We start from the raw sequence: 144,179 nt of genomic DNA on the forward strand, positions 1-144,179 counted from the left end.
GAGAGCAATGACATACGCTCTTTATCTGAGGATAAGAAAAGAGAAGCTCCACCATAGCATGTATTTCATACTACATGTGTTAGCAACCATTCAGGAAGTAAAGAATTGGTCCTTGCTTCTTTACTGTGTGAGTCCTAGAGATCTTAAATAGATCTCAAATTTTTACTACCCTTTGCAACTTTTGACTATATCATGATGTGATGAATTAATGTTTGCTACTTTAAGAGTGTGACCTATGGTCATGGAAAGATTCGACATAAAGGAACACTCCTAGCAAAGCATGTTGATTCAGATCTGAGTGATATGAGGGCGAAAAGAAAAAGTATTTCTTGCTTTTACACTGGTTACTGGTATTCACCAGCCGGAATCATCTCATTCGAAAGAGTTTGATTTGATTTAGAATGCTTGTAATTGTAAGGATGGATTGAGTATAGAATTCATGAGGGATTGAATAATACTCAATCATGTGTAGCTAAAAATACTTGGGGTATATAAGTACTATTCGAGAGTAATAATTTCTCAAAGAGGTTGATGTGTCCTATATGGCCTATGGAAGGTTTCTATATCGGAGCTCCCGTTGTTCATGTACTTCAGGTCGTACGGTCCGTTCACTTGTATGAATTTGTTTGTACAAATTTGAAATTTACATTAAAAAAGGCCTAGCCCTACATGAGCGAGTGGGAGATGTTGGAAATTGAGACTTGGATATGGGCCACCCAAGAGGGCTTGACCCAACCCAACACATAGGCCTATAGGTGGGTTATTGAGCAGTTGTCTTGGAGAAAACTATTTGGTTTTGTTTCTTTTTTAGCTAATACCATGCCATTTAACAGTTTATGGTCCCTTTCAATGGTTGTCTTTTGTGCTTGCTTCATTTGGTCCTGAAAGTTTGTTTTTGTTGAAGAACGGTTAATCAAACCAATGAAACTTGTGGAATATTTAAACAACAATCAAAACACATTAGAATAGCGAGGAAAACCCAACAGGGAAAACCTCGAGTCTATCAAGCGACCAATCTTGAAAACAATCCACTATGTGAATAAAGATTACACAGGATCTAACCTAAGATACCTTAGTACATAAACTATTCAGTGCATGTTTTCTAGACCCCAGCTAGTGCGTTAGCTGGACAAACTTTAACCGCAACCAAAGTATCAGTGTTGAAAAGATATTGTCTGGTATACCACCAATAAGTAACACACTCCAGCAAGAGCTATCTTAAGCCAATCTTCTTCTCCAACAAACACAATGAAACATGAAACGAAAAACTCCGAAGCTTTACTGGAATCTGTCTTGTATTTTGAGCTCATACTTCGGGTGATTTTTCAGAGTCTTGAACGACAATAGTATATAACTCCCTAGGAACCCTAATTGCCTAAGACTTCTAATCCCTCACGATTCTAGTTTCCTAAGTTGGAATCAATCACCAACCTGATTAACAAGAGTTTCCTTAACCCGAAACTAGAAAAAGTAAAATACAATTATTCCATTAAAACAAACCTAGACAGAGAGTTTCTAATAAAATATAACTCTAACCCAGTTTTCGACAAATGTGGCAAATGCCTATGTACCAAATAATCCATACGTCATAACTGCTGAGCTGGAATACTTGACCCGTGTGAAATCTGATCCAAATCTACATCAAGATACTTGAAACTGTGTCCAATAGAGTAGGCTATTTCATGTAGGACTGTCAAAATTAACCGACAAAACCAAACCACCCGACCAAACCGGCTGATTTGGCGGTTCATATAATATATATAAGTGAAAACCGAACCGATCGGTTTTGCTAAGTTAAAAAAATTGAAAGTTTGGTTGGCCCTTTATTTATTGAGACAAACCGACCGATCCAACCAAAATTATATGTTTATTTATATTTTATATATAATATATAGTTAAGTAACTTAAAGAAGTTGTTGTTGTTGTTTTAAGTTTTACAAATTTACAGTTTTACTTATAAATTTATAATCTTAATATTTCTTATTGCTAATGACTTAAATACTTAAATATATTATTATTATAATTGCAATCTGGACCATTGATTTTTGAATCAATGGCACATGTGTGGTCCTTAGACATTAAGTCCTTTTTGTACTTTGGTCTTTCAATCTTTATTTGCTTCTTTGGATAATGGATATTGGATGTGTATTTGGTTGCACTATTTATGCTTTATGCTATTTAATTTACACATATTTAGCAAGTATATTAAATTAGTGTATCAAGCTCATATGTTTGACCGAAAAACCAAAAACCAATCGCAATTACCGAAAATCATTGGACGGTTTTCATGTCGAGATAAGCGTGACCGTTGGTTATTGGTTTTCTATATATAAAAAAATCAAAATTTCGGCCCAGGTGTAAAATAATCGACCAAACTGATTGATTCACACCCTAATTTCAGGATACATCGCTGCACACAAAAAACACATTCACACAAATAAAACAGAAAGTTAATCTTCATCACTTGAGCACTCAACCTATCAGTATAAGAATGGCTAAAAACCCCCCAACAAGTCCATTGTTATGTTACCACAACACCCAAGTTTTTTTTGTCTTTTGAGATGTTGATACGTCTGTCTAGTGTAGCTTTAGGTTTCTCTACACTGTTGTTAGTGTTTCTTGATCAAATAGTGAACTCCCGCTTCGTAACATAATGAGCTCTTCAAACTTCAAACACGAAACCCAAGTGAATGCGATTCAGCCCAAAACTCATTAATCAATGTTTTATTAGTATTACTTGAAAATTAAGTTGTTTTTAAACGTCCAAACTGTCCTCACTGGTTTCATTTATACCTAAATCAGTACATGAAAAAAAAAAAAGAAAATAAAAACAAAGAACACATATTTCATATGGGGAATAATTCAATAAAAAGGGGTCTATCAGGCTCCTCCCATTACAACTTTCTGAAGCAAACCTCAGTGATCAGTTGAAGTTGCAAGACCATTGAGCTTATCAATACAAATTGAAATTTCCATAGCTGATTCATCCTTCTATACCTATTGCACCAAACTTCAACATACGCACCCATAGTATTAAAGATGGTATGTATGACATCTCCAGCTGTGGTGTATATCTTGGGAATGATTCCTCTTTCAAATGAAGAGGCAAAATAGTGTCAAGTTGAGAAAATTATATTAAAACAAAATTACTTTTCAAATATATATGTACCTCCGTTACATAGTATAGATGATAGATCATAGAGTTGGTAGAGCCCCAGGATCAATTGAAAGCATTGACGAGTCATAGAGGGGTATGGCGAGCACCGGCCATGATCCATCCACTTGTGATTTCAAAACCAGATCGTTCCAGTAGGTGAAAGATTTAACCAATACTGCTGCAGATCATTCAGGATTGGGAGGACGTCACTATTCTATTTTACATGCATGAAAAACTCATGTTAAATATTACAAAATGAAGAAAGAGGAAACAAAACGAAATATATGAAAATATAAAATCACCTACCATGATAGAAAGTTTAGTATTGGTGGCGTTGGTGCAACCAGGATATATAACTGCCCAGACATTATATAACAAGCCACAATTCATGGATTGTGAAATAACCATGACGCGTTGATGTGCAAAAAAACAAGACGATTAATGCGTTAAGTGGTAAGATGTGTATTCATTATTCATAACTTAAGAGGTTATGGGTTCTAATATTGGGGGAGGCGGAAAAATAAAAATATTTTATGGATAAATACGTGCGGACCCAATGAGGGTCCAAAGCGCACAATACCCTAGATGGACTAAAATGTCAGGGTAAGAAAGTCTGATTTCTACATCCACTCAGTCTAGATGGTAAGATGTGTAGTCACTCTCCATAACAATGAGGGTCCAAAACGCACAATACCTTAGCTAAACTGAAATGCTAGGTTAAGAAAGCCTGATTTCTACATCCACTCAGCCTAGATGGTACGATGTATACTCATTCTCCATAACTAAAGAGGTTAAGGGTTCTAGCAGTGGGGGAGGCAGGAAAATAAGGATATTTTTCACGATAAAATCGTGAGGGGAGAGTAAGAAAACACAGGTTAAGGGTTATAGCAGTGGGGGAGGCGGGAAAATAATGATATTTTTCATGATAAAATCGTGAGGGTAGAGTAAGAAAACACGCACAATACCATGAAGCGGACAATACCTGGATGCTGAAATACGCATCCATATGAAAGGGGCATTTTTGTGGATGTTATTTCTGACATCCCGCTATTGTCTACTCCAGGATACGTCTACAAGTCCGCATACCCTCCCCCTCACGGTTTTATCTAAAAAATATTCTTATTTTCCCACCTCTCTTAGAGTTAGAACCCATAACCTCATTAGTTATGGAAATTGAGCACACATCTTTAGTTATGGAAATTGAGAACCCTCGCGGTTTTCATAACTAAAGAGGTTATGGGTTCTAGCGCTGAGAGAGACAAAAAAATAAGAATATTTTTCAGATAAAACCTTGAGGGGGAGGGTAAGAAAACCTATAGAGTACCCCGAAGCGTACAATACCTGGATGTCAGAAATAGCATCCACAAAAATGTTATTTCAGACTCTTCCTTTGGCTCTTCCTGACCTTGGCCTTTCCTGACCTTAGTCAATTTTCTCAAATTTCACCTCTTAGGCTATGCCTCTTTGACTGTGTCATACGAGACATGTTATTGGCTTGAAATATGTCTCTTTGGAAATTCGTGTTCATGCGAGGTTATTCCTCAGCTTGGAATGATGCCTTCTTTGGCAAGTTCATGCACGAGGCATGTTCTCAGCTTGAAATATGTCTCTTTGGAAATTTGTGTTCATGCGAGATTAGTCCTTGGCTTGGAATGATGCCTTCTTTGGCAAGTTCATCGAGGTAAGACCTCGTCTTTGGTAATGTCTACTTAGCAAATTTGTGCAAGGTTGGACCTCGTCTTAGAATGATGCATTATTGGCATGTCTATTTGAGACTGGACCTCGTCTTGGTACTAGATACAAAGATAACTCCAGTAATTTTTATGTCTTTAATGCCCCTTTTTTTTAAGGAATTAGTAACTTGATAGTCTTCGATAGTTCTACAGGTATCCAAAGTATGAACGAGATGGATCTTTGTTGTCCTAACCATTTTTGTTAATCTCGATCCTGATAATCTTGTCTTTGGTAATGTCTACTTAGCAATTTTGTGTGAGGTTGGACCTCGTCTTAGAATGATGCATCATTGGGATGTCTATACGAGACTGGACCTCGTCTTTGGATGATGCCTCATTGGCATGTCTTTGCGCGAGATTGGACCTCGTCTTGGGATGATGTATCATTGGCATGTCTATGCGAGGTTGAACCTCGTCCTCATTGGCAATCTTGTACGAGGTAAGACCTCATCTTAGCATGATGCCTCATTGGCATGTCTATGCGAGGTAATCTTGTATGAGATAAGACCTCATCTTAGCATAATGCCTCATTGGCATGTCTATACGATGTAAGACCTCGTCTTTGGGTGATGCCTTATTTGCAATCTAGTGCGAGGTAACACCTCGTCTTGGGATGATGCCTCGCTAGCACCTCTATGCTAGGTAAGACCTCATCTTAGGGTGATACCTCATTGGTAATCTTTTGTGAGGTAATACCTCGTCTTTGGTTTATACCTCTTTAGTAGTTTCATGTGAGGTAATATCTTGGCTTGTCTGATGCCTCTTTGGCAATGTTGTGTGCAGTAAGACCTCATCTTTGGTTTGATTTTCACTATTCAACACTTTCTTAGTTCATTAGTAATTGGATAAACATATCTTTTTATTAATATAGATAACCTATTGAGCCACTATTTGGCAAACATCCCATAATCAAAATAACCTACTGAAATCAAAATGCAATCGAAATTGACTATTTAAAAAGATTAGAAATGAACTTTTTAACCGATTAAACTGGATGGGGATTCATCTTTCTCTACAGTCTCGTCTTGCCCTACTCTTTCCTGTTGTTAAATTCTTTCAAATGTCTTTGCTCAACCAAATGCTCTACTGTTGTTAAATTCTTTCAAATGTCTTTGCTCAACCAAATGCTCTAGATGCCACTTAAGATCTCTGCATTCTTCCATATGATGTCCTTTGTCATTGTGGTAGGCACAAGAGAGAGTCTAGTATCTTTTTGTTGGATCTCCCATCATTCTCATACACCACCTAAAGTAGTGCTCATCCTTGATTTGTCGAAAGATATCAATGATCGACTTGTTGAAGGATGTATGATCCGGTTTTCAAGAATGAGCTTGGAACTCTAAGAAACCAAGAAAAGCCTAATTCACCAACTTACCACTAAGGTAAATTGATTGAGGTAAATGGAACTTAGGGCTACATATCCATGAGTGCTTGAGCTGTATATTCAGTATATATATTGAAGGTTCAAACATGGACATGAGATATGCAATATGGTACCTGATTATTCAAGGTCATGCTACATGGTTCAACTTTGGCATTTTATGTGCATGGATCAAAATAGACCAACTATGGAGGACTATATGCTGTTGAAAATTAATCATGAATCCTTCTAGAAGGAGTCTCTAACATTGGAGGGAAGCATGGTGGTCATTTGAATTCAAGTCAAAAAGAGGGGAGCCAAAATACTTGGTGTAGAGAGAGCCACATCACTCTTACCTTAAATGGACCAACATATGATACTATTGTGGATAAGACCTTGTACTCTTTACAACTTATGGATTTTAGCATGTTTGGCATCCTTAAGAAGAAAGCTGTTGATATTTTCACCCATTTTTCTTATTGTGACACCCCTTTGGAAGTGACACCCTTTTTTTAATTATTACATTCTTTTGGAAGTGACATAATCAAAAAATGACGGTTGATGCACGTGAATTAGATATTTTAATTTTTAATGATGATAAAAATTTTGTGAGGTATATTTTACTTTTTTTTTTAGAGATTCTTTGTACTTTTCAGATATTCCTTTTACTTTATAGAGATTCTTTTGACCATACTCCTATTTTTTATTATAATTTTAAACTTTATATTTTTATTCCCATAAAGCCCCTAATATCTCTTCTATAAAAATATTTTCATTATTCTACAACAAGAGCAGCATCTACTTTTCCAACCAAAACTTCTACTTCCACCTACAACATCAATACTGATTTCATTATCATTAGAGGTCCTTCCTGAGTTTGGAGATAGTTGAGCTCGATATATCTTCCTTTTGGTTTAATTTAAAAGGGGCCTCTGTATGATGTTTAGTTGAAACGATTAGACACTCATTTTATCTACTTGTTAATGCAGATTCCGCATTAATATGGATCATCAGAAACTTTGGAGTGAAGATCTAAGATTGTCAAGTGATTATGATATTATCTTAAATGAAATAAAACAAGAAGAGGAACTTCTGGATGCGAGCGAAGAAAATATTGAAGTTGATGTTACAAATGAATTTTCCACTGACATGGTATGCTACATAACTAAATTCATATATGTTATATTTTGTTAATTCATACCTAAATTATTACATTTTTAGGTATTCAATTCACTTCAATCGCTAATTGAATAGGTTCAAAATACTATACGCAATTTGAGATTTGTTATTGTTATGAAAAGGTCAGAGATTGGTGGATTTGAGAGGAGACACAAATTATTGTTACAATGTGAACCTAGTGGCACCTACAAAAGTAAGAAAACCTCCACAAGGTTAACTGACACAAAAAAAAATAGAATGCCCATTTAGAGTGAAAGGGTTGAAATTGAACACAAATGATGATTGGATGGTAAGTGTGGTATGTGTAATGCATAACCATTCCGCGGCATTATATATGGAGGGTCATGCATACATGGGTAGGTTTTCTACTACTGAAAATGATATATTGATGGATTTTTGTCTAAGAATTTGGTTAAGCCACGAAACATCTTGTATACATTAAAGAACAGGGATCCGAACAACATGTCCACTATTAACACTACATACAATACACGTAAGAAGTTTCGGACTGTAGAGAAAGCTGAAAAATCCCAAATGCAACAACTCATGTCATTCCTACGCAAGTTTTCTTTAATCAAAGCAATGCTCAAACTGATGAGCTTGAAGAATTATTCTTTGCACATCTAGGCTCGTTGGAACTATTGCGTGCATTCCTGCATGTGTTACTAATGGATGCTACTTATAAAACTAATAGGTTCAGGATGCCTCTATTTGAGATTGTTGGTGTGACTTCAACAAAGAGGACATTTTGCATTGCATTTGTATTCTTGCAATCAAAAAAGGAGGACAATTATACTTGGGCACTGAATTGTTTGTGGTAAACAATGGATGAACGCACAACTCCAAGAGTTATAGTCATCGATAGAGATTTGGTGTTGATAAGGCCGTGTGCCTAAGTGTTTCCCGAGACGATGAAACTGCTCTATACGTGGCACATCAACAAAGCTAGTATAGCCAACTGCAAAAAATCATTTCAAGACAAGTAATCCTGGGATGCATTCTACTCCATGTGGCACACATTATTGGAATCAGAAATCATAAATGCGTATCTGTACAATTTATCTGCTCTTGTGGTAAATTTACAAAGCTACTCCAAGGTCGTGAATTATATTAAAGATGTATGGTTGACACCATATAAGGAGATGTTCATATCCGCCTCGAGAGATACGTATTTGCATTTCAAAAATGTGACAACTAATAGAGCTGAGAGTCAGCATTCTAAGTTGAAACAATACTTGGGCACATCACAGTCGGACTTGGAGTTAGCAGTGTTATCTATTCATCAGATACTCCAAGGTCAGTTCACATCAATAAAAGCTAGTTTGGAAAAAACAAAAATATTATCCAACATCGATTCAAAACATAGCAATTCCAAGAATTACGGGGTTTTGTTTCAATTGACGAATTGAATCTGATTTGGTTGGAATTTGAGCGATCTAAAGTTGTCGGAGAAGACGTCTACTCTTGCAGATATAAACTTCGTATGAGTAATGGATTGTCATGTGCGCACGAGCTTGCAATACATACAAATGAAGGTCGTCCTATACAACTTACTTGCATTGATAAATTTTGGAAGAAACTTGACTTATTGCCATGTGTTTCTCTTGAAGATGATGATCTCAATTGTAGTGTCGAGCTACAAATATTCACAGAACAATTTAAGTATCAGTCAAGGCCTAGTAAAGTCAGTCTACTAAGGAAGTTAAGGGAGCTAATTAATCCATCAATAACTGCACTTCTTCAACTTGTTGTTAAGATTGATATTCGTGGATGCCCCTCCTCAAAAAAGAAAGTAGATAGATCTACTCATGGCAATCTTTCTGCATTCAAGTTCATTCAGTATGATTTGAACCATTCTGAGGAACCAAGTAGACATAGTTGTTCATCAGTACGCTTCTCCTCAAAGAAGAACATAGACAGATCTACTCGTGGTAAGCATTTGAGTTTATTCAACACGATTTCTTCATTCTCAGGAACCATGTAGACACAGTTGTTCATCCCTCTACAATACTCCACCACTCCCTACACAAAGGATTTCAAGATCGAGTTCAGTTAACCATGAGCATAGATATCTTAGTTAGTTCCCACCTACATTGCGTCCTTACATTATGTTCGTAAAAGAAGTAAGAACTGATGGAAATTATGGCTTTTGGGCTATTGCTGGGTTGCTTGGTTTTGGCGATGATGCACGTTACACGTCCGTCAAAACTTGATTGACGAGTTGAGAACATTCTGGGCAGAGTATGTTTATCTATTTGGTGGTTATGATCGAACATGTTCCATTTACAACTCACTGAACTTCTAGGAATCAGAGAGACCAGCACCACTTCAGAACTAGATGACGATGCTTGACATGGGTCACTTGATTGCTTCAAGTTACAATGTCATATTACGTCTTCTTAGTTCTGAATAATGCTTGACATTTTTGCCACTGCGATCAGTACTATCACTATCGGTTCGTTAACAATAATCACTTTGTCCATGTTGCCTTAATAGAGGGTTACCCGATACCTTCTATTATGATTCAATGGTTTAGGTACAGGTACGATTGTGCGTCTGCATAGGTTACACCATATACAGAACAACTTGCATCATACATTCAGTGTACTCGTTCTATATTTCCTTCTGAAACCATTGTATTATAATTTACATAATTTGTAAGAGTGGTGAGAGATTACATTGAATATCTAAGCTTGATAGAAAATCAGACAATTGAATTTTGTAACTTGTCCGTTTTGCCTGAGAAACTTACACAGTACGAATCTCTCTCTCTCTCTTCACATCAAGTCATCATTATTTTATTGAAATTATTATAAAAAATGAAAGGACAAAAATAATAAGAAAAGGACAAAAAAAGACAATTTCAAAAAGACATTGTCTTGTCAATAGGTAAAAGATAGTGTTAGAGACATGATGTGTACACATTAATTACTTGTACACATCATGTCTCTAACAAGGGGGTGCAACAAGTAAAAATATGGGTGTAAAAATGAGCGCCGTAAGAAGAAACGTAAGCTCATGTGAAGAATTGTGGTGATGCCCCAAACGTGACTTAGTGAAAGAGGTCTCTTTGTACTCAAATCAAGATCAACGTCTCTCTCTTGAAAGGTTGGAATGTGTTTGATCTTTAAATCAAATGGTTGTGCTTGCAAAGGACTTGTAAAGGGCTGATATGAAAATCAAATATTTGATCCAAGGGGTGTGAACATGACAACATTTTTGCTTGCATTTGTGGACATGGACAAAGACAAGGCCAACGGCTATAATTCACATGGTTAGGATTTAAAAACTTCTTGATCCAACGGCCAGAAATACAAGCAGCTGTAAATGGAGAGTCAAGATCAGATTTTAGACTTGATCCAAGGGCCAAGAACACAAGAGCTTGTTGCAACAAAAGGAAAGGGTTCTTCCACATTCAACCTTGAAGAAGCCAATTGAAAGAATACAATCTATTTGCTCTCAAGTTTGTTCAAGTTCTCATCGTCATCATACAAGCTTCTACCCATGCCCCGTCATCTTCAAGGCTTCCTCACCATCTTGTTTTTGCAAGGAGGAAGTGCTTCACATCAAGGGGAAATTTTCAAATTTCAAAAGGCTACTTGTTCCTAATTTCTATCCTTACCGTGAGCCTAAGTGTGATTATTGTTGAGTGTTCTCCACCAAATTAGCTTAGAGCTATCCTTGTGAGAACTATTTTTAAACACTTGTAAAATTCCCTTTTGTTAGAGTATTGAACCTTGAAGAGGTTGAGTTTGAGGGAGTGCTTGAAACCCTAGTAGTTTGAGGGAATTCTTTGAAACCCTAGTAGTTTGAGGGAGTGCTTTGAAACCCTTGGTGTAAAAATTTTGTGGGGCGCTTAGAAAACCACACCTTAGTGAAGGTTGAAAAGTCCTAGATTGGTGAACCTAGCTAGTGGACGTAGGAGAAGGGCCTCTGAACCACTTTAAAATACTTGTGTCGATTTTCTTAATTGCATTGTTTGCTTACTTGCTTCTTGATTGATTGACTAAGAGTGTGTTTGGATTGAGGGATTTGGAGGGAAGGGAAAGGAAGAGAAATAGAGTTTCCTTCCAAATCCCTTGTTTGGATAGTTTATTAAAAATTAAGGGGAGGGATTTGAGGGGATTTGGGAGGAAGATTTCATTAAATTTTTGTTAAAATCTCTCTCAAAAATGGAGTCATTTGGAGGGAAGAGATTACTAATTAAATCATTTGTAATCTATTTTATCCTTGTACATAATATTTTAACATAAAAATAAGGATAAATTAGTAAATTAAACAAATTTTCTTTCTTTCATTTTTTTAACTATCCAAACATAGGAGAGGGAAAAATAATCCCCCTTCCCCTCCCTTCCCTTCTCTCTCCCTCCCCTCCCTTCTCTTCCCTTCCTCCCAAATCCCTCAATCCAAACACACTCTAAGTGTTTAATTGCTTTTCAAACTTGATTTTGGTTATTGAAAATCTTGCATTAAAATTGATTATCTACCCTTGTGTGTTGAGCATTTGTGTGAGATTGATTATTTTCATTAGTGAAGATCTTTCAAGATCATTAGGTTACTTGGTTGATTGATTTGCTCATTTGTTCAAATCTGCCCTAATCTGTCTGTGACTCGCAGGCTGAATTAGAGTTCGAATTTTAATATGAGTTTTTGGATATAGTGTTCATTAGAGTGTTGTGATACTGCATATTAAATTTTGTTGCATTCTGACTTCATTTGTTAGGTCAAATTCTTTATATCCATTTGGTGCGCAGATTTGTGTTCTTGTATTTGTGATTCTTGATTGTTTGGTGACTTGGCATCCACTATATATTGTATCACATATTGCACTTAATTGAAATTTGATTAGGATAATCATTAGAGGCCCAATTTGTGTGCTAAGTGAATACTTGTGTGATTATTGTTTGAAATTTTTGAAGGAAATGAAATTTGATTAGGATAATCATTAGAGGCCCAATTTGTGTGCTAAGTGAATTTTTTGTGATTATTGCTTGAAATTGTCTAAGGGAATGAAATTTGATTAGGATAATCATTAGAGGTCCAATTTGTGTGCTAAGTGAATTCTTTGTGATTATTGTTTGAAATTATCGAAAGGAATTCCAAGTGGAATTTGGGGACACAATTCATCCCCTTCATATTAAACTCGATCCTTCACGCCACTACTCTTTCCTTCGTTAAGGTTTTTTATCTCATTAAATTTTTCCTTAGCTAAGTTTTGATGAGACATATTATGGTCATCCAAGAGGGAGTGTTATGAATTATTTGTGGTGTGGATGTCCCTACAGAATGCATTATTAACATGCATGTTAGTCTTCAAATGGTGGCTACATTAATAGAAAAACACATGTTTTAATAGAAACAACTATCTTTCGCTTTATTATTCAATTATTACAAAACCTTTAGATGAAGTAACGGCTATATTATATTTATAACAAAAATTCTAGTCTCTGTTTTTTAAAAAAATATCATTGATAAATTTATTTCTCATTAAAATCGAACCTCAAACGCAAATGAGCCATTGGTTGAGTGGCAATGACTTTGCATGTCCCTGACTGAGGTCATGGGTTCTAGTCTCACCTCCTCCGAATATTTATAAGGAGGTGTGTGGGCTTAGTCTGCCCCTGCGTGGGGCCTGTTGACACCTGTACTTTCATAGGCTTGATCTGGTGATGTGTCGTATATTGTATTTGTACTTGTAAGCACTGCTCACCTGTTAGTAAACTCTACTCAATTATTCTTCTTTAGCTCTCTCTTTTCTTTTGCTTTTTCTTTTTTTTATCTTGATTGAATAATAACCATTAGGATTATTTTTTGGAAAATTTAATAACGCGACATTATAAAATAACAATGATCTAATTCATGAGGACAAAACTACAAAGCAATGATGAATAGCAAAAGAACCCACTACACATAAAAAAAAGGACCGAGTGTGTTCAAAGATTAGATGACGGAGGAGGCCATTGGAGAGACTCAGTCACTCCACTACTGATGCACTCGCCGATTATTGTAAGGGAAAGCAGCGTATAAATTCTCTAATTGCTGAAGTCTCCCTCCTCCCTTTAGTCAACCAAGAACACTTGAGAAATGGTAGAGGAGGAAAGAATTGTTGTTCCTAAAGTGAAATTGGGGAATCAGGGACTCCAGGTAAGAAAACCCTTTTTTTGGTTTTTCTTTCTTTCAAACCCAGAAATGCTTCACGAAGTTCCATTTTGTTCTTCTTTTGGTCTAATGTTCGATCTGCTGCGTTGTGTTTATGTAATTGTTCGCAAGCGTATTTGTAGAAATGATGAATTCACTGATTAGTTCATAATCAATCAGGACTATTGTTGTAATCTGATTCAGTGATTAGATTTAGAAGACTTAATTTGGGTTCTTACTAATTTGCTTGCAGGTCTCCAAGTTGGGGTATGGATGTACGGGTCTTTCTGGAATGTACAGTGATCCTGTACCTGATGACGTTGGCATATCCATTATCAAGCATGCATTCCATAAAGGGGTTACCTTTTATGATACAGCAGACATATATGGGACCAATCATGCTAATGAAATTTTAGTTGGAAAGGTTAGAAATCCTCTTGTTCTTAGAATATATGGTTCTGTCTTGTATGAAAATATTTGTTTTTATAAGCAAGAGAATATATTGAAACCAAAGGAAGTACAAAAGGGCAACAGGTGATGGCCTTACAGTAAGAACACAGCAACAGAGCTAACAAGAGCACAAATAAGAGAGACATAGGAGATAATTGAAATAAAAGACAAGCCAAAAAAAGGATATCTCCTAGAGATTTCTGATGTGACCTTCTGGTGAGGCTATTGATTCTTCAGGGAGGGAACACAGTCACGTAATCCGAAGTCCTATGCACGCCATGCTTGGCCAAAGAGTCAGCCATGCTATTGCCTTTTCTTATTGTATGATGCAGGTTTACATTGGGCAGCTGGACCCTGAGATTTCAGATTGTATTTGCTTATCTGTTCTAGCCTCCAAGGCACAGAATAACCATTAGATGCCTATTTAAGGGCATTTTCTGAGTCTGACTCTATTGATATGGTTTGACTGCTGAAATGGGGACTTCCTGCAGTCAGCTCCATTTCCTTTCTAATTGCCAAAAGCACTGCATTGTTGGAGTCACATATTCCCACACTACAAGAAAATATACATTTGAAAGTTCCTTTCTCATCCCTCAAAACAGTGCAACACCTCAAATATCTGTTAAAAATATGAAAAATACTTGTATTCGATCTAGTTAGTGCACTGACTGCCTAATTAACAATTATTCTTCAAACTGTTAAATGTTACCATATTTCTTGTGGTTTATATGTGGTGTTGAGTAGTCAACTTGAGTCAGCTAAAGGGGAACTTTAACTATCCAACATTTTTTTAAAAAAAATTCCCTTTTTTCTTTTTGCTTTTCTGATGGATCAGCATCTTTGTTCTGTGAAACGTCAAAGATGAGAAATTTCATAAACCATATGTGTTTGTGATTGTGTCATATTGTTTGCCAACAGATAGCACCTTAGTTCATGACTTGCATAAAGATCTAAGGATTCACATAGTTGATGTCAAGACGTTTGTTCTTAAGAAGGGTTACCATAAGAGAGTTCCTTTGAGAACATCCGATAAAATTGGAACGAAGCAAGGAATATCCATAAAAGAACGAACAGTTTAGTTAAATTTCACGCTCTTTCATTGTTCTACTTTATTTATATTTGGCTCTGCAATCCAACATCATGTTTGTGGGTGATCCAAAAAGGCATATGGCATGTAAAGTGAGCCAAAATGGTCCAAGCATGTGATGGTCTCAGAGTTGTAATTTTATTGTTATATCTTTCTACCTGCTTCAATCCACAGAAAAGGAAATTTAATTTCGTCCATTGTCGGATATTTTTCTTTGTTTGAAGTTTATACTCACCTCAACAGGATGGTTAATTTTTGGTCAAACTTTCAGGCACTAAAGCTATTGCCTCGAGAGAAGATCCAGTTGGCCACAAAGTTTGGAGTAGCCGGATTTGAATCTGGTACTCTTGTGTTAAAAGGAACTCCAGATTATGTCCGGGCCTGTTGTCTGTCTAGCCTTAAGCGGCTTGATGTGGAATACATCGATCTCTACTATGTACATCGAATTGACACATCTGTGCCCATAGAGGACACTGTAAGTGCTTTGTTTTGATCTTTTGTTCTTTATGTGTGTTCTTTTTAATCTTATGTTGTTTATATTTCTGGTGGTATAGATTCCATTAGCTTTTTAGGTAATCCATAATTTCTCTTCAACCCAAGTGCTGTATTCGGTGGAAATAGCTGCTTTTGAGCATAACTAAAGTTTTCCCTAGTGTTTCTTTCTTCTAGATGGGGGAACTAAAGAAGTTAGTGGAAGAAGGAAAAATCAAGTATATCGGGCTATCTGAAGCTAGTCCAGACACAATAACAAGAGCACATGCTGTTCACCCGATCACTGCTCTACAGATGGAATGGTCCCTTTGGACTCGTGACATTGAGGATGAAATAGTCCCTCTGTGCAGGTTCCTCAACATTGTGCCAATTTTCTTTTTTAAGATCATATCTAGATTTTACCAATCCTATTATATACTAATTAATCAAGAATGTTAAGGCTATTTCAACTTTGAATTCCAAGTTGACTCCGGAATATGATCTCTTTGTGCGCTAGTGTATTAATTTTAAAATTTCTTTCATGCCTATGTTTCTTGTTGGACTAATCTTCTATGGACTTATTTGCTATTGACATCATTTTCCTTTGTTACAATTTTTAGGGAACTTGGAATTGGTATAGTTCCATACTGTCCTTTAGGGAGTGGAATATTTGGTGGGAAGGCAATTGTCGAAAGTATCTCAGCAAATAGTTTTCGGGTGTGGAACAGATCTGTTTTTTGCCTTAATAATTGTGGTTTGTGAGATTTCGCCTTAATGATATAGGTGTTAGCAATCTATCTGGAAAAAAAAATATTTTTTCCTTTTATTTCTTATATTACTTAACATCTACCTTCCTTTATTTCTTACCTTAGCAATCACTTCCAAGGTTTCAAGGAGAGAACTTTGCAAAGAACAAGATATTATGTAATCGCGTGGAGAAGTTAGCTGAAAAGCATGGATGCTCCCCTCCACAACTAGCACTTTCATGGCTTCTTCATCAAGGGGATGATGTGGCACCTATCCCTGGTAAGTAACTCTCTTCTGTTCCCATTTTCGATCCATATATGCTCTGCATCAATATTTACATTTTAACATTTATGATAATAAGTATTTGGCTGTCTTTCTCTCGCTGCGCAGGGACCACTAAAATTAAAAATCTTGATAATAATATTGGTTCTGTAAACGTGAAGCTGACAAAAGAAGATTTGAATGAAATCTGTGATGCTATACCCATCCACGAGGTGGCAGGGCCGAGAGAACCAGAGCAATTTGATCGCTTTTCATACAAGTATGCTAACACACCAGCGAAAGAAAGCAAGGCACACGCTTGAAGTAATTGAACTTGCAGTTTATGCACATGTTTTCCGCTTTATATATGCCAACTTGGCAACTTCCAACAGCAGTGCAATGTGAGCTGATAAGCACCGTCCACGTTATTGGCTTAGGGAAGAAGCTTTTTTCTTATGAATGTGCTGCTAAATGTTGTGTTTTGCCTCGACAGGGGAATGACATGCTATGTTGTTGAAGTAATGAGTACTTCATTTTTCTCATTTGCCTTTCAATAAGTTAAAAACTCGTACTCGATAACGCCTGTGTCGAAGAAAAACAAGCTTGGAACATGTAATGCAACATCTCATCAAGGTTCTATGGTTGTAAGAAATTTAAGAATTTACTTTTGATTCCTGTTTTCGTCCCTTCTGAGTTCATTAAACATATTTCTGTGCTTTATGCTCACTTTTGAATTCTTGAGTAATAGTTTTCTCATCTTAACAATTTCTCCACTACTTAATTTGATTTATTTTTGACCCACTAAGATTCCGTTTGTTCCAAGGAAAAATTACTCTTGGAAAAATCCATAGTTTTCAAGAGGGAAAAATAGTCAAGTCTTCAACATATATATAATATATTTCATTGAAAATATGCAAAGGAAACTCGTGCCTTCGAATTATTTGCTTATGCCTTTTTGCTTGCCGTGCGAATCTCGTTGGTTGCTGACACCCATTCCAGTCCAAAACTATTCTTAGTTTCAACATATTCTAATTTCATATTAGGATGTGTAGACTAGTTAGTACAAAAATAGAGTCACCTTGGTGATAGGCCAGGTAAATAAACAATAGGGTGGTTGAACTTGTATTTGAAAATTTTGTACAATTTTGAACAAGAAAAAGAATAATCAAAAGAACAATAACAATCGCCTAAACGATGGTTTGGTCAAAGTGACATAAGCAATGATGGATGGCCAAAGAAATGAAGAACCCATTACCAACCAGCTTACGTCAAGGACTCCCGAGTGTGTTCAAGTTCAACTATAAAGATGGAGAAGCATTAACCATTGTCGTCTCTGGTAAGGAAAAGCCCAGTATAAATTGTCAATCTCTCTCTGCAGTCTGCAATCTCCGGTCGCTGAAGAACAGTCAAGAAATGGCAGAGGAGCAAAGAATTGTTGTTCCCAGAGTGAAATTGGGGAATCAGGGACTCCAGGTAAAAAAAAACCCATTTTGGTTTTTCTTGCTCCCAACTCATAAATGCTCAGGAAGTTCTGTATTTTACTTATTTTGGGACAATGTTGTTGTTCGACCTGCTGCTTTGTGTTTTATGTATTATCTGAAAGATTGCTGTTTTAAAAAATGATAGTTTCACTGATTAGCCCCTGTTCAGTCAATTTTCTACCTGTAATCTGATTCAGTGATTAGAGTTTAGAGGTTTTAATTTGGGTTGTTAACTTCTAATTACATTGCTTGTAGGTATCTAAGTTGGGGTTTGGCTGTATGGGTCTTACTGGAGGCTATAATGATCCTCTACCTGAAGAAATTGGCATATCAGTCCTCAAGCATGCATTCGATAAGGGGATTACGTTCTTTGATACATCGAATGTATATGGAGCTAATCATGCTAATGAAATTTTAGTTGGAAAGGTATAATTATCTTGCTTCTTCAAATCTATGTTGCTTAGTCTTCTGTGAGCGTATCCGAGAAGATGATAAATCTAACCTGAGAATATGAACTTTACAAGCATTTTGAAATAAAGTTTACTAAAAGTATCCTGCTAAACTTACAATTGTTCTTCTAACTCTTAAAATTCACTGTATTCCCAGTTGTTTAGTACCTGTTTCTTTGAGTTTTCTACTTGGAATTGCTAAAGGGAACTTTTACAAGGCAAAACTTGGGACTTTCAGTTCCACCATTTTTGGAAAATTTGCGTTGCTTATTATTTTTACTCACCTCCCCAGAGTTCCATTTTAATTTTTGGTGAAATCTTTCAGGCACTAAAGCACTTTCCTCGAGAAGAGGTCCAATTGGCCACCAAATTTGGAATAATCAGACTCGAATCTGGTGAAATGGGGGTAAAAGGAACTCCTGAACATGTCCGTTCATGTTGTCTAGCTAGCCTTCAGCGGCTAGATGTGGAATATATCGATCTCTACTATGCACATCGAATTGACACATCTACTCCCATAGAGGACACTGTAAGTGCTTCTTTTTCTCTTGTGTTCTTTATATTTCTATCAGTTGTTGATTTCCATTAGCTTTTAAGTAATTCATAAATTTTCTTCAACCCAAGACATTATTTGGTTTTGATACAAATAGGAAAGAGCGGCTCGAGATCGTAACTAAGGTTTTCTACTTTCTATTTCTCATAGATGGGGGAACTAAATAAGTTGGTGGAAGAAGGAAAAATAAAGTATATCGGGCTATCTGAAGCTAGTCCAGACACAATAAGAAGAGCACATGCTGTTCACCCCATCACTGCTATACAGATGGAATATTCCCTGTGGACTCGTGATATCGAAGATGAAATTATCCCTCTGTGCAGGTTCATTTACATTGTGCAAGATTTTCTTTTGGAAGATCCTACTCCTATCTAGATTTTACCCATCCTTCCAAGTTCATTCTGAGAGCAAATTTATCCATAATTTGAAATTGTTGCGGTGCTAGTAATAAAAAAAATCCTGTGATATATTTGCCAATTTTTCTATGAACTTGTATTGCTATCAACATCTTTTTTTTTCCCTCCCCTGTAGTTCCAGTGAGAGTGTTTATCTTTTCTTCTCTCGCTGTGCTAGCTCCAAAGCATATGTTGAGAGATTTTCTTTGTTATATTGTGCAGGGAACTTGGAATCGGTATTGTCCCATACAGTCCTCTAGGACGTGGAATTTTTGGTGGGAAAGCAGTTGTAGAAAGTTTGCCAGCAAATACTTATCTGGTACAGAATAGATCAATTCATGGCCTTAATAAGTGTGATTTATGGTGATACACCATGATGAAGTGTGGATAATTTATCGTCCCTTATTTTGTTATGCTAGGAATCACATCCACGGTTTCTAGGAGAGAACTTTGAAAAAAACAAGATATTGTATAATCGTGTGAAGGTGGTGGCTGAAAAGCATGGCTGCTCCCCTGCACAACTTGCACTTGCATGGGTTCTTCATCAAGGGGACGATGTAGTACCTATCCCTGGTAAGTGACTCTTCTCGGTTCCCATTTATCTACAGTTAAGGCATGATGTATGTATATCTCAGGTTCGAGTACCCTCTCACGCTAGTAATTATAATTAAAAAATATGCATTTTTCCATTAATGTAATGTAAGATCTGCAGCATTTGCAAATTGACATCTATGACATTGTAATTATTATTGGTCGTCTATGAAACTAATGAGCTCTATAGCGTTGCAATAGATCGTCCAAAATATATGCGGTTCATGTATGTTTTCTGGATTTGTTGTCGGAGAATAATTTTTTATCACTTCTCTCTTTCTTGCTGTACAGGGACAACTAAAGTTAAAAATTTTGATCATAATATTGGTTCCTTAAACGTGAGGCTGACAAAAGAAGATTTGAGTGAAATTAGTGATGCTATACCGATCGATGAGGTGGCAGGGCTAAGACAACCTGAGCAACTTTATCGCCACTCATGGAAGTTTGCTGACACGCCAGCAAAACACAACTAGACAGCAGCTTAAAATGATAGAAGGTGTAGTTTTATGCTCATGTTTTCCCCTTTATTTATGCCTCCTTCCGACAATAGTTTGATGTGAGCCAATTAAGCATTGTCCAAGTTATGTTAGAGAAGCTTTCGTCGGGAGAAGTGCTGCTACATGTTCGTGTTTTAAGCAGCAAATAATACTGATATCTGTATTGAATAAAGAACAAGCTGGGCAATTTGTAATGCAACATCTTAACAATCGTATGAAATTAAGAATTTACTTTCGTTCATGTGATTATATTTAATTAGTAATTTATTTTCCTCATTGTACTTTGCATTTCTTCTCCTGTCATCCTAATGTGCATTCGATAATGGCCTAAACACAGCACTTTCACAACAAATACCAAAGGACAAAGAAAGGTTAAAGAAAGCATAATAAATAAATGAAGTTGGCATATCAATTAGCAAGCATGCGTTTCGATAATGAAATTTTAATGTGTCTGGTGCCAATCATGTTGTAAAAATTTTAGTTAGAAAGGTAAATTAGTTTTGCAGTTTTGTAGTTTTGCATGTGAGATCTATATTGCATAGGTTAGCATTTTTGCAAATTGATAAGAACTATTAGTTCAATATGCAATTGCAAAGCTTGACTAGAGTCAAGAATATATGCAAACTGCTGATTGTATTGATAATGAAGAAAATTTGCCTATTACAAAAAGAAATACAGCAAAAGGAATATAAACCCTAGCTTTCGAGGGATTAGAACCTCCCCATTTCCTTTCCAGAGAAATCCACAAGACAAAATACCCTCTTCTCTGTCAACCAGCGCATAAAAACAAACACAGCAACGTGATTCAGAAAAAGTTAAACAACAAGGCTAGAACAAATGCCCCACACAAGCATTGTCATGCATCTCATGTACTGTCACATTCTGGGGTCCCTTTCCATTTGATTAAAACTTCTTGTTATACATTGAGCAGCTGACAAACCTTCTTAACATATTCAGGAAAGAGAACCAATTCTAGCTCATCAGTAAGAGACTTAGGTAAAGGTTGGCTGACAACTCCTTGTGACAATACCTACTTCAATTGGGAAACATGAAAAATTGGGTGAATAGGCAGGTAAAGCTAGACGGTAAGCAACTTCACCAATTTTCTCCATGACAACAAATGACCCATAAAATCGAGGGCTGAGTTTGTGATATGGGTGGCACACCAAGGAACGAAATTTATAGGGTTGCATCTTTAAAAACACTTAGAGTGTGTTTGGATTGAGGGATTTGGAGGGAAGGGAAAGGAAGGGAAATAGAGTTTCCTTTCAATTCCCTTGTTTGGATAGTTTATTAAAAATTAAGGGGAGGGATTTGAGGGGATTTGGAAGGAAGATTTCATTAAATTTTTGTTAAAATTCTTTCTCTCCAAAATGGAGTCATTTGGAGGGAAGGGATTACTAATTAAGTAATTTGTAAGTTAAATATCTATTTTACCCTTGTACATAATATTTTAACATAAAAATAAGGATAAATTAGTAAATTAAACAAATTTTCCTTCCTTCATTTTTTTATCTATCCAAACATGGGAGAGGGAAAAATAATCCCCCTTCCCCTCCCTTCCCTTCTCTCCCCCTCCCCTCCCTTCTCTTCCCTTCCCCCCAAATCCCTCAATCCAAACACACTCTTAGTCTTCAGGATTGAAAGATGCATCAAGCCTCTTCCTATCAACATATTGTTTCATTCTATTCTGTTCTTTGGCTAAATTGACATGGAGTTGATCTCACATGGCATCGGGATCTTGGAGAAGCACATTTACATCCTCCATAAGTGTAGGATCTCCAAAATACTTAAGAAGTATAGGAAGGGTGGACGCCCATATAATGCTTGAAAAGGGGTTATGTCTGTTGAACGATGAAAAGTAGTATTATACCAATATTTGGCCCATGGTATCCATTTAGTCCAATGCGTGGGATAACCACTAGCTAAGCAACATAAGTACTCCTCTTTACATCGGTTCACCACTTTGGATTGGCCATCCATCTCCGGGTGATAAATGATGCTCATTTTTAATGTAATGCCAAAAAGTTTGAACAAGGTTATCAAAATTTGACATAGAAACACTTGATCTCTGTCTCTGTCGGAAACAATAGACGAGAGAAAACCATATAACCTTACCACCTCTTTCAAAAATAGTGTAGCCACCTCCTTTATTGAATAAGGATGTCCCAATAAAAAGAAGTGAGCTTATTTAGTAAGGCGATCAACAACTACCAGCACTGTGTCAAACTCCCTGAACCCACAGGCAATCCACCCACAAAATCCATTGTTAGATGCTCCCATGAAGCCTTATGAGTTGGTAAGGGTTGCAGAAACCTTTAGGGGCTGAGAGTGGAGAACTTATGTCTCTGACAAATCTCACACTGAGTAACAAACTTATTAATATCCTCTTATATACCTATCCAATATAAAACCTGAGATACTCATTTCAGTGTATTTAAATAACCTGAGTGCCCTCCTTAAGGGGTAGAATGGAATTCTGAAAGCAATGTTTGTATATATGGGGAATCTTTGGGCATTACTAATCTGCCATGGTGCAAGAGACAACCACCACTCCAAGTATATGGGTATTTGCTAGCTGAGGCTACAATGAGGGCTTGAATAATGTCCTTCAGAGTCGGGTCTCGCATCATCTCATCCTGCAAATCAATGGGAGCTGAATAAGAGGTTACCGAGAGAGTTGCCAGCTAATTTGGATCCTTAGTTGTACTAGACTATCCAAAACATGTGTTGCAATTGAATGTGTGAGACTGATCATCTCTACATGACAAGGCACCCGTTGCCTTGTTCCCACTTCCTAATCTATATTGGATCTCAAAATCAAAGCTTATTAGTTTTCTTATCCATCATTATTGACCTTCGTGCACTAGGCATTGATCCAAAAGGAACTTAGGGCTACTTTGGTTCGTGCAAACAGGAATCGACGACCCAAAAGATAATGTTGCCATTTCATAGTTGTGAGAACAATTGACATGAGTTCCCTCTCGTACACTAATTTAACTTGGCCTCGGGGAGATAGAGTCTTGCTAAAATATGTCATGGGATGTCCACCCTGCATGAGTATCGCACCTATACCTGTCCCCAGAGAATCTATCTCCAGCATAATTTTTTTGAGAAATCTATCAAAGCCAGAGTAGGCACACTCACCATGGCTCGTTTTGGCTCTTCAAAAACCACTTGAGTGGACTCATCCCAAAGAAAGGCATTCTTCTTCAACAAAGAGGTAAGAGGGGCAACCAATTTACCATAGTTACGAACGAATCGTTGATAATAGCCCGTCAATTATTGATGAGTCCTTAGGAGAAAACTATGGCATTTCTCGATGCCATCTATGGGGATCGTCATCCAACAAAGATCTGCAATCTACCTAATGGAATCTTCAAGACATGAGATGAATCCCCTTTAAGTGGCTCCTTGCGCTTGTCCACTGCGGCGCGTCCATGCAACACATCTTGCATCTCCACCATGTACAACTTCATGGTTTACATATCAATTTTCAAGTCTCCCATGGTACTCTTCAACTCACCCACATCCTTCTCTAAATCATCAGCTCTTCCCTCCATTCATGACTTGGCCATAGTAAGGATCAATGCTCCGATACCAATGATAGAGTCAAGAATATATGTAATTTGTTCATTGTATTAATAATGAAGAAAGTTTGTCTAGTTTGCCTATTACAACTAATAAGGAAGAAATATAACAAAAGGACTATAAATCCTAGCCTTTGAGGGCCTAGGACCTCCTCATTTCCTTTTCAGAGAAATCCAAAAGACAAAATACCCTCCTCTCCATTGTAGATAACGGATGATACATCAAACAGCAACCATGCAAAGATGGCGAGGAGAGGCCAAGAATTGGCTTACTTGCTTAATTGCAAAATCAATATCATCATGAGGTGTGGTAGTCAAGTACCAGACTCCCAACAAGCTTGTGATTAAAGGTAGGATCAGGAAGAGGAAACTTATGTGCGCGCGGGTATGATGGTTCAAATTTTTTTGACCAATAAATTTTTCATGCAAAATTTATAGGGCAATAAGTACTTCACTAAAATTATTGTACGAATAAGTCCTTAAGTTAAACATTAAAATTTCATTAACTACAAACTTACATAAAATAAAAATTAAAAGATAGTTTTACCCTTATATGTGTTTATGCACCGTGTTTTACTGTGATGACATGCTGACATCATCAGCTTGTTTTTTCTTTAGGAAAATTTTAAAACATTTATTTCTCAAAATACGAGTCGGATTAAAAAAAATGATATATCTAGTTTCAACGCGGAAAGATCTTTCCATTGAGACTCATTTTCGATATTTCTCGGAATCAAAAAAAGGAGCTATTGATAAAAGAAGAAAAATACGAGGGATGAGCGCAACATCGTCAATGAAATTAATCTTTAGAACTTTTAGTCTTTAGTAAAAATATGATTTAAAACATTATGAATTTTATGGTGCAAAAAGAAATGGCATGGATCTATGGGAAAGAAACTTTAGGTTGATGGACCTAATGACAATTAGTCTTATTAAAGAGTGCTTTAAATTAAGGATTCACCATAGTAAGTCATGTATGATTAACATTCTCTTACTTGTTTTTTTAAAGAACAATGATAAATCCCCCATTTTTTAAACCCCAAAAGACCATCAAATCTATGCGACATAAAAATAGTCATTGATTAAAAACACATATATAGGGTTCACTTCACATTCAACGTTCCACATTAAATGAGGGTCTTTTGGGGGTCACTTTTTGGGATCTCAAGCATTATCCTTTTTAAATTTAAAATATAGATTTCATTTATCCGATGTTTTAAGAGCACTTGCTTAAGTTTCTTTAAACTGATACAAGTAGCTATTTTAGCTAACCTTACCTTTAAATTTGACAAAAAAGTGGATTGCATCAGTATCTCATACAGTTATGTAAAATAAAGAATTGCAATAGAAGTTATCTACTTCTAGATAACCACTATTGCATTCTCTACTAATAAAATAATATTATTAATTATTATTTTATATATCAAAATTGAATATATATTTCTCTCTCCTCTTCCACTTCTCTCATTTCGTCTCTACTTCCATTGGCCACTTCTTCCTGACTTCTCTCACCTTCTTCTATGTACGAGCAATTTTAGGTTTTCTACTCTCACTCTCACTGAATCTGTCCAGGTAATATAACCTTCACTGCTTCTCACTCTGATTATTTTTTTTTTCGCTTTAGATTTGTTGATTGTGGCTTCTATTTGGTTCCCTAGATTTGTCGACTATGTAGTGGTGTATTTTACTTATCAAATTTATGAAAATGTTTGTTGGGAATTTAGACTTTTTGGAACATAGTCATTTGGAAAATCTTTATTTAAAAGGAGATGAAAATAATATTTTAATGCTATAGAGATTCTAATGCATTTGTTGTTTAATAGAGAATTTGTAATGTTTGAGTAAGAAAAATAGAGAATCTGATAAGAGGTACTGAAGTGAGTGTTCTAAACATTGCATAGTATTTCCGAATTCAGAATTTTCTCATAACAATGACCTACCACTAAGGGAATTGCTAAATACACATAATTTTTTACTAAATACACGCAACATTTCAATCAATCATTCACAAAATTAATAAAATATTAAAATAATCAAAGAATGATGTGATGGCATCGAGATCAATATTTTACTTCTTTTTAATAAAACTATGTGTATTTAAACTAAAATACTACTAATTATCATATTTTATCAATATACAAGCATAGTTCATAAAAATATTACTTAGCAAAAACAATGGACATGCTTGACCACATCTCGTAATAAATTGACTTCAATTTTATTAAAAAGAATGTTATATATATATATATATAAGATATGATACATATGATTTAATTACCTTATGTAAATTTATTTAAGCGCAATTGCACATGTTACATTACTAATCTTCTACCACAATGGTTTCAGGAGGAAACCTAGAACGAGTATGCTGCATGTATGCATTAAGTTATTCCATATACGATAAAACTCATGCAGTTGGGCACTCAAACTTGAAGTAATCCCACTAAGGCATAATGGTAGGTATCGGGTAACCCCCAGCTAAGGAAACCAGGACGTAGTGATTATTATTAACGTGTCCGATAGCGATAGCAACATGTTGATACTGCGATGGAGGAGTTGATCGTAGTGGTAAATATGTGAAGCTCTGTGCAGAATTAAGAACGTGTAGTATGACATTGTACCTCGAAGCAATCAAGAGACCCACGTTTGGCATTGTCATCCAGTGCTGAATTGGTGTTGCTCTATCTAATTCAAAGAATTTCAATGAGTTGTGAACACGATATGCGTGCTCTTCACTACCAAACAGTGCAACATATTCATGCCAGAATGCGCCCAACTCACCTATCAAGTCACGACGGACAGTATCCCATGCTGCCATGCATGTTTGCCAAAACCAAGACAAGTAGCTATCGCCCGAAAGTTGCAATTTTCATCAGGTATTACATCTTGTACAGACCCAATGTAAGGATGCAATATTGGCTGAAACTGACGAAAATAAATATATTCATGCTTAATGTTACTCGATCTGAAACTCCTTTGTATAGGGAGTGATGGAGTACTGTAGAGGGATGAGCAATTGTGTCTCCTTGGTTGCTGGGAATGATGAAATTCGTGGTGTATGAATTCAAACGCAGACGAATCTGTATGAGTTACTCCACCTGCCTTTTTCATCGAGGATGGGCGTCCCATTGAAATACTATGTCTACTTTGTTGGTAGGACTGAAGAAAATCATGTTCTACGGAGTCGCCACCAATTGATTTAAGGTGCAATTGGATACCGAAAAGACCTGCGAACCAGAGAAAAGGGTACGGGGATCGATTGAGTGTGGGGAAGGTATTAGGCACCCCACAACTCCCGTTTGAAAATGGTTACCCGGATTAATCTAATGGCTATCTTATGGAAACTTGCTCTTTGCAAGGTGTAATTGTTAAAGTTTGAATTATTACTTTCAACACACTTATCAACTTATGATGGTGTTTATTTGGAGACACACTACCAACTTTTGGTAGATTTAATTTAAAACACCAACTTACGGTGTTAATGATAAAATGTCCTACCAACTTTTGATAGGTTTAATTTTAAACACCAACTTATGGTGTGAATGATAAAATGTCCTACCAACTTTGGGTAGGTTTAATTTTAGATACCAACTTATGGTTTATTTAGTAAAATGACCTACCAACTTTTGGTAAGTTTAATTTTAAATACCAACTTATGGCATAAATGATAAATGACCTACCAACTTTTGGTAGGTTTAATTTTAAATACCAACTTATGGTATAAATGATTAAATGACCTACCAACTTTTGGTAGGTTTAATTTTAAATACCAACTTATGGTATAAATGATTATTTGGAAAAGTGTCATCTATCAATTTAACCTATTATTGCCAACTTATGGCAAATTCATAAATGAAATCAAATAAGGTTCATAATTCAAATAAAGGAAATCAACTTATGATTTCTTTAATTGAAATGACCTATATTCAATTTTAAACTCATATACTTATAATAAATAAATAAAAATCCAAATAATTAATGTCCAAAGTGATAAATGTCGACATGAATGAAATGAATTACCCAACATGAGGACTAAATATACACATGTAATAATAAAATTAAAACGAACAAAAATTTGTCATAAATCGAACAAAATCCCAAAGTTACTCAAGCTCTCATTAATTCCGGTCCAAATAGAGTCCAACCCGATCCCGATGGAGCCAAGCCCAATCCACGTAGCAAATTAAACAAAAAGAGTGGTCAAAAGGAGTATTCAAATGTAATATCAAATCAAATCCATATTCAAAGATTCATATACACATATAAACATATACAATATCATACACAACCATATCATGTATGCACATATACATATATAAACACATCCACAAGCTGGTACATATACATATACAAACACAATACACTATACATATATGTGCATACACCCACTGTATATATATACACGCACAACACACACATTCACACACCACATATACATGTACACCGTATATATATACACACACAGAAGCACCCGGAGCACGATCCAACAAAGATTTAAACCCATAAAGTCAATATAAATATGAACCTAACCTCAATCTTTAATAGCTTAACCATTCATCATTATCAGCATAATTTTATCTAAACCAGATTTCAAGATCTAGTATCACACGTCAGCCATCAAAACCCCCAACATTATAACCGGGCATTTCAGCAAATATGTAAATCCAGATTTCAGTATCATAAGCGAATAAGACCCAAACCAGGAAAATCATAATCAAATATCAATATCAGCTTTCAACATAGTAAGTAATCGGTATCTTCAAAGCCAAATATCCAAATCAAGTATTAAAGTCTTCATATTAGAAGCCAGGCATCAACCAGATCCAAACCAAAAAATCAGAACCAAAGAATGAATACTAATGCCAAAACCGGGTATCAAAGCAGGTTTTAAAATCAAATATAGACGAAAGACAAATATGAACACAGCATGCAAACAAATACATGCAGATCAAACCTTAAAATCAAGAGAAAACCGGCATCACCATTATGCTAACAGAGTCTCATAGATCGAGATCAGACGTAGTAGAAGGAAGCAAAACCGAAATGGGACCCGAACATTATAGAAATGGGATCAAAGAAAAAGAAGCAAGGAGATATACCAGGGATTAAAGTATGAATGGATCATTACCTTCTCCCGACTTTTCTGCTATTTCTCTTTGGTTTTCTCCTCCCGATTTCTTTCCTAGCAGCCGTGAATCCACTTCTCAAAATTTATTTTCTACTAGTGTGCGGCGGCTGCGATTATTCTCCCAAAATCTCCTCCCTGCTCTTCCTTTTTCTTCTTTCTTTCCTTTTTTTTCCTTCTCGCCCTTTTTTCCTTTTCTTTCTCTTTTCCTTCCCCTTTTCACTTCCCTTTTTTTTTACCCTACTTTCGGCCACTTTATCTTTTCCTTCTTTTTTATATTTGTTTTTTATATATTTTTTTATATATTTTTTTATATGATATATTTATATATTTTTAATATATTTGTTTTTATTATTATTATTTTTGTATTTTGTATTTTTTTGGGCGGACGAAAACCGGGTACTACAGCTGCCCCCCTTTGTATGTCTTTTATGAAATAAAAGGCAAACAAAGGCGTAGTCAGCCGCATTTCGTACAGGACTGAAATGCGCGGGATCATTGTGGCCATTCCCGGCTTGGCCAAAAGTTTGTGCAAGAAAATAAAGGGGCACGGGATCACAAGGCCATTCCCGGCTTGGCCAATGTTTGTGCAAGAAAATAAAGGGGCACGGGATCACAAGGCCATTCCCGGCTTGGCCAACTGTTTGTGGAAGAAAATAAAGGGGCACGGGATCACAAGGCCATTCCCGGCTTGGCCAAATATTTGTGCAAGAAAATAAAGTGCATGGGATCACTATGGCCATTCCCAGCTTGGCCAGCAAGAAAAGTAAAATGCACGGGATCACTATGGTCATTCCCGGCTTGACCATCAAGAAAAATAAAATGCATGGGATCACTATGGCCATTCCCAGCTTGGCCAGCAAGAAAAGTAAAATGCACGGGATCACTATGGCCATTCCCGGCTTGGCCAGCAATAAATGAAGTGCATGGGATCACTATGGCCATTCCCAGCTTGGCCAACAAAAAGAAAGTGCATGGGATCACTACAGTCATTCCCAGCTTGGCTGACAAAAAGAAAGTGCATGGGATCACTACAGCCATTCCCAGCTTGGCTGACAAGAAAAGAAAGTGCATGGGATCACTACAGCCATTCCCAGCTTGGCTGACAAGAAAAGAAAATGCACGGGATCACTATGGCCATTCCCGGCTTGGCCAAATGTTTGTGCAAGAAAATAAAGGGGCACGGGATCACAAGGCCATTCCCGGCTTGGCCAACTGTTTTTTTTTCTAATCTTTGACCCTTTTTTTTTTGGTGAAAAGGTGCTCGGGATCACTGTAGCCATTCCCGGCTTGGCTGAAAATTTTTGATTTTTGATTTTTTTTTATTGTGAAAAAGGTGCTCGGGATCATTGTAGCCATTCCCGACTTGGCTGGAAAAGATTTTTTTTTATTTGATTTGATTTTTTTTTTGATTTTTTGAGAAAAAGGTGCTCGGGATCATTGTAGCCATTCCCGACTTGGCTGGAAAAGATTTTTTTGCAGTGATGATGCATGCACTGACCTATTTTGCTCAATTATGAATGTCTCATGAATGAATGGATGCATGTTTTCTCAAGGTTTTGCCATCCTCCAACAAGCGCACAATTACGAATTGCTAAACCAAATTTGTTTCTCTGTCAGGGTTGACTTTCTGACTCACTGAGCTTTCAATGTATCTTCTCTAATCTGATTAGTGAAGGCCTTTTTCCGTTCTGGATCCCAGCTCTTGAGCTATCTCTTTTCCTTTTCCAATGTGCATTCCCATAATCAATTCATTTTCCCTGAAATTCGCATGTTCGTACGCATCTGAATTCAAAGCTACCCATTTATCTGAATTTCCTTATTCAAATCTCTTTTCTTGCACAAAAGTTTGTGCAAGAAAATAAAGGGGCACGGGATCACAAGGCCATTCCCGGCTTGGCCAATGTTTGTGCAAGAAAATAAAGGGGCACGGGATCACAAGACCATTCCCGGCTTGGCCAACTGTTTGTGCAAGAAAATAAAGGGGCACGGGATCACAAGGCCATTCCCGGCTTGGCCAAATATTTGTGCAAGAAAATAAAGTGCATGGGATCACTATGGCCATTCCCAGCTTGGCCAGCAAGAAAAGTAAAATGCACGGGATCACTATGGTCATTCCCGGCTTGACCATCAAGAAAAATAAAATGCATGGGATCACTATGGCCATTCCCAGCTTGGCCAGCAAGAAAAGTAAAATGCACGGGATCACTATGGCCATTCCCGGCTTGGCCAGCAATAAATGAAGTGCATGGGATCACTATGGCCATTCCCAGCTTGGCCAACAAAAAGAAAGTGCATGGGATCACTACAGTCATTCCCAGCTTGGCTGACAAAAAGAAAGTGCATGAGATCACTACAGCCATTCCCAGCTTGGCTGACAAGAAAAGAAAGTGCATGGGATCACTACAGCCATTCCCAGCTTGGCTGACAAGAAAAGAAAATGCACGGGATCACTATGGCCATTCCCGGCTTGGCCAAATGTTTGTGCAAGAAAATAAAGGGGCACGGGATCACAAGGCCATTCCCGGCTTGGCCAGCTGTTTTTTTTTTAATCTTTGACCCTTTTTTTTTTTTTTTTTTTGGTGAAAAGGTGCTCGGGATCACTGTAGCCATTCCCGGCTTGGCTGAAAATTTTTGATTTTTGATTTTGTTTTATTGTGAAAAAGGTGCTTGGGATCATTGTAGCCATTCCCGACTTGGCTGGAAAAGATTTTTTTTGCTTTGATTTGATTTTTTTTTTGATTTTTTTTGATTTTTTGAGAAAAAGGTGCTCGGGATCATTGTAGCCATTCCCGACTTGGCTGGAAAAGATTTTTTTGCAGTGATGATGCATGCACTGACCTATTTTGCTCAATTATGAATGTCTCATGAATGAATGGATGCATGTTTTCTCAAGGTTTTGCCATCCTCCAACAAGCGCACAATTACGAATTGCTAAACCAAATTTGTTTCTCTGTCAGGGTTGACTTTCTGACTCACTGAGCTTTCAATGTATCTTCTCTAATCTGATTAGTGAAGGCCTTTTTCCGTTCTGGATCCCAGCTCTTGAGCTATCTCTTTTCCTTTTCCAATGTGCATTCCCATAATCAATTCATTTTCCCTGAAATTCGCATGTTCGTACGCATCTGAATTCAAAGCTACCCATTTATCTGAATTTCCTTATTCAAATCTTTTTTTTTTTTTTTTTTTTTGCACGGCTTAGGAATGTGAGCTTCTCTTTCCTGCTAACACCTGCTTCAGCTTCAGGCTTTTCACTCAGATCCTTTCCAGCTTAGGATGCCAAAATCCATCAACTTCCTATCAAAAGTATTGTCCTGATGCACTCATTATATTTCCTATCAAAACTTTGTCAGTGATAAATTCAAAAGTACAGCCATGCTTGTCAATTATTGAAAGCAAATGATAATAATTTGTTTTTGGAGTATGAGATGAGAATTGAATTGGGATATGGAAAAAAATGCCACAAGTGACAAAACTTAAGAAATGAATTTCCTCACAATTTGTTTTTTGGAGTATGAAATGAGAATTGAATTGAGATATGTAAAAGGAGACTACAAGCAACAAAATTGAAGAAATGAATTTCCTCACAATTTTTATTGAAAAGGATAGGTGGTAATAAAATATTTTAGAATGAAATCTGTACAAGAGAGTAGAGAAATCAAAGGCAGAAAGGACAAACCGAGCTTCTTCAAGATGAAATATGTGACAATTCAAAGATTGTACCAAAATTGCCCCAATTTTGGTGTGCACCCAATTAACAATAATCAAATCTGCTTGTATAAGGCTATCTCTGAACCTTCCATTTCTGCCAACAAACTTCTTCTTCTATGTAACAGACTAACACCTTAGCAAGGTAAAATATCTGATGGTATCAAAAGCACCCCAAAATCTGCCCCAGTTTTGGGTACATGTCCAATTAACTGATCTCCAACCCTTCAATTACGAAATTAATTTTGCACTCCCACCTATGTCAATGTGAGACAAGTTAACAGCCAACTCAGGCACCACTCATCAATTCAACAAACTCGTAATCCAACCATCCTTCTTCAAACAATCTGAAATTTGAACTTGCAGCCCAAATTGAAACGCATGTGAGGGTTTTTTCACTTAAGCAGATTTTTTTTTTTTTTTTGCCTAGAGCGTCCTTGCGGGTTTTCACTCTAGCGGGTTTTTTTCTTTTTCTTTTTTGCTACCAATAAAACTTAACAACTTCCTTGAAATTGTCCCGAATGTGCATTTTGAGGGATTCAACTTCAACTAGTGTCTTCTCAACCTTTTGAACAAACTTTTCCAAGTTAATCATGTGATCTTCATCCTCATTTGGCTTGGCAATTATGTTATCCCCATGCACTTCAATCTCTTTATGCATCATATCATGAAACAGAATGACCTTGGTTTGCTGATAAGTATCTCCCGCATTTTTAGACCAAATGGCATGACTTCATAGCAACAGGTACCACATAAAGTAATGACAGTAATTTCCTCTTTATCTTCTAGTGCCATCGTGATCTGATTACAATCATCCTTTTTCAGTACTGGTGCAATATTTCCATATTATTCGGGGTATTTTACTACAGCAAGACATCCGCCATCAAATTGCTTCTTTATTTCATCTCTAATCTTCCAAGTTTGCACCAATTCAAACTTCCAACCCCAAATTAACAACCTCATCCATTTGAATTATCTTTTCTTTTTGATTAGACTTTTTTTTTTCTCATTTCTGACTATATCTCATATTCATCCTTGGTGTCAGAGTCAGATTCAATCATTGTTAATGGGTGCCCCCAAAATCTGGTTCATTCGGTTCATCTTTTTCATTATCCTCAATTTCAATCCTGTTAAAATGGAATGTGTGAGATTTTGAATTTTGGAAGTGATGAGTGAAATGAATATATGTGAGAATTTTGATCAAAGATTTTTATTTATGATAAGCAATGCAGAATCATCAGAAACAGGAAAACATGCAAAGGCCATACTATGCAAATTCATCAAAAGATAAAGTAAAGACAAGCTTATTACAGAATCCCAATCAGTAGCCATGAGCTGGGCAATAGATCGTAGTGCACATGGATATTACTCTTGAAGGTTGCTGACAGAATCTGGCAATTCCAAATTGGTCCAGTTACTGAGCCTAAAACCTGAAGGCCATGGCAAGGCTTAACAACAAAGTTTTGATCATTCCCCATAATAGCAACATAGAATTCCTCAAACTACTCACATAACTCCCCAAAATTTCTGACTGTTGGATTGCTATGTTTTCACTTCCTTATCATGTCCATGACTGCGACCAACATGTACTCCAACCTTTGCTGTCCATCTTCTAGTGTTCGTAGCCTCATCTCTAGCCAGGCCATCGCTGCATGCATGCGATCTGATTGTGGAGATGCTGCAATTGCTGATGAGGAATCACCAGGTGGTGATGCTGAGTGACCTTCTTAGGTCTGCTTCTTTCCAGCAGAAGTTGTTTTCAAATGGCTGATGCTCTGACGCCATGTCCTTCTTTCCATCATGGTGACCTGATATCCCAAAGATGCTTGAGGCCGAGGAGGTCGAATGCTTTTGAACAAAAGCAACCTTGTGATAAGCCGTGGGAAAAATAGCTTCCCCGCCTTTGTTGGCTTCTTCTCGACAAAATCCTTGGCTTTGAAGATCGTGGCCAGATAGATCTTCCCAATATCAAACCACTTCCCTTTATACATAGTAATAATCATACTGTTGGACAGGAATTTTATTCTAGGGTATAAAGAACATTGTCTATTCCATCTGCAACAGATCCAAGTTGTACTGTGATCTCAGTGATTGCTTCGTGCAATTTATCTGGGTCATGAGTACTTGCTTGTCTGCCCCATGACATATATCGAACACCTTGTATGGCATGCTTTGAAACCATAAGTTGCCTTTTGTAGTCTTGAACTTTGTCGGTTGTTTTTTTAAGTCTCATTTTGGTTTCCCTCAAAGCTTCTTGTAGAGATTCGATGGTTTTCTGGGGATCGTCCTCGTATACGTCTTCCCTTATAGGGGAGAGGTTGAATCTGGGATCATTTTCACTTTCCTCTTCTTTAGAAGTAGAACCTTCATCAGTTCTAGACCTTTTTGCAAGTGGAGAGTTAGGAGTATCCATCCTTGAAGATTTCTTGAGGAAGATGAACAAAGTGTTGGACCAAGACTTAGCGTCTAGGTCAACATTGTGTTTTTGATGATTGTGTATGATTGTGAAGATGGAGACGGAGATGAAGATGGCTCAGAGAGAAAACACGCTTTCGCCAGAAATGATTGAGATGGAGATGAAGACGAAGATGGCTCTACATATGCGAAGACATTCGCGGTGCCTGTCACATCAGTATTTACTTTACTGTCACCTTCCACTGTTATTTTCCCGCTTGAGGACGAATTTTTTCTTCCTGCTTCTCTTTTCAACCAGATAATAATAAAAAAACAAAACTGTCACACTCAACTGTTCATTTCCCCGCTTGGGGACGACTCTTTTCTCTTTTTTTTTTCTTTTTTTTCAACTAGATAAAAATAAAATAGAATAATAATAAAAGAAACTTTCACACTCCCCGAGAAATTACGAATATTTGCACAGTGAGGCAGGGTGCATAACAGACGATCAGGATTTAATCCAAGCAGGACCTTTTAAGCTGTCTGATAAGAGATTCCAACGGTGGTGGAGAACATGGCTCTGATGGTGATGGTGGTAATAAATATAGATCACAAGTCTCCGGAAGCTTTCTCTTGTTGTTGATGCATCTCTTTTGGTTTCCGTCTCTGGTCATGTAACCTTTCAAGCGCTTCACATCGGACAACTTCACTGACTTTACAATAAAATCCTCTACTCCTTCTTCCAAGCATCTGTCGATTCGAGTCACTATGTTCTCAGATGACCTGATTACCACCGGAGTCTCTCTCAAGGCAGATGATTCCTTGATTTTCTTTAGCAACTCATCTCCTGTCATTCCAGGCATACAGTAATTGGTGATAATTAGATCCACTTTCAAACTATCAAACCCAACAGGACAATTATTCTCCTCGTCTAATCCCAGAAACTGAAGTATTCTTATTCCACTGTCCACTGCAGTTACTTTACCGGAAGTAATCTTGAGCAACCTTTCAATGACTGGTCTATTAACAAGGTTGTCATCGACAGCCAAAACGTAAACCTCCTCAGAATCAGACATAGAATGATCCATTCCCACTTGATCAACAAGAAAATTAAGAGTCAATTTCCTCACAAACTGCCCTATTATATTTTTTTGTTGTTCATTTTCATTGTTTTAGCAATTCACAACTGTAATCTTGTATTATAAGGATGGCAAAGACATGAGTGAATTGGTGTTTTTTTCTTTTTCTTTTTTTCTTTTTTTTTTGTTTTTTTTTTCATGCATGACTATGAACTTATTTAGTTTGACAAAATGCAATGACTGTGCCTACGTGAATGCATGAGAGAAGAAACCGATAATGGAAATTACAATTAAAAATGTGTAAAACAAAACATCAACGACAAATGAATAAATCACACAAAAATAGAATATGCCATTACACGGGGTAACATAAACTTCTGGAGGTTTCGGACATGGATCTAGGGCTTTATAAAGTGCTTGGGTAAGTTTATCTAACTATTCCGCGAGGTCCCAGATCATGTTGCTTTTAAAATCCCAACTATTGGGACAAAAGCCTCCTCCCTTAACTTTTAAGGGAAGTCGATCTGGTGAGGATATCTTCCACTACCCATGCGGAGACGGAATCTCACGAGAATAGTGGTCAACCCTCTCTAATACTAAAGGTAGAGCCCAGCTGGTAGGCTACAGTGAGTGTAAATGTATGAGATGACAAATACTTTACCACAACAAAATAAATCAACATCTCTGACATATAAAGGAAACAAACAATTCATACAAAAAGAAGCAACCGTAGCTAATCAATTTAATCATATGGGCTTGACCCTCTTAGGTTTAAAAAACCTGATTTCCCCAGCAGAGTCGCCAGTTGTCGCAACCGGGGTCACGACGCAGACCGGCGTTTGAGGATGAAAAAAATGTTTAGAGTCGCCACCAATTGATTTAAGGTGCAATTGGATACCGAAAAGACCTGCGAACCAGAGAAAAGGGTACGGGGATCGATTGAGTGTGGGGAAGGTATTAGGCACCCCACAACTCCCGTTTGAAAACGGTTACCCAGATTAATCTAATGGCTATCTTATGGAAACTTGCTCTTTGCAAGGTGTAATTGTTAAAGTTTGAATTATTACTTTCAACACACTTATCAACTTATGATGGTGTTTATTTGGAGACACACTACCAACTTTTGGTAGATTTAATTTAAAACACCAACTTACGGTGTTAATGATAAAATGTCCTACCAACTTTTGATAGGTTTAATTTTAAACACCAACTTATGGTGTTAATGATAAAATGTCCTACCAACTTTGGGTAGGTTTAATTTTAGATACCAACTTATGGTTTATTTAGTAAAATGACCTACCAACTTTTGGTAAGTTTAATTTTAAATATCAACTTATGGTATAAATGATTATTTGGAAAAGTGTCATCTATCAATTTAACCTATTATTGCCAACTTATGGCAAATTCATAAATGAAATCAAATAAGGTTCATAATTCAAATAAAGGAAATCAACTTATGATTTCTTTAATTGAAATGACCTATATTCAATTTTAAACTCATATACTTATAATAAATAAATAAAAATCCAAATAATTAATGTCCAAAGTGATAAATGTCGACATGAATGAAATGAATTACCCAACATGAGGACTAAATGTACACATGTAATAATAAAATTAAAACGAACAAAAATTTGTCATAAATCGAACAAAATCCCAAAGTTACTCAAGCTCTCATTAATTCCGGTCCAAATAGAGTCCAACCCGATCCCGATGGAGCCAAGCCCAATCCACGTAGCAAATTAAACAAAAAGAGTGGTCAAAAGGAGTATTCAAATGTAATATCAAATCAAATCCATATTCAAAGATTCATATACACATATAAACATATACAATATCATACACAACCATATCATGTATGCACATATACATATATAAACACATCCACAAGCTGGTACATATACATATACAAACACAATACACTATACATATATGTGCATACACCCACTGTATATATATACACGCACAACACACACATTCACACACCACATATACATGTACACCGTATATATATACACACACAGAAGCACCCGGAGCACGATCCAACAAAGATTTAAACCCATAAAGTCAATATAAATATGAACCTAACCTCAATCTTTAATAGCTTAACCATTCATCATTATCAGCATAATTTTATCTAAACCAGATTTCAAGATCTAGTATCACACGTCAGCCATCAAAACCCCCAACATTATAACCGGGCATTTCAGCAAATATGTAAATCCAGATTTCAGTATCATAAGCGAATAAGACCCAAACCAGGAAAATCATAATCAAATATCAATATCAGCTTTCAACATAGTAAGTAATCGGTATCTTCAAAGCCAAATATCCAAATCAAGTATTAAAGTCTTCATATTAGAAGCCAGGCATCAACCAGATCCAAACCAAAAAATCAGAACCAAAGAATGAATACTAATGCCAAAACTGGGTATCAAAGCAGGTTTTAAAATCAAATATAGACGAAAGACAAATATGAACACAGCATGCAAACAAATACATGCAGATCAAACCTTAAAATCAAGAGAAAACCGGCATCACCATCATGCTAACAGAGTCTCATAGATCGAGATCAGACGTAGTAGAAGGAAGCAAAACCGAAATGGGACCCGAACAATATAGAAATGGGATCAAAGAAAAAGAAGCAAGGAGATATACCAGGGATTAAAGTATGAATGGATCATTACCTTCTCCCGACTTTTCTGCTATTTCTCTTTGGTTTTCTCCTCCCGATTTCTTTCCTAGCAGCCGTGAATCCACTTCTCAAAATTTATTTTCTAATAGTGTGCGGCGGCTGCGATTATTCTCCCAAAATCTCCTCCCTGCTCTTCCTTTTTCTTCTTTCTTTCCTTTTTTTTCCTTCTCGCCCTTTTTTCCTTTTCTTTCTCTTTTCCTTCCCCTTTTCACTTTCCTTTTTTTTTTACCCTACTTTCGGCCACTTTATCTTTTCCTTCTTTTTTATATTTGTTTTTTATATTTTTTTATATGATATATTTATATATTTTTAATATATTTGTTTTTATTATTATTATTTTTATATTTTGTATTTTTTTGGGCGGACGAAAACCGGGTACTACAGCAGTAGACTGAACTTTCCTGGTTGTGCGTGACGCTTAAATTGTTTTGCAAATATTTGTAGCTCAACGGTACAATCGATGTCATCGTCTCTAAGAGAAACACATGGCGATAGGTCAAGTTTCTTCTAGAATGCATCGATGAAAGCAAATGGTATAGGCTGACTATCGTTCATGTATATTGAAAGCTCGTGCGCACACGGTAGTCCATAGATTGTACGAAGTTTACATCCGCAGGCGTATGAATCTTCTCTGACGACTTTAGATTGCTCATATTCTTTGAAAAGCAGATTCAACACATCAATCGAAACAAAACCAGGTATTTCTTTAACTTTGCATGCTGACTCTCGACCCTATTAGTGGTCAAGTTCCCGAAATGTAAATACTTATTCGTCCAAACAAAGACAAACATATCCTTATATGGTGTCAACCATACATCTTTAATGTAACTAACCACAACTGCATAGTTTTTGTGGATTACCTCTAGGTGCGACAAATTGTACACATAGGCAATCTCATTTTCAGATTCCACCAACGTATTCCAGGATGAGTAGAATACATCCCATGATTTCTTTTCTTGAAATGATCTTTTGCAGTTCACCAAAACACTCCTATATATGTGCCTTCTACAGAGTAGTTTCTTTGCATCAGGAAATACCATGGCACATGATTTCATTAGCTCCAACTCTCTATCGGTGACAATAACTCTTGGGGCAACACTTTCCTCAATTGTTGACTGGAAACACCTTAAACTGCATTTATATCACCACCTCTCCCATCTATACTAGACTCACGCCCACTAATACTATTTCTAGGTTGAGACATGATGGCAAACAAAGATAGCAAGTAGCACAAAAGATGACAACCAACCAAGTCAAGTAACACAAGATTTTCAATCAACTAATCACCAATGGCAATATCAAGCAAGAACAAGAGCAGAGATAGAAATAGAACAATAATCAATCTTAGGAATAAAAACACACCAAGATGTAGCAAGTAGTTATAGAAAGAAAAATGCACAAAGCTCTCTCAAACAATGTATCACTACCAAGCAGCAAACAAGGTGGCATCCAACGCCCACGGGAATCTAAGTTAGCCCCATCCGCCAAGTTCTCCTCACAATTTTTTCTCTCTCTTTTCAGCAACTATACTAACTCAACTACACTAGAAAGCAAGTAAAAGGGAGGAACGAAGTTACCCTTGAAGTGTGACTGTGCTCCTTCCTTATTTGATGGCGTTTAATAGCATAAAGCTAGCATCTACGAGCCACCCAGCTCCGCCTTTGACACTTGCTTCCCCGGCAATGGTGCCAAAAACTTGATCGACACCAAAGTGTGTGTGTGTGTACTTACCCTAAGTGTAGGGCATCGGTAAGTAATAAACCGGTGAGTCCGGTATCGATCCACGAGGAAGCAATGCAAATTTGGTGGTGAATGTTATGCAAATGACTAGCTAACTCTAATAAACGCAATGAATATCAAATAACTCGGTAGCATGAGTGATTTTGTAATCAAAGTAAGTACGAATTGGATTTAAAACAACTAATTAAAAACCTAGTCCCTAATCCGTCCCAGTGGCTACTCGGTTCTCATACTCAAGGTATCATTGCAAACACACACAACCATACACATGCATATGCAAAGGGAATTGCGATATAAGACTTCTATTCATATATGGAGGCCATCGGGTCTCTTAGTCTACGATGAACATAAAGGGATAAACACCTAATATTATGGATTAATGTTCCCCCTTGGGGCTCGGCTTAGCTAACACCCTAGTTTCACACTCAAAGACAAATTAACCATAACTCTCCCATATACATTCCTAAAGTAACCCAAAACCCCATCATCAATACACATAATTAATAGCTATGCAATGGATTACTCAATTAATTAAGGAAATCATGCATTGGGGTTTAACACTTCTCATTCAAGCACATCAAATTAAATCCCTAGATTAGACAATCTAAGAATAAAATCAATATGTCATTCTATTGCACCCAATCACACAACTATCACGAAATTAAAAGAGAGGGATCGAAGCTACGACTCTTTGAACATACCTTGAGTAATCGAAACCTTGCACCCACCGTTCGGGACTAGAAACTAGAAAGGGGACTTAGCCACTCCTTATAATGAGAATAAACATCAATTTTATAGATGAAAACTAATGTTTACAATCAAGATCACAAGAACTAAGCAAAACCCTAGAGAGAGAAAGACAAGAAGGCTAGATGTTCAAAAGTGAATGAATGAGGTAGAAACCCCAATCTTAGGGTTTTTCCCTCTTTGTACAATAGAAAATACCTAAATACCCTTACAAAATCAATCCCCATTTATTACAATTAAGAAATACCCAAAAAACCCTTCAAAAATCTATATTGTAGATGCTGGTTCGCGACGAGGTGTCCAGACGACTTCTGAAGGTGTTCGGACACCTGGGCTTCATCAAGTCTTCGTCATGGGCTCTGTTTCATTTTTTTAAAGGAGGTTCCGGACACATTGAGAGGTGTTCGACACCTCACAACAAAAATGCCCAAAAAGTGCTCCAACTTGCCCGAATTAGGTCCGATTCCTACAAAACGAAGGGGAAACATTTGTAAGTGTAAAACTAAGTTAAAATGCAATAAAATACATTAGCTAAGTGCTGGTACATCCTAATTAAAGGACATTGGAATCTCAAAATAGAGGTTCAATCACCCATGTATAATTGTCCTCCTTCTCGGAATTCAAGAGCACGAATGCTATGCAATATGTCATATTTGTTGCAGTCACCCCGACAATCTTAAGAAGAGACATCCTGAACCTGTTCGTCTTGTATGTTGCGTCTATTAATAAAACATGTGGGAATACACGTAGTAGTTCTAACGTGCCTGGATGAGCAAAGAATAAATCCTGGAGCTTGTTGGTTATATCGTTGGTTCGATAATAGAAAATGTACATGTGATCGTGTAGGAATGACATTAGAGACTGAATGTGGGATTTATTGGCTTTTTCAGAAGTTCAATCTGTTGTGCATTGTATATTGTTTTAATAGTGGACGCATTGTTCGGATCTCGTTTCTTCAACGATGCCAAGATGTCTCGTGACTTTACATGATTGCTAGACATATCAACCATTATCTCAATTTCAAGATCAGAAAGGCGACCGACGTATGGATGCCCCTCCATATATGATGCAGGGGCATGGTTGTGCATCCCACATAGCACTCTTACCATCCAATCATCAGCTCCATGTAGTTTCAACCCTTTACGTCTGAAAGGACAATCAAGCTTTTTCGTGCCTGTTAGCTTCGTGGAGGTTTTCTTCCTTCTATATGTGTCACCGCAATCGCATTGCAACAATAACGATGAGCTCGATGAGCTTCTTGTAATGATGATGAATCCCAAATTACGCCCTATTTCTTGAACCCAATCAATCAACGATGGACGTGAATCAAACACCTTAAAATAATTTATAAATGTTATAAATTAAAACAGGTTTGCTAAATATGTTCAAAATATAAGACATATTATTTCCCTGGTTGTTATACTGCCTCTGTTAAAAATGGATTTGTAACGTCAACTTCAATTTTCTCTTCACAATCATCCGCAAGTTCTTCTTCTTTTTTCATTTCGTTTCTGATAGTATAATCCTGTCAACAATAGATTTCACTTGAGTTTCTGTAATTAATCAAAATATTTTGTGAAACAAATAAAAAATTTCTTCAGTATCTATATTTACCTGATCACTAGGAATACTACTTGACAATCGTAAATCTTTAGCCCAAGCTCTCATTTCTTCCAAATGATCCATATCTGCAAGAATAAAAATTGAGTCCGGAGGTCGGTCAAGTGTATGGAAGATGTTATCACCCTGCAACACCCATTTAAAAATGGTTACCAAATCTAATCAAAGGCTAAATAAATATTTTTTTTATCCTTTAAACCAATTAAACTTATTAAGACTATCAAACTCAAATAAAACAAACTCAGTAATTTATAAACTTAATCCAATCTGCACATTTGCCCAAAACTAACAAGTATGACTATTTAATCATTCTCACTTTATAAATAAAACCCATTTAATCTTGGCTGAAGCAAAACACTTACTGAGCCGGATAGGATAGATATTCAACATAATTCCACAAAAAATCAGGTTCATTTGGGAAGGAAAGCGTTGTGAATACCTTAACTGTACAGTTCTACTTGCAAACGAGAACACTCTTCAAAAATCGAACAAAAAAAGAGGAAAAAAATCGAAAAAAATGGGGGAAGGACCGTGAAAAGGTGAAAGAGATCAAATAGAAGTTTATTTGAGGAGAATGAAAGAAGGTTAGGTTAGTAATGAAGAGGTCGTGTTTGATTTATAAAAAAAAAAAAGAGCTATCAAACTACTCATAAATGTTTCTAACGTTTGAAACAACTCTTTAAAGTCTGACGCAAGTGAATTTCGTGGTCTTAATACCCCAATATATACTTGAGTTCAGTATAATAACACATGTTAAACCAAAGATCACATGCTAGGCAACCCATCATTTAACTTTTATTTTTCTTTTACTTTCTCCATTGGAACATCACTCTTCTCTCTCACAAACTCATTGTCACAAAAAACACATGACCCACCACACGTCTCTTCTCCACAATCAAAGAGACAACTAGACAGATGCATTGATATTAGTAGACTTTATTTTTCAAAACTAGTCTGACTGTTTGTTTTCAGTAAGGTCAAATCAATATTTATGTTTATGTGTATTTAACAAAAAATAATGTGGATTTTGTTGGACCTATGGTCCTATATGTCTAATTTTGATGATATTAAATCAATTATAAATGATAATGAAACATTAAAGCAATATTTGATTTATATGAATTGAATTTAAATGACTATATATTTTTGAGATAGTGCTGGAAATTAAGTTTTGAAAACAAACATACATGAACTAAGTTAGAGCATCAATTTTCCAATTATCATATCTTAACCAACTTAGGTCCAAATGACTTGAAACTTGAACCACATGCACAAGAAGGTTTAATATATGTTCTAGGACTATATTCATGAGAAATTAAGTGAATCACATATATATTTGGTCATATGCTTAAATTCCGCCAAAACTAGGTTTTACCTAATTTTGTGCATATGTGTTCTTTGTGAACGTGGTGAACCAAATGAACTCCGATTTAAATGAAATTTCGTGTGCATCTTAGTTTCATCACTATGAACATATTTGATTTAGTAAAGTTCAAGAGAAAAGGTCATTTACACTGAGTTTGCAAAATGACTTTGAATTTACGCTTAGAATTTATCGGTTTCACTATTAGTGATCTAATTGCTTGGTTGAGTGACCAAACGATTTCCGATTGTTATGAAATTTTACATGGACATTCTAATACATATAAAATGATTTATCATCCAGTAATATGAATTTTCTGGGTTGTTTTTCTAATGTAATTAACCTATGCGCTCTATATGAAGCTCTTTGAGCTTACATGCAATTGGGGAGTTCTATCTCCTATTTCCTTGTAGGTTAATCATCATTGTGGTCTCATATGGCTCAGAATTTAGTATGTTCAAGAGTGGTCGAAGTCCTGTTTCTAAGAATGAGCTTGGAGCTCTAGGAAACAATGAAAAATCCTATATTTGCCAACTTTCCACTAAGACATTTAATCAAGTTGAATGAATCAAACATTGAGGCTATTGGTTGTGGTCTTCATGGAGATACAACTCTTTTCAAACATGTGGGACAAACCTTGTCCTCTCTATCATTAGTGATATATTCTTGTTTGACATTTTCACTCAAGACATGTGCTACCAAGAAAGTTAGGTTGGTGCAATCAAACAAGATCCTTGACATTTTCACTCAAGACATGTGCTACCAAGAAAGTTAGGATTGGTGCAATCAAACAAGATCCTTGACATTTTCACTCAAGACATGTGCTACCAAGAAAGTTAGGATTGGTGCAATCAAACAAGATCCTTGACATTTTCACTCAAGACATGTGCTACCAAGAAAGTTAGGTTGGTGCAATCAAACAAGATCCTTGACTAAGGGATCACTTTTGAAGTCTTTGATTCAAAATGAAGGGACAAGATGGCATAGTACAATTTACATCCATGGTTGAGAATTAAAGAGAGTTTGAATGGTCAAGATTTGAAGACATACATTGATCAAAGGGTTGTGCTTGTGACAACACTTATGGAAGAAAGGTACAACTTGACTTCTCTCAAGCTTCCAACGTCTATATGCTCTATGGTGGAGATTTGTTTGCTCAAATTATCAATGACCAAGATTAGGAGCTGCAATGGATGGTAGAGATCAACTCTTGAAGTTTGATCCAATGGCTGCAAGCATAGGAGAGAATTGTCTTTAAAAGAGGATCTTCCCTTTCATACAACTTGGAGAAGCAAATTGAAAATTATCCTTGAGAGAAACCTCTTGCTATCAAGTTCATCAATCATCAAGCTTTCTTGCTATTTGCTACAACAATCTTCTCCAATACAAGCCTCTACAATCAAGGACTTCTCACTACTCTTGCTTTTGCAAAAGAGAAGTTCCTATATCCTTTAGGCTTTGTTTACTTACAATCTAAACCTCTCTTGTTCTTAAAATCCTATCTTTGATAGTGTTGCTGTAATCTTGAGAGTTCCACACCAAATACCTTTGAGGTAACCTGTGAGAACCTTGGCTGAAAATCCCATTGAGAAATTCCCTTTGTTAGGGGAAATTGTAAACATTGAAGTTTGAGGGAGTTCTTAGAAACCCTTGGTGTAAGGAGTTTTGTGGGTCTCTTAAAACCACACCGTAGTGGAGTTGGGAAAATCCTAGGTTGGTGAATCTAGGTAGTAGACATAGGAGAAGGGTCTCCGAACTACTATAAATCGCTGTGTTGATTTCTTTGTTTACTTGTTTATATTTACTACTTGTTTCAAACTGCAGGATTTTCAAAACCCTAATCTGTCCGAGATTAGCAAACTGCAGGATTTTGATATAGTGTTTATTAAGGTGTTATGACATTGCGTATAAAATTTCGTTGCATTTTGACATCATTTGATAGGTAAACTCTGAGTTGAAAAATCTGTGTGCAGTGTGTTGCTTGAAAATCTGTTTTGTGCAATTCTTGATTATTTGATATTTGGTCATTCACTATATTGTATCACATCTTGCATTGGATTGAATATTGATTAGGAAAATCATTAGAGTCCAAATTTGTGTGCTACTTGTTAATTGCCATTAATTTGTTTAAATTGAAAAGGGGATTCCAATTGGAATTTGGGGACACAATTCACCCCCCCCCCCTCTTGTGTTAAACTCGATCCGTCAATTGGTATCGGAGCAGGTTAGCTAAAACTAGGAGTTATATCCTATTTGGCATATTTATGGCAAATATTAATTCTTATGGTGAGGCCGAAGGCCTATCCATGAATAGACCACCATTTTTCAATGGCTTGCAATACGGTTTTTGGAAAAATAGGATGAAAATTTTTATAAATTCCATTGATTATGATTTGTGGGAAGTTGTAGAGAATGGTCCTTATGTTCCTAGGAAACTTTTGGGTGATGAGATGGTAGATAAGGAAAAGAGTGAGTTTACTAAGGAAGATAAGAGATTACTTAGCCTAAATAATAAGGCAATCAACACTTTGCACATTGCACTTATTAGGAGTGAATTTGATTACATAGCTCAATGTAAGAGTGCAAAGGAGATTTGGGATATGTTAGAATTGAAGCATGAAGGAACAAGTCAAGTGAAGGACTCTAAGATAAACATGCTAGTCACCGAGTTTGAGAGCTTTAGGATGAAGAAGGGTGAGAGCATTAGGGAGATGTTTTCTAGACTTACTTGCATATGTAATGAATTAGAAGCTTTGAACAAACCATATGAGGAAGTTGATAAGGTCCAAAAGATCCTTAAGAGTTTACCTAGGATTTGGAAAGATAAGGTAGTAGCCATTAAAGAGGCTAAAGACCTTAGGAAGCTTAAGATAGAGGAATTAATAGGAAGTCTAATGACACATGAGTTGGAGATGTCAAGATTAGATGAGGAAGATGCACCACCTAAGAAAAATGGCTTAGCTCTTAGGATCAATAGTGACACTAGTTCGGATTCTAGTGATGATGATAGTGAAATAGGGGCAGCCCTATTAGCTAAGCATTTCAAGAAGTTCTTGAAGATGAACAAACGTGGAGGATTCAAGAATAGAAAGGCTTTTAAAGAAAAGAGAGAGGAGAAAGAGAAAGAAAAGAGTACTTGCTTTAAGTGTGGCAAAGTAGGTCACTTTATGGCCGATTGCCCTAAGCTTCAAAAGAAGAAGCATAAGGAATATAGAGAGAAAGAGAAGAAGAAGGAAAAAGGGAAGAAGGAGAAGAAGGCATTCAAGGCCACTTGGGATGATTCTTCATCATCATCTTCAAGTGATAGTGAAGAGGAACTCCAAGCCAACTTGTGTCTCATGGCAAATGAGGAAGAGGAAGTGTCCTCATCAAATTCGGATGAGATGGTAACATCTTCTAAACCTTCTTATGATGAGCTCTCTTGTGTTTATGATGAACTTTATATTGCTTATGAGAAATTGATGCATAAACACAAGCATGCTAAGAAAGAAGTTAGTAGACTTTCTAAAGTAGAAAAAATGCATCTAAATGAGTGTTGTGATTTGAAATCTAAATATGATGATGTATGTTTTTCACTTGATGCATTAGTTCAAGAAAATGAGGATTTAAAAAATCAATTGAAAACATGTGTTAATTCTAGTAACATTGCATCATCTAGCAATTCATATGACTTAGATGCTTTGCATGCTAGAATTCATGAGCTAGAAGGTGAGTTGGATACATGGGATGATCATGAGTGCATTATTATGCCTAACTCTTCTTCTCTACAAAAAGAGCTTGATATGGCCAATGAGAAATACAATATGCTTGAAAAACAATTTTCAAAATTTTCTATGAGTTCTTCTAAATTGGATGAACTTCTTGCATCTCAAAGACATTATCTTGACAAGAGTGGATTAGGATATGATCCTATGAAACTTAAGGACACCCTAGAGGCTAAGGAGGCCACGGTCAACGTGAACAAAAATGGTACCTACCCCAAGGGTAAGGCTAATGTTCCTAAGGGAACTACACCTAGGAAGAGAAAAGTTTATGTGAAGAAGGTTTGGGTGCCTAAAGGGTTGAATGACTTTGAAAAGAAAGCATATGTGATGAGAACTTTCAAAATTGATGCATATGCCTTTATTGCTACTAACCCCAAAGGATCCAAAGTTTGGATACCTAAAGTATATTAAACATGTGTTTATCTAGGTGTGCTTAAAATCCAAATCCGAGTCATGCAAATGGTATTTGGATAGTGGTTGTTCTAGACACATGACGGGAGATGCTTCATTATTCACATCCTTTAAAGCAAAGAAGAATGGAGGATTTGTGACCTTTGGAGACAAGGTCAAAGGTAAGATCCTAGGCTTGGGATCCATAGGTAACTCTTCTTTCTCCCTTAGTGAAGTAAGATTGGTTGAAAATTTATCTTTTAATTTATTGAGTGTTAGTCATTTAGCCGATAAAGGCTTTGATATTCTTTTCAAAAATGATAAATGTTATGTGTTTGATGTTTATGGTAATGTTGTGAAATTAGGAAGTAGAAGTGGTGATATGTATGTAATGCATTTTGATGCTATGAAAAATTCTAAAATATCTTGCTTGCTTGCTAAGAATGATGATGCTTTGCATTGGCATAGAAGATTAGGTCATATCGGAATGTCTACATTGAAAAGGTTGTGTGCCAATGAACTTATTAGAGGATTGCCTAAGTTAAATTTCAATGTTGAACATGTTTGTGATGTTTGTGTTAGGGGTAAACAAACTAAAGAGTCTTTTAAGCCTAAACTTGATATTAGTACTTCTAGGCCTCTAGAATTGTTACATATGGATTTATTTGGTCCTAGTAGAGTTAGGAGTCTAGGTGGAAAATACTATGCATTTGTTATTGTGGATGATTATACTAGATTTACATGGTGTTTGTTTCTTGTGCATAAAAGTGATGCATTGCATGCTTTTGAAAACTTACTTAGGAGATTGCAAAATGAGCATAACTTAAAGGTTTCAAAAATTAGAAGTGACCATGGAGGTGAATTTGAAAATGCTAATTTTGATTCTTTGTGTGCTTCTTTTGGTATTAAACACGAGTTTAGTGCTCCTAGGACACCTCAACAAAATGGGGTTGTAGAAAGGAAGAATAGAACTTTACAAGAACTAGGAAGAACCATGCTTCTAGAATATAATCTTCCTAAATATTTTTGGGCCGAAGCTACTAGTAATGCATGTTATGTGAGTAATAGACTTAGCATTAGAAAAGGATTAAAGAAAACTCCTTACGAACTCTTGTATGGCAAGAAACCTAAAGTAGATTACTTTAAGGTTTTTGGTGCTAAATGTTTTATTTTAAATACCAAAGACAATTTGGATAAATTTGATGCAAAGAGTGACATTGGAATATTTTTAGGATATTCATCATCATCTAAAGCATATAGAGTATTTAACTCTAGAACTAAAATTGTGGAAGAAAGTGTAAATGTTAAATTCGATGATATGACCACACTTGCTCCAAATGTGCGTGTAGAAAATAAATTTTCAGATTTGGAACATCCTTTGAAGCACAAAAATGAAGGTACACATGGAGTACAATTGCTAGAAGAAGATGAAGATGATGTCCCTTTGGTGGAGAACTTAAGGGAGATGAATATCTCAAATGAAGAAACACCACCAAATGAAGAAAGTGAAGGTGAACCCAAGGGAAATGAAGAACAAAATGAAGCTGAAAATGCTATGGAACAACCGGGTGTTCACAAATACAAGGTGATGAAGTCTCATCCAAAAGAACTAATTATTGGAGACTTGCATCAAGGAAGGCAACTAAGAGCCAAAAGGGACTCTACGGTCAATTCTAATCCTTTAAACTCTTTTGCCATGCTTTCTTTAGTAGAGCCTAAAAATGTACGTGATGCTTTGCATGATGATGATTGGGTGTATGCCATGCAAGAGGAGTTAGAACAATTTGAGAGAAGTAAGGTTTGGACTCTTTGTCCTAAACCTAAAGACCACACCATTATAGGAACAAAATGGGTCTATAGGAATAAGATGGATGAAAATGGTAATGTAACTAGGAACAAAGCTAGATTAGTGGCCCAAGGATATTGCCAAGAAGAGGGCATTGACTTTGATGAAACCTTTGCACCGGTTGCAAGGTTAGAGGCTATTAGATTATTGCTTGCATTTGCATGTTACAAAAATATCAAACTTTTTCAAATGGATGTGAAAAGTGCATTTTTAAATGGTGTGATAAATGAGGAAGTTTATGTAAAACAACCTCCCGGATTTGAAAGTAAGAAATTTCCAAACCATGTTTACAAACTAGACAAGGCTTTATATGGTTTAAAACAAGCTCCTAGAGCTTGGTATGAAAGATTGTCTAAGTTCTTGCTTGAAAATGGTTTTCAATGTGGTAGTATTGATGATACTTTGTTTATTAAATACAAAGGTCTTGATATGCTAATTGTGCAAATATATGTTGACGATATTGTGTTTGGTGCTACATTAGAATCTATGTGTGAAGATTTTGCATTATGCATGAAGAATGAATTTGAAATGAGTATGATGGGTGAGTTGACTTACTTTCTAGGTTTACAAATTAAACAAACCCCACTTGGCACTCACATTAGTCAAACTAAGTATACAAATGAGATATTAAAAAGGTTTGGCATGGATATTTCTAAAGGTTCATCCACACCTATGGGAGTGGGAACCAAATTAGAACCCGACCTAGATGGTAATGATGTTGATCAAAAGAGATATAGGTCAATGATTGGTAGTTTACTTTACTTGACCGCATCTAGGCCCGATATTATGTTTAGTGTTTGCATGTGTGCAAGATTTCAATCTAATCCTAAGCAAACACATCTCATGGCCATAAAGAAGATTCTTAGGTACTTAAAGGACACACCTTCCCTAGGGTTGTGGTATGATAAGAAATCTTCATTTGACTTGCATTCATTTGTAGATGCCGACTTTGCGGGTTGCAAAATAAATAGGAAAAGTACTAGTGGTACTTGTCAATACCTAGGAAATATGCTCATATCTTGGTTCTCCAAGAAGCAAACATGTGTTGCTTTGAGCACTACCGAAGCCGAATATATGGCTATTGGTAGTTGTACTTGCCAATTGCTTTGGATTAAACAACAAATGCTTGATTTTAATATGGAATTTTCAAACATTCCAATTCTTTGTGATAACATAAGTGCCATACATTTGTCTAAGAATCCTAGATATCATGGTAAAGCTAAGCATATAGACATTAGACATTATTTCATTAGAGATCATGTTGCTAAAAAGAACATTGTGCTTGAACATGTAGAAGGGGAACATAATATTGCCGATTTGTTCACTAAGCCTTTAGCTAAGGATAGATTCATAAAACTAAGAAATGCATTGGGTTTGTGTGAAGCACCTTGAGTGCATATTACTTGAATGCATATCCTTGTTTGATTGATATCCCAAGTTTGAACTTGAATGCTTATTATATTTTCTTGGTGATATGTGCTTATAAGCTAAATGTATAAATTGGTATGCATGATTGAAGGGGGAGTAACCTAGTGTCATTAGAGGCCATGGGTCACTTAGTGTGATAGGCTCCAAATTGGTTCACTTAGGTTCTATTAGTTCAATTGGTGTGTTGCCATGACTATTTGTTGATGAGAACTAGTTTTGATATTATTTGAAGCATGTTTATGGTCTTAAATCACTTTTGTGATAAAATCTCAAAAATGCTTTTAAATCTTTTACAAAACTTGCATCAACCCCTTAGTTCTCCACTTTTTGAATTATTACAAAAAGGGGGAGAGACATGATGATAAATTGCATTAAAATCATTTGCCAAAATACATATATAGGCATAACTTAAGGGGGAGTGTATATGCCATGATTGGGAGAGAATAGATGTTAAAGTAAGGGGGAGCTAAGCTTACTTAACTAAAGTTGTATATGAGTTTCAAAATTGTTTTAAATTGATATCATTAAACTTTTTAATGCACTTTGAATTGATATTAAATTCAATTACAATCAAATAGACATTTATATCATGCATGTTTTGTAATCATCAAAAAGGGGGAGATTGTTGGACCTATGGTCCTATATGTCTAATTTTGATGATATTAAATCAATTATAAATGATAATGAAACATTAAAGCAATATTTGATTTATATGAATTGAATTTAAATGACTATATATTTTTGAGATAGTGCTGGAAATTAAGTTTTGAAAACAAACATACATGAACTAAGTTAGAGCATCAATTTTCCAATTATCATATCTTAACCAACTTAGGTCCAAATGACTTGAAACTTGAACCACATGCACAAGAAGGTTTAATATATGTTCTAGGACTATATTCATGAGAAATTAAGTGCGTCACATATATATTTGGTCATATGCTTAAATTCCGCCAAAACTAGGTTTTACCTAATTTTGTGCATATGTGTTCTTTGTGAACGTGGTGAACCAAATGAACTCCGATTTAAATGAAATTTCGTGTGCATCTTAGTTTCATCACTATGAACATATTTGATTTAGTAAAGTTCAAGAGAAAAGGTCATTTACACTGAGTTTGCAAAATGACTTTGAATTTACGCTTAGAATTTATCGGTTTCACTATTAGTGATCTAATTGCTTGGTTGAGTGACCAAACGATTTCCGATTGTTATGAAATTTTACATGGACATTCTAATACATATAAAATGATTTATCATCCAGTAATATGAATTTTCTGGGTTGTTTTTCTAATGTAATTAACCTATGCGCTCTATATGAAGCTCTTTGAGCTTACATGCAATTGGGGAGTTCTATCTCCTATTTCCTTGTAGGTTAATTATCATTGTGGTCTCATATGGCTCAGAATTTAGTATGTTCAAGAGTGGTCGAAGTCCTGTTTCTAAGAATGAGCTTGGAGCTCTAGGAAACAATGAAAAATCCTATATTTGCCAACTTTCCACTAAGGCATTTAATCAAGTTGAATGAATCAAACATTGAGGCTATTGGTTGTGGTCTTCATGGAGATACAACTCTTTTCAAACATGTGGGACAAACCTTGTCCTCTCTATCATTAGTGATATATTCTTGTTTGACATTTTCACTCAAGACATGTGCTACCAAGAAAGTTAGGTTGGTGCAATCAAACAAGATCCTTGACATTTTCACTCAAGACATGTGCTACCAAGAAAGTTAGGATTGGTGCAATCAAACAAGATCCTTGACATTTTCACTCAAGACATGTGCTACCAAGAAAGTTAGGTTGGTGCAATCAAACAAGATCCTTGACTAAGGGATCACTTTTGAAGTCTTTGATTCAAAATGAAGGGACAAGATGGCATAGTACAATTTACATCCATGGTTGAGAATTAAAGAGAGTTTGAATGGTCAAGATTTGAAGACATACATTGATCAAAGGGTTGTGCTTGTGACAACACTTATGGAAGAAAGGTACAACTTGACTTCTCTCAAGCTTCCAACGTCTATATGCTCTATGGTGGAGATTTGTTTGCTCAAATTATCAATGACCAAGATTAGGAGCTGCAATGGATGGTAGAGATCAACTCTTGAAGTTTGATCCAATGGCTGCAAGCATAGGAGAGAATTGTCTTTAAAAGAGGATCTTCCCTTTCATATAACTTGGAGAAGCAAATTGAAAATTATCCTTGAGAGAAACCTCTTGCTATCAAGTTCATCAATCATCAAGCTTTCTTGCTATTTGCTACAACAATCTTCTCCAATACAAGCCTCTACAATCAAGGACTTCTCACTACTCTTGCTTTTGCAAAAGAGAAGTTCCTATATCCTTTAGGCTTTGTTTACTTACAATCTAAACCTCTCTTGTTCTTAAAATCCTATCTTTGAGAGTGTTGCTGTAATCTTGAGAGTTCCACACCAAATACCTTTGAGGTAACCTGTGAGAACCTTGGCTGAAAATCCCATTGAGAAATTCCCTTTGTTAGGGGAAATTGTAAACATTGAAGTTTGAGGGAGTTCTTAGAAACCCTTGGTGTAAGGAGTTTTGTGGGTCTCTTAAAACCACACCTTAGTGGAGTTGGGAAAATCCTAGGTTGGTGAATCTAGGTAGTAGACGTAGGAGAAGGGTCTCCGAACTACTATAAATCGCTGTGTTGATTTCTTTGTTTACTTGTTTATATTTACTACTTGTTTCAAACTGCAGGATTTTCAAAACCCTAATCTGTCCGAGATTAGCAGACTGCCTTAAACTTTGAATTTTGATCTGAAATTTTGATATAGTGTTTATTAAGGTGTTATGACATTGCATATAAAATTTCGTTGCATTTTGACATCATTTGATAGGTAAACTCTGAGTTGAAAAATCTGTGTGCAGTGTGTTGCTTGAAAATCTGTTTTGTGCAATTCTTGATTATTTGATATTTGGTCATTCACTATATTGTATCACATCTTGCATTGGATTGAATATTGATTAGGAAAATCATTAGAGTCCAAATTTGTGTGCTACTTGTTAATTGCCATTAATTTGTTTAAATTGAAAAGGGGATTCCAATTGGAATTTAGGGACACAATTCACCCCCCCTCTTGTGTTAAACTCGATCCGTCAGATTTAAATGTAATGTACCCTACCACAAATCCATTATTGGGACAAAGTGACATAAGCAATAATGAATAGCAAAAGGAACAATTACATACCAGCTGACGTCAAGGACTCCCAAGTGTCTTCAAGTTCGCCACTATAAAGATGGAGACGGATAACCATTGGAACACTCACTCACTGGCCATACTCCATAATCCCTACTAAGTGATGATTGTCGTCTCTGGTAAGGGAAATTCGAATATAAATTGTCAATCTCTCTCTGCGGTCTGCAATCTCTGGTCCCTGAAGCCTCCCTCCGTTTAGTGTACCAAGAACAATCAAGAAATGGCAGAGGGGCAAAGCATTGTTATTCCCAGAGTGAAATTGGGGAATCAGGGACTCCAGGTAAAAAAAACCCATTTTGGTTTTTCTTGCTCTTAACCAATAAATGCTCAGGAAGTTTTGTTTTTTGACTTGTTTTGGGGAAATCTGCTTTGTGTTTTATGTATTATCTGAAAGATTATTGTTTTAAAAGTGATAATTTCACTGATTGGTTCGTGCTCAATCAATGCTCTAATTGTAATCTGATTCAGTGATTAGAATTATAGGGCTTAATTTGGGTTGTTAACTTCTAATTACATTGGTTGTAGGTATCTAAGTTGGGGTTTGGCTGTATGGGTCTTACTGGAGCCTACAATGATCCTGTGCCTGAAGAAATTGGCATATCGGTCATCAAGCATGCATTCGATAGGGGGATTACATTCTTTGATACGTCAGATGTTTATGGGGCTAATCATGCTAATGAAATTTTACTTGGAAAGGTAAAATCGTCTTGCTTCTTGAAATCTATGTAGCTTAGTCTTTGATGAGCATAAATGAGAAGATGCAAATCTATTAGTTTTCTACTTGAGAATATGATCTTTGCAAGCATTTTGAAATTAAACTCTCCTGTATTGACTGCCTAACTTACAATTGTTCTCTTAACTCTTAAAATTCACTGTGTTCCCAGTCATTTACCTGTTGCTTTGATTTTTTTTTTCCTCTTATTTTTGTAAAGGAGCAGTATCTTATTTCTGTAAAATGTTGATAAAGAGAAATTTCGAGAAGTATTTGTGGTGTGTCGTATTGTTTGCTTATACATAGAACCTTAGTTTGCCTTGCATAAAGATATAAGGATTCGCATAATTTAACTGAGGGTGTTCCTATATGTAAAGATTTCATTCATGAGAAATGTTTATGCTTAGTTGAATTTCACTTTCTTTTATTCTTCTGTTCTCTTTATATTTGGCTCTCCAGTCAAACTTGAAGTTTGTATGTGTAGATCTTGTGTGGGGATAAGAACTCATTCAAAGATTTCTCTAAGTAATCGCATTTCTCTTCCTCCACGCCTGTTGTTCATGCAAAAAAACTATAGTCAAAAAATTGCAGACAAATGATGGTATTAGAGTTGTAGTGTTTGATTATATAGTTTAAAATATCTTTCTACCTGCTTCAGTTCCACCATTTTTGGAAAATTTGCGTTGCTTATGATTTTTGTTCACCTCCACAGAGCTCCATTTTAAATTTTAATGAAATCTTTCAGGCACTAAAGCAGTTTCCTCGAGAAGAAATCCAATTGGCCACAAAGTTTGGAATAATCAGACTCGAATCTGGTGATATGGGGGTAAAAGGAACTCCTGAGTATGTCCGTTCATGTTGTCTAGCTAGCCTTGAGCGGCTAGATGTGGAATATATCGATCTCTACTATTTACATCGAATTGACACCTCTACACCTATGTAGCACGGACACGGACACGGACACGCGACACGACACGACACGGACACGTGGACACGTGATTTTTTCAAAAAGTAGGATACGGACACGTTGGGGACACGTTGATTAATTTTTTTTATATTTTATATATACATACATATATTTCATTTCAATCAATATGGTCCAACACAACAATACATTAAAACATACTATAATTCAATTAAGATGGTTCAAAACAACAATACGTTAAATGAAGATAGTCTTAAACAAAGCTTGAATATAAAAAGTTGCTAGAACCTAGAAACAGGAAATTGAAAATCAACAGAACTGTGCAGGTTTTCTCTAGTTTCATCTAAAAAGATGCTAGTATGCTACAATACAAACATGAACTCTCCATTCAAATCAAAAATAGGTGCAGTTGTCACTACATCACTGTAAATCAGATTGTAAACCTAAAGGTGCAGGTGTATCAAAAATCTAAGGTGTTCACTGCAAATCAAAAACCTAACCTTTGAGTGTAGAACAACAGCCTTTGTTAACAGACTTAGTTGTCGATGATTTCTGTCCCTATTTGGTCGATCATCTCTGTCAACAGTTGTGGTGTTATAGGTTTCTTGGATTATCGTCTTCGGCAGTCTGGAAATAGGGCAGTCTCGTCGAAATAGGGTAAGAGTAGAAGATGTCGTTTTATGTTATAAGACTCATTAAAGTAATTAAAAAACAAAATATCTTATAACAAATTTAAAAATCCTTTAGTAAATTAAAAATAAAAGACAAAAAGGTGTCACCATCGTGTCCCAACGTGTCCCCAACGTGTCCCCAACCTGTCCCCAACGTGTCCAATATTAAAAAAAAAAAAAAAAAAATTGGACACTCAAATTCACGTGTCCCAGACGTATTTTGAGCGTGTCGGACACCGACACTCTGACCAAAACAGAGTGTCCGTGCTACATAGCTCTACACCCATAGAGGACACTGTAAGTGCTTCTTTTTCTCTTGTGTTACTTTATATTTCTATCAGTTGTTGATTTCCATTAGCTTTTAAGTAATTCATAAGTTTTCTTCAACCCAAGACATTATTTGGATTTGGTACAAATAGCTGCTAGAGAACGTAACTAGGGTTTCTTACTGTTTCTTTCTCCTAGATGGGGGAACTAAAGAAGTTGGTGGAAGAAGGAAAAATAAAGTATATCGGGCTATCTGAAGCTAGTCCAGACACAATAAGAAGAGCACATGTTGTTCACCCCATCAGTGCTCTACAGATGGAATGGGCCCTGTGGACTCGTGATATTGAGGATGAAATTGTCCCTCTGTGCAGGTTCATCTACTTTGTGCAATATTTTCTTTTCGAATATCCTATCTAGATTTTACCTATCCTTCCAAGTCAATTCTGAAAGCAAATTTATCCATAAATTGAAATTGTTGCTGTGCTAGTACAAAAAAATCTTGTGATATATTAGCCGATGTTTCTATGGACTTATTGCTATCAACATCTTTTTCCCCTCCACTTCCAATGAGTATATTTTTTTCTTATCGCGTTGTGCTTGCTCCAAAGCATATGTTGAGAGATTTTCTTTGTTATATAATGTGCAGGGAACTTGGAATCGGAATAGTCCCATACAGTCCTCTAGGACGTGGAATTTTTGGTGGGAAAGCAGTTGTAGAAAGCTTGCCAGCAAATAGTCTTCTGGTACAGAACAGATCAATTTATGGCCTTAATAAGTGTGATTTATAGTGATGCACCATGATTAAATAGGTGTTATCAAAAAATTGAAATATGTATAATTTAATATTCCCTTTATCTCTTATGTTAGGAATCACATCCACGGTTTCAAGGAGAGAACATTGAAAAAAACAAGATATTGTATAATCGTGTGGATAAGGTGGCTGAAAAGCATGGGTGCTCCCCAGCACAACTTGCACTTGCATGGGTTCTTCATCAAGGGGACGATGTAGCACCTATCCCTGGTAAGTGAATCTTTTCGGTTCCTATTAATCTACAGTTAAGGCGTGATGTATATCTCAGGTTCGAGTGCCCTCTCACGCTAATAAACAATAATTAAAAAAAGATGCCTTATCCAAATAAAAAAAGAGGTATGATGTATATCCCGTTCTTTTGAATTTGATGGGGCAAACGATATGAACTTTTCGGTTAATGTAAGCTCTGCAGCATTTGCAAATTGACATTTATGACATTGTAATTATTTTTGGACGTCTGTGAAACTAATAGCTATGGCGTTGCGATAGATCGTCCAAAATATATGCCATTCATATATGCTTTTTGGATTTGTTGTTGGAGAATAATTTTTTATCATCGCTTCTCTCTTTCTTGCTGTATAGGGACAACTAAGGTTAAAAATCTTGATCATAATATTGGTTCCTTAAACGTGAGGCTGACAAAAGAAGATTTGAATGAAATATGTGATGCTATACCGATCCATGAGGTGGCAGGGCAAAGACAACCTGAGCAACGTTATCGCTACACATGGAAGTTTGCTGATACGCCAGCAAAATACGAGACAACAGCTTAAAATGATCGAAGGTGCAGTTTTATGCTCATGTTTCCTTCCCCTCTATTTATGCCTCCTTCCGACAATAGTTTAATGTGAACCAATGAAGCAGTGTCCAAGTTATGTTAGAAAAGCTTTCGTCGGGCAGAAGTGCTGCTAAATGTTGTGTTTTTAGCAGCAAATAATACTTATGTCTGTATTGAATAACGAACAACCTGGGCAATATGTAATGCAACATCTTTACAAGGTATTCTGATTGTATGAAATTAAGAATTTACCTTCTTTCATGTGACTGTACTTAATTAGTAATTTATTTTCCTCATTGTTCTCTTCATTCTTCTCCTGTTATCCTAATGCCCCATGACGATCATAAGTTTCTCGGATAAATTGACAATCGACTTCAACATGTTTGGTTCGCTCATGATAGATTGGATGACAACGATTTGAACATTGCTTGTGTTGTCTGGATGAAGAGGAGAGGAGTATAAGTCGATTGAGGAAAATCAAGTTCAACCAAGAGATCACCAAGTCAAACAATCTGATCACATTCCGTATACATAGTGCGATATTCAGCTTGTAACACTCCATCCTTCTCCCAGGGTAATTACAAGTCACGATAACTAATCACGTGTCGCCCTTACCCGGATCCACGTAGGAAGCCACCGTAAGCCTTTTCGGATTCTAATACAACCAATAATAATGAATATACGTTCCGTCATATCAATATTAATAATTAAGTAACTCCAAGTAGTTCGAATACATCACCAAAGAAGTCTAAGTATCGTACACTTATTTTACATCTTACAATTTATTTAAAGAAAACTAAATATAAATATAAACAGCACTACAATTGCTTGTGCGAGCTCATATGCGTTCTTTTAACTTTTGTTGTTGTTTACATGTAAGAGGATTAACCAAGCTAATCAAAGAACTTAAAGTGTTAAGTGAAGAAATAATTAACTCTTTCTTACGTATGCAAGTTATTAAGGATTAGCAAAACCCAAAAACACTTGGAAGAAGACAACTTTAAAATAATTCAAGGAGAATGCATATATAATCATACGTAAATGCTAAACGTACTTAGAATCTTTCTCTATAAGTATCCATAATCCAAGTGTCAAGACATGTCGGATATCTACCTAGATATTTTGGGGAAAAAATTAATCAACATAAATAAAAGTAAATCAGGATTCCCGCTTATATCTCTTGGTACTCTATCATCTCGCACTTCTCTCTCCTGGTACTCTTTCATCTCCCACTTCTTTCTCCTTATTTCTTCCATCTTATCTTTTTCTTATTTTCTCTCTCCAAACATCATCTCTGTAGTATAATCATGTACAATCTCAAGAATTAGGGTTTCACATCCCCTACCCATTCTCAATTTCGGGACAGAGATCCTACACTTCTTCCAGTGACAGAGATCTCGAACTTCTTCCAAAGACGGAAATTGCTCACTGTTTCCTGAGGATGTAGAGGACGAGCAAGCCATGGGCCTTGACCGGTGTCATAGTTGATGAAGAAGATGATGACATGCAAGGGAAATCGAGAACATAAGGGAAGCCATCACAAAACCCATCAATACCAAGCAAAATCCAACAAAATCCACTACTAAGCATATTGTCATTCTGAACAATGTAATTCTAAGACACTAATAGTGAGTAAAATTTAGCAAATATACTATTTGTTAATCATCTAGAAAATGTGGTAAAGATTCATATCCCATGAGTTATCATTATCATTCAAGAATTGATGAATTAATCGAGCGATGTATATAGAAAGGAAGAACATAATTAGGAATACGAACAATGCAATTAAAGAGGTGAACAATGTAGTTAAAACTAACAAAATTGTAATTACAGCTGATAGCAGTGTAACTGGAAACAAGTATAGTGCTGGTGTAGTATCTTACACTATCAGCACAAATACCATCAATACCAAGCAACAGAAATAGAGATCGAAGAACATTTATGCATAAACTATCAGCTGTAATTTGGAAACATGTACAATGCTAGTGTAGTATCTTACGCTATCAGCACAAAAACCATCAATACCAAGCAACAGAAGTAGAGATCGAAGAACATTTATGCATAAACAACTGGGTACAGTGTCATCAACATTTTCTCATGTAACAAAATGCTAGAAACGACAAATCATTACAAAAGCAGAGATCAATGATTTCATCTCATAGAAACAAAATAGGTTCAAGAAAAAATAACTTCTCAAGAAAGCAATTGACACATGCACAAATGTAATATTTCTTGTTGAATGATTCTCAATATGAAGTGTGATAAATGGGTCTGAGTAAAGACTTACGAGATTTGGAGTCTTCTTTTTAAATGTGAACCACAGAGTCATAGACCATCGGAGAAGAAGTGCTACTGCGACGGTTGCCGTGAACGGAAGATTGATATGTGTCTTCGGAGTGGTCGTGCTTCTATAGGTTTTCCCGTTTCTTCGTTTGTTTGAGAGAGAGAGAGAGAGTGAGAGAAGGAGAGCGCCTTTCCTTTGCGCTTATCATACATCAAATTGGGTTCTAAGGGTTTGGTTCCTATTCAAAGGGTCTATTTTCATATCAATGATGCTCATAGGCGAGTCAGTTGTAATAAGAACATCATATTATGCTTATGCATGTTCCTAATAGTTTAGATCATGCAACCCAGTTCTTATATTTAAGTCCTTAGTCCCGACATACAAATAAACTCTATTTTCTCATCTTAATCTTTGCATGCATGTCTCAGTTTATCATGGTTTTCTCATATTAAACCGATTCCATTTTCTTACCCACGGTCACCCTCTCTTCCATACAAAATTTGATGAATCTTTATCTACTTGTTACTTAGAACAAATCTACGAAGTTTTTACCTTTCTTCCTTGTTTGGATGCCTTAGTGTGAGCTTGTAGTTCCTTGATGAAAATCTAGCAAGAACCATAACATCTTAGTATAGATTCAACACCAATACTATCTCTTTAAACCAAATCAAATCATTCTTACCTTATTTGTAACCTAAAAATCAAATCATCCTCATAATCTTGCTTATTAAGGTTGTGTAAAATTTGCAAGTATACGAATCGCTCAAGGAATATAATGATAACTAGAAAATCAATCCCATGAAGATTGTACAAACTGGCTAATTACTTATTATGACTAATTCTAATGCTATTTGAACAAACGAAATTAAGTTAGAAAAAATCTTGGTGTACAAATAAAATCACTCATTGTTCTTAATGGAATAAATCTTATCCATTGATAGACCTTATAGTTATAAAAGTTTAATCCACTTATGAACCCTATGAGTTAGAAAAAAATATTATCCACTTATGAACCTTACCTTAAGGTGGACCTATTGTAATAAAAGTCTTAAAGTTCACTGTGTTCCCAGTTGTTTACCTGTTTCTTTGAGTTTTCTACTTGGAATTGCTAAAGGGAACTTTTACAAGGCAAAACTTGGACTTTCAGTTCCACCATTTTTGGAAAATTTGCGTCGCTTATTATTTTTACCCTCCTCCCCAGAATTCCATTTTAATTTTTAGTGAAATCTTTCAGTCACTAGAGCACTTTCCTCGAGAAGAGGTCCAATTGGCCACAAAATTTGGAATAATAAGACTCGAATCTGGTGAAATGGGGGTAAAAGGAACTCTTGAGCATTTCTGTTCATGTTGTCTAGCTAGCCTTCAGCGGGTAGATGTGGAATATATCGATCTCTACTATGCACATCGAATTGACACATCTACTCCCCTAGAGGACACTGTAAGTGCTTCTTTTTCTCTCGTGTTCTTTATATTTCTGAGAATACAATATTCTTTTGCCAAGATTGTTAGTCAACGTAATATGAAATCAATGCGGAAAATAAACAAATAAGAACACCACAAATTTAACGAGGAAACCCTGACTGAGAAAAAACCTCGGATCTATGAGCAACTATCCTGTCAAAGCAATCCACTATGTGAAGAAAAGCTTACAATCTATCGTTACCTACGACTCGATCATACAACTTGACTCAACGTATGCTTTAACCCCAAATCAACACACCAATAATGATTTGCAATTGCTCTTGGCATCTCCAAGAGACTTTTTACTCAAGAACGATCCAGGTAACTTCTCAGGTAGCCTGCGTAGATTACTTCGAAACAATTTAGTCTTGCTCTTCTTCTTCCTCTTATGGATCAGTTAGAGAAATCAACAGAGCATGTAATACCTCGAACTTCCTTTCTTTTAGAAATTAGTAGGACCAACATGTGTTGAGTATGTATATATATATATATATATATATATATATATATATATATAAAACATTAGAAATTAATACCGAGTGATTTGGGGGTGTACGAGTGGTTTTAAAACTGAAATTTTTGACTACAGAGGTAACCGTCCGAACAGTTTTTAAAAGCCGTCCGGACAGTTATAGAAGAAACTGAAACAGAGTGATTTTTAGGCATCGGTGTCCGGACACCTCCCTAAATCTGCACCCCGAGAATTGTTTTAAAACACTCATTTCGCGATTTTTTTCAAAATAACCGACCAAAACAAACCCTAAACCCCATTTTCTCTCAAATTTCCTCCCTCTCATCAATCTAAGATCAACCAAGGTAAGATTACCCTCTTTCAAGTTGGATTCCTAACTTCTCTCTCTAGCTTACATATTCTTAAATTCATCTCTTTGTTCTAATCTTTCATGGTTTGAACCCGAACTCAAATTCATGAGCTCCTACATCATTTGAGGCCTAAAGGAAGCTTGAATCCCTTCCTTCTACTTGTTTCTACAACCTTGGTAAGTTTCTTAAACCTAAAAGCTAGTATTTAGAGATTGAGTGATTTGGGATTCTAGGGTTTTATGGGTTTTGTAGATTTGGGGGAAAATCTTTAAATTAGATGAAATTAGTGATTTAATAGGTTGATTTAGGCTTGTTTATGGTTGTATTGCTAGATTCTATTGTTGATTGGAGTAACAAGCTTGAGTAGGTGAAGTTCAAGAGCTTGGAAAGTTTTGGGTAAGAGAAGGTAATGGGTTCTTGATTTATTGGATTAATTTGTGTTAGATATGTGAAATTGAAGTTGTTTGTATATTGATTGGAGGATGAGTTTACCGAATAATAGGTTGGTTGAGGCTGGGAAAAGTCAAGGTTGAGTATTGATTTACATAGCTAATTTTTGGAGTGTGAGGTAGGGAAATTCCACCCTTTGTTATTCTCTTCGAATATGTCTTCCTATTGAGAACATTTATCCTTCCTCATTGTTCATTATGATGCGTTCTCGTCTTAATTTGTGCCTAAGGGAGAATAACCCCACTTTGTGATATCTTTATTGTATGATTTGAATTATAGTGCATACTTTACGTGTTCAATCTTCCATTGAGCATGAATTACTCTTGAACATGCATCATGTAGTAGTATATGTATATATGTAGGTTGTAGGTTTACCCTATTGCATAACCATGTTGGACATGCATTGTAATTGCATGAAAGATGTCGGGTATGGACCCGTATATCTCCTCGTTGTGATTGACGTGAAATGTGGAATGCCGTTGGGTTGTTCAGGGTTCCCATGACTACGGGAATGCCAGTGGGCCGGATCAGGATTTCATATGTGCTTGAAACACCATGCGATGATGTCGTTGGGCTGTTCAGGGTCCCGATATGTGTAGGGATGCCAGTGGGCCAAGTTAGGATCTCGTATGGTGTGATTATCTACTTGTGTTTGGTGTACATGATGTTAGCTATCATATTGTTGCATTTGTGCCTTTCTTTAATATTTCAGCCTTATATTATTCACTTACTCTTTATTATTCCCTACTGGGCCTTTCGCTCACCCTTTTCTTTCTCCTATTCCCTCCTCACAGGTGAGTCTAGTTCCGGTACCAGGGTCGCGGATCAAGAGGAGGGTGCGTGACATGGATGGACCCCTAGAGAGTGATAGGACTAGATAGTTCTAAACTTGATTTATGTTATTACTACTTTGGTCGTATCTATATTTCTTAGTTGAGACGTTGTGTGATATCCCCATTCTTGACTGTGGGATGGACGGTAGGGAGGGTACTCCGTGTGATCGGGACTCCCGAACCGGGTTTGTGGACTTTTTGTCCTGACGACTTCTTATGGTTGCTGGATTGCTATTTGTGCTGGATGTTGATTATATATGTTGTTGTGTGGAGAAATTATGTGTGACTGTTAGGTGGCTTGAGGCCCTGCTTAGATGTGAAATTGATTGATGATATGACATGCTAGGAGGCCGGAGGCCTTGCTTACATTTGAGAATTTAACTGTGTTATGAATTGTTAGATGGCCGGAGGCCCTGTCTAGGTTGCGAATATATTTGTGATTTTGCTGCGTGTTTACTCCAGGTTGGCATCCTCCGTAATATGGGCAGGTGCTGTCAAAATTTCCGTGGTGTGATGATTGAATTTATTAGGGTTTGATTTAGATGGTACCAAAAGTAATGCATTCCAGGTCGGGGCGTTACAGAGCAGCACTCAAACACGAAACTCACACTCTTTCATAATGAATACAGATATGAATCACTCATCCAAACATCTAGGAGAGTGGAAAAACAAAACAGACTCGAAGCACAAAATATTTCTTTCTAGGTTTTTCTCTCTCAAGCTTCGATATCCTTCATTCCATGTTGATGTGCTTTATATAGACACCACGAACCATTTCTAAAAATCTCAGGTGTTTCTCTTGAAGATAATTGCTGCACATGATTAAGATAAAAACCAACACACATAAATCCAATTAATAGACATTAGTTCTTATCCAACAACTAACAAACAAGGAGTCCATATCATCTTCAACTAATCCACAAATAGTGTCCATATCAACTTCAATACTTTGTTCCTATCACACCTCCTGTATTAGATAAATCCAGATCAATTTTATCTGAATAAAAACATGTTTCAAATCAATACAGAGATAGAGTTCAAACAAACACAAACTGTAGATTCAGATCTAGTAACCTCTGAAACTTACCAGAAGCTTACCTCAAGACTATTTCAAGTGAAGAGTTTAACTTATCATACAAGTGTCATATCAGTGTAGGATTTTTAATCCCAACAATTTCTATCAGTTGTTGAGTTCCATTAGCTTTTAAGTAATTCATAAATTCTCTTCAACCCAAGACATTCTTTGGTTTTGATACAAATAGGAAAGAGCGGCTCGAGGTCGTAACTAAGGCTTTCTACTTTCTATTTCTCCTAGATGGGGAACTGAAGAAGTTGGTGGAAGAAGGAAAAATAAAGTATATCGGGCTATCTGAAGCTAGTCCAGGCACAATAAGAAGAGCACCTGCTGTTCACCCCATCACTGCTCTACAGATGGAATATTCCCTATGGACTCCTGATATCGAAGATGAAATTATCCCTCTGTGCAGGTTCATCTATATTGTGCAAGATTTTCTTTTGGAAGATCCTACTCCTACCTAGATTTTACCCATCCTTCCAAGTTAATTCTCAGAGCAAATTTATCCATAATTTGAAATTGTTGCGGTGCTAGTAATAAATAACCCTGTGATATATTAGCCAATTTTTCTATGAACTTGTATTGCTATCAACATCTTTTTTCCCTCCCCCGTAGTTCCAGTGACAGTGTTTATCTTTTCTTCTCTCGTTGTGCTTGCTCCAAAGCATATGTTGAGAGATTTTCTTTGTTATATTGTGCAGGGAACTTGGAATTGAAATTGTCCCATACAGTCCTCTAGGACGTGGAATTTTTGGTGGGAAAGCAGTCGTAGTAAGTTTGCCAGCAAATACTTATCTGGTATAGAACAGATCAATTTATGGCCTTAATAAGTGTGATTTATGGTGATGCAACTTGATGAAGAATGAATAATTTAATCGTCCCTTTATTTTGTTATGTTAGGAATCACATCCACGGTTTCTAGGAGAGAACTTTGAAAAAAACAAGATATTGTATAATCGTGTGAAGGTGGTGACTGAAAAGCATGACTGCTCCCCTGCACAACTTGCACTTGCTTGGGTTCTTCATCAAGGGGACGATGTAAGTGACTCTTCTCGGTTCCAATTTATCTATCGTTAAGGCATGATGTATCTATATCTCAGGTTCGAGCGTCCTTTCAAGCTAGTAATTATAGTTAAAAATATGCATTTTTCCATTAATGTAATGTAAGATCTGCAGCATTTGCAAATTGCATCTATGACATTGTAATTATTATTGGCCGTCTGTGAAACTAATGAGCTCTATAGCATTGCAATAGATCGTCCAAAATATATGCGGTTCATGTATGTTTTGTGGATTTGTTGTTGGAGAATAATTTTTTATCCTCGCTTCTCTCTTTCTCGTTGTACAGGGACAACAAAAGTTAAAAATTTTGATCATAATATTGGTTCCTTAAACGTGAGGCTGACAAAAGAAGATTTGAATGAAATCAGTGATGCTATACCGATCGATGAGGTGGCAGGGCTAAGACAACCTGAGCAACTTTGTCACCACTCATGGAAGTTTGCTGACATGCCAACAAAACACAACGAGACAGCAACTTAAAATGATCGAAGGTGCAGTTTTATGATCATGTTTTCCCCTTTATTTATGCTTCCTTCCGACAATAGTTTTTGTTCTGAGCCAAGGAAGCATTGTCCAAGTTATGTTAGAGAAGCTTTCATCGGGCAGAAGTGCTGCTAAATGTTGTGTTTTTAGCATCAAATAATACTGATATTTGTATTGAATAAAGAACAAGTTGGGCAATTTGTAATGCAACATCTTAACAATCGTATGAAATTAAGAATTTACTTTCCTTCATGTGATTGTATTTAATTAGTAATTTATTTCCTCATTGTACTCTGCATTTCTTCTCCTGTCATCCTAATGTGCATTCGATAATGGCCTAAACACAACATTTTCACAACAAATTCCAAAGGACAAAGAAAGGTTAAAGAAAGCATAATAAATAAATGAAGTTGGCATATCAATTAGCAAGCATGCGTTTCGATAAAGAATTTTTATTGTGTCTGGTGCCAATCAAGCTGTAAAAGTTTTAGTTGGAAAGGTGAATTAGGTTTGCTTGTGAGATATATATTGCATAGGTTAGCAAAATTGATAACTACTAGTTGAATCCATAAAACAAAATACCCTCTTCTCTATCAGCCAGTACCAAAACAAACACAGCAACGTGATTTAGAAAAGTTATATGTCCAAAATAATTATAAAACTTGGCAACACTCCTAGTTTGTCACAACGCTACAAGGTGTTCATGGTCACTACGGACTTGAGAGTTACGGAAATGTTGCAACAAAACAGAACGAAAGGCTGGCCTAGTCGAAATAGGGGACCGAACTTCCATCCATTGAAATCACCCTAAAGCCTTCCCTTCCAAACACACAATCGCTGCAAGAACTTTTTCATTCTTAAGTACCTAATTCACGGCAAAGTAACGCTTTACACGAAATAACCATCTCGATGGTTCCTCAAGAGAAAATTGTGGCATTTTTAGAAGTCGACAATGGGGATCGCCGTCTGACAAAGATATGCAATCTGCCTTATGGACATCTTCAGGACATGAGATAAATCCCCTTTAAGTGGATCCTTGCACTTGTCCACTGTGACGCATCCATGCAACAAATCTCGCATCTCCACCATGTACAACTTCATGGTTTCCATATCAGTTTTCAGATCTCCCACCGTACTCTTTAACTCATCGTCTCACCCACATCCTTTTCTAAATCATCAACTCTTCCCTCCATTCGTGACTTGACCATAGCAAGGATCAATGCTCCGATACCAATGATAGCGTCAATAATATATGTAAACTGTTAATTGTATTAATAATGAAGAAAGTTTGTCTAGTTTGCCTATTACAACTGATAAGAAAGAAATACAACAAAAGGAATATAAATCCTAGCCTTCGAGGGCCTAGGACCTCCTCATTTCCTTCCCAGAGAAATCCACAAAAACAAAATACCCTCCTCTCCGCTATAGATAACGGATGATACATCGAAGAGTAGCCATGCGAAGATGGTGAGGAGATGCCAAAAATTGGCTTACTTACTTAACTGCAAAAGCCATATCATCATGAGGTGTGGTAGTCAAGTACCAGACTCCCAACAAGCTTGTGATTAAAGGTAGGATCATGAAGAGGAAACTTCTGTGCGTACGGATATGATGGTCGAAATTTTTCTTACCAATAAATTTATAGAGCAATAAGTACTTCATTAAAATTATTAGACAAGTCCTTAAGTTTAAACATTAAATTTTCATTAACTACAAACTTACTTAAAATAAAAATTAAAAGATAGTTTTACCCTTACATGTGTTTATGCACCATGTTTTACTGTGATGACATGCTTACATCATCAACTCGTTTTTTCTTTAAACAAATTTCAAAACATTTATTTCTCAAAATACGTGTCGGATTAAAAAAATTATATATCTAGCATCAACGTAGAAAGATATTTCCAATGAAACCCATTACCGATATTTTTCGGAATCGAAAAAAGAAGCTATCGATAAAAGAAGAAAAATACGAGGGATGAGGACAACATCATCAATAAAATTAATGTTTAAACTTTTTGTCTTTAGTAAACTCTGATTTAAAACATTATGAATTTTATGGTGCAAAAAGAAATGGCATGGATATATTGGAAAGAAACTGTTGAGTGTGGAGAGAATTTTTGTTGTTTTGGCGTCAAAAGTACATGGCATGGCAAATTGCCCTTATTGGATCCCTTTACTAGAGAGCCTTCCTCCAGGAAGCTTTTGGTGGAGAATGGGCAGATTGCCCTTATTGGACAGCCTTCATTGAGGAAGTCTAAACCCTTTTAGAAACATATAAATAGATGTTCTTATAGGGTATGTAGAGTGAGAATTCCTATTGTTTTATTCCTCCGAAAAAGAGAGAGAGTGCGGCCGAACCTTGTGAGAAGGAGTTCATGGTGATTGTACTCTTGATTCATGATCTAGTGAAGCCTAGCAACAAAGTGGAGTAGCCTATTAGATCGAATTGATCGGGTGAACCACTATAAATCTCTGTGTCTCTTTTATCTTTGTTATTGCTTGATTGTGTGATTGTGATTTGGGTTTCTGAGATTATTTGACATTAATTTTGGTTATTATCTCTATTATTCCTATTGAATTTAATTTGGGAGGTGGGTTAAAACTCTCAACATAAACTTTAGGTTGATAGACCCAATGACAATTGATCTTGTTAGGGCAAATGCAATGGTGAAGTGGTATTGGGCCAACAAAGATGTTGTCTTTTGCTGATGTGGCTGTATTGTAAAATGTGTTTTGCTTATGTGGCTGTATTGGGATAAGTGTTTTGCTGATGTGGATGTATTGATATTTGATGTTTTGGTGTAGTTTTGTTGTGGATAATATGGAGGAATGGAATGTTGTTGGGTTGGGTGGAAAGATAAAGTGTGTGGGAAGAAAAAGTGTATAAAAATTTGTGTTTTGCTGATGTGACTGTATTAGAATACGTGTTTGACTTGACTTTTTGTGTAATAGAGGTGGGACCGGGCCAACAAAAATGTTGACCCAACAACCTAAATCCCATTGCATTTGCCCTTAAAGAGTGTTTTAAATTAAAGTTTCACCACAAGAAGTCAGGTACGATTAACATTCTCTTACTTTTTAAAAAAAATTTTAAATACAGATTTCTTTAAGACACTAGATAACATTTCCGAATTTGAAATTTTCTCATAAACAATGACGTACCCCTAATCCATTATTGGGACAAAGTGACATAAGCAATGATGATAGCAAAAGAAACAATGACATACCAGCTTACGTCAAGGACTCCCAAGTGTCTTCAAGTTATCCCCGCTGGTTTGGTCCAATGATTTAAGAACTAACGGGATACCCATTCAGTCTAGGTTTGAATCGAAACATTTTAAATAATACATTGTGGATACTCGGTCAAGTGTGGATTAGTGGCTTATTGGATCTTGGACCTCTAAGACCGGTAAATAACTTGTCTGAAGGTTCAATGGGGTAACTGAACTATTTTCTTGGGGTTTACACTGTAATGCTCGGCCCAAAGAGCTGGTCTTGTGGTGGTCCCCAGTGGTTAAAAAAAAAAGTGTCTTCAAGTTCGCCACTATAAAGATGGAGACGGATAACACTCACTGGCCATACTCCATAATCCCTACTAAGTGTTGATTGTCGTCTCTGTAAGGGAAAGCCGAATATAAATTGTCAATCTCTCTCTGCAGTCTGCAGTCTCTGGTCCCTGAAGCCTCCCTCCGTTTAGTCTACCAAGAACAATCAAGATATGGCAGAGGAGCAAAGCATTGTTATTCCCAGAGTGAAATTGGGGAATCAGGGACTCCAGGTAAAAAAAAAAAAAACCCACTTTGGTTTTTCTTGCTCTTAATCAATAAATGCTCAGGAAGTTTTGTTTTTTGACTTGTTTTGGGGAAATCTGCTTTGTGTTTTATGTATTATCTGAAAGATTTTTGTTTTAAAAGTGATAATTTCACTGATTAGTTCGTGCTCAATCAAATGCTCTAATTGCAATCTTATTCAGTAATTAGAGTTAGAGGTTTTAATTTGGGTTGTTAACTTCAAATTACATTGCGTGTAGGTATCTAAGTTGGGGTTTGGCTGTATGGGTCTTACTGGAGCCTACAATGATCCTGTGCCTGAAGAAATTGGCATATCGGTCATCAAGCATGCATTCGATAAGGGGATTACGTTCTTTGATACGTCAGATGTTTATGGGGCTAATCATGCTAATGAAATTTTAGTTGGAAAGGTAAAATTATCTTGCTTCTTGAAATCTATGTTGCTTAGTCTTTGTTGAGAAGATGTAAATCTATTAGTTTTCTACTTGAGAATATGATCTTTGCAAGGATTTTGAAATTAAGTTTGGTAAAACTATCCTGTATTGACTGCCTAACTTACTATTGTTCTTTTAACTCTTGAAATTCACTGTATTCCCAGTCGTTTACCTGTTGCTTTGAGTATTCTACTTGGAATGGCTAAAGGGAACTTTAAAAAGGCAAATTTGGACTTTCAAGGATTTTTTTTCCCTCATTTTTGGTGAAGGAGCAGTATCTTATTTCTGTAAAATGTTGATAAAGAGAAATTTCGAGAAGTATTTGTGGTGTGTCGTATTGTTTGCTTAGATAGAACCTTAGTTTGCCTTGCATAAAGATATAAGGATTTCATTCATGAGAAATGTTTATGCTTAGTTGAATTTCACTTTCTTTTGTTCTTCTGTTCTCTTTATATTTGGCTCTCCAGTCAAACTTGAAGTTTGTATGTGTAGATCTTGTGTGGGGATAAGAACTCATTCGAAGATTTCTCTGAGTAATCGCATTTCGCTTCCTCCACACCTGTTGTTTCGTGCAAAAAAACATATAGTCAAAAAGTTGCAAACAAATGATCGTATTAGAGTTGTAGTGTTTGATTTTATAGTTTATAATATCTTTCTACCTGCTTCAGTTCCATCATTTTTGGAAAATTTGCGTTGCTTATGATTTTTGTTCACCTCCACAGAGTTCCATTTTAAATTTTAATGAAATCTTTCAGGCAATAAAGCAGTTTCCTCGAGAAGAAATCCAATTGGCCACAAAGTTTGGAATAATCAGACTCGAATCTGGTGAAACAGGGGTAAAAGGAACTCCTGAATATGTCCGTTCATGTTGTCTAGCTAGCCTTGAACGGCTAGATGTGGAATATATCGATCTCTACTATGTACATCGAATTGACACATCTATACCCATAGAGGACACTGTAAGTGCTTCTTTTTCTCTTGTGTTCTTGATATTACTAGCAGTTGTTGATTTCCATTAGCTTTTAAGTAATTCATAAATTCTCTTCAATTCAAGACACAATTTGGATTTGGTACAAATAGCTGCTCGAGAACGTAACTAAGGTTTCTTACTGTTTCTTTCTCCTAGATGGGGGAACTAAAGAAGTTGGTGGAAGAAGGAAAAATAAATTATATCGGGCTATCTGAAGCTAGTCCAGACACAATAAGAAGAGCACATGCTGTTCACCCCATCACTGCTCTACAGATGGAATGGTCACTGTGGACTCGTGATATTGAGGATGAAATTGTCCCCCTGTGCAGGTTCATCTAGTTTGTGCAATATTTTCTTTTGGAATATCCTATTTAGATTTTACCCATCCTTCCAAGTTAATTCTGAAAGCAAATCTATCCATAAATTGAAATTGTTGCTGCAAAAAATCCTGTGATATATTAGCCGATGTTTCTATGGACTTATTGCTATGACATCTTTTTCTTCTCCACTTCCAATGAGTATATTCTTTTCTTATCGCGCTGTGCTTGCTCCAAAGCATATGTTGAGAGATTTTCTTTGTTATATAATGTGCAGGGAACTTGGAATCGGAATAGTCCCATACAGTCCTCTAGGACGTGGAATTTTTGGTGGGAAAGCAGTTGTAGAAAGCTTGCCAGCAAATAGTCTTCTGGTACAGAACAGATCAATTTATGGCCTTAATAAGTGTGATTTATGGTGATGCACCATGATTAAATAGGTGTTATCAAAAAATTGAAATATGTATAATTTAATATTCCCTTTATGTCTTATGTTAGGAATCACATCCACGGTTTCAAGGAGAGAACATTGAAAAAAACAAGATATTGTATAATAGTGTGGAGAAGGTGGCTGAAAAGCATGGGTGCTCCCCAGCACAACTTGCACTTGCATGGGTTCTTCATCAAGGGGACGATGTAGCACCTATCCCTGGTAAGTGAATCTTTTCGGTTCCTATTTATCTACAGTTAAGGCGTGATGTATACCTCAGATTCGAGTGCCCTCTCACGCTAATAAACAATAATTAAAAAATATGTCTTATCCAAATCAAAAAAGAGGTATGATGTATATGCATATCCCGTTCTTTTGAATTTGATAGGGCAAACAATATGAACTTTTCTGTTAATGTAAGCTCTGCAAATTGACATTTATGACATTGTAATTATTATTGGACGTCTGCGAAACTAATGAGCTATGGCATTGCAATAGATCGTCGTTCATATATGCTTTTCGGATTTGTTGACGGACAATAATTTTTTATCCTCACTTCTTTCTTTCTTGCTGTATAGGGACAACTAAAGTCAAAAATCTTGATCATAATATTTGTTCCTTAAACGTGAGGCTGACAAAAGAAGATTTGAATGAAATATGTGATGCTATACCCATCCATGAGGTGGCAGGGCAAAGACAACCTGAGCAACTTTATCGCCTCACTTGGAAGTTTGCTGATACGCCAGCAGCTTAAAATGATCGAAGGTGCAGTTTTATGCTCATGTTTTCCGCTTTATTTACGCGTCCTTCCGTCAATAGTTTGATATGAGCCAACGAAGCAGTGTCCAAGTTCTGTGAGAAAAGCTTTCGTCGGGCAGAAATGCTGCTGAATGTTGTGTTTTTAGCAGCAATTAATACTTATATCTGTATTGAATAAAGAACAACCTGGGCAATATGCAATGCAACATCTTTACAAGGTAGTCTGATAGTATGAAATTAAGAATTTACTTCCTGTATTTTCCACATTCTTCTCCTGTCATCCTAATGTGCATTCTAACGGCCTCAAAACAGCACTTTCACAGCAAATAAATGAAGTTGGCATATCAATTAGCAAGCACGCATTTGGATAATGAAATTTAAATGCCTGGTGCCAATCATGCTAATGAAAGCTAAGTTGGAAAGGTAAATTAGTTTAGCTTGTGAGATGTGCTGTCGTTTGTGAGGCATCTTCCATTATATTTGTATTTTGATCGTGTATACGATTCAAACAATATATCTTTTATCCGAAACAAAAATCAAATTCAATATCAAAAGGGCATAATAATTCTAAACCGTTGGATATAAACTCAAAACTTTCTATGTCTTTTTCATGGTAAATTTGATTTTTGTTTCAAACAAAAAATATATCGTTCGATTCGTTAGATAAAATACTACACGCATATAATTTTTTTGTTATTTTTAAAAGTAACATAGATGCTCAAAATTGCTAAGGTTAGGGCTGCTGTAATTATATTTACGGCAACTCCCGGCCCCCATGAGGAATATGCTTTCTATACAGGTAATATGATGCAATCTAAGACCTAAATAGGAAAGTGAATCCCAGATACACAGCTAATTAGTATGAGCCATTTAAGGTTGTCTTCTTCCAAGGAGTAGTGTAATTGGGAACATATACAGTGTTGTTTAGTATCATATATTATCAGCACAAAACCCATCAATACCAAGCAAAATCCAACAAAATCCACTATTAAGCATGGTGTCATTTTGAACAATGTAATTCTAATACATTAGTACTAAGCAAAATTCTACAAATCTACTATTTGTGAGTCATCTGGACAGCGTGGTAAAGATTCATATCCCATGAGTAATCATTGTCATTCAAGAATTGATGAATCAATCGAGCGTTGTATGTAGAAAGGAAGAACATAATTAGGAATACGAAAAATGTAATTAAAGAGGTGAACAATGTAATTAAAACTAACGACATTGTAATTTTAGTTGATAGCAGTGTAATTGGAAACATGTACAGTGCTGGTGTAGTATCATACACTATCAGTACAAAAACCATCAATACCAAGCAATAGAAGTAGAGATCAAAGAACATTTATGCATAGACAACTGGGTACAGTGTCGTCAACATTGTCTCGGATAACAAAATGCTAGAAACGACAAATCATTACAAAAGCAAAGATCGATGGATTCCGTCTCATGGAAACGAAATAGGTTCAAGAAAAAATCACTTCTTAAGAAAGCAATTGACACATGCACAAATGTAACATTTCATGTGGAACAATTCTCGATATGAAGTGTGAGAAATGGGTCTGAGTAAAGACTTACGAGATTTGGAGTCTACTTCGAATGAGAACCACAGAGTCATAGATCGTCGTAGACTGTGACGATTACCGTGAACGGAAGAGTGATATGTGTCTACGGAGTGGTTGCGCTTCTATAGGTTTTTCTGTTTCTTCATTTGTTTGAGAGAAAGAGAGTGTCTTTCCTTTGCATTTATCGTGTTGGAGAGTGTGCACTAAAGTCAATCATATGATGATTCTTTAGCACATTATATTATCATGGATATTTTATTAATAAAGTTATTTTTAGTTATTACAATTATTTATATTTGTGTAGTATGAATTATTGTAATAATGTCCCTAGAATATAATGTATATTCTTAAATGTCCTTAGCCAAATATTATTGTTAACAGGGACGACAATAATGTGTAGAGGCTAATATGTGCTTGATTAATATATGATATTAAGTCAACATGTAGGTACATAAATTGGAGAATTTATGTACTGGATCGACCCATCATGAAATCATTACATGGATCGTGTTATGGATGTCATAAATAATTTCATTGTGATAATGGTGTTTTGTAGTCCTTCGACCTGAGATCACCATTGTTCCCGACATAAGAAATTGTTCATTTTGACACTATCAAACGTTGCCCTTAACAAGGTGGCTATAAAGGTGGTGATCAGGTGTATAATAAATTATGTAGAGGGATGTGAGTGATCAAGATGGAATTTGTCCTTCTCATAACACGAGATTGATATCTAAGGCCTCTTGATTGAATAGGGCTGATAAATGCATGGCCATGCTCAAATGAGTTGATATAATGATATCAATGTCATTTGTTTCGATTAGCTTATTCGGGAATCAGGAAACATTGATTGAGCTATACGAGGGTGACATATCCATGTCTCGTGTTCAATCTAGATATCGAGGATAAAAGGAATTTACAACACGGTAACATTAGTCGCGGTAAAGGTTGAGTCGAAACATTGACTTTCTCGTAATTTGGGTAGCAGTGATATGTTGCTAGACATCACTCACTGCTTGTAATTCTAAAATAGGATTTTATAATTACTACCAACATTACGGGAACCTACAGGGTCGCACACTAAGAATGGTAAGCAATACGGAACGTAAAATTCATGAGATGAATTTCATATTTAATGTGAGCATTTTTCAGTCCTAGTTGGACTATGATATTTTGACTTTGGTATTAAGAAATTTCTAAAAACCAAGAGAAGTTTTTGAGTAGGACTCAAACATTTTGGAATTCTATTTGATCTCAATTTCTTTATGTATATATATATATATATATATATATATATATATACACACACGTTACGGATAGATATATAGAGATATATATATCAAACAAAAAAAAATGGTTTGAACGTTATATATATATATATATATATATATATGTTATCCGATATATATATATATATATGTTATCCGATATATATATATATATATAAACATAACAGGATTTGGAAGATATATATATATTTACAGAAAGATAGATTTTAAAAAAAAGATATGTTTTGTGAAAACATAAAAGATATACGTGAGTTCTTCCAAGAAAAGGCTGAGAGTCTTTCAAAGGGTGTTCTCCTATTTTGCTCACTAAACTGATTCAAGGTGTTGAATCGGATTTGAAGACGGCGGGTTCGTTTCGGTCTAGCAACCGGAGGGCTCGTGAGTTTCGTTCGTGGACGTGAGACGTACACGAAGATTGCATCGTTCGTGTGGATACCGTAGAGGCACGATCAGAAAGTTCGTGTTCGTTGTATGCTTCAACTGTACGAAAGGCGCGCTACAAGGGTAACTATTCTAAACCCATAATCGAATGTAGTTTTTAAACAGATCCTCGGATTAGGAATCGAAAATTTTTATTATTCCGCTGCGTGATCGTTGTTCGATTCCTTTCAGTGGTATCGGAGCCATGTTTAAAACATATTCGATTATGTTTGGAGGATTTCATGTGTGCTTTGATTGATTCAAATATATATTAGATATATAGGATTTGATTAATTGAATTGGATTATATATTTAATCTGATAGTGCAAAAGTTGCATATGTAAGGATCTGATAAAATCCAATTGGCCATAAAATATTATTTTAAAGGTTAAAATAAATTGATTACTTTATGCATTTTTGTGTGCTTGGTGAAGCATGGTGCATGATTATAGCCCTGATGACCCTTGTGAATGATTTATTTATTCAATATATTTTTATGGAAAATACGGCTTGCATGTCGTGCCTTACCTCCTATTTCTCGTTGTAATTCCTTTTCTGATCTCTTCTCCCCTCGAATGTAACTCGAGGTTTTCTATTACATATGATGTAATTAGAATTAAGATTAAAATAGGATTAAAGCAATGGAGAGTTTCCTTGGAGGATGGAGCGTTTTCTTAACCATATGAAGAAAAGATGACCGAAAGAAAGGACTTGCGAAGTTTTACCTAGGTTGACTTGTCGATTCTCTCATTGGCTTGGGAGGATTGATGTAGTTGGGCTATAATCATGTCACATTTAAATTTTATTCTTTTATTATTATTATGTGATAATAGATAATGATAGTGCATGCTAATCCATCTAGTTTAAAGGCCAATTAGGTAATATGGACTTAATTTGTTGAGATCAAATTAATTAGAATTAATGAGATTAATTCATGATATGGTGAGATGAAATCCATCAATAAAATTATTAAGTTGATGCCTTCCAATGATCAACACTTGTCAAGCTCTCGATCGAACATAAGTAGTTTCTGCCAAAGCGGGGTGCTTTATTCTATCTTGTAGAAGGCATGAAGGAAAAGGTAGAGTCTGCCAAAGCAGGATGCCTTGTTCCGCTTGTTAATCATTGGGTTCAACTTAACTGGGACAAGTCCAATAGGATTGGAAGCCTAGAGGCAAAGAGTTGGGTTTTAATCCACAAGATGAGATTAAACAAGAATAGTTTACCCAACTGATCCAAGAATTGCATGGAGATGCAATTAGCAAAAGTTGCTTACCTAAATAGCTTAGTCTTGGGTTTTTCAGCCAAAGCTGTCTCAAGAGTAAGTGAAATATGGATCTTGGCCCACTAGAAAGTTTAGAACTTTCCGAATTAATGTGAGGGTTATTAATTCGAATTAAATAGTGGGAGCATCATTTAATTAAAGTCCTATTAGATGATCTTAAAGCATGATATTTATTTTGCATATTTTCTGTTGTAGATCACTATGGCATCACAAAATCAAAACAATTTATCTCTGCGATCTGTCCTTGAGAAGGACAAGCTGAATGGGACAAACTTCATCGATTGGTACAGAAATTTGAGAATTGTTCTCAAACATGAAAAGAAGTTGTATGTCCTAGAGCGTGTTGTTCCTGAGGAACCTCCAGCTACTGCCCCTAGGGCAGAAAAAGATGTTTATAAGAAGCATCAAGATGATTCCTTGGATGTTGGATGCCTCATGTTGGCTACCATGAACTCTGAGCTTCAAAAGCAACATGAGAACATGGAAGCTTTTGAGATGATCGAGCACCTCAAGAAATTGTTTCAAGAGCAAGCTCGACAGGAGAGGTATGACATTTCCAAGGCATTGTTTCAGTGCAGAATGGCAGAAGGAAGCTCTGTCAATTCTCATGTGCTCAAGATGATTGGGTACATTGAGGATCTTGAGAGATTGGGCTTCAAGCTAAATAAAGATTTAGCCACTGACTTAGTGCTGCAATCGTTGCCGGACAATTATAGTCAGTTTGTTCTAAACTTTAACATGAATAGTTTTGAAAAAACTTTGCCAGAGCTTCTAAATATGCTGAAAACAGCTGAGCCTAGCATGAAGAAGCAGAAGACCGGGTCCATCTTGATGGTCCAAAAGGGCAAAGGCAAGGGCAAGAAAATGGATAAGGGCAAAAAGAAAGATAAAAAGTCCAAATCCAAATCTGCTGCACTGAAACCCAAAGGAGGGGTTGCTAAGGATGCAAAATGCTTCCATTGCGGTGAGACCGGGCATTGGAAGAGGAACTGCAAGAAGTACTTGGAAGATCTTAAGAAGAAAAGAAGTGAGACTTCTGCTTCAGGTATTTATGTTATTGAGATAAATCTTTCTGCTCCTACATCATGGGTATTAGATACTGCATGTGGTTCTCACATTTGTCAAAATGTGCAGGAACTGAGAAGCAGTAGGATTTTGGGCAAGGGCGAGGTGGACCTACGAGTTGGGAATGGAGCAAAAGTTGCAGCCCTAGCTGTAGGAACTTATTTCTTGTCTTTACCCACTGGGCTTGTTTTAGAACTTAATAATTGTTATTATGTTCCTTCAATTACTAGAAACATTATTTCTATTTCTTGTTTGGACAAGGATGGTTTTTCATTTATAATAAAGAACAAAAGTTGTTCTATATATTTCAATGAAATGTTTTATGGTAATGCTCAAATGTCGAATGGTTTATATGTTATAGACATTGACATGCCCATTTATAACATAAATACAAAGAAGGTTAAATCAAAAGATTCAAACCCAACCTACCTTTGGCACTGTCGTTTGGGCCATATAAATGAGAAACGCATTTCCAAGCTTCATAAAGATGGATTTTTGGACTCATTTGATTTTGAATCATATGAGACATGCGAATCTTGTTTATTGGGAAAAATGACTAAAGTCCCATTCACTGGACACAGTGAACGGGCCACTGATTTATTAGGCTTAGTACATAGTGATGTATGTGGGCCGATGAGTGCACAAGCTAGAGGAGGTTATTTGTATTTCATTACATTTACTGATGATTTCAGTAGATATGGGTACATGTACCTAATGAGGCATAAGTCTGAATCATTTGAAAAATTCAAAGAATTCAGAAATGAAGTACAAAACCAACTTGGCAAAAGTATTAAAGTACTTCGATCAGATCGAGGTGGCGAATACTTAAGCAAAGAGTTTCGTGACTTTCTAAAAGAGTGTGGGATAGTCTCACAACTCACTCCACCAGCTACACCACAGTTGAATGGTGTATCTGAAAGGAGGAATCGGACCTTGTTAGACATGGTTCGATCTATGATGAGTCATACAGATCTTCCTATCTCTTTTTGGGGATATGCTCTGGACACAGCTGCTTTTATACTGAACCGAGTTCCATCTAAAGCGGTTCAAAAGACGCCATACGAGTTATGGACTGGGAAACGTCCCAGTATATCTTTCATCAGAATTTGGGGTTGTGAGGCTTATGTAAAACGTCAAGCCTCCGACAAGCTTGCACCCAAATCTGATAAATGTTTTTTTGTAGGATATCCTAAGGAAACCAAAGGATATTATTTCTACAATCCTTCTGAGGGCAAAGTGTTTGTCGCTAGAACTGGAGCCTTTCTAGAGAAACAATTTGTATCTCATGGTAACAGTGGGAGGAGAGTGGAACTTGAAACAGTTCAAGAACCACAAGAAAACAATGAACCGTTGATGGAACCTGAGTTAGCTCCACAAATAGTTGTGGAACCTGAGCCCGCTCCAAGAGTAGTTGTGGAACAGGAAACGGCTCAAGCTACACAAGGCTCGCGTAGGTCGAGTAGGTCACGTAGGTTGCCTATGAGATATAATTTTCTCATTACGCAACCTGGAGACGTGTTACTCATGGAACAAGATGAGCCTACAACTTACGAACAAGCAATTACAGGCCCGGAGTCTGAGAAATGGCTTGAAGCCATGAAATCCGAAATGGAGTCCATGTACACCAACCAAGTTTGGTTTTTGGTTGACCCACCTGAAGGAGTAAAACCTATTGGGTGCAAATGGGTTTTCAAAAAGAAAACCGACATGGACGGAAATGTGCAAACCTACAAAGGGCGATTGGTGGCTAAGGGTTTCAAACAAATTCATGGCATAGACTATGACGAAACTTTTTCACCAGTCGCGATGCTTAAATCCATTCGGATTTTGCTTGCTATTGCAGCACACCAAGATTATGAAATTTGGCAGATGGATGTCAAAACGGCTTTTCTTAATGGAAAGCTCCTTGAGGATGTGTACATGACACAACCTGAGGGTTTTGTAGCTCCAGATGCTACTAGAAAGGTGTGTAAATTGCAACGATCCATCTATGGATTGAAACAAGCTTCTCGAAGCTGGAATCTTCGTTTTGATGACGCAGTCAAAGAGTTTGGTTTCATCAAGAACGAAGATGAACCTTGTGTATATAAAAAGTTCAGTGGGAGTACCATTATATTCCTGGTGTTGTATGTAGATGATATACTGCTCATCGGGAATGATATTCCAGCCTTACAATCTGTTAAGGTTTGGTTAGGGAATTGTTTTTCGATGAAGGACTTAGGCGAGGCTACCTATATTTTAGGTATCAAGATCTATAGAGATAGATCAAGGAGATTGCTGGGCCTCAGTCAAAGTACATACATTGACAAAGTGTTAAATCGGTTTAACATGCAAGAATCCAAGAGAGGACTTCTCCCTATGTCACATGGCATTACTCTCTCAAATGGCATGTGTCCTAAGACACAAGATGAGAGAGAACGCATGAGTAAGATACCTTATGCGTCAGCTATAGGGTCTATCATGTATGCCATGGTATGTACACGTCCTGATGTCTCGTATGCACTTAGTGTAACGAGTAGGTACCAAGGAAATCCTGGTGAATGTCACTGGATGGCCGTTAAGACAATTCTTAAGTACTTGAGAAGGACTAAGGATATGTTTTTGGTTTATGGAGGTGAAGAAGAGCTCAGGGTAAAGGGTTACACTGATGCCAGCTTCCAGTCCGACAAGGACAACTTCCGATCACAGTCAGGATATGTGTTTTGCCTAAATGGTGGTGCTGTGAGCTGGAAGAGTTCAAAACAAGAGACAGTAGCTGACTCTACAACAGAGTCTGAGTATATAGCAGCTTCCGATGCAGCAAAGGAGGCTGTTTGGATCAAAAAGTTCATAGCTGAACTAGAGGTTGTTCCTAGCATTGTTGATCCGATTGAGCTATATTGTGACAATAATGGAGCAATAGCACAGGCTAAGGAACCCCGATCTCACCAACGATCCAAACATATACTTCGGCGCTTCCATCTTATTCGAGAGATCATTAATCGAGGAGATGTGAAGATATGCAGAGTTTCCACAAACGAAAATATTGCCGACCCACTGACCAAGCCTCTGACACAGCAGAAGCATGATCAACACAACAATTCACTAGGTATTAGATACATGAGTGATTGGCTTTAGTGCAAGTGGGAGTTTGTTGGAGAGTGTGCACTAAAGTCAATCATATGATGATTCTTTAGCACATTATATTATCATGGATATTTTATTAATTGTCGCAACCGGGGTCACGACGCGGACCGGCGTTGGAGGATGAAAATGTTTAGAGTCGCCACCAATTGATTTAAGGTGCAATTGGACACCGAAAAGACCTGCGAACCAGAGAAAAGAGTACGGGGATCGATTGAGTGTGGGGAAGGTGTTAGGCACCCCACAACTCCCGTTTGAAAACGGTTACCCGGATTAATCTAATGGCTATCTTATGGAAACTTGCTCTTTGCAAGATATAATTGTTTTGAGAAAAAGGTTGGTATGAAAAATACTATCAACTTATGATAGCTTTGGAAAAAGGGTTTGAAATAACACTTATCAACTTATGATAGTGTTTGAAAAAAAGGTTTGAAATATTACTATCAACTTATGATAGTTTTTATTTGGAGATACACTACCCACTTTTGGTAGATTTAATTTTAAACATCAATTTATGGTATAAATGATAAAATGTACTACCAACTTTTGGTAAGTTTGATTTTAAATACCAACTTATGGTATAAATGATTATATGTACTACCAACTTTTGGTAGGTTTAATTTTCAATACCAACTTATGGTATAAATGATCATTTGGAAAAGTTTCATTTATCGATTTAATCTTTTATTGCCAACTTATGGCAAATTCATAAGTGAAATCAAATAAGGTCCGTAATCCAAATAAAGGAAATCAACTTATGATTTCCTTAATTGAAATGACCTATATTCAATTTTAAACTCATATACTTATAATAAATAAATAAAAAAATCCAAATAATTAATGTTTAAGTTATACATGTTAATGTGAATGATGTACACAACATAAGGGCCAAATATACATATGAAAAATAAAACACAAAGAATAACTCAAACAAGATCCTAAAATTACTCAAACTCTCCTTGATCCCGACCCAAATAGAGTCCAACTCGATCCAAATGGAGTCAAGTCTAGTTTAAGTCCGAACCAAACCCAACCAGTGAAACATAAGAATGGAGTAAATGGATATCCAAACATAATAGCAAACCAAGCCCATATTTAAAGACTCACATACACATATAAACATATATGATAACATCATACACATATTCATCTCCAAACCATGATTACACACATATACAAATATAAACTCACAAACTTATGTACACATATACACATATACCAATGGGCGTCACACCATATATATATATACACACAAAACATATACAAACACATATGAACACATATAGATACAATCGAGTGTATCCATCATTACCCTAGATTAGTTCCTCATGCTAGATTTACACAACTAACAATTAATCTCACAAAATTCTAGAAAGAATATGTGAGAGAATTGTTGTAAAAAAGAAAATAAAAACTCAAGAACTCACTCTCTAATTCTTCTTCTCCTTTTGCCTCTTTCTCCTCTCCTTTAATGTTGTCTTGTGTCCTTCCCTCAATGTTATCTTGTGTTTTCTCTTCCTTCTTCCTCTTTCCCCTAGCTCTCTATTTATAGGAAATTAGGAGCTATCCATCCATTGAATGGCCAACCATGACAAAATAAGTGGAGTCACCACCATTGAATAACCAATTTGCACTAAGCAAGTGGATTCACCACCATTGAATGTAAATGGAGTCACCACCATTGAATTTAAGTGGAATCATCACCATTGAATTTAAGTGGAGTTGCACATCAATTTGCACTAAAATGATGGTGATGCATAGAATGATGTCAAGAGAGATATACATATATGTGCATATATGTATAGGTGGAAATAGTAATGGGTTTGACAAATCATGTGGTGGGCTTTCAAATGATAATCAAGAAATTGGTCAAAATGGTAGTGGACACAAGCAAATTAGCTCTTCATGAAATGGGCCAACAAATGTTGAATATAGGTTGGTATAAATTGGGCTAAGATATGAGTATTTGTGGGCTTAAGGATCCAAGAAAGAGAATATTTATGGGCTTATAGGTACAACAAATGTGTTTTTTTGCATTTTTGTGTTTTTTCTCATTTTTGTATTTTTTTGTATTTTAGCCGGACGAAAATCGGGTACTACATTAATAAAGTTATTTTTAGTTATTGCAATTATTTATATTTGTGTAGTATGAATTATTGTAATAATGTCCCTAGAATATAATGTATATTCTTAAATGTCCTTAGCCAAATATTATTGTTAACAGGGACGACAATAATGTGTAGAGGCTAATATGTGCTTGATTAATATATGATATTAAGTCAACATGTAGGTACATAAATTGGAGAATTTATGTACTGGATCGACCCATCATGAAATCATTACATGGATCGTGTTATGGATGTCATAAATAATTTCATTGTGATAATGGTGTTTTGTAGTCCTTCGACCTGAGATCACCATTGTTCCCGACATAAGAAATTGTTCATTTTGACACTATCAAACGTTGCCCTTAACAAGGTGGCTATAAAGGTGGTCATCAGGTGTATAATAAATTATGTAGAGGGATGTGAGTGATCAAGATGGAATTTGTCCTTCTCATAACACGAGATTGATATCTAAGGCCTCTTGATTGAATAGAGCTGATAAATGCATGGCCATGCTCAAATGAGTTGATATAATGATATCAATGTCATTTGTTTCGATTAGCTTATTCGGGAATCAGGAAACATTGATTGAGCTATACGAGGGTGACATATCCATGTCTCGTGTTCAATCTAGATATCGAGGATAAAAGGAATTTACAACACGGTAACATTAGTCGCGGTAAAGGTTGAGTCGAAACATTGACTTTCTCGTAATTTGGGTAGCAGTGATATGTTGCTAGACATCACTCACTGCTTGTAATTCTAAAATAGGATTTTATAATTACTACCAACATTACGGGAACCTACAGGGTCGCACACTAAGAATGGTAAGCAATACGGAACGTAAAATTCATGAGATGAATTTCATATTTAATGTGAGCATTTTTCAGTCCTAGTTGGACTATGATATTTTGACTTTGTTATTAAGAAATTTCTAAAAACCAAGAGAAGTTTTTGAGTAGGACTCAAACATTTTGGAATTCTATTTGATCTCAATTTCTTTATGTATATATATATAAAGATATATATATATATATATATATATATATATATATATATATATATACACACGTTACGGATAGATATATAGAGATATATATATCAAACAAAAAAAAAATGGTTTGAACGTTATATATATATATATATATATGTTATCCGATATATATATATATATATATAAACATAACAGGATTTGGAAGATATATATATATTTACAGAAAGATAGATTTTAAAAAAAAGATATGTTTTGTGAAAACATAAAAGATATACGTGAGTTCTTCCAAGAAAAGGCTGAGAGTCTTTCAAAGGGTGTTCTCCTATTTTGCTCACTAAACTGATTCAAGGTGTTGAATCGGATTTGAAGACGGCGGGTTCGTTTCGGTCTAGCAACCGGAGGGCTCGTGAGTTTCGTTCGTGGACGTGAGACGTACACGAAGATTGCATCGTTCGTGTGGATACCGTAGAGGCACGATCAGAAAGTTCGTGTTCGTTGTATGCTTCGACTGTACGAAATGCGCGCTACAAGGGTAACTATTCTAAACCCATAATCGAATGTAGTTTTTAAACAGATCCTCGGATTAGGAATCGAAAATTTTTATTATTCCGCTACGTGATCGTTGTTCGATTCCTTTCATATCGTACATCAAATTGGGTTATAAGGGTCCGTTTTCTATTCAAAGAGTCTATTTTAAGATCAATGATGCTCATAGGCGAATCAGTTGTAAAAAGAACATCATATTATACATATGCATGTTCCTAATAGTTTAGATCATGCAACCTAGTTCTTATATTTAAGTCATTAGTTTCGGTTTTCTCTCTACTTCTTCAATAGTCACGGCATATAAATAAACTCTATTTTCTCATCTTAATCTTTACATGCATATCTCTAGTTTGTCATAGTTTTATCATATTAAACCGATTTCATTTTCTTACCCACGGTCACCCTTTTTTCCATACAAAAATTTGATGAATCTTTATCTACTTGTTACTTAGAACAAATCTATGGAGTTTTACCTTCCTTCCTTGTTCGGGTGTTGGTGTGAGCTTATAGTTCTTTGATGAAAATCTAGCAAGAACCATAACATTTTAGTATAGATTCAACACCAATACAATCTCTTTAAACCAAATCAAATCATTCTTACTTTATTTGTAACCTATAAGTCAAATCATCATCATCCTCATAAATCTTGGTTATTATTGTTGTAAAAAATTTGCAAGTATACCAATCGCTCAAGTAATATAATGATAACTAAAATATTGATCCCATAAAGATTGTACAAACTGGTTAATTACTGATTATGACTAATTCTAATGCTATTTGAACAAATGAAATTGAGTTAGAAAAAATCTTGGTTTGCAAATAAAATTACTCTTTATTGTAAATGGAATAAATCTTATCCATTTATCAACCTTATGGGTTATATAAAAAATATTATCCACTTATGAATCTTCTGGGTTAGAAAAGATATTATCCACTTATGGACCTTACCTTAGGGTGGATCTATTGGAATAAAAATTTGATTTGAGAGACTTATTACTAATTAATCCTAAATTTAAAAACCTTAGCAGTTAGAATTCCTCAAAAAATGTTGCTCAAAACTCGTGGTATCATACTTCATTTTGTTCTGGGTCGACTTTAGGCCTGCCTACCGGGTATACTCATGAGACAGGCCTATTAGGTAGGCCTACACTCTTGAATGACATATGGTCACACTTGGAAAAGATGAAAACTATATGCACTTCAAAATTTACTAAGTATACCTTAATCTTTATAAACCCTAATAAAAAATATAACATTATTAAGTAGGGAGAAGTAACGATTTAGCCCCTGTACTTTCAAAAATGGGTTAACTAAGCCCCTCAACTTATTTTCGTGTCAAAGAAGCCCTCCTACTTTGGACAGTGGACCACGTTTGCCCTTCTGTCCCATTTTCCATTAAAACGTGCTGACATGGCTATAATTTACTGACATGGCTTTAGTTTAAATAAAAATCAAAAATAGGTGTAAAATTGAACTTTTTTTTACAAAAGTAGAAACAAACAAATAAATAGAAAAACTTTTCTTGAGAACCCTAGAAACAGAACTTGAGATGCACCATCATTCTTCTTCTTCTTTCTTCTTCGGTCAATCAATTGTAAATCTCTCAACTCTCACTTTTCCAGGTACGATTCTTCTCTCATCTCTCACTTTCCTGTCTCTGAACTTCTACTTTCGATTTTGCTTCGAATACGATGATGGGTTGGAATGATATGTTCCATTAAGCTATCTTTTCACCCTTATTCTTGCTTAGATTTCACTTAATGAGTTTCGATTTTGGAGACCCATTCAAAATCGAAAAATATAAACCCTAATTTTAGGGATTTTGTGGTTTTCATTGTTTGATGATTTTGGGGTTTTGATTTTCAGTTGATTTTGTTGTATGGGGATTGAAATGGTGAAAAAATCCAGAGCTAGAAGAAGGGCAAGGTCAATTTCAGCACATGAAGAAATTTTCCTTAATGCTAGCAGTGATGGACTTTGTGTTATCAGCTAGGTTTTCTTTTTCTGATATGGATTACAGGGCATTCTGGAACTGATTGAAACAAAAGAATGAATTGACCCATTTTTTACAACTATAAGGACTTATTTGCCCCATTTATGAAAGTATAAGGGCTTCAATATATCGATTTCATAAAGTTTGCAGAATTTATCTCCTCCATATCTGAATTTAATCAAGTAGAAATTTAATGTCACCTGTCATCGATTAATTGGTCAATTACACGTTGGAATACACATGGAATATCATCAAATTAAAAAATTACATGTCATTCACTAACTGTCATGTCAACATGTTTTAACGAAAAATGGGACAGAAGGGCTAACGTGGTCCATTGTTCAACGTAAGAGAGCCTCTTTGACACGAAAATAAATTGAGGGGTTTAGTTGACCTATTTTTGAAAGTACAGGGGCCAAATAGTTACTTCTCCCTATTAAGTACAACTCATTTTCTGTTTTTTCTTAAAATTCAATCAACACCCCACTTCCTCCTTCATCTTCCATAGATCCATTTTCTTTTGAACTTTCTTCTATTTTCTTCAGTCAAATGGCAGCCTGGCTGAAGCAAAGAAGTGAAACCAGAACAATTGGGTTTTGTTTATGAGTCTGTTCCATTTCAAATCCCTAATTCCTCTGTTTTCCTCCAATGGATTTTGTTCATTTCTCATTCGATTTGATTCTCTGTAGCCAGAATCTCCATTCTCGTTGGGAGATTAGCAGGAAAAGAAGGATCTTACTTTCTCTAAGTCGAAGCCATCCTTTTGTTCTTGAAGAAACTTGCTATCGAGACCCTGCCGAGAAAACCAACGCCAAACCCACCAACCCAAGTAAGTTGCCAGCACCAGCTCCTCCGACGAAATCCCATGCCGACACCAAAATAATCCCTTGCCAAACAAATCATTGAGAGGTGAGTTGCCTAACGCTTCAATGGACAGGAGGTAACTTTTCGTTTTACCCATACCACCAAAGCTTCTATGGACACCACTTAGCAATCATCATGGTATATCTTGCTGGCTTAACCGCTAACCATGGCGATGATGAACACACGGCGATGATGGTGGTGATTGCCAACACAGCGGCACTTATGCACCAGATTGGGTTTCTAAGGTTTCATCGGAGCAGGAGATTTGGGACTGGAAATGGTGGGGATGATGGCGGTGTGTTAGATTGAGTTTTTTCACGATATTTTGGGATGTACTTAACATAACGTGGGGTTCAAATAGCGATCATCTTTAGAAAAGTAAAGGAGGCCAATCCCCAAAGCTGAGCCGGGCATCCAAAAAAAATCCTTTGAACCATCATGTGTTAAGAATTTTGTTCAAGCTCTAGGTTGTATACTCGTAACGTATCAAAAGTTTACATCATTTTAAGTAGCTATGTGCATCATAAAAGTATTATAAATTTGTTGAAATTAGGTAACATCTCAATCAAATGACATATTTTGAGCCTCTTCCCTAATGGAATCAAACAGCGTAGAGGATAGATAACGCTCCCCAAGACTTGGAAAAATCACCTACATGAAACCAAAATAAGCCTAAATTAGTAAAATCTTCTCCAAAATGCCTCCAAGAAACAGTATTCAAGCTATCAATGTACTTGATCACACTCCCTAATTTAGCCAGTGCACTATAACAACCGAATCATCATGTTTTTTGGAGGTTCTATGTAGTTTATCAACTTGAAAAAAAGGTTATCAAACTTACAACAATGAGTTTTCCAGCACTTTCAGGCCTCTTTGCTAGCTTTATTGCAGCAGCTGTTGCAGCTCCAGATGATATCCCTACCTGGAGGACAAAAGCAAAATGCTGACTTTCGCATCAAATAGGGGAAGATGAAATTGTCTTGCAACAAAAATGCAATAATCAAAATTCCAATTACCAACAAACCTTCTCTCAAGGCAAGCAGCCTTGCAGTATCAATAGCTTCTGCGCTTGAAACCTAAAAAGTGACAGATGAAAATGAAAGAGAAACAAAAAAATCTATCAGCTTCAGAATTTGATTTCTTAGGAAAGGCATTCTATCACGTCAAAATAAAAATACAGTAGCATAACTATTGTTGAGTAGATGTCAAAATAAAGCAAATGATTAGCAATTTAGTTTCAGTACTTGAATGACTTCATCAAGCAACTCAACATCCAAAACAGCAGGGATGATACCAGCACCAATTCCTTGGATTAGATGCAGACCTGCAGTAAGACATCAACTTAGTAACTAATCAATGTCTATAAATAGTGCCTATCTCGGACTGGCTTCAATCAAACTCAATCACGGACATCCATTAACCGATAAAGATAGTTTGTATTTTAGTCTTTAGAACATGCTTCTCCTGTCAATCAGTGGAAAGATTATCAGTCTAATAATTTAAGAGAGCTGACATAGTTAACATGGCGAAAGTAGGATTATTTGGTCAACTGCCAACTTGAAGTACTAAATCTGGAAGGAACAAGTTTGTCTTAACCTCTAGTCACGTACCAGTTAAGACATTACATGAACCAATTCAGATTTTTGAGCATGTCGGAGAACAGTCGACCACGAGTTTGCTATTTTAACATCACAAATCCAGTTAACCTACAAAAGTAATGAAATACTATCTACCCAGTTTATATGTCAATGCTCCTTGCATAATTACTTTGTTCACTTGTTGGCTTTAAGTGCCCAACAAAAACCAAAAATCATATAATTTAATTATTATCCATGTAGAAAATAAAAGTGGACTTGACCCGAAAAACTCGACCAAAAAATTTCCTTTAACACAGATGAAACATACATATAAGCAATCCTAGCATACAGCAACTTATATAACTTGATCCTCTCAGCCAGTCGATCAACATAAGCCCTCTATTTAAGTCATGAAGCACCATTTTTTTCACTTGAATATTGTTTATACCATTGAACTATTAATCTTTAATGATCATTGTTCAAGTAATCAACCTGAGGGCCATTTTATTGGCTCTTGGGTGTATTTGATCTAAAGGTGAATGTCATCAAAAGCAATCTCATTCCGGTAGGTCATTATCTCAACCCTCATCTCTTGGTTGATTTGCTTGGTTGTGGTGTTACAATCTCCCTCTCCAACACTTGGGACTTCTCTTAGAAGCCAAATATAAAGATAGACATGACACGACAAACTCTAAAATAGTTTCTCCATCCTCATTTCTATCCCCAAACTCATACCCTTTATGTACACTATCAAAGTTTTCACTATTTCTCCTTACATGTCCATTTAGGCCTCACCCTAACACTAATAATATTATTTATAAGAAGTAAAAAAGCTTATACAGCAACTAAAAAGAAGAAAAAGAAAGAGAACTTGGGCTAAACTAAAATTTTACTCACCAGGTTTTCCTCCACTCAAGACTGCGCTTTCAACTGGTTCTACACTTCTACACCATAAAGCTAGAGTTGGCAGAAAAAAATTACACTATCAACATAAAAAAATACAAAATACAAAATAAAAAAAGAAGTGGAACTATTTGCTTTGCTATCTCTCTCCCTCACATACAAACACAAGAAATGACTACCTTTATCTCAGGGTTTTTCTCCTTCAGGAACTTTCCAGCACCAGTTACGGTGCCACCAGTCCCAATCCCTGAAACCAGGGCATCAACTCTCCCTCCCGAGTCTTTCCATATCTCAGGTCCAGTGGTTTCATAGTGAATCTGCATAAGCAACGTCAATATTCTAACAAATCCTCTAAAATAGAATACAATACATCAGCAGAAGTATACCTTTGGATTTGCAGGATTTTCAAATTGATTAAGCATATAACCGTAGGGTGTGTTGCTTAGTATTTCCTGGGACTTCTCAAGAACCCCATTAAAACCCCTGGCTGGATTAGTGACGTACAACTGAGCACCAAATGCTTTGAGGACAATTCTTCTTTCGAGGCTCACTATAGCTGGCATAACAAGGATTACCTTGTAACCCTTTACTGCTGCGATAAATGCCATACTGATGCCAGTATTACCGCTGGTAGGCTCAATGAGGACAGTCTTTGGCCAAAGGTTTCAACATAGCCCAGAAAGCACAAGAAGAATAATATCAGTTTGATGTTATAGCATTTGTAATTTTTATAGAGTTTCTGAATATTCATACAAACCTTCCCCGCCTCCCCGGGGTAATTAAACCTTTGTCTTCTGCGTCCTTGATCATGCTATATGCGATTCTGCAGTTGAGAGAGAAAATCCAAGTGTTATGATGAGCCAAGGTAGAGTTCTACACATTTACACAATGAAACACAGAGACTCAAATGAAGAAAAAAAAAATTATATGCCTGTCTTTGACACTTGAGCAAGGTTCCATGTTTTCCAACTTGGCAGCAATACGAGCTACACAACCTTCAACAACATTGTTGAGATATACCATTGGGGTATTTCCAATTAACTGCAAGCCCCACCACCAAATAAAAAAATATCAATAAAAACGAACAGCTAGAAGTGTACTGCATGTGATCGTAGCTACTTTGGACAAAGGCAATGTGAAATTTCATTTTCATCAAGGAAAAACTGCAAGTAAATGCATTAAAAGAATTAGGAAAGTTTTGAACAGACAATACAATCTTGAATGCACTTTATGTATTGTTGAAAGAATCGGGTTTCAGTACTATTTAATTTTGGTTCAGTGAAGTGGTGTGTAGGGATGATAACAGAACCAAACATTTGTGTAAAACACCCATTCATTCAAACACCCAATTGAGGGTTTACGCTCTGACATTGCTTAATGTTAGAAAAAGAACAATACCAAAGAAAAAACATAGCTGTTCTGGGTCTGAAGTCCATGTGTTTCAAAATTGAAAACAACCCAACAAAAACATTTAGCAGAGAAAAAACAGCAGTACCCAAGAAAAGACAGTCCAATTTTGCAAGCAAAACTGCAAACTCAATAACCCAACACAATAATTCGTACAGAGAAGCAAGAAACACAAACTGAATATGCAAATAAAGAGGAAACAAGTCCAGCAATACAGATTCTTGATTCTCGAATAGAAAAATAAAACAACAAGCGATAACAAAACTAGAGTAGAGCGAAAGCCACTCACAGGGGTTCCTTCTCTGCAAAAATCTTTGACACAAAGATTTTATGAGATTGTCCTCTTGAGTCTTGACTCTTGAGAGGGTCAATCTTGCTGCCATGGAGAATTACTTGGAGAGCAAGCACAATTCGGCATTGTTTATATTTTCTCAGTACATGTTGTCGATGGTAGGGTAGGGCTTCTCAATTGTCGTCAATCAATCTTCTCTTATTACATCACTCAAATGGACAAAAGACCATGACACAAGAAGGAAACGAAAAAAGCCTCTGCTAACTCTGTTTTTCCTCTACTTAATATAAATAATAATAAAAAAAGCTGTTTTTACATTTCTTGTGTATTTTGACGTCTTTTTTTTTCTCAGGTGCGATAATTTAAGGGTTGCACTTTTCGAACCCCTATAACTCTGTACAAACCCCCCATATCCCATCTCATCAATCAATAAAATAATTTCTACATTTTGCATGTGGCTCATGTATAAAGGGTGCGTAGAAAAGACTCATTGAACAGAAAGACTGATTACTATTCATGAGCATGCCGTTACTATTGACGTAGACCGTATGAGAATCTTGACAGTCTATCTCCTCTCTCTCAACAAACACTTCCACCTCTGGGTCGGATTTTTGATCAACTCTAATCTTTCACGGTTTCACCCACACCATATCCACCTATATATATCTCTTTCTTTCTATGTGTATATCCTCCAGTACAACAGTCTCTGTATGTTCATTTTATCGGTTTCAAGTTTTCATGGTGGAGTAGTCGTTCATGTACACATAACAGTATAAGCCTCCACATGTTGTGGATATGGATTACTTGAGCGATCTTTTCGTCTACCACTTGCCAAGCAGTTCAAGTGAACATGTAAATACAAATATTGATTTAATATTTTTTATTTAGTGCATTTTAAGTAAATATTTTTGATTTAGTGTTTTTCTGCAAATACTCAGTATAAATTATATTGTTGGTAGGATGATTTTATCTTAGTCGAAATAAAGCAAGAAGACGAACATGCGGACGAGATGGCAGATAATATCGAAGTTGACAATAGAGGTGAATTTGAAACTAATATGATATAATGTTTTAGTCAAGCAAAATATGAGCTCTTTTGTTATGTTGAATGAATAATACATTATCAAAAGAAGACTAACACATTATCAGGTGTTCAAATCACGGCAATCGTTGATCTATTGGGTTCAATAAACCGGACGCAAAGTGGGATATATCATCGTCATTTATAGATCAGATATTGCTGGGTTCGGTAAAAAACACAGATTATAATTCAAATGTGATCGTGGTGGCAATTACCAAAGCAAGAAACCCTCAACAACGCAGACTGGCACCAAAAAAATAAAATGTCCGTTCAAATTGAGAGGGAGGAAAATGAAGCTAAACAATGATTGGATGGTGGACATGGTGTGTGCGGAGCATAATCATGATCCTGCATCATATATGGAGGGATATCCATACCCCGGTCGGCTTTCTAAATCTGAAATTCAAATTATGGTTGACATGTCCGCACAAAATGCCAAGTCACGGGACATATTGACGGAGTTGAAAAAGCGAGATCCGAACGACGTGAGCACCATCACAAGCATATATAATGCACACAAGAAGCACAATACCGTTGAGAGATCGGGTCAATCACATGTGCAAGTTGTGTTGTCATTCCTCAACAACCATGAGTACTTTTTCGATTATCAGGCAAACCATACAACCAATGAACTCGAAGATTTGTTCTTCGCACATCCTGGCTCGCTAGATCGATTGCGTGCATTCCTGCACGTGTTGTTGATGGATGCGACATATCAGACCAACAGGTACGGGTTGCCTCTTCTTAAAATTTTCAGTGTTACTTCAACTAGTCAGACTTTTTACATAGCGTTTGTATATTTACACTCAGAAAAGGAGGCCAGTTATACTTGGGCTTTGGAATGTTTGCGATCTGCAATGCATGGATGCACTAGCCCACGAGTTATCGTTATGAATAGAGAGTTGGGGCTGATGAAAGAGTGTGCTCAGGTATTTCCCAAGGCTTTGAAACTACTCTGTTGATGGGAGTGATTTTGTTCAGCCTTGGGAGCCTCACAGACATAGTTCCTCATCCGGATGCCTTGAATCGAACATCTTTGAGTACGATTTTTTCCACTCTAATGGACCAGCGAGACACAGTTGCTCCTCTATTTACAATACTCAATGTCTCTCTCCACAGGGAAGTTCGATGCCGAGAAAGGAAAACTACTCTTTATGATCCTATATTCATAAGTTTTCAGCTATACTGCATCCTTACATTAGGGACGTACAAGATCTAAAAGCTGATGGAAATTGCGGCTTTCGATCGATAGTTGTGTGTCTTGGACATGGGAAAGATGAATGACCCAATGTCCGGTATAACCTGATGGCAGAGTTGGACGCATTTCGGAAACAATATGTTGAAATACTTGGCGGTGAAGAGAGTGCATATAGTGCTGAACGCTCACTGAACTTTTTTCGAGATGATATTGTAACACCATTTGAGCATTGGATGACAATGTCAGACATAGGTATGTTGATTGCTTCTGCATACAATGTGATATTGCATGTTCTTCATCATGCAGAGAGTTGGACATATCTACCACTACGTACAGCTTCTCCACCACCTTATCAGCGCGTTACCATTGCTATAGGTCAGGTAAATGGTAATTATTACGTCAAAGTTGGTTGGACAAGGGATTATCCAATATCTCCCATCACGCCTGGATGGGTTCACTGTAGACATACTTGAGCAACTGCATGGGCTATTCCGTATGCGGAACGATTCGATGCGTACATGCACTCATATGGATTCATCAAATCTTCTTCCGAAACTTTTGTTCATGAGCTTGAATAAATTATTGTCTATGTCTTAAAAAATTATTGTCTATGTCTTTACACAAAAATTAAAAAGGAAAATAATAATTAAAAAAATTAATAAAAACCAAAAGAAAAAAGAAAAAATTCAATCATATCTATAGATATATATATATGTATACATATGTATATATATATATATATGTTACAGTTTTTTATGTGCATTTAGTTATGACATGACAACTAGGGAGTCGAGGAGAGGGGTTCAAATATCCAAACATGATTTGAAATTCTAAAATGACAATAATTGCTAAAATATTTTCTTTTTAAAATGCTGAGATACAATAATGATCCATAAAATATTATAAAATAAAGAGTGAACATGAGTGTAAGAATATTAATAGTAAAATTTTCATATTACCCTTTTTTTCTTTTTAGAAAATAAAATAATATTTTATAACAAGTGTAAAAGAGTCTTTTACACATCAAAACTCATTCTCCCTTACCCTTATGAAGAATAACTATTTTTTGTTTTGGTGAGCTTGACTACTCTCCACAAAGGGAGAATAGAGGGTGAAATGAGTTTGGGATTCCACCCTCCAAAACTCAACCAAACAAGATAATATCTAATCTCACCCTCATTCCCCCTCAAAACACCAACCAAATGCCCTGTAAAAGATTTTGAGTGTCACACTCTCATCAAAATCATAGAAACAAGATGTGATTATATGTACAAGAACCATATTCAACTACAATGGTTACAATAAATAGAATCAATGAAAAATGGACACCTGTAAAGAAAAGTTGTCACTGGGAGAGTGACGATAAACCATGAGTTGTGAAAGGACTTGAGATTCTCGGTTGAAGTAACTTGGGCTTGAGAGAACAAGTATTCTCTCCGCATTCCATGAGATTGAGGATCCATCAAGGATATCGATCTTGGAGCTAAGAGAAGGGGACAATGTCAAGCCGACACTCATTGGTATATCTTGCACATCTAGATTTAACAAAAAATACATGGATATAAAAATATTCATGGAATGATCATTTATTTTTCTACCTCCAACCTCTTTCATCTCCTTCTTTACTTCTCTTTCTTCTTCGTCTCCTTCTTCTCTTTCTTCTTCTCGTTCTTCTTCTTCTCTTTCTTCTCTTTTTCTCTTTCTTCTTCTTCTTTCTCTTTCTTCTCTCTCTAGATATATTTTTTTCACAATTTAAAGCTTAAAAAGCATTAGAACTATTTTTTTATTATACATTGCTTTCATTTAGGTGTAGATGTTGGGTATATGATTTTCATTCAGGATTTTCTCGAGTTTTTGAATGTTGGATTTGAAATAGTCTGTCAAGTTCTATAAAATCATTCAAACATGTTCATGTTACTGCTTCAAACAATAACTTAATAAACAAAACCTTTATCATATTTTTTACTGAAGCAAATGACCTTATAAAAACACTCGATCTATAATACATGGTTTTACATCACAATGTCAATACATTAACATGATAATGTAGGTAAATATTAGTCAAATATTAATTTTTGTAATAGTAACATGATGATGTTATTATTTAAAACAGTAACATACGATCACAGATCTAAACTCATATTACGATCTCAGATCTCATATTATGATCTTAGATATCATATCACACCTCATATCTAACAAGATAAAGACAAATACTAATAAAAAGAAGAATAAGAATATGATTGTGGAGGTGTGACGGTGGTGGAGGAGCGACGGTGGCGAACAATGGCAGTGGTGGAGATGGAGGCAAACGTGACAATGGTGGAGATGGAGAGTAGGTGTTTTAGATCTAAGTATTTTTTTTAGATCCATGCCTATTGAAGAAGAATGGCAAATGTAGGGATTATGTAATTATTAATTTTTAAAAGATGTACTTATATGGAAAAGAGAATTTTAGTTTGACCTATGTGTCCAACATTTGTCAAGTGAGTATTAAAATGGCATTTTCCGTAAGAGGAGAAATGAGACCTAATAAGAGAATTTTTTGAGCAAGTGCACGAGTTGATGAACAGTGTCAACATGTTGAATAGAGATAGCACGTTTGTTGACGAGATCGCGAGAAAATGAAGATCAATTGCAATGTGGTTCATTCTGGAATGCATGATTGGATTGTGACAGAGATTGGTATCAACTAGGTTATCACAACGAAAGAATTGCAGTAGATAGCAAAGAAATGTGAAGTTCGTGAAGAAGATTGGATATCAAAATCACTTCAAAATTTGTAGACAAAAGAGAACGATATTCAACTTTAGTTAAGGAGCAAGCTATCGCTCATTATTTGCGAGATCCCTAGAAACTATGATTGTCACTGAAAAAGATGATATTAGAGGAGACAGAGGATATGTCATCAAGATTTCTGACTCAATCTGAATCTGAGAAGACATGAAAACGAAGAGAGTAATTGCGCGGAAGAAAAACACCGTGGCTACGAGTGCCTTTTCATATTTTGCTAAACAAGTAAATAGATAACAACGAAAGCGGAATTATGAATAAAGAGAGAGCAATCAGTTTTAGAATTGACAAAATCAAATTGAATTAAATGTATATATTAGAACGAGACAAAAATCAATTCCATAACCTCCTATACTCTCCTATATTTTCATGCTCTTGGAGCTTGGTTGAGATGGTTGATGGATTTGCGAAGTAGACAGAGAAGTTTGGGGAATTGCTGGTTGATGAAACCTGAGGGTATTTTCATAACAATTGTTTCTGTGAAGGTAGCATTAAAGAACGCATTATTAATGTTAAGTTGCTTGAGAGGCCAGTGATGCATAATCACAATGGAGAGAATGAGATGAATTATGGTTGGTTTAACGACTGGACTAAAGGTTTCAATTTCTCTTTTATATGAAAATGAGTAAAATTACCTCAGATATGTGTGTTGGATAAATTTATGAACTAGCGTAATGGCCGTTAAACCATATTTTTTGGACAAGCTCATGAAAAATGTATATATTATGACGAGACAAAAATCAATTCCATAACCTCCTATACTCTACTAACTACAAATACTATATATATGAAGTTTGCATATTGGTGATGGATTTTGGTAGATATGAAAGAAATTAACCAACTAAGAGAGCAACAATATTATTTTTGTTTATTATGTTATTGTTTTGTTACATTAGGATTATATTCAATTACATTAATATCATTTGAGATATTACATAATATCTAAATACAATATTTACACATCCGAGTCACTAGTTGGAATGATAAGGATGGTGTATATTACCCTGATGTCCAAGGTTTCGAATCCCCTCCCTATTTCAAAAAATAAATAAGATAATTAAATTCTATTACAAATAAAAAAATAAAAATATAGAAATGAATAATCAAATATCAATAACTTAGAGCATTTTTGATAATACTATATTCCTTTCCCAAGATTGTTAGTCAACTTAATATGAAATCAATGCGGAAAATAAACAAATAAGAACACCACAAATTTAATGATGAAACCCAGACTGGGAAAAAACCTCGGGTCTATAAGCGACCATTCTATCAAAGCAATCCACTATGTGAAGAAAAGCTTACAATCTATCGTTACCTACGACTCGATCATACAACTTGACTCAGCGTATGCTTTAACCCCAAATCAACACACCAATGATTTGCAATTGCTCTTGGCGCCTCCAAGACTCTTTGTACTCAAGTACGATCCACGTAACTTCTGAGGTAGCCTGCGTAGGTTACTTCGAAATAGTGCAGTCTTGCTCTTCTTCTTCCTCCTCTTATAGATCAGTTAGAGAAATCAACAGAGCAACACTCAAACACGAAACTCACGCTCTCTCATAATGAATACAGACATGAATCACTCATCAGAACATCTAAGAGAGTGGAAAAACAAAACAAACAAAAACATACTCGAAGCACAAATTATTTCTCTCAAGGTTTTTCTCTCTCAAAGCTTCGATGTCCTTCATTCCATGTGGATGTGCTTTATATAGACACCATGAACCACTTCTGATAATCTCAGATGTTGATCAGGTGTTTATCTTGAAAATAATTGCTACACATGATTAAGATAAAAACCAACACACATAAATCCAATTAATAGACATTAGTTCTTATCCAATAACTAACAAACAAGGAGTCCATATCAACTTTAATTAATCCACAAGGAGTCCATATCAATCTTTAGTACTTTGTTCCTATCACATCTCTTGTATTAGATAATATCCAGATCAATTTTATCTAAATAAAAACGTGTTCCAAATCAATACAGAGATAGAGTTCAAGCAAAACAAAAACTGTAGTGTTCAAGTAAACACAAACTGTAGATTCAGATCTGGTAACCTCTGAAGCTAAGCTTACATCAAGATTATACGATACAAGTGTCGTCATATCTTATCATACAAGTGTCATATCAGTGTAGGATTTTTAATCCCAACAATTTTCAATGGGTAGTCAAATGGAGATGCAAATTCAATAACTATCATTTTGCATCCCAACCCAAACAATTCTCTCCAACGGGGGCATCAAATGAAAAACCACATTTGATGTTCTCCACTTTTAGATGCAAATTTACATCTAGTGGAGAGAGCAATCACGAGATGTAAAAATTGGATGGCAAAGGTACAAGAGCCGTTAACGGCGGGTGCGAAGGCATCTTGTGCTTTTTCAAACTTCATGAGATGCTCTTTGCTTCTTTGGACTTCGTCGATCCGCTTTTGCTTCTTCGGACTTCATCGATTTTGTGTAGTTTGATTTAAGACTGCTCTATACTTGTGCTTCTTCGGACTACTCTCTGCTTCATTAATTAGATTATTATGATAATATTCCTTAACAAAAATTTTTTTTATCTAAACGGATCCTAGATATCTAGCCCATTTTATAATTTCATTTATAAAATTTGTTAATATCGAAGAAGGGCTTCGTTATAGTGGACTAATTTAAATGAATTTTTTAAAATGGTTTTGGTATTTTGGGTTGGAGTTGGTGATTTTTGAGAAATCAAATAAGATATCGACATATCATAATAGTAATGAAATGGGAGATACCGTAAGAGTGTATTTGAATTGAGAGATATTGTAAGAGTGTGTTTCTATTGAGGGATTTGGAGAGAATGGAAAAAGTTTCTTACAACTCCTTGTTTGGATAATTTAAAAAAATTAAATGGAGGGATTCGAGAAGGATTAAAGGGAAGATTTCATTAAACTTTTGTCAAAATACTAACTCTCAAAATGGGATGGGGTAAATTTACAAGGAAAAAATGACTGATTAAGTTATTTATAAGTTAAAAATATATTTTACCCTTGTACATCATAATTAAACATAAGAATAAATTAGCAAAATAAAATCAATTTTATTTTCATTTCTTTTTTATATATCCAACATGAGAGTGGAAAAAAAATATTTTCTCCTCAATTTCCTTTCCTCTAAATCCCTCATCCAAGCACGCACTATTCAGCAGGACAAAAATGACATAAGGAATGACGAATAGCCCATTACCTGGCAGCCTGGAGTCAAAGTCAAGACATAGTTCCTAGAAGCTAGATCTTACTGATGCACTGGATAAGGCCATTGGAGACGCTCACTAGTCACTTGCAGATATAAGACACCCAATAGTCACTCCATAGTTCCTATTGGAAAAGAATTTGTTGGAATTATTCCAATAATTTCACCTCATCTCCACCATTGAATGTATTAGATGTAGTGTTGTCAAATCAATATATGGTGGAGATGGGGTGAAATTGTTGGAATAATTCCAGCCCCCTGTCCCGTTCCTACTTCCTACTGATGCAATAATCAAAATACTGGTGGGAGAAAGCCGAGTACAAATTGCCACACTCTCCGCAGCCTCTAATCGCCGCCTCTCTCCGCCGAATAGCGTACCAAGAACAATTAAGAGATGGCAGAGGAGCACAGAATTGCTGTTCCCAGAGTAAAATTGGGGAATCAGGGACTCCAGGTAAAAAACCCATTTTGGTTTTCTTGATGATTTCAACCCATAAATGCTTCAGGAAGTTCTGTATTTTACTTATTTTGGGGCAATGTTCGACCTGCTGCTTTGTGTTTTAGGTATTATCTGAAATATTATTGTTTTAAAAATGATAATGTCACTGGTTACTCGTGTTCAATGAATTCTCTATATGTAATCTGATTCAGTGATTAGAATTAGAGGGCTTAATTTGTGTTGTTACTTCTCATTACATTGCTTGTAGGTATCTAAGTTGGGTTTTGGCTGTATGGGTCTCACTGGAGTCTACAATGATCCTCTACCTGAGGAAATTGGCATATCGGTCATCAAGCACGCATTCCATAAGGGGATTACGTTCTTTGATACATCAGATGTATATGGGGCTGATCATGCTAATGAAATTTTAGTTGGAAAGGTAAAACTATCTTGTTTCTTGAATTATGTGGTGCTTAGTCTCCGACGTTGAAATCTGAGAATATCATAAAACCTATTAGTATTGTACTTTAGATTATGATCTTACAAGCATTTTGAAATTGATTGAGTTTGGTAAAATTATCTTGTACTGACTGCCTAACTTACAAGGAAAAAAATTTCTTCTAATTGTTAAAAGTTAGTGTGTTCCCAGTTGTTTACCTGTTGCTTTGAGTATTCTACTGTGAATGGCTAAAGGGGAACGTTAGCGAGGCAAAACTTGGACTTTCAAGGATTTTATTCCCTGTTTTTTATTTTTTATTTTTCTAATGAAGCAGTATTTAGTTCTGTAAAATGTTGATAAACAGAAATTTCAACAAGTATTTTGTGTTGTGTTGTATTGTTTGCTTGTAGATAGAACCTTAGTTCATGCCTTCCGTAAAGATACAAGGATTCGCATTATTCAACCGAGGGTGTTCCTATATGTAAAGCTTTTATTCATGAAAATGTTTCTGCTTAGTTGAATTTCACTTTCTTTTATTCTTCTGTTCTCTTTAGATTTTCCTTTGCAGTCAAATTTCATGTTTGTATGTGTAGATCTTGTGTGGGGATAAGAACACACGTTAAGATGTATCCAAGTAATCACAGTTCTCTTCCTCCACGCCCGTTTTTTCATGCAAAAAAACTTAGATCAGAGTTATAGTGCATGATTTTATTGTTTATAATTTCTTCTACCTGCTTCAGTTCCGTTTTAATTTCATCCATTTTTGGAAAATTTGCTTTGCTTATGGTTTGTACTCAGCTCCCACAGAGTTCCATTTTAATTTTTAGTGAAATCTTTCAGGCACTAAAGCAGTTGCCTCGAGAAAAGATCCAATTGGCCACAAAGTTTGGAATAATCAAAGACGAATCTGGTAATATGGGGGTAAAAGGAACTCCTGAGTATGTCCGTTCATCTTGTCTAGCTAGCCTTCAGCGGCTAGATACGGACTATATCGATCTCTACTATGCACATCGAATTGACAGATCTATACCCATAGAGGACACTGTAAGTGCTTCATTTCCGTGGTGTTCTTTATATTTCTAGTAGGTGTAGGTATCCATTAGCTTTTAAGTAATTCATAGATTCTATTCAACCCAAGTCATTTTTTGGATTTGGTACGAATAGCTACTCTAGATCGTAACCAAGGTTTTCTTTTGTTTCTTTCTCTTAGATGGCGGAACTAAAGAAGTTGGTTGAAGAACAAAAAATAAAATACATTGGGCTATCTGAAGCTAGTCCAGACACAATAAGAAGAGCACATGTTGTTCACCCCATCGCCGCTCTACAGATGGAATGGTCACTGTGGACTCGTGAAATTGAGGAAGATATAGTCCCTCTGTGCAGGTTCCTCAATACTGTCCCTAGATTTCTTTTGGAAGATCCTATCTAGAGTTTTTCCATGCTTCCAAGTTAATTCTGGAAGTAAAATATATTAGTAATTTGAAATTATTGCAATTCTAGTATATCAACATATTTTTCCCTCCACTCCAGTTCGGATGAGTATTTATCTTTTTTTTTCCTGTGGTACGCCTCCAGAGCATATGTTGAGTGATTTTCATTTTTATAATGTGCAGGGAACTTGGAATCGGAATAGTCCCATACAGTCCTCTAGGACGTGGAATTTTTGGTGGGAAAGCAGTTGTTGAAAGTGTGCCAGAAAATAGTTTTCTGGTAGAGAACAGATCAGTTTTTGGCGTTTTTAATTGTGATTTATGATGATGCCATGATGACTATAGGTTTTATCAAAAAATTGAAATATGTATTATTTAATATTTTCATTTTATTCCTTATATTAGTTAATGTCACCATTTATTTCTTATGTTAGGTATCACTTCCACGGTTTCAAGGAGAGAACTTGGAAAAAAACAAGATACTGTATAATCGTCTGGAAAAGCTGGCTGAGAAGCACGGGTGCTCCCCTGCACAACTTGCACTTGCGTGGGTTTTTCATCAAGGGGACGATGTAGCACCTATCCCTGGTAAGTGACTCCTTTCTGTTCCCATTTACCTGCAGTTAAGTCGTGATGTATATCTCGGCTTTGATTGCGGCTCTCAGCTATAATGATAATAAAAAAAATGGCTTATGCAAAAAAAAAAGAAAAGGAATGATGTATATGCATATCCCATTCCTTTTGATGGGGTGAAGAATATGAACTTTCCGATAAATGTGTAACCTCTGCATCAGCATCTACAAATACAATTATGATATTGTAATTGTTATTTGCTGTTTGTGAAAATAACAAGCAAGGTGTTGCTATAGATTATCCTGAATATATGTACCTGTAATGTATACTTTTCAGATTTGTTGTTGTTGAACATTTTTTGACCCTCGCTTCTCTCTTTCTTGCTGTCTAGGGACAACTAAAGTTAAAAATCTTGACAATAATATTGGTTCCTTGAACGTGAAGCTGACAAAAGAAGATTTGAATGAAATCTGTGATGTTATACCCATCGAAGAGGTGGCAGGGCCAAGAGTACATGAGAAACTTTATCGCCACTCATGGAAGTTTGCTGATACCCCAGCAAAAGACAAGAAGACAGCAACTTAAAATGATCGATCTTGCAGTTTATGCTTCATGACTTTCCCCTTTATTTATGCCTCTTTCCTACTAAAGCTTGATGTGATCCAATGAAGCTTTGTCGAAGTTATGCTTAGAGAAGCTTTTGTTTGGGCAGACCTGCTGCTAAATGTTATCTTTTCTCTGATGAACTAAAATGTTGTGTCTTTAACTTGACAAGAGAACTAACTACATTCTATGTTGTTGATGTGGAACTTATGTCTGTATTGAATTAGAAAACAAGCTGGGAATATGAATGCTGCTTCTTATAAGGTCTTGTTACTAAGTCTCAGTTTAATCACTGCATTCATTAATTTTTAATTAGAGGAAGTCTTTAAGTCACGAAAAATGTTAACAATGTAATTATGATTTCAGGTTGTTCGTGAGCGATGATTCATGAATATAACCTTTTCTTTAAGTGACCGAATGAGAATTTCCTATTATTGTCATGAGTAATATCTCACATCTCACTAGCATAACCCAATTGAGTGATATATAAGTAGAGATATTATGCCTTTTACATAAGTACATGTTTTCTTGTCTAAGAATTAATGACGTCGGTCTATAAAGAAGAAATTTGTGGGCATCTGTGACTCAGAACAAACGATATCTTTGATACGACTTTGAATTTTCTAATATGGTATCAAAGCAAAGATTTGTTCATGGAATGATGAAACAAGGTAGCCACTCTCTCTAACAAGTTCGCTTGTCATGTTTAGTATATATAGACCCGTATGTATACTAAATAACATAAAAGACTCCCCTAAAATTCCGAAGGCGCTACCCCCCAGATTTCCACTTAATTTTGCCCACAATGACATAAAATCATTTGTTCGCCTCTGCAACCATCCTTATATTTTGTCATGGCTTGGCCCCTAGTTATTGACCGGAATAGTTTGTTGTGGATAAATGCCACTAATTGATAAATATATTTTTTTAGCCACAAAAGTAGAAATACTTAATATAGAGACCATTAAACCCTAATTCTACCCTTTTGGTTCTAAATGGTCCAAAGGGTAGGCCCGACCTAAGTTTCAAAATTGAGGCCCATTGTAATTGACGCGCTAGATCTCTTGTGCAACCAAAGCAAGGGCTTTAACAAGACGGTATCATTTTTGGTAAACTTTACTCATATCCGAATGTTTACGAAAGACACCCCTTGTCAAGCGCATCCATTAGAATGTAAGATTTTTATAAACACACTAAAAGTACATAAAATGTGAAACATTTTACAAATGCACCCCAAGGCATAAAAACAGAGGAAAAGACCGGGATAGAGGGCATGTCAAATGTACAAAAAATCTACCAGCCAAAACACAAGGATTTCTACAACAATAATCTTGGCTTGCTCAACAAAACTTGTTGCATCTGCTGTAGGATTAGCTAGTGGTGGCTCAGGAGAATTATGTCCATCTTGTAACTTCTACCTGAATAATGGAATGAATGATTCCGTTATAAAATCCATCAATCTTAACGCAAAAACCTAGATTAAGACCCATGAATCACTAATGAACAAAATGCAGAACCTGCCTACACTGTAGCCAAAACCACAAGTAGATAACAATTCATATTTTCAACGAATCACTTGACTAACGAATGACTCATAAACCCTTAATGGACAGTTTTGATATTGATGCAATTGACTAGTAGATGACCAAGAAATTGAAGTCTCAAACTTGCACAACTGGAGAAGGCGCGAGACCAAGAATCGGAAATTAAAGGTGAGGACAATGAGAGAGAGAGAAGAGGTAAGAAGCTAAAGAATCAACAATCGTGAAGATTTGAGAGGGGTTATGTGGATTTCTCAAGCTCTTAACCTCATCTCGGACTGATTCCTAACCCACATATCGACAAAACCCTAAGACCCAAACAACGAAGCACAGGTATAAGGACTCCCAACCCACAGATCGATAAAACCCAATAACCGAAATAAACAAAACCTAACAACTTACCATTATGATATGGCGGTGATCCAAGCAGTGGAGATGTGCATAGGTTGGAGATACTCTCTTTCGTGATCTACAATGAGATCAGAGACACACGAATCCCTATTTGGCTTTCGTGGTCTAGGCAAACATCTTCTGTACTTTGTTCTTTGAATATGCTAGGGATGGGGAGCCCGCTTGGTGAAGCGGAGCGGCTTCACTAAACAACAAAATTTGTTGGGCAGTTTCGCTCGCAAAACGGGGCAGAACTGCCCTACCAGAATAAGCTCTCAAAGGGAGTTTATTCTAGAGTTGATTGTCAAACCCGCCCCAAAATTACTTTTTTTAAAAAAAATTTGATGTGGGTCCCACGCCTTTTTGCATTGGACCCACGCCAAAACATATTATTCATATTAAATAGATTTATATTTATATTAAATGGATTTATTTTATTTTAAATATATTTATATATTTAATAAATGCATATTTATATTATACATATTATTCATATTAAATATATTCATATTAATGTTAAATAGATTTATATTTATACTAGATAGATTTATAATATTATATACTTTTTAGACTAATTTTTTAAACAAATTATTATAAAATTTTAATTTATAATATTATAAAATCTAAAATATTTTTCCGCTAGCGTCAGTTTTTTAATTCGCTAAACACCCTACAGCATTTAACAATTTTTTTCCCACAGCTTTTTCGCTAACATTAAAAATCAATATAACCGCTTTACCAAACGGACACGAGGTGTTATGAGCAGAGGACTGAAAAAATACGTGATCAATGCGAAGTCAAAGTAAGTAGGGGTGTCTTTAGTAAACTTAGGGATGTGACTAAAGTTTACCACCATTTTTACTCAAGCAGGAAAAACGAACCCTTGTATTGATTGTTGTCTTGAGACAAAGATGAAGACCAATTAGGTCCAAACTTGTGACGCTAGACTTGAGCCCCATCCCGTGTGGCGAGTATTCATCATACTACAAGTACACATTAAAAGAATAAAAGCAGAGCTTATAAGAAGAAAAATTGAATTAATGAAAACAACTATATGTAATCAAATTTTACACTCTCTAGCTCTTTTATACGACAAACAACATGAACAAATCTCCACTAAGATTTGCTGTGCCTTGCATGTACAGTACTACTATGAACAAAAGAAGCTAAAAGGATATTCTACATAATGATACAACCAAGTTGATGAACTGAGTTCTTGCTTCAACACATGGAGTGCTACTTCCTCAGAGCCAAAGCCATGGACATTATCAACATAATCATCTGGTGGAAATTCCCTGGCCGAATTATGGTTGCTGCATAACAGAGAACAAAAAAATGGACACTGTATGGTAAAAAGATCGATACAAATGTTATTATTGTTTGAACAGGTTTTCTTTTGTATTCATTTAATATATTTAGCACAGTTGACAAGTTATCTGGGCAGAGTCTTTAAAATCAGCAAGAGAAAACTGCTCTTGCATATATAGATTTTCTTTATGACTAGCAGAAGATTACTGACGTAATGAACGTGTGAAACAAAACTTTCCAGGAAAAATAAAACAAAGGAACAAGACATGAAGAGTATGTCACTAGTAGAATTGAATAAATTCTGACCTGGACTCCTAGTCTGACCATTGGTGGTTGTTTTCTGATTTGCAACTTTAATTCCGAGACGTGAACAATCGGATCCAATTGTACCTTCAAAATTCATAATGTTTCAGTCTTGTACTGTTAGTACTACTATGAACATATATGTGAGTGAAACACTGTTTACGCTAAAAGCTTAAACTGACTGTCAGTGTTCTTACAGTCGCTGTAGCATGGGAAATAAGAGGTGTCGAGAAGATTATAGAACCCTGATTTGCACGAACACTCAAACGTATATGTTTCGGCCCTTGTGCAACTTCCTTCTCCGCAGTACGCCCAATAACAAGCTAAAATAGCAAACATAAAATCATCAATCAAGCAACTAAATAAAATGATTACGATGATAAAGAATTGAAAAGTTATGGGAGAATCTACGATCGAAGAAAGATATGTTGAGTGGAACTTGTGTTTCAGGTACCGGAGGTGGTGCGGGCTGGCATGAGTAGTCTAGACTACCTGCACAGCCAAATATCATCATCAAGTTTTCACGACAAAAAAAAAGACACTAAATAGAAGAAAATTAGTGCAAGAGTGACTTACAATTTGGGATCACACAAGGTAAGAATGGTGCAGCATCATTCACATCATCGTCTTCAGTTCTCTTCCAACCGCGATCGCATTTGCATATGTAGTTGAATGCATATCCTATACCTGCTTTGCATCTCCCCTTCCCACAGTTTACTTCTTCACACACCATCTCTGCAATCACCACCAGCAAACACAACAGTTTTATAAACCATAGCCATAGTATATTATATGTGTATGAGATACATAGAGCGGCTACAGTACCATTGAAATCAGATAGCACGTCATCTCCCACAGCAATAACTGCAAGCAATACCAGAAGCAAAGCTAGGAAAGCTGTGCTTTTAGAGGAAGCCATGAATGTCTTCTCAAGAAAACAACAGAGGACTTCTTTTTCTTCTTGGAAACCAAACAAAAATTAGATAAAGACCCACTCGGTCAGGGATTATGAAGATGTAGTATGTGTGTTACTATAGATAATAACCAAAGAAAGGAGGCATAGGATAAATCGAAATGCCTGAAAATGCAATCAATTATTTGTCACTTATTTAGGCATTTATGTTACTATACTATCTTTAGATCCGGTGACTCCATTTTCTATTTGCTTGTCAATTAAGTAGCCACATAACATGACTCAAAAACCTCCAAAAGTAGTTTAGGGTCATTAAATACTGTGACATCTGGATTTTCTGGACTATATGGAAAGAAAGGAACACAAACAATATATCTATCAGACATGTCTAGCTGCAGAGTATTTTGACATCTCAAATTCACTCTTCATAAATGTGATCACCACATCAATCGTTTGAATAGCCGCATCGTATTCTCGGTACCACAGATCGGTTCAACACCCTTAGCCAATTGACATATTTATTGAGAAAAGGTTGGATTTAGCTATTAAATGGATCGGCACTGCCCAAAAATTGTATTAGGTCTAAACGTCATGGGTTGACAGATCTCTTTGCCCTCGATGCAAAGGTTTCTGCAACAAGTAGAGGAAATGCAATAGTTGCATCACAATGTACCTGGGTAATTCCAATCGAGAACAAAGAGATTAATCAGGATCATATGTTAATAGAGCAGATACACATAAACCAAGACAATTAACCAGGCACAACTACATTGCCATTGGAATACAATGGAGATACAATGTATATTTTTATGAAATCATTGATATTAAGAGTCATTGGTAACAGAAGTCATATGGAAACAGCCAAAGAAAAAAACAAGGGTTAAATACTTAAATGAATCATACCTTTACATTTTTAGCAGAAGCACGTATTTTTCCCCAGGATACTGCCTCATCAGGATGGGCACCAGAGTCACTCCCATCAAACTCTTGCGCTGTATTAATGAAGACGGCATAATCTGCACCATTACGCATCATATTGGCATTGCAAATGTGATGCTTAGGCAGTCCCCCACCAAGAATTATCATTCCAGTTTTTCTAGGGTGTGCATGGACAGCTTCACCATTCATGGCCCTGATATCTAGTCAAAGGGTTTCAATCAACATCTCAAACTCTTCAACTATCACCATGAAAAAACATGTAAGCAGGAAACACCTACCTTGCACTATGTCAATAATTAGACCTGGGCTGTGGAAGTAGTGAAAATAAAGCATGTCACCAAGAGATCCATCTGTTAACCCCGGACAAAATACCGGAATGTTGTTCTAGGAAATATCAACAAAAAGTATCATTGGATCTCCAAATTACAATGTCATTATCCATTATAAAACCATAAATGTGACAAGAGAATCAAAAGATTTGAACTGGTAACACAACAAAAAACAAAAGGGGAGTTCAAAGTTCAGAGTTGTACTTCCATCCACTTCCAAAGCAGTCATTTTAAATGAATCATTGAACATAATGGAACAGATGCAAATTATCCATAGAATTTCAATAATATAGATCAGCAGGATAATGAAATAAAAATAAAAAATGATTGAATTTTCTGGAGATTAGGGCTTGACAGTAGCTTTGCTTACCTTGTATGCCCAATAAAGATATGAACTCTCATTATTAATTTCTCTTCCCAAGCGAGAATTTACTTTGGATGGTGTCCATGAAACATTCTGTGAAAGTAAAAGTAAGAAGGGGAGAAAAACTAAGGTCACAGCCAGTATTATATGATGCATGTTCATTTATATATCAAGACTACAACAGCTTCTTCAATTATTACTTCGAATGTTCATTAAAGCCAAAACAATAACTGTAATTAAGTTATGAAGAACTTTGAAATTTAAATTTTGGTATACAATAAACTCAAGGATCGTCATCCAAATACGATTTTACGCAGAGAAATCCTAATTGATCCTCCGCAGCTAATAAGATCAGTTGCTGATAAAATATGTCATTGAAGGCCAAGAACTGTAATTAAGTTTGTGAATAAGGAACTGTGAGGGGAAAAAAAAGTACCTTTTCAATTTGATCTTTCAACATCTGGTCAAAAATTGAAATGACCTGCCAATTTCACTGGTAGGAGGGCCGCCATACTTGGTAGCTAAATACCCAACCAAAAAGCATCCCCAAAGACTAAAGTTAATAACAATTAGAGGTAGAAAACAGAGGCATTTATAGTATCGCCATAAAAGAGTGCTACCAAAAGAAAAGGTGAAAGTCTAAGGATGCAAACACAGTAGTCACTCACTCATCATTCTAAGACAATATAACAAAGTAGTTGTAACTTAATCATTTCTTAAGTCCATTATTTTATCACAAGGCATTCCAGCAGAGCTGGCCTAGCTGAGTTGTATATGATCTCAAATTCTCAATTATAAACAAAAAATTAAGATTGGATTGTCCTTAATTTCCAAAACAAAAATGTAATATAATAAGGACGATGTACTAATCCAACGACCTACCGTCAGATAACTCAAAGATAATTATATAAACAATGCATTAATACAGCACCAAAGTTTTTGAATCAATGTGTTACTCACCATATGATGCTGAACAAGATAGCAAATTGTATCTCTAACACCAGAAGAAATTAGATTGGAAGTAAAGCCCAGGAACACTTTGCATCTCACAGACTCTCTATAGGCTGGGTCTGTTTCCTCATCACTGCAGTTTTCAGTTATATTCTCATTGGAAAGCCTCCAATCAAGCTTCAATCCCATTAACCAAATAATTTATAATAACAAAGAATAGATCAAAGTCAGATGTCAACAACGAATCGTGTAAGTAAATAGAAAGAGGATCCGGGGAACTAACCATCTGATTAACAACTTCAATTGCATCTCCGAGATTGGAAGCCTGAAAGCCCGTGGAGACCATTGATTTGAGAAGCTTAGGATAGTTAACTCCCTGGTTGAAATCATAACCCTCGATCTTGATGCATCTATCTTCCAGAGTTTCGGATTCTTTAAAAACAGTGGAGTGTACGGATGCCAATACATTCTCCTCCATTGGTTAGGTTGTTAACTTATTAATAGACACTGCAGCAAGACATAACACAACATGTGTAAAAAAACACCAATTTTTCCTCCACAACCCAATATTGCATATTATAGCAAAAGAGAAATTCGATGCACTTGAATAAGTATTATGCTAAGTTTTTTCTATCATCGACATATATAAAAATTGGAGAAGGGTGTAGATGAAGCGCTCTTCCTGCACAGGAACCCATTAGCAACATCCCCCCCCCCCACCGGAACAACGCATTTATTCAAACGAAAGCTGCATTGGATACAAGAACATTTTTTATCAATCTGGTTAAATTTAGTAAAGCACTATTAGTACTATCCATCTACAATATATGTCAGAAAATAATGGATTTCGCAGCATAGTCAATGGCCATATCCTATCCATTCGAACGAAAGAATTTTCTATTGAAAATTCAATATATTTTCTCGCACTCAGATACTTATCATAGAAAAAGGAATAAATTAGATTGGTCCAAGTACAATAAAAAAAAAAACAGAGAGAAAAAAAAGAAGGAAGATGAGCATGTAAACCATATAAACACAATCAAGGACAGAGAAGAAATCAACAAAATATGATATAAAAATGATAGGAATTGAGGTATGGTGAATGGTTTCTGCTTCCATGCGTTCATGTGAAACACTAGCAGTGCGGCATAGTTCTAAAATTGTGTTCCAGTTCTTGAAAATTTTTCCATAGAAGTCCATGCCAGAAACGTCCATTTCGACATCAACATTATGCGAAAGGAAATTATTCAACGTCAGAATGGGCCAGCAAATTGGGAAAAGAAACGGGAATCAGCTTTATCAAATGTGATAGGGAAATTACCTTATTAATGGCAGCTTTTGATAGAATAGAAGGAGCTTTTGACAATCGGATAGATGGCCTGAGAGATGCTAAGGTATAGAGCACTGGCTGCCTCTTCGTGGCCGTCCGCCGTTGCAGTCTGTCGGAGAAAGCTAGAGAGTGGACTCCGCTAACGTTTTCTTTGACCTTAGGTAAACTTTAGTCACGCTACTCAAATTTGAGACACCCCGACTAGGTTGACTGTGTTCTTTTGGACTTCAGCTCATGACACCGCATACCCATAGTCTTCATATTGGCGAATTAATAGAGATTACGTCATTGTGTTTATATGATTTGTATATATCTTTACCCTTAATTATAGAGTCAATGCTTGTTGTTAAGGCAAGAAAATATTTAGTCCTAATCAATGTCAATATGTAGCTATATATGTTATGCTTGTAACCGAGAGATCAACACAATATACAGAATATCTTTTTGCTTTGCATCCTCTTTCTCTTCTCTTTTTGTTCATGGTATCGGAGCAGTTGTAGCTCCTTCAATTTATTTTTCCTTGTCAATCGACTATGGCAGATAACAAGTTTGATATTGAAAATTTAGGAGCCATTACTTCTTCTAAGGTAACTGGTTCCACCTTGTCAACCAATATAGAAGCCGAAGTCAATCCGAATCAAAGGTTGAGTTCTACTTTGCTAAATGAATTCAACTATCTTCCTTGGTCGAGAGCAATAACTCTTGCTCTTGGTGGAAGATCCAAACTTGGTCATATCAATGATTCTCCTCTAGATTACAATTCTCCAGATTATGCAACCTGGGAAAGCAAGGATCAACTTGTTATGTCATGGATTCTCAATTCCATGGATTGGCATATTGTCGAAATTTTCAGCTATTCAGAATCTGCTTTTCATATGTGGAAGGCAGTCCATGAGATGTATGGACAACAAAATAATTCAGCCCGGATTTTTCAAATCAAGCGAGATATTGCAAATTTGCAACAAGATGGGAAGCCGTTTATACAACTACTTGGGAGTCTCAAACGGTTGTGGCATGAACTTGAGGTTTATCGTCCTCATACTGCTGATGAGAAAGTACTCCGTAAACGAATCGAAGAAGACAAAATTTTTCAGTTGTTAGCAAGTCTTGGTCAGGATTATGAAGACCTTCGCAATCATATTCTCATGACTTCACAACTTCCATCATTGGGTATTGTTTGTGCCACTATCCAGCGTGAAGAAGTGAGGAGGAAGGTCATGAATTTGGAACCAAAAAATAGTGCAACTAAGACTCGTGCTTTTGCTGTGAATAGACGCAACCATGATGATAGGTCGTAGAAAGGTAACCGACCAGACTTGAAGTGTCAACATTGTCATAATCTGGGACATTCAATTGAGCGTTGTTGGATCCTTCATCCTGAATTGATACCCAAATTTGCTAACAACAAGGGTTCTCAAAAAACGATTGATTATAGAGCTCATGTTGCTGCCTCTTCCATTAATTCTTCATCTGGAGATGCAGTAAACTCTAATCCAATTTCATTTATTAATGACTTTGCTGCATATCTCTAGAACAAAGGTGATCAAGGATCATCAACCTCCGAAAACTCGAATGTGGCAGCTCTTCTTGGTAAGTTTGCTGGTTTTTTGGCAAACTTTGGACACGACAACGTCGAAGGTATATTGACTGCTCTCTCAACTGCTTTAGAGTTTAGTATTGTGCATAATCTTTGGGTCATTGATTCTGGTGTCACTGATCATATGACAAACAAAATCACAAATTTGTATGATTTCAAAACTTTTTTTCCTCCAACTCATGTGTCAATTGCCAATGGGAAAGATGTCTCTGTTCTCGGTAAAGCAAAAATCAAACTAGTCTCTAAAGATGTGGAGTTCATAGCTTTGTATATGCCTTCTTTTCCAGTTCAGTTGATCTTTGTTAGCAAACTTACTCAAACTCTAAATTGTCGTGCCATTTTCTTGCCTCACACGGTTATTTTTTAGGACCTTATCACCAAGAAGACGATTGGTGAAGGCTTCTTTTATCAAGGACTTTACTATCTCTCGGAAAATCCTCAAAACATCAAGAGTTATCAAGTCTCAGCTTCTCTTTCTCTCTCCACAAACTGCATTTTAGTCTGGACATTGTACCTTTTTACAGTGATTGCAAGTACTTTTCTTTTTTTCTTTATCCCTTGTGAAGTGTTCCCATACTTCACTCCTCTCCTTAGTTGCCTTTCATTTTCCCTTTAAATTTCCATCTGAATCTGGCAGTTGCTGAATTGATCCTACTGTAGGGGCAGATGTAGAGCTAGAAGTGTGCAAGTTGTTATTCATTTCATTGATACTAGGCACAGGATTGATAGGAGATGGAGAAGCTCTTGTATCTGCTTCAGATTGACCATGATTATCAATCATTGATAACCTAAGGATGAGTTAAAGTACAATCAAATACAGACATTAAACCCAAAACGTGTAGACTACATTAAGATGGATCTATAACAAGTAGAGGATGAAAGAGAATACTCCAATCCTTGACTTCGAACTAAGCCAATATGAACTTGAATAATGTGGTTTGCAGTTGTTTTCACCTCTGTCATTCATTTAATCTCGACGGGAGGAGGTTGTGATCAAGCTCAAAGTTTAGGCACTAAAAATAAAATTGTGTGTTTTTTCCTTCAGTTATGATTTGAATGGGAATCTGTACATTATATTGAACTTTGAGCAAGAAAAGATGGTGTTACCTCGAGTACTCTTGAGCTAGAAGAAGATCCCTATGTTCTATTACTATGTGAACAGTAAGCAAGACATCCAGCAGACCAGTAGTGAAGTAGAAGGAAGAAGAAGAACTGAAGACTGAGTAGTGAAGATAGGGATAGTTGCATTGCCTAATGCCTATCATTTGATTCATTTCATTCATTTGGATGTTGCCCTAGATCTGGGTCATTGAACTTTTTAGATCAATGGCCCAGAATTATAGTACATAAATATATTTTAATAAATAATAATAACATATTAATAAATAATCTGATCTTTTAATCATTTTATCATTTATTACCTAATCAATAATAAATAATAGCATATCCTACAACATGATCTTTTAATCATTTATTATATATTTATATTATGTGGAATGTGTTACTAATTTTGCATATAATATGATTTATAATGTTAGAGTTTAGGATTTATAACTTTAGGGTTTAAATTTATAGTTAATAGGGTTTAGGGTTTACATTCATAAGGTTTTATAGAGTTTAGGGTTCCCATTTAAAAAAACCAAAAGGTTTAAGGTTTTATAGTGTTAGGGTTTAGGGTTGACATTATTAGGGTATAATTTTATAGGTTTAGTGTTTTATCGGTTAGGGTTTAAGTTTATAACATAACTATAGTTATATAGTTAATAGGGTTTAGGGCATAGTTTTTAAACCCGACCCACGCATCGAACCGTTAAGGCTGAAGGGTCAAGGGTTTCGAGGTTCAACCATTATGAAGGAGGTTGAACCGCAGGTTTTTAATAAATAATAAAATAATAAATATTTATAGTTTAATAGTTATATACTATATAACTATATATTATATAGGAAATTGGAGGAGTATACATGTACGATTCAGCCTTAATTCTAGGCATCTCGCTAAACACGTTATGTGCATCAATTCTCATTCACAAGCCTGTATGGAGAGTACATGGACTTTTCAAATCAATTTTGTTTTGCTCTAAGGTATGGGCTTGGAAATCGAGCCCACGTTTGGCCCTGTTACCAACCACCAAGTAGGTTCACTATTTTATTATTCAATGTGATTGTGGGACCAGTGAAATGATTGCTAAAGACTAAAGTGTTGAACTTTGACGCCTTACATAAATCCCACATCGCTTAAGAATGTGGAAGGTGGTCAAGGTGGAGCCTATAAAAGGCAAAGAGAAGACGTATCTTCAAAGCTGTGTACGTGTAAATAAATGGAGTGCTGATGCCGCTTGCAGAACTCACTCTTTGGTGTATAAAATGGACATTTTGTCAAATAGCCGGTTTTTAAATAAATCGACGGTTCACGATTTTTTGAAAAACCGTCGGTTTTTTTGTCGGTTTAATGCTTATAAGGTCTTTTGTATGCAACGAACAGTGAAGGTTGTCGGTTTACGGGTTTGACGGTCAGACTGATGGGTCGGTCCGAGTTTAAAAACTATGATTTAGGGTTTACATTTATAAGGTTTAAGGTTCCCATTTAAAAAAAAAAAGGTTTAAGGTTTTATAGTGTTAGAGTTTAGGGTTTATATTATTAGAGTATAATTTTAGAGGTTTAGTGTTTTATCGATCAGGGTTTAAGTTTATAATATGACTATAGTTATATAGTTAATAGGGTTTAGGGTTTACATTCACAAGGTTTTATATGATTTAGGGTTCCCATTTTAAAAAAACAAAAGGTTTAATGTTTTATAATGTTAGAGTTTAGGGTTTATATTATTAGAGTATAGTTTTATAGGTTTAGTGTTTTATTAGTTAGGGTTTAAGTTTATAACATGACTATAGATATATAGTTAATAGGGTTTAGGGTTTACATTCATAAGGTTTTATAGGGTTCCCATTTAAAAAAAAACAAAAGGTTTAAGGTTTTATATTGTTGGGACCTTTAACCTTAGGATTTAGGGTTTAATGGTTTATAGTATTTGTTTTGTCATATTATTAATTTCATTATCATATTTAATCTTGATAAATATAAATATATAGTATATTGAAGGTGTTACATTACATGGTAAGTTACTAAGTTGGTACTTGGTAACATGAATTAATACTTATTAATTGATGTATATTATATTTATTTTGGATTTTTATATAAGTATAAAGTATTAATAGATTTTTTTTAGAAGAATATAAGTATTAAATTATTAATATGTGGAAAATTAATAACATAATTATATATTTATAAGAATAATCATATTATATATATGTACACATATTATTATATATATTATATATTTATATAATATGCTATATTTTCGGTTCGGTTAATTTGGTTAATTTTTTATGTTAACCGAACCATTAATCGAAAACCAAAACGCTCACAAACCTTTAACCGAACCACTCGATTGGTTAACATTAACCGATAAATTCGGTTAACGGTCGGTTGGTCCGATTCGATTAATCGATTAAAACCGAATTGTGCACAGTTATAACAAAAAGCCAAAAATGATCCTTAAAATAGTTTTTACCCTATTTTAAGGGATGCGTTAGACTTACTCTAACAGTAAGTCCAAACCTACCTATTTTGGGTACCTCATGCAAGACACCACTAAAGTTTGTCTATTAGTATATTTAGCCTATTTTGCATATCTACAGAAAAAAATGCATGTACTTCTGTTATAACCCAATGAGCGTTGAACTGGGCTTAAGCCTATTTTCTAAAAGTACGGAGATATTTCATTTTTTTTGAGTTATGTATATGTAGTATATAATTAAATATTTATTAATTTATTATGTAATATAAATCAGATTCAACTTTCATCATACTGGTTGAATTTCAAAAATCTTGAACTTTCAATTTAGAAGGTTTGATACACAATTTGGTTTAAAAACTTTAATCTCGAGTATTTACTTTGTCCCTCTCACTGGTATGGGAAGAATTCTACTTCTAGTCAAGGAAAAAAAACCAAAACTATCAAAAATTTATCAAATGAGAGTCTGACTTGATTTAATTTGTGGGTTCTAACACCGAAAAGCATCATGAGCAAGCTATAATTTAGAGTAAATTTGGCTGCTAAAGGGAATTAAAAATGAGCTATAATTTAGAGTAAATTTGGTTGGAAATGAGAATGAACATGAGATAAAGAATAAGAATTTACTATTCTATATTATTACTTAAAAGTAAAATAATTTAAAACTCATCCGTTGAGGCATATGATACAAAATTTTAAAAACAGAAAAAAGGAAAACTTTAAAAAATAATTTAATTACTATTCTGTTATTATATACTATTACCTTAAATATAACAAAAAATTAAAAAAAATCAATAGTAAAGAATTTTTAGAGCTATATTACATATCATTTTCTAGAATAAAAAAAATTTAACTTAACAATAAAAATGATTTATATATATGTTTTTGAAGGTGTTTTATTAAAACAATTGAATTTGGTTTTTCAACAAATAATTCTAAAAAACATGCTTTAATCCAAGGATTTGAGACACTAGTTGCTACTAAATTACACGTTAACATCTCTGAGAAAAAAAAAATAGAGATGTGTTCATTTAGGAAAATGATCTATTAATTAATACATACATATACATACATATATATATATATATATATTTATTAAAGTCGTAACTAGTACATAAGTTTTTATTCAATTTGAGTTTTCTTTTATCGTGATTTTTGGGAAGATATATTGATCCAAATTTTAAGAATTTGGAAAAAAAATATTTTGAAAAAATAATAAATATCTTGATAAATTAATTTTTATGAATTAATGTTGAAAATAACAAATTATTAATTTAGTGATTAAATAATATCTTGATTAATTAATAAATTTTTATGATCCTAAGTGTATTAATTTATAGAGGTTAAAAATAAATGATTATAAGAAAATTTTTCAATAATAGGGTAAGAGATAGGGGTGTCAAACGGTTGGTTCGGTCAATTTTCTTTCCCAGTTTTTGACATAAATTTAACCAACCATTTGATCGGTGATTGAGGGTTTGGTCAGTTTTTTTGGGTTTTCGATCGGTCGTCACTAATATATATTTTATAATAACCGACCAATCGGTCAATTTGGGGTCCATTCAGTTTGCGCGGTTTTTTTTTACAACCCTAATAAGAGAGAACACCCCTTTTTGTTTTTTACAAAAACAAGATAACTAAATAATAATAATAATTTAGGGAATTTCTAAAAATACCCACCCTATTTACTATATAAACCCACCCTATTCCCTACTGTAGTACTGTCTCTCTCTGCCACTCGATTTGGGCTCCCTCACCTTCTTCTCTCTCTTAATTTCTCTGCTTATCTATCAATCTGGGTGTCTCGGGAATTGAGAGATAAAAAACTATATATAAGTCCACCTCATTATTTTATACTTTATTTTTTTTCTTTTTCCACACCATTTAGTCATTTGACATTCCCTTCTATAATTTTTTTTTTTAATGAACGCGCTTCTGTAATTGATATCTAGAATAAGGGCTAAAATATTATATATATCCTTACACTATCACATTTTTCTCATTTCTATCCTTAAACTATGATATTTGTCCTTTATATCCTTAAAGTATCAATTTATGCATCATTTTTGTCTCGAGTCAACATCCCGATGTTGACTCCGGCAAGAATGTTTACGTGTAAATATTTTAAAATTTTTTATTCACTAATTTTACACCTGCCATATAAAAAATTAACTTTTAATTAATAAATTTACACCTGTACAATTTTAAAGATTTTAAGAATATAAACAAATAACAAACCCAAATTCCACACAGGGAAGAACATTCTCAATTTGCAAGGGACTAAACCTTAATATGGTTTCGGTGGCTTCGGAGAGAACCCATGGTGCTTCCTTTTAGCGGCAGACCCATGACGAAGGTCGTGATTTTGCAAGAACAGGTCGCACAAATCCATGGCAGCTGAAGACGCCGCACAGGTCGCATCCCATGTCGTGATTTTGTAAGAACAAGAGCCAAAGTCATAATTTTGGAGATTCCGATGTGGGCAACGTTTGGGCTTGGGGACCCTAATGGGTTTGTCACTTCAAAGTAAGTGATTGGAGGTGTAATGTTGATTTCGGCTTTGTGTAGAGAATAACATAAGTAGATGAAAGGGAAAGGAAGCCATGGCTGATGTGATCTTCCTCCCCCAAGGATGAGAGTGATGGGTCGAGCGGGTCATCTCATCTGTCGGATCAGTATCAATGCTCCATTCATCTGGTGTTCAAAGTTATCATCAATCCTCTCATGTTCTTCGGGAATGGTCTTTACTTTGATTTGCAAGTTTTTTTTTTTATTATTAATTAATTTCACGGGGGGAAAGAAATGAAATAAAAAAATTATTTTGCCTCTGTCATCAAGCCATGTGCAATGTTCATCGGAGATTTGATGCCACATCAGCAATTTTACCAGAGTCAATATCGGGATGTTGACTCGGGACAAGAATGATGCTCAAATTGATACTTTAAGGATAGAAAAGAGAAATATTATAGTTTAAGGATAGAAATAAGAAAAATGTGATAGTTTAAGGATATATATAATATTTTAGCCCTAGAATAAGTAACATTTTTTAGTAGAAGGTACACTCACAATTTTGCTTGCTCAAAGAAGTTTTGGGCCCAATTAACTTCAATTCTTCTATTAATAATTAATAATTAAATAGGAGTATAATGTTATTCTCGTTAGTTAGAGTGTTTTTTTTTTATTTTATTCACAAATCTAGCCATCTCTCTCCCCCCTACTCCTTGTCTTGGATTTTGCCCTTCTTACAATCCCCTTTTGCGGACTTCAACAATTCGTTGAATCCGATTGAATTTTTTATTTTTCCCCTTTTGTACGAGGTAAAATCAAATAACACAAAAGTCTTGGATATTTAATACAAATTTATTCAAACATATTTAACACATGTTACATTTCTAATATTCCAACACAATGATTTCAGAAGGAAACCTAGGACGCATATACTGCATGTACGCATGAAATTCGCTCTGCAGACAGGGTAGCCCATGCAGTTGCGCAATCATACCTGAAGTGAACCCATTGAGGCATAATGGGAGGCATCGGGTAACCCTCTGTCAATGCAACCTGGACGTAGTGATTATTATTTACGTACCCGATAATGATAGCAACATGTTGATACGATGGTGGTGGAGTAGATCGAAGTGGAAAATACATGAAGCTCTATGCAGCACTTAAAACGTGTAATATCACATTGAATTTTGAAGCAATCAAGAGTCCCATGTCTGGCATAGTCATCCAATGCTCAATCGGTGCTCCTCTATTTAATGCAAAGAAGTTCAGTGAGTTGTAAACACGAGTCCACTGGTCATCACTGTCAAATATTGCAACATACTATGTCCTGAATATGTGCAACTCTTCTATTAAGTTATATCGGATAGTTGCCCATGCATCTTCGTGAAGACCAAGACAGACAGCTATCGCCCAAAAACTGAAATTTTCATCAGGTTTTACATCTTGTACATGCATAATGTAAGGATGAATTATCGGTGGAAACAGACGAACATAGGAATGTACAGAATAGTTGTAACTAAAGAGTTACACACTTTAATAGAGAATATATTCTCTTCAGACAGATAACATTGGACAAGACAAGATCTGAGCATGTTTATCACTAGGTTAGGTAAAAACTAAAGATTTTTATAAAATTCAATAATAAATTCGAAACAGGACCCAAAGGCTTAAATATGTTTAGGAAACCCTAATCCAACTAAAAGACTAATTACTAAATTAAAACATAATTAAAATAAAACATGTGAAAAAGTCAACTCCGAGCTTTGACTGTAAATATGAGGCCCTAAACGAACTCGAATGACAAATATGAGGGTCTCATTTTTTTGTTTCGTCCATTATTTTTTGGTTAATATGCAGATTGCACCCAGTGGAATATTTGACATAGTTTCACTTCAACTTCTAACTTATGTGAAGAATTTTTTTTAAAATTAAATTAAAGTGATTGAGATAAAATGTGATTGGAACATCTCTTTATTTCTCATTCTCAACTCTTGTTTCTTTAAATCAAGTATGGTGGAATATGTCCGTGTCAGTTCTTAGTTTCTTGCTCTTTTTGTTGATGTATTCATATGTATAGATTAGAGTGGGTATGTATAACAACACCCTAATAAAAACCTAACTTGAAATAAAAATTAATTTTTTTTAGAAAAAAAACTTCAAGTCGTCGACTTCCGCATCTTTGGCCTTAAACCCTACACCTCCACGTATTTTCCTCGTCTCCCTCCTTTTCTGGGGATTCTCTCTCGCTCTCCGTCAAAAGCCCTAATCTTTCTCACACCCACAACGAAAGTTGGCCCCCCTTTTTCATCACCGGAAGAAACCCTAATTTTCAATCGCTAATGGCGGATCCAGCTGATCAAAGGGAGCAGAAATACCGCCAGTACCACCCGTACCAATCTCTCTACGATGTCCCCATCAACAACCTGTACAATCTCCCTACATCACCAGAAATCCTCTTCGACGAAGAGGCCGCCAAGTCCCGCCGATCTTGGGGCGAGAATCTCCAGTACTACACCGGTTGTGGGTACCTTGCCGGCTCAATTCTTGGCGGCGCCAAGGGATCACTGGAGGGCCTTCGCGCAGCCGAGGCCGGTGACACCTTCAAGCTCCGGCTAAATCGGGTCCTCAATTCTGGGGGGCAAATTGGTCGCAGGTTTGGGAACTCGTTTGGTGTTGTTGGGTTGATTTTCGCGGGATTGGAGAGCGGCTTATACCATTATAGGGACTCCGACGATGTGTTGAATAGCGTTCTGGCGGGTTTGGGCACTGGAGCTCTTTATCGAGCGGCCAAGGGACCTAGGTCAGCTGCAATTGCGGGAGCTGTTGGAGGGATCACAGCTGCTATGGCGGTGGCGGGGAAGCATGCATTGAAGAGATACGTTCCTATTTGAGCGGCGAGAATATTGGGGGTTGGGGGTTCTAGGGATTTAAAGGTTTGCAAGTTCCAAATTTTTTGTAGTATTTTCGTTTACTTGGATGAAATTTGGGTATAAGGTGGATAACTCCATGCTTACAGTAATCTTGAATCCAATTTGTTGACTTGGCCTTGATGAAAATTTCCTCTTTTTACAGTTGCTCATATTTTCGAATTATGAATTATTGAATTGATGTCAATACCATGCACGTTTGCTCTGGATTCTTGCTACTGTATGGTGTTTGTATGGTAGAATGCTATTATATGTATTACTATCAATTAATAATTTTATTTTGAGTTTTGAAGGTTGAACTTTGTGATGACTTGTCCTGTGTCTGTTGCACCTTCTTGTATGTTAAATGTAATTATGAAATGTTGTTGATTTGGCTTCTGAAATTTTCTGCCCGCGTCATATGGTATTAATAGGAGAGCATTTGAAATCTGGGTGGTTATATACGCAGTTTTTATGGGGACACATCAGTTGTGAGGTGTATGAAAATATTCAGGATTAGGCGTGGCTTGTTTGTTTTGGAATGAATGGGAAGTCAGGAACTGTTTGGGAGTGCATGAAATTTGGGAATTTCTATCTTAATTTACACTACTTTTGTAATAAAAGTTGTTATATTGGTCCTTGATAAAGCTTTCTTCTCCTCAAATTCTAAATTAATAATTCAAGAATAGTTATTCATGGTTGTTTTTGATCATTGGTGTTTGTTCGATGCATTATATGTTCGAATGCTGTTGCATCATTCTCAATTAACATGATTTTTGAGTTGTGCTACGTCCTGAGTCCTGACTTTAACCTGTAGAATGCTATCACACCTCTTGTATGGTGAATATAATCATAGCTGCTTAGAGTTTGGTTTCTAATGTTCTATGTATATTATCTTAGATGGGAAATCATTGTTCTTGTCTTCCATGCTCTTACTCCAGGACATCCTATTAATTGTTATGTACATGAGGCAAGTGAAATCAGAGATAGAAAGGGCTAGCCGATGTGGGATTGATGACTTTCCTGGATTGGATTTCTTACTTGCATCGCTTCTTGGACATTCAGGATTGGCCGTGTTGAACGCTTCTTATTGGATGAATAGGAAAAGGTGAATGGGCTTCAGGAGTAGATGGAATAGAGAAACTTCTTTCTGAATTTTGATTGTACTAACTTTTCCTTTATAAGTTTTCTTCTGACTCGTCAATATTGAACAAAACGGTCCTTTTATTGTGTTAGCGGGTGTAGTGGTCGTGATTCCTGTCGATCAAGTGGACGTCATGCAAGGATATATCTGACTAGTTTGTTTTGAAAATTTGGAGTTGGTATAAATAATGATGGAACCAAACTTTTCTGCAGCTTGCCCTTTTCCAGGCATTATCCCATCTATTAAAATTCTTCATGCTTTGAGCTGAAAGCTTGTTGCGTGGATTACAGCGTAGTGTACTTGAGAAAGGGATCTGGGGGCTTTGTAATTTGCTTCAAATGGTAGAGTCTACAATTTGAATCAAATGTTTTGAGAGTTGTGTCATATCCATTGCATTTTTGTTTTTATATTTTTAAAATTTGTCTGACTTTATCTGCATCATTATATATGAATCGTAGACTCTAGGGAATTGCGGAGCCCTCCAAATCTCACCCAAAAGTGAGTGGATGTAGTCTAGTGCATTGGTTAAAGAGTATCGTTTGAGTAATTGAGAACGATAAAATAATTGTTCTTTAGACATACGATTTGGATCCTAAATTTGGCCTGCATGTACTGATCCAATCCTCCAAACATACAAGCGCCTATACAAATCACCTCAACAGCATCCGGTGCTAATCTGGTCCTTTGGTCGGACGCAATGTTGCTACCAATACAGACTCCATAAATTCCTTGTGACGGTAGCCAACACTGGATCTGGATGGTGCACTCGAAGTGTATTCCACCATTTGAAGATTTTATAGTATATGGTATGGTGCATCAACACCACTCTAGAATTTTCCCAAAAACAATAATAGGCTTTTAAGAAAGCCTGATTTTGCCCCACCTTGTATGAAGTGGCCCAACTGGGTTCAGGTCAAATGATAGAAATAAACCTGCACTTTTGTCCAAAAGCAAACTGCAAGTCTTTCTCGACTTCCCCTAGCTACCTAGCCTACCTTCATTGCAGTTGAACTGGTTGAGGGAGAATGACATGGATTCCGGGGATGGAATCTAAGGAATAAGGAGTGTTGCACTGGAGAACGAAAGGAACAAAACAATTAAAGGCCTTTCCATTTTTGATTGTTATTATTCGTATTCTCTAGTAATTAGTTCTTGTTGGAAGTTTAGCCACACAGAGCCCCACATTGAATAAGTAAATGTGAGAGGTATAAATTGCAATCGTTGGACACTTGGACCCTAACTCATGAGTCATGACTTGAGAGAAATGTGGACTGCCAGAATCAGGCCAATATTCATTTTTGTTGCTATCAGACAGTCAGAATCAGGCCTGTTTGGATATTCAACCCAAGCCCATATTCGGCCCAAGAAATAGAATAGTCTCGACGCTGTTGAGAGATGTAGAAGTTTACTTTTAGATAAGTCAAGTTATGATCAGACAGATTTGCAGGAAAATTCTTAATTGTAAAGGATTAGCATTAAACAGACTTTTGAATTTTGTAGTAGATGTATTCCATATTTCCTATGCCTTGGAGGGTTGTTCCAAGCTAAGGATTCTATTTATCGGTTTCTCATGTAATTTTCTTTACTTTGATGACTGAAATTCTGAGGAATTTGAAAAGCCTTTTGAGCCTCAATTTCCTTCTAGTTTCCGTATCTCTTTAGTGGATTTCATTGAGTGGTGAATTAAACTCTTAGCATTTCTACATCTCTTTGGTGGATTCGATCCAAATTGTCATAAGAGTATTTTCCAACCTCTGATACGAAATCCAAGTGCTGTCAGTCTCGGGCCTGTTACGCCACTTGACCTGGTAGCCTTGTCATTAGCTTTTTCTATTCTACTGGACATTTGACACACCCTATTCTCTTTTCTTGTTCTTGTTTATCTTTATTTTCAAGTGAGCAGGTTGATGAGTAACTGTTGGACGAGTGATGCGGGCATAGTCCATTTTCTTCCATCCTGTAGCAGTGTTGTCCCCATTCGAAGTTCCTTCACAAAAAAGTAGAGGGTAAGAATTCTATGGAGACATTGTTGGATGTGCGAAATTGAGATGTGTAGGGTTATTCCCAACAGAAAAGACGAAATTAAGGACATATCTAATGCTCAGTTCACTTGTTGATGTTCTTCTTGGTCAAAACATTGATAAACCCATCAGAGATGCTGCTCTGTATCTTCCATCTGATCCTGTTGATTTGCTATTTCTACTAGGGAAGAAAAGATCCCTTGATATGGGATTCTCTTCTTGTCAATTAGCAGCTTTGCTGATTTTAAATGCAAGTTCTTTGTATGATGATAGGTATTTGAGTTCCTGATTCATCTTATTGATATTATTTCCTTTTCCTTTTCCTCTTTTTTTCTTTGCATCACTACGCGTTTACGTGTTACATTTTTGATCTATCTTCCTCTTGGTCCTGATATTTGTTTCTCAGGCTTGCAGATGAGAAGCTGGTTTTATCTTCCTTGGAACAGTTTATTCTTGTAAATGGTAGTGACTTTCTACATGGAATTGATTCATTGATGATGATGCAACTGGTAAATCTTTTTGGTTTCTATCGAGGTGTTGGGATGATGAATTACTGAATTCCCTTTAGTTCAGAAGCTGAGAGGATTATGTTCCATCTGTTGACTGAAAAAGAATGGGATTTGTCTTCCTACATAATTCACTTTGTAGTTGGTATCACTAAAATGGTTGTTTCAATAAGAAAAAAAATCAGCAAGCAACTGTCTTCTCAAATCCTAAAATTCTGCAGACTCAATAGCGGAAATAGTGCTGACATCATTGTCCAAACGAAACATAGCCAGACTTTTGATGTTGATAATATTGCAGAGTTGGTGATAGCAGGGGATAACTATGTAGCATCGCTTTTCAGCAAACTGATTGGGCCTCTCAACTTTAGTAGTTGATGGATTTCCTGATTACAGCACTGGATGTGGAAGGCTGGACTTGTAAAGGTCTGCAAGTAATTGGCATCCTTTCTCTTGTTTTGCACCACTCAACCAACAAAGTCCTTCTAGAGGCTTCAAAAGCGCCATTATTTTCAATACTACCTTGATCACTTCAATCAACAGCATGATTCGTACAGCCTGCTCAAAGGGACTTGCATTGGTCGATTGCGACGAGAAGACAGTGATGGGGGAAACTCTGATATATGTGCTTTTACTATTCTACTTCTCTTTAAGAAGATAACCAACTCTTTTGAATACAAATATTATCTTTGTGCTTTTTCTGCAAGCTAACACTTTCACTTGCTTTAGTTTGCATGCAGTTCTACCAGAGCTTGTCGACTGGCATCATTTCATGGACGGCTAAAATCTGATGCAGCAACTTTCCACTATCACCATCCAATGCACTGATTTGTGCAGGCTTATGCATTTTGGGCCTCCTACAGCGAAGCTTGTTGCTTCATACTGCGTGTTAGAATATTTACCAGACTAACTGAACAAATAAATAGGAAACATGAAGAGTTAGAATGTTCAATGGATTATCAAATTTCTACTATGGCTATACTAGATAACTAGAAGGCCTAGTTTTCCAGTGACATCAGAGTGGGTAGGAACTGTGCCTTCTGCCTCTCAATGATAATCGGGTGGGAAAAACTGGAAATGAAGGAGACTAGATTCATTGCAAAGAATAGGTGGTGCAGGTTGATAGTAGAAGAGATGGCAATGTCTTTGGCAGTTCCATACTTAGCTTCTAAGTCTTTCACGAATCATCACAAATGCGTTGTTCACATAACTGTTGCATTGCTAAAGCTTCAGAAGGTTCCAAGGTGCCTGAGGTTGGTGTTTAATGTTTGCTGCATATCCAATATAATTGACAATCTTTCAGCTAGCAACGTGAGTTCTGAGATGATTTTCTTATTTCGAGAGCTGTCAAACAGTGATTTTTTAAACACCAAGCAGATTGGAACTCTAAAACAGACAGGTGATGATACTTGTCTTAGCTGTCAAGCATTCTGTTCTGTACATGCCATACAATTGCTATTTTTCTCTTTGAACTCCTTGTCCCTTTGGCCATGAAGTGATGAATTTTCTCACTCTCTGTAGAAACTTCTTAGATGGAAAATGTTTTCAGTCATATCATCTTTAGATCTTACAAGTAAAACTTGTCAATCAAGAGATAGATAACCTGCTGTAGTTAGTTATCAGATTCCCTATAACGTTTCCCGGATTATGTAGGCATGCAGAAAATGTTTGCCCATGGACAATGTTCAATATGTCCAGGCAAACACCTATCCAAAGAAGACTGTAGTGACAACGGAAGATTTGGGGCAAGTGTGTGAGTATCTCATTCACTTGATGTCATCTGAGTTTTTGCCAGATACGGATTCCAAGGGAAGACATGTGAGGGATAAGAGGTTGTTAGAAGAGATAGAACTGTTTGCAAGGCATTTACAGTAAAGGAGAATTTCTAACCATTTTTTGTTTATCAAAGCATAGGAAGTGCATATGAGTGTTCTGACACTCACACGAAAAACAAACATTAGTGTATGTAGGATACATTTTTATAGCTTCTAAACTCTACTTCTTAGTTTAAATATCCCTCTTACTAGCTTGAACCTGGAACGAAAGAATTAACAGATTGTCATACTCAAAAAGGGGAGTGGGCTATTTAGTGAAGTATACCTATATAATTGCAAATATCACATCAGGAACACAATGTGTATTCCAGTTTACATGTGAATTCAATGAAAAGTTTAGTTGTTTGGTTGATTGCATCCCTAGTTCTTTTTGATCGATTCCTTATTTCCTTATACATAAATGCATATGTATTTGTGTATATTGGATTATGAATGCAAACAGGTAACCAAATAGTGTTGAATATACAGTTATACTTTTACTTTAAACTTATTTGATTCAGCTTCAAGCTAGGTTGACTAGTTGAATGAAGACGCCAATTTTCCTTGCGCTTAATTTACAGAGTTCACATGATGCTCTTGCAGGAAAATGCTTACGCACTAGCTGACAAATCTGGTACTCTCTTGGACCCAATTTATTAGCAATCCTTTTTTTCTTCTTGTTGGCTTTCATTATTAATTTGTTTTTGCTCATATCCTTGTTTACATCTTGATCCATGTATTTATTTTCTAGCTTAACTTGGTTTTGCTTGATTAGGAAAATGATTGAAGTAATTTAAACATAATGATGTCTTCTGAACTACACCTTGAAGTCAATTGCTTTCGAATCATCTAAGTACGCTGAGCTTGATATAATTTTTATTGGAAGAAATGATTTTTAAGTCAGGACTCGAGCCATACCTACAACAATTATTTTTGGATTAGTTCATGGTTGACCTACGGTGCCATAAGTAATCCTTGAGTCGTATTATATGGTCCTTCAGTTCCCGTGCACTCATGCAAAATTGGGTTGCGTGCTTAAGAGTCAATTCATCTGTATGTGTGTATACGTAGTACATCGTTCTTATTTCCTAATGATCCATGCATCTATCTTTCTGATGCAGTGGGCTTTTTCAAACAGAGTGCAACTTGGCTTGGTTGGTACTACGGCCCAGGCTCAAGAAGTTTAGCAACCTCTTCCTTCACACAGTACAAGAGGGTAGGGCAACCTAGGAGAGCTCAGATTTTGATATTTTGTGAACTTTTGTTCTTAGTTTCTTTCTAGTTTGGGTTCTTCAATCTTTTGCACAAGCGATCAATCAACATTGGGGGTTCTCCCCGTTGACTAGTAATCTCCTTTCTATTCTGATTCTGCAACTCGTTGTTGTAGTTATAGGTATTAAGAACCGTGGAAATGCATGTATTTGCTGAAGATTAGTTTGTGTTTCTTGTACTGAACGATTGAAGCATCTGGTATTAACCCTTGGTGGCATTTCTATGTTGTGATTTAGAGAAGATTTATGTTTTCGGATACTTGTATTTCTTCTATTTTGGTGGAATTGGCCAGCACCTACGGGAGCTGCACCAAAGTGGTATCAAAGACATGAGCAGATGGGGTAATCCCGGTCACGATCCCAAGCCCGACGGTTGGCGATGTTATAGAGATGATGAGTTTGTTCCAAACTATGGTGGAACCCGTTGGTATGATCAATCGAGAGCTCACGTTGACAGAGATTACTGGGCTCGTCCTTCTGTAGGGGTTCGAGAAAATGGGCATAGCTACTCTCAATATGACCGACAATATCCGTATGATCAAGATGCTAGAGCTCATTACTATCACCAATTTTCAATTGATAAAGAAGGTTGGTGTGATTTTACTAGCAAAGATATACGCGATTGTTGTGATGGATATGACAGATCTCGAGAAGGTTATGCCCCAACAATTGCTACAAGCTGCGTACCTAAACAGAGTGGTAATGCCTATCACCTGTTTGACGAAAGGCCTGAACCAGCTTTTGCTTTAAAGGCCACCATATTTGGAGAATTTTGTTCAATGACTGGCACCCAACCTTCAATGTGTTCATATGACAACACAATAATACCCCAAAAGCAGCGGCATGATATCCTCCAGGATATTTCCGAAGAGCTTTGGTCCCTGAGTCAACAAATGGGTACTTGATATGATAAAGTAAGCATGTTGTTGACAAACCTTTCTGAGAAACATAGACGTGGTAGGGTGAAACAATTTGAATTGCAACCAAAAGAGGTTCTAGAGGTTCTTGATATGGTTGCACACGATGGGCAAACGACTAAGACACAAGAAGAAGTTGTGACTGAGACACAAAAAGGAGTTGTGGGTGGGAAACAAGAAGAAATTGTTGGTGCAAAGATGCAATCAGAATGTGATGATGTCCAGAGAATTGGAATTGGAAGTTAGGGTGTGATAACTTGCAGAGCTAAGCTAGCCTTGAGCCCGGGTGATATAGGTGGATTGACAAAATTGAAAACCCAATAGCAAGGGGAATCTACCTTGGTGAACTTCCATTGTTATGAGGTTTTGAATAACTTAAGGAACTTCCTTATTGTGTAGCACAACAATATGTTTCTAAGAAGACTGTGGATGTTCCAGTGGAGCGATTCCTCAGAGGGCACAAACCTGGTAAGAACTCAGTTCATACCAAAGTTGCTGAATGCTTTCTTAAATATGTCAAATTGTCACAAAACAATATTAGTTTGATACTAGTTCATTACAACCTGAAGAATTAATGGAGGATCAATCTGACATCATTCAAGTATATAGTCTCGACAATCTTTTGATGCCTGTTGATTTTGTTGTTCCAAAAATATTTGAAGAACCACATGGAGAGAAATTTTTGTTAATGTTGTTCCTAAATTTATTCAAGAGTTCAAGGTGGTCTCATACCTTGGGTACAATGATGGTGATCAAGAAGTCGAGAGGTTTTCTATTGTAATTCTTCAAAACTCGAGTTTCCTGTTACAATTCTTCAAAACTCGAGGTCGAGTTTTCTCCAACAAGGGGAGAATGATGCAGATTGAAATATTTGATTTTTGTATTTTAGGAAATATATTATTTGTGAATCAATTAGTATTATTTTATTGGAGTCAGGTATCTTTTTTTTAGTAGGAGTAATTTTATTTATTTACTTTTAAGTATTTGTTTCATGTTAAAAATGATTTAGGGTTTGATTTATGTATATTATTTAAGCTTGTAACCCTCATGGAGGTAGAGAGTTTTATTATTGGAGTTTATGATATGAAATAACGGCCGCCTAAGTGTGTGAGTTAATTTACCTATAATTCTTGCTTGTTACATCAACTAGGATTATAGAAGAGTGTATTTCTTGCTAGTGTGTTTTATTTAATTGCATAAGATCTATCAGAATCACAAAACAAACTTAATCAAATGAAAACATATACATCAATATATATGCAGAGGATTTAACACTAATATACACAGCAGAGATGAAAAACGAACCATATATAAAATCTATACATCATTTTTTTTAAAATTTTTTCAAAGACAACACTTTTTTTGAGTAGATTTAAAGACAACACTCGTAACATATATATACGTTCTCAAATTTTTGTTATGATATATATTTTCAAAGATAATCATATATATATATATATATAATGATAAAATACATAAAATTAAAGATAATTATAAAGATTGTTATGTGTAGAATTTAAAAACCAATTATTAGAATTAGAATTATTATATTGTGAAATTTTCAAAATTTTCATATTATCAAAATAATATTTAGATAGTGATAAAGTAATAAGGTAAATAAGTAAAAAAAAATATGATTTAGGATTAAAATTTCAAATACAATTAGTATCATTATTCATTTTAAGTTAGTAAAACAATTATTCATTTTTTATGCTTAATTTTGGAAAAACAATTAGCAAGGTCTATCATATTGGGGAAACACAACTTTTGGTCACTGAATTTTGTGGCAAATTCCTACTCAATCACTCATTTTTCAAACACCTCAAAATAAGCATCCAATTTTCACAATTGCTTCAAATTGGACACACGGGCAGTTTCCAGCCATTTCGATCAATCAACAATCCGACGTGACACTTTGACCTAACGATAAACGTTAAAATGGTGGTGAAACTGATTCATAAGGCTGATATTATTTCTAATGCTCAGGCCAGTTATTCTTGCACATAAAGTACATGTTAAGTAGAGATTGGGTGGTTCAGGTTAACCATGTGTATCGTTAGGCTAATTTTGTGTGGATAGCCTTGCTAACCTTGGTTTTGATGTGCCTCAGGGTGTTCACGTTTTTGCTAAGCCTCTAGCTGTTACTATTCCTCTTCTACGGAATGACATTGTTGGTGTGTTTAATCTTTGTTAATCTACTAGTGTTTTTCGATTTTCTTACTTTCATTGGTTGTATCCCATCATTTGGTGGCCCGAGTGCCTGTCATGGCCTCCATTTCTTTTACTCAGTTGGTGAGTATTTGAATATATAGTTGGTCTATGACTTTTCAAAAAAAAATAATACCAATGTTGGGGGAGAGTGTGATAGCAATGAGGGTAGCCTAGAGCCCCCAAATTTTAAAAAATGTTAGTAATGATAGCCCAATTGAATCCCAACAATTTTTATTTAAAGGCAAAGCCCAATCAACCCTGCTAAATAGCCCAGCAATTTTTATCCCAATTGTTCCCAATCCTATATGGCAATCCACATCAGCATGCCACTTAAGCTTTTTTGTCTATATAAACAATCCATCTCTCTCTTTCTTCTCTCTCTCTCTCTCTCTTTCTTCTCTTTCTCTCTCCTTTCTCCCTCCCACTCTCACGACACAACACTGTCACTCACCGGAGCTCCTCCGTCCGGCCACCAATCAAAGCCGTCGACTCACCAAATGGAAGCGCCCAGCCACAATCGTCATTTTCCGACCCTTCCCACCACCTATCGTCGCTCATATTGTCGGAAAAAGACATTTAAAGGAGGAGGTCACCGCGACTCAAATAGCTTCGATCCGACCACCTCCTGGGACATCTCCGGCAGCCGACCACATATCTGGACTCTACACGTCGAGGCACACCTCACTCACCCATCTTTCGGTCAGTTTGTTGCCGGAATCCGACTCCCAGTGGAACATACATTGTTTAAAAACAATGTAATCAATCGATCCATGCATCCAGCCACCTCTAACAATATCTCCGGCCACCTCACCTCCAACAACAATGTAATTTGTTTTCTCACTTATTTTTTTTTACATATTTTGGAAGTTACACTGTATTAAAATAGTGTAACAATGTGTTTGACACTCATTTGAATGAATATGCTTTTGAGACAATTTCTTTTACCTTGTTATTCTTCACTGGTTTGTAGACTATGTTTTCTCCAACTTATATATGACAAACACTGAAAATTACATTGTTTTGATAAATTTGACAATTTACATTGTTCGGAAAATTTGATAATTTACATTGTATATTTGCCTATTCTGGAAATGACATTGTTTTGAAAACAATGTAAACGTAGGTCTGTGTGAAAAAAAAAACAATGTTATAACATGTTTGTGTGAGAAAAAACAATGTAATAGTGAGTTTATATGATCAAAAAACAGTGTGCAAAAAGGCATAAGATAAAAGATGGAAGTGTGGGAGAATATGGAAAGAGTATTTAATTTTCAAATTTTGAACAAAAGATGAATGGAGGGAGAAGAGAAAAATTTATATTTCAAATGTGTCAATCCATGTCAACATGCTTTCCATGTCATTAAGCTTAGGTGGCAATGCCACATGGGATTGAGAAGATTTGGGAGCAAAAGTTTTGGGACAAATAACATTTTCCAAGCCCAATAAAATCTAAAAGAAATAAAATTTTTAAAAAGATAACATTAAAAGGAAGACCCAATTAACAAAACCTATCCAACCCAATGTAGAATTCAACTCTAAAAATAAAGGAAAAAATTAAGAACATAAAATATAAGACGTTATTCCTTTGTATTTGTATCAGTCTCTCCGTCTTCTTGGCTTCTTCAACTTAACCTCTATTTCTCTATCTCCCCTTCTCTCACTCATTCTTTCTCTCATCGAAGCCTTAATTTTTTTGCTTTGTTTGTTGAATTCAGGAACTAGAAGGAGAAGATGGGCCTTGAGGTTTGCAAGTACAATTATTTCTTATTGTTTTGATTTTCTAGGGTTTTTTTTTTGTTTCCTATTCGTTTATCTTCATTTCTTCATGAACTATATGACATCTAGAAAAAAATTAATAGGGCCCCATTTTTAGATTTCGCCCAAGGCCTCCGTAGACTTAGGTATGCCACTGGTATCAAACACTTTGAAGGATTTCAAAGAAGCTGTTAGAGGTTATGTTGTGGATAGGGGGTATCAAATACAAATGTTAAGGAATGACAAGTTCAGATCGCAGACCAAATGTGATACTGGTTGCCCATGGATGATATGGTGCTCTAGAATTGGAGGGAATCCACATATCAAATCAAGACTTATGTTAAGAAGCATATGTGTAATAGAATGATGACAAAAAACAAGCAAATAGCTCATGCCTTGCCATGAGAGTAGTGGACAAGATTAGGAGTGAGTCAAAGATTAGTGCTGGGTAAATTTGTACTTATGCAAATGAGCACATGTCACTTGCCATATCAAGGACCCATACTTACAGAGCCAAAAAAAAGGCTTTATACATTATTCATGGTAAACACAAGGAGCAATATGGAAGACTCAAGAGTTATATGAATGAGATTTTGAGGACCAATTAGGGCAGCACATGTAATATTATGGTGGATATAGAAAACCATGAAGATCTCGAAAGCATTCTTACGATATCTTAATTCATTCATGCTTAGAGAGTTCTTATAGACATTCAAATTAAACAGCGAACAAGCCAACAACACAACTAAATAACTAAACCCTAGCAATAGAGGGCAAAATGACATCATTTAGGAAAGAAGAAATAAAAGACTAAAGTACCCTTAAAGACACATTACAATCCAATAATCTTCCTTAATGTGCTTCAATAAACACTTCAGGCACTCCCAACTCTGATTTGAGATGACAGAACCTACCTCTTGGAAGAGGTTTAGTTATTTTAATTTCTCCTTACTTGGTTGATTCCCCGAGAAAGTGATACTTCACTCTAATATGTTTACTTTTGCTATCGAAAATAGGATTTTTGCTCATAGCAATGGCAAACATGTTGTCATAGTTAATTTGCACAGGATTTTTGCACTCAACCCCAATTTCTTGCAGAATAAACTTCAACCAAAAAGATTGATTTGTAGCTAAGGCAACAAAGATATACTCTACTTTAGTAGTAGATTGAGCCATAGGAGATTGCTTCTTTGATAACCAATAGCAATAATTTGATTAAATTTTTGAGGAAGACTAATCAAAATCTACTCTACAACTCTTCTTTCTGTGACCTTTTCTCCATGAGTTCTCATTTTATTCACAATTTCAGATAATCTAGTATAATATTGCAAGATATTCTCGGTATCCTTCATTTTCATATTCTCCGAATCATGTTTAAGTTTATGAAGTCTGACATTACGCACCTTAGAATTTCCTTGAAATTCATCTCTGAGAGTCTCCCAGGCTTGTTTTGTAACGACCCAACCCAGTCACCACTGGTCGGTCGGGCCCATGGGCCGCTACCCCCAACCCATCACCACACTAGAGCGAACACACCGAATTCTAGTACCTGGTAGGTTGTTGGTGAGAGTCGTACCCATGACCTCCCCCACCCTTTAACATAGGTCCTATTACAAGGCACCATATGCTACCAATCAAGCCATGGCCGACCAGTGGTGACTGGGTTGGGTCGTTACATGTTTTATTGTCAGAGCTCCAAATCCAATCACCCTTGAGAAAATTCCTTCTGTGATGGATGATTGAATGATGTGTAGAGCAGTTCGATCCCACTTATTCAATCTCCTCATGAGCTTAGACTTTGCCTTGGACTTTGGCACAGTCACAACCTTCTCCTTCTTCTTTGTAGAGTCGAAAGTAGTTTATTTCTCCTCCTCCGATGATGAAGTGAAATTACCTTCACTGACTCCATTTTTTTCAATGACATCCCATACCTCAATTGACTCAAGGTAGGTTCGAACTTTCACTGTTCAAGCTTCATAGTCTTCACCATTGAAGACTAGAACAAGATAAGACTTCGACTTGATCACATCCGCCATAATCAACACACTAACAATGCTGTGATGCTCTGCGCCGCACACATTGAGGTGTGATTGTGGGGGTCCTGTACTGGATGAAATACCACATCGGCCAAGGAAGGTCCCTGGGTGCAGAATATAATGCGCTGCAGACCTTAAACTATTGTCCAATCTTTGGATGGACACGAAAGGGGGATTTGGTTTAGTGGAGAGCTGGCCAATCCTCAACAACCCGCCCTGCTGAGTGCATTGGAGAGAGGGGTTGGGGATTGCGTCAGTTTAATTCTGTCCAATCTTTTCTGGTATGGGCCGGAAGGGATTGGGAACTGCCAGGCTGGACTTGGTATGGGCCTTGTCCAGTGGTTGGTGGGGAGATTGGGCCTTAGTGGGTCGGGCTGTTACAGTTGGTATCGAAGCCGACCTTGGTGGGTATGTGGGTTTCGTCCCTCGCGTCTAGCCGGGGCGCGGTGCCCGTGTCTGGCGTGACCCACGGGGACGTGGGCTCCTAAGGGGGGTGGACTGTGATGCTCTGCGCCGCACACATTGAGGTGTGAGTGTGGGGGTCCTGTACTGGATGAAATACCACATCGGCCAAGGAAGGTCCCTGGGTGCAGAATATAATGCGCTGCAGACCTTAAACTATTGTCCAATCTTCGGATGGACACGAAAGGGGGATTTGGTTTAGTGGAGAGCTGGCCAATCCTCAACAACCCGCCCTGCTGAGTGCATTGGGGAGAGGGGTTGGGGATTGCGTCAGTTTAATTCTGTCCAATCTTTTCTGGTATGGGCCGGAAGGGATTGGGAACTGCCAGGCTGGACTTGGTATGGGCCTTGTCCAGTGGTTGGTGGGGAGATTGGGCCTTAGTGGGTCGGGCTGTTACAAATGCCCTTAACAGATCATCAGCTCCGATACCATGAAAGCATTCTTACGATATCTTAATTCATTCATGCGTAGAGAGTTCTTATAGACATTCGAATTAAACGGCGAACAAGTCAACAAAACAACTAAATAACTAAACCCTAGCAATAGAAGGCAAAACGACATTATTTAAGAAAGAAGAACTAAAAGACTAAAGTACCCTTGAAGACACATTACAATCCAATAGATCATGTAGTGTTCAAGAGAGTCTATGTATGTCTAGTAGCATTGAAGAAAGGATTCAATGAGGGTTGTAGGCCTCTAATTGGTCTTGATAGATGTTTTCTCAAAACTGTTTATGGCAGTGTTTTGAAAACCGGACCGGACCGGCCGGTCGGACCGGTCCAACCGGTGACCGGCCACTTGTCCGGTCCGGTTGAGGTGCCAGAACCGGTGATTGGTGAACCGGGATATTTCCGGTTGAACCGGCCGGTTCTTCGGTTGAACCGGTCAGAACCGGACCGGTTTTGACCGGTTCGGTCATTTATTAATGTTAATAAAATATTTTTGAAATTTTGTTATTTGTAGGGTTTGAACTCATGACCTTTTGTTCATTAAAAAAGGTTTTAACCACTAAGCTATGAGATTTTCTTTGTTTAAAATGGTACTTTATTTGAATATATTGTATTTTTATGAAGTTTTCTTACATATTATATGCATATAATATAAATATATATATAAATAATTCATTACATTAAAACCGATTCGAACCCGGTTTGAACCCCGGTTGAACCTTTGAACCGTGAACCGAAGACTTTTCCGGTTTGATGACCGGTCCGGTTTTAAGAACCTTGGTTTATGGTGGGCAATTACTTACTACAGCTTAGGATGGAAGCAATGGTCTTTTCCCCATTGGTTAGGCAATAGTGGAGTTGGAAAATGGGGATTCATGGGATTGGTTTCTCAGGAAACTTCTATTTGACATTGGTGGATTTGATAAGAGTATGTGGTGGTTTGTTTTAGATAGACAAAAAGGATTGGTTCAAGCGATTGAGGGATTGGAGAGAGATATGCAACAAAACATAGAACATAGGTTTCGTATTAGGCATATATATGCTAATTTTAGTAAGTAATGGCCAGGTGCCCACTTTAGGAAGCTAGTTTATGAATGTGCAAAGGCAACTACGAAACAGAGGTTCAATATTCAAATCAGAGAGTTAAAGACCTTGATGAAGTTTCCTGAAAATACTTGAGCGATATCAGACCTTGTTTGTGGAATCAGGCAACATTTTCAACCTTCAACAAAAATGATTCAATAGTGAATAACATACCTGAGAGCTTCAATTCAATGATATTTCCATATAAGAACAAACCAATCATTACAATGCTTGAGGAATTAAGAGCTGATGCTATGGATAGGCATGTGAAGTTTAGGGGAAAAAATGACAAGAAAACAAGGTCATCTTACGCCAGAAGTGCACAGTATGTTGAATAAGGAGTTCGAAAAGAGCAGAATGTGGACAACTATATGGACTGGAGATGATAGGCAAGCTATTTTCTAGGTATTACATTTGTATACAAGTTTATTATGCTATGTTATTTTATTAAGTTTAATATGACTGATAATGTCTTCTCACTCATTTAACAGGTTAGCAAGAAACCAAAACAATACAATATTGTCAATGTGGACATGGCAACATGTACATGCAGGGCTTGGGTCCTGTCAGGTATACCATGCACACATGCTGCGGTAGCAATAGGTTGGCTGCACAAGGACCCCTCTTACTTTGCCTACCAAGTATATACTAGATCAACCTATTTGATGGTATACAAGTTTAATGTAGAGCCTACAAATGGAGAGAATTTGTGGATTAATGCTAGTGGTGATATCATCCTCCCTACTCCAGTCAATGTTGTACCCGGAAGACCAACCAAAAATAGGAGAAGGGAGCATGATGAGCCCAATAACAAGAGCATACTAAGAAGAAGGAATGGAAATACCAAATGCAATCAATGTGGACATCAAGGATACAATAAGAGAGGTGGTGAGAATCAATCAAATGTTGACGTAAATTTTTTTATTAATATTGTCAAGTTACTCTAGTCCAATTTCTCATCATGATTTTGAAAAAACAGGTTGTCAATGCTGATGGAGGTGGAAGTAGTAGTGTTGCAAATGTAGCAAGAGAGTTGGCTGGTAAAGGAATTACCGGAAGGGGCAGAGGCAAAATTTTGATTGGAAGAGGTAGAATTGTTGGAAGAGGGGTATTGGAAGAGGTGCAACTTCACGGTTCAAGCTCGAGCTCTAGGTATAACACAATGATAAATGCAACTCAAGAGTCTATCAGTAAATCTATCAACCCTTGAATGCCCCAAACGTTCCCACCATCAACCACCACTACTATCCCTCTTAAATAAGCACATAATCTCTGCATGATAGTCTTGAATAGACCTCCCCTCATCCCAAACACTTCTCAACCAAGACCACAATAGCCCATAAGGAGTTAAGCCCGTAATTGACCCTCATTATTTTTTTTTGGTTAAATTTTCTCAAGTAATTCATGCTATGGACCCCAAACCCATACAATAGATATAAGTAGCTTGGGCCACTTAATCTAACCAAACTCTATTTCTTATACATATATATCTCCTACTATAAAATTTTAATTATTAATGATATTAAGTCACAATATTGTACATGCGGCACCTCCTATTTACACGTGGCACATAGTCATTGGTCATAAAATTTTAGAATATTACAAGCATCTACCTCATTCTCTCTTCAGGAATGATTTCATCCCTCAAATCGATGATCGCTTCTTACCGAATAACTCTTTCTATTTCTCGAAGGAACTAAAGACTAATCCCCTTGATCTTTCCTTCTAAATATTCTTTAGAGAAGTTCAATCAGATCTAGGTCAAATACGTCATGCCTTAACTATTTGTTCAATCAAATCTAGGTCCAAGTTGATAGAAGTTGATTGAGAAGTTCTAAAGAACATCCAAGTCAATCAAAGTTGGTAGAAGTTGATTCGTTCAATCAAATCTAGGTCAAATACATGCACTTGTCATTGTTACAATAAAATATGATTTTATAGTTTTCTGCCTAATGCCTATAAACTCATTTATCTTCCAATGTAGTAATATGTGTGAAAAGATGCAGCTTTTTCTTGGATTTTATTTTTGGCATCTGATTTTTGAATTTCTTTATTGGAGGTTTTTAAAGATATGATTCTCGCCTCTTTTTAGATATGATTTCACATTTTTTTTTTTTTTATTTTGTGGAGGTTTAATTGAATTTTTGGGCTTGGTCGAGTTTTGCTCATGTTATTTTTTATTTTACGATGTAACAAAAGGTATGTGTTACTCAAAAACAATGTAACAAGAGTATGTGATACTCAACAATAATGTAATAAAAGTATGTGTTACTAAAAAATAATGTAATAAAGGTCTGTATTATCATAAAATAATGTAATAAGAGTATGTGATATACAAAAATAGTGTAATAAAAGTGAGATCATATAAACTAATGTAATAAGAGTATCTGATATTCAAAAACAATATAATAAATGTATCTTTTATCATAAAACAATATAGTAAAAGTCTGTGATACTAAAAAATAATGTAATAAATATATGTGTTACTTAAAACAACATGTAAATCAATTGCTTATTATACTCCAAACAGTAATTCCAATGTTTTGTATGCAATAACAGATGTTATTACATTGTTTCAGTGTTCTAGATTCTTGTGACACTATTTTTAAAAACAATGTAATTAAGAACGGTAAGGTAAATATATATTAATTATGAGTCTTGTTGGAAAGAGTTTTACATGTTGAATCCGAATATGTAATTTTTTTTCAAAATCTAACATATATTTTGAGAGATAAAACGTTTTAAAATTTTGTTTAACAAAAGAAAATGTAAAAAAAAACTATGATGTCATCTAGTGATGTCAGCATTATGTGAGATAATAATTGAATAATTGTTTTGAATACATAGAGACATTTTGGTAAAAAAACTAACACTATTCTCTTTGCATTTCATCAAGCTGAGTCACCTTGCCACATCATTTATGAATCATTATGGAAGTATATTTTAGGGATACTTAGCACTATCGTATGGTTTGTGGAAGGATTATCTCTTGATTCTTACAGTTTATTGGTTTAAGGATGATAATGATTGAAGAGGGCTAATGAAATCCTACATCCTTTTTAAGTGAATTGAATTGTTTGTTGAGGAAGATCTTAAGAGGATATCTAACTAGTTAGAATGTCGGATCATTATACATATAGTAATAAATTACAAATTTATCAAAAAAAAATAAAAATGATCAAGCATTTTAACAAAGAAAAGGAATTGGATAATATATATGGTGGTTAGAAAATATTTTTTCCATGTAAATGTTAGGGTGTTTGGTTTGCACTAATCTTTCTTAATAATTTGCAATGTCTTTGACTTCATATAAATACTCAGACTAAAGATGATGTGTATCACCCTAGTGTCCGGGTTTGAATCATCCCCTCTATTCAAAAAAAGAGAGTTTGGATTATTCTAATTTTCCAAAATATTCTTGAAAAATTACAGTTACAAATGTCAATCGTAGAGAGTCGAGTTTGAAATTTTTATTTGTTTTCGTTCAAAATTTTCTTATATTCTATTAATTTATAGTTTTATAAATATGCTTCAACATTTTCTTTTGGCAGGTAACAAAAATTGATAAAATCCCTAAAAGGTCTTTGAGAACTGAGAAGTCAGAAGTGTTTTCTTTCAAATGGTAAATATATTTTTTAATAATTTTGAATTATTATTTTATTTCCTATGAGCTCAAAAATATTTGAAATGAGAGAAAGAATTGGTTAACCTTTCGCTTTGGGAAAATGTTAAATGACCCAATTTTTTTTAACCCAA

General features: G+C 36.0%; 11 protein-coding genes and 2 pseudogenes across 15 annotated transcripts in view; 9 read left to right on the forward strand and 4 right to left on the reverse strand.

Annotated features, from left to right (window-relative positions):
* Positions 1 to 13,302: 13,302 nt before the first annotated feature.
* LOC120009755 (perakine reductase-like) lies at positions 13,303 to 17,268 on the forward strand. The gene is made up of 7 exons (XM_038860452.1): positions 13,303 to 13,573; positions 13,821 to 13,991; positions 15,376 to 15,579; positions 15,774 to 15,946; positions 16,196 to 16,292; positions 16,448 to 16,601; positions 16,713 to 17,268. The coding sequence occupies exons 1-7, from the start codon at positions 13,514 to 13,516 to the stop codon at positions 16,904 to 16,906; spliced, it is 1,053 nt and encodes a 350-aa protein (XP_038716380.1). The 5' UTR covers positions 13,303 to 13,513; the 3' UTR covers positions 16,907 to 17,268.
* A 527-nt stretch (positions 17,269 to 17,795) lies between these two features.
* Positions 17,796 to 59,680, forward strand: LOC120009753 (perakine reductase-like). Of its 3 annotated transcripts, XM_038860450.1 has the most exons (8): positions 55,302 to 55,535; positions 55,781 to 55,951; positions 56,713 to 56,894; positions 57,839 to 57,860; positions 58,029 to 58,201; positions 58,477 to 58,573; positions 58,698 to 58,851; positions 59,224 to 59,680. In XM_038860450.1, exons 1-8 carry the CDS (start codon positions 55,476 to 55,478, stop codon positions 59,412 to 59,414), a joined length of 1,050 nt encoding a protein of 349 aa, XP_038716378.1. In that variant the 5' UTR covers positions 55,302 to 55,475; the 3' UTR covers positions 59,415 to 59,680. The 3 variants fall into 3 exon arrangements, with proteins under 3 accessions (XP_038716376.1, XP_038716377.1, XP_038716378.1); XM_038860448.1 differs by lacking the exons at positions 55,302 to 55,535; positions 55,781 to 55,951; positions 56,713 to 56,894; ... (1 more) ...; positions 58,029 to 58,201; positions 58,477 to 58,573 and adding exons at positions 17,796 to 18,056; positions 18,320 to 18,490; positions 18,839 to 19,042; positions 19,217 to 19,389; positions 19,684 to 19,780; XM_038860449.1 differs by lacking the exons at positions 55,302 to 55,535; positions 55,781 to 55,951; positions 56,713 to 56,894; ... (3 more) ...; positions 58,698 to 58,851; positions 59,224 to 59,680 and adding exons at positions 17,796 to 18,056; positions 18,320 to 18,490; positions 18,839 to 19,042; ... (2 more) ...; positions 19,881 to 20,034; positions 20,344 to 20,798.
* On the reverse strand, positions 35,960 to 40,180 carry LOC120009160 (two-component response regulator ARR6-like; the record flags this gene model as incomplete). Its single annotated transcript, XM_038859625.1, has 2 exons — positions 40,001 to 40,180; positions 35,960 to 36,460 (listed from the first exon to the last, which is right to left on the reverse strand). Coding segments are annotated over exons 1-2 (681 nt in total), but the record flags the coding sequence as incomplete, so codon positions are not given.
* Positions 59,681 to 61,158: 1,478 nt separating the features above from the next.
* LOC120008766 (perakine reductase-like) lies at positions 61,159 to 67,886 on the forward strand. Its single transcript, XM_038859139.1, has 6 exons — positions 61,159 to 61,293; positions 62,938 to 63,145; positions 66,585 to 66,756; positions 67,046 to 67,142; positions 67,245 to 67,386; positions 67,693 to 67,886. The coding sequence occupies exons 1-6, from the start codon at positions 61,159 to 61,161 to the stop codon at positions 67,884 to 67,886; spliced, it is 948 nt and encodes a 315-aa protein (XP_038715067.1).
* A 3,457-nt stretch (positions 67,887 to 71,343) lies between these two features.
* On the forward strand, positions 71,344 to 74,850 carry LOC120009756 (perakine reductase-like). Its single transcript, XM_038860453.1, has 7 exons — positions 71,344 to 71,670; positions 71,923 to 72,093; positions 72,873 to 73,076; positions 73,244 to 73,416; positions 73,682 to 73,778; positions 73,903 to 74,056; positions 74,413 to 74,850. Exons 1-7 carry the CDS (start codon positions 71,611 to 71,613, stop codon positions 74,586 to 74,588), a joined length of 1,035 nt encoding a protein of 344 aa, XP_038716381.1. The 5' UTR covers positions 71,344 to 71,610; the 3' UTR covers positions 74,589 to 74,850.
* A 15,361-nt stretch (positions 74,851 to 90,211) lies between these two features.
* On the reverse strand, positions 90,212 to 94,256 carry LOC120009757 (annotated as a pseudogene).
* Positions 94,257 to 95,422: 1,166 nt separating this feature from the next.
* On the forward strand, positions 95,423 to 96,064 carry LOC120008767 (protein FAR1-RELATED SEQUENCE 5-like). The gene has a single exon (XM_038859141.1). The coding sequence runs from the start codon at positions 95,423 to 95,425 to the stop codon at positions 96,062 to 96,064; it is 642 nt and encodes a 213-aa protein (XP_038715069.1).
* Positions 96,065 to 102,586: 6,522 nt separating this feature from the next.
* Positions 102,587 to 106,068, forward strand: LOC120009754 (perakine reductase-like). Its single transcript, XM_038860451.1, has 7 exons — positions 102,587 to 102,775; positions 103,029 to 103,199; positions 104,040 to 104,243; positions 104,410 to 104,582; positions 104,813 to 104,909; positions 105,064 to 105,217; positions 105,594 to 106,068. Exons 1-7 carry the CDS (start codon positions 102,716 to 102,718, stop codon positions 105,785 to 105,787), a joined length of 1,053 nt encoding a protein of 350 aa, XP_038716379.1. The 5' UTR covers positions 102,587 to 102,715; the 3' UTR covers positions 105,788 to 106,068.
* Positions 106,069 to 108,773: 2,705 nt separating this feature from the next.
* On the reverse strand, positions 108,774 to 110,445 carry LOC120009758. Of its 2 annotated transcripts, none has more exons than XM_038860455.1 (6): positions 110,173 to 110,445; positions 109,924 to 110,082; positions 109,802 to 109,839; positions 109,545 to 109,670; positions 109,351 to 109,434; positions 108,774 to 109,049 (listed from the first exon to the last, which is right to left on the reverse strand). In XM_038860455.1, exons 1-6 carry the CDS (start codon positions 110,264 to 110,266, stop codon positions 109,041 to 109,043), a joined length of 510 nt encoding a protein of 169 aa, XP_038716383.1. In that variant the 5' UTR covers positions 110,267 to 110,445; the 3' UTR covers positions 108,774 to 109,040. The 2 variants fall into 2 exon arrangements, with proteins under 2 accessions (XP_038716383.1, XP_038716382.1); XM_038860454.1 differs by having other exon boundaries at positions 109,759 to 109,839.
* Positions 110,446 to 110,662: 217 nt separating this feature from the next.
* Positions 110,663 to 117,016, reverse strand: LOC120009760 (annotated as a pseudogene).
* A 7,021-nt stretch (positions 117,017 to 124,037) lies between these two features.
* Positions 124,038 to 126,111, forward strand: LOC120008580 (mitochondrial import inner membrane translocase subunit TIM23-3-like). 2 transcript variants are annotated; one of them, XM_038858955.1, is made up of 2 exons: positions 124,038 to 124,783; positions 125,657 to 126,111. In XM_038858955.1, the coding sequence occupies exon 1, from the start codon at positions 124,190 to 124,192 to the stop codon at positions 124,739 to 124,741; it is 552 nt and encodes a 183-aa protein (XP_038714883.1). In that variant the 5' UTR covers positions 124,038 to 124,189; the 3' UTR covers positions 124,742 to 124,783; positions 125,657 to 126,111. The 2 variants fall into 2 exon arrangements, with proteins under 2 accessions (XP_038714883.1, XP_038714882.1); XM_038858954.1 differs by having other exon boundaries at positions 125,698 to 126,111.
* Positions 126,112 to 127,722: 1,611 nt separating this feature from the next.
* Positions 127,723 to 129,940, forward strand: LOC120008437 (protein PUTATIVE RECOMBINATION INITIATION DEFECT 1-like). Its single transcript, XM_038858756.1, has 2 exons — positions 127,723 to 128,194; positions 128,328 to 129,940. The coding sequence occupies exons 1-2, from the start codon at positions 127,998 to 128,000 to the stop codon at positions 128,476 to 128,478; spliced, it is 348 nt and encodes a 115-aa protein (XP_038714684.1). The 5' UTR covers positions 127,723 to 127,997; the 3' UTR covers positions 128,479 to 129,940.
* Positions 129,941 to 142,556: 12,616 nt separating this feature from the next.
* LOC120009328 (protein PUTATIVE RECOMBINATION INITIATION DEFECT 1-like) overlaps positions 142,557 to 144,179 on the forward strand; it is an 8,974-nt gene continuing 7,351 nt past the window's right edge. Inside the window, exon 1 of the mRNA XM_038859872.1 lies at positions 142,557 to 144,045. Within this exon, the coding sequence (XP_038715800.1) occupies positions 144,043 to 144,045 (3 nt within the window). The 5' untranslated portion in view covers positions 142,557 to 144,042. The remainder of the gene's footprint in view (positions 144,046 to 144,179) is intronic.

This window comes from Tripterygium wilfordii, chromosome 11 (genome assembly GCF_013401445.1).
Source record: "Tripterygium wilfordii isolate XIE 37 chromosome 11, ASM1340144v1, whole genome shotgun sequence".
Classification (NCBI taxonomy): domain Eukaryota; kingdom Viridiplantae; phylum Streptophyta; class Magnoliopsida; order Celastrales; family Celastraceae; genus Tripterygium; species Tripterygium wilfordii.

Bases quoted from the DNA above. Each gene is read 5' to 3' on its own strand.
- LOC120009758 (XM_038860454.1), bottom strand. From the start codon at position 110,266: ATGGCTTCCTCTAAAAGCACAGCTTTCCTAGCTTTGCTTCTGGTATTG. The intron at 109,840-109,923 runs GTAAGTCACTCT...TTGGCTGTGCAG, and splicing joins ACCTTGTGTGATCCCAAATT to GTAGTCTAGACTACTCATGC. The intron at 109,435-109,544 runs GTAAGAACACTG...TGAATTTTGAAG, and splicing joins TTTCCCATGCTACAGCGACT to GTACAATTGGATCCGATTGT.
- LOC120009756 (XM_038860453.1), top strand. From the start codon at position 71,611: ATGGCAGAGGAGCAAAGCATTGTTATTCCCAGAGTGAAATTGGGGAAT. The intron at 73,077-73,243 runs GTAAGTGCTTCT...TCTTTCTCCTAG, and splicing joins CTATACCCATAGAGGACACT to ATGGGGGAACTAAAGAAGTT. The intron at 73,779-73,902 runs GTACAGAACAGA...GTCTTATGTTAG, and splicing joins TGCCAGCAAATAGTCTTCTG to GAATCACATCCACGGTTTCA.
- LOC120008580 (XM_038858955.1), top strand. From the start codon at position 124,190: ATGGCGGATCCAGCTGATCAAAGGGAGCAGAAATACCGCCAGTACCAC.
- LOC120009754 (XM_038860451.1), top strand. From the start codon at position 102,716: ATGGCAGAGGAGCACAGAATTGCTGTTCCCAGAGTAAAATTGGGGAAT. The intron at 103,200-104,039 runs GTAAAACTATCT...GAAATCTTTCAG, and splicing joins ATGAAATTTTAGTTGGAAAG to GCACTAAAGCAGTTGCCTCG. The intron at 104,244-104,409 runs GTAAGTGCTTCA...TCTTTCTCTTAG, and splicing joins CTATACCCATAGAGGACACT to ATGGCGGAACTAAAGAAGTT.
- LOC120008766 (XM_038859139.1), top strand. From the start codon at position 61,159: ATGTATATAGAAAGGAAGAACATAATTAGGAATACGAACAATGCAATT. The intron at 66,757-67,045 runs GTTCATCTATAT...TATATTGTGCAG, and splicing joins GAAATTATCCCTCTGTGCAG to GGAACTTGGAATTGAAATTG. The intron at 67,143-67,244 runs GTATAGAACAGA...TTGTTATGTTAG, and splicing joins TGCCAGCAAATACTTATCTG to GAATCACATCCACGGTTTCT.
- LOC120008767 (XM_038859141.1), top strand. From the start codon at position 95,423: ATGGTGTGTGCGGAGCATAATCATGATCCTGCATCATATATGGAGGGA.
- LOC120008437 (XM_038858756.1), top strand. From the start codon at position 127,998: ATGCTCAGTTCACTTGTTGATGTTCTTCTTGGTCAAAACATTGATAAA. The intron at 128,195-128,327 runs GTATTTGAGTTC...TTTGTTTCTCAG, and splicing joins AGTTCTTTGTATGATGATAG to GCTTGCAGATGAGAAGCTGG.
- LOC120009755 (XM_038860452.1), top strand. From the start codon at position 13,514: ATGGTAGAGGAGGAAAGAATTGTTGTTCCTAAAGTGAAATTGGGGAAT. The intron at 13,574-13,820 runs GTAAGAAAACCC...ATTTGCTTGCAG, and splicing joins TGGGGAATCAGGGACTCCAG to GTCTCCAAGTTGGGGTATGG. The intron at 13,992-15,375 runs GTTAGAAATCCT...TCAAACTTTCAG, and splicing joins ATGAAATTTTAGTTGGAAAG to GCACTAAAGCTATTGCCTCG.
- LOC120009753 (XM_038860448.1), top strand. From the start codon at position 17,811: ATGGCCAAAGAAATGAAGAACCCATTACCAACCAGCTTACGTCAAGGA. The intron at 19,043-19,216 runs GTAAGTGCTTCT...TATTTCTCATAG, and splicing joins CTACTCCCATAGAGGACACT to ATGGGGGAACTAAATAAGTT. The intron at 58,852-59,223 runs GTAAGTGAATCT...CTTGCTGTATAG, and splicing joins CGATGTAGCACCTATCCCTG to GGACAACTAAGGTTAAAAAT.